Here is a 121,896-nt window from a genome sequence, read left to right on the forward strand (position 1 = left end):
ACGACGACTCCTGTTACGTCTGCAAACGAACTCCAAAGGCAGGGCAGATCGCAGTGCGTATCACAAAAAAGAACACAAATAATCATCTAACATGTGTCAGACTCGTTTTGGTCTGTCTTCCTACCACAGTCGCACTAGGACGCTCTGTGAGTATTTTAGCAATTTTGTGTTGGTTCAAATGGTTCAAATGGCTCTGAGCACTATGGGACTCAACTGCTGTGGTCATCAGTCCCCTAGAACTTAGAACTACTTAAACCTAACTAACATAAGGACATCACACACATCCATGCCCGAGGCAGGATTCGAACCTGCGACCGTAGCAGTCGCACGGTTCCGGACTGTGCGCCTAGAACCGCGAGACCACCGCGGCCGGCCAATTTTGTGTTGAAGCTACGGCATGCAACGTAGGAAGATACCAGCTCACTCATGTTCAGAAGAGTGCAGCAGTATGGGCAGTGATGTAATCAGACAATGATCTCAATGTCGGTTCCACTACACTCCCTGTAAAGGAAACGTAGTCGCTAACAGAAATTAGTGTATGGTTTCAGGCGTAACTATATGTTAGCAAAAACTGAAAATCTTAAATTTTAGTTATCAAGGTTTATTTTTTCTCTAAGTGTAACTTAGAAATGGTTGATGACCATGTCTGACGGTCGATAAAATACAAACAAATTAAATACAATTGCGGCCAGACATATCAGATAAGCTAAAAGCGCAGAATGGAGATAACCAATTAACGGATGGGGGTCGGTGAAGAGCAATCAGAAAGAAGTACGCAATCAAAACAATTCAGCAACGGCCGGGTATAAAGCACTCTATAGAGGCTGATCAGTCTTTTTCATTAGATCTGATATCTCGCGTTTCTGCTTCAATTAAGCCCGGTAATCGTGAATGTGTTTAACTACAGGTATGGTTGAATGTACGAAAAGATAAGAGAGACGGAGACGACCGCAGTTCTGAATGTCCATTGAATATCACTTTCTGGCCGCGTGGGGTAGCTGTGAGGTCCAGGGTGCCTTGCACGGCTCGCGCTGCTCCCCCCGTCGGAGGTTCGAGTCCTCCCTCGGGCATTTGTGTGCGTCTGTTGTCTTTAGCGTAAGTTAGTTTAAGTTAGATTAAGTAGTGCGTAAGCCTAGGAACCGATAAGCTCAGCAGTTTGATCCCATAGGAACTTACCACAAATTTCCAAAATATTCACTTGCCGGCGTAGCGCGAGCGTGCGCGTTTACCTTTCGTCGGTGGCGGCAGTGGCGGCTGTCGGCACGAGCTGTGAACCTGAGAATCTATTCTATGTATCTCTCTACTGTTAAACCCCAGTGTGATACATTTCCTACGTCTTCCGTGAAGCCGAGACTCCAACTTGTTCCCTTGCTCATTAACTGGCGTGGTTCACGCTATTTGGCTGGAATAGCGCGTAGGTCTGTGCCCTCAAATCGCTCGCAAGCGTTAACTGTCAGTGCTCGGTGCGATTCTCCCTACTAGGAGACTTTGCAGTTTAACTCCTTACGAGTTAAATCGAGCCTGTGAACAAGTGTTCCCATAATGACTCGAAATCGTCTCAGCGCGGCGCGAGTCGCCTTGCTCAAACACTCGACGATTTCTGCAAGAGAAGAGCCAATTACTCTGACTGCAATTTGCATATGTCAAAGATGGTGGCCACGCGGTTTCTTTCTGGCCAATCAGAGTGTTTGTACTTGTTATAACTCCACCTACTAAAGTTTTTGTAGCCTATCACAGGTGTCATTTCTTTCGTAGGGCAGAGTTTAACTTGTGCTACGTAATACTGAGATAAACAGCGTTTTCTTTCATGCGAGGTTTAACACAGGTGGCTACAGTGAGTCACCAATGTTGATTTTCTCCAGACGTTTATCTACCATCTCCCTCCATGTTCCTGTAACTGTAATTGCTTCAGGAATTTACTGTAAGGTGTGTTATTTGTTTGACACCTTTCAATCATCCTAGGATAATAAAGATCTTAGTGATCGTTTTGCAGAACTTTGAACTAGTAATAATAAAAATATTTTTAAAAATACCTACATACTAGGCATGCCGATAGAGTTACCACTACAATGACCCCTATCCTCCCAGGCTGTTGCATCCTAGAGAGGTGACATGGTGACATTGCACTTGTTTTGATCAGTTGGGTGTCCTCCCCCCCCCCCCCCCCCCCCCCTCGCCACCCTTACAGGTTGTACACTGTAACTCAGTGATCTTCTTTGGGGGATGACAAGAATTCTTGATCTTCTATCATATCACACATATTCTCCTTCAACTTCTATTCAGGCTATATGTCCATTATGTGAGTGCTTTCGTTACACGCTGGTAGTAGGTGGTGTTCCAAAAATAAACAGCATAGAGACAGAAGTGATGAAGCTTTTTGCAGGACCTGACCATCATTTTGCAGGACAATGCTCAAGAACCTACAGTGCAAGTTGTTACTGATTTGTTTGATTGATGGCGCTGCTAAGTGCTACACCACCTACTGCACTCCCCTGACTTAAGCCCTCGTAAGTTCAACTCGATTTCTAAACTAAAGGAAACACTTCACTGCATTCGCTTGAGAACTGTTACAAATTCGTCGGGCAATAGACTGTGCCGCTCGAACTGTCAACACAACTGGCACTGCTAAGAGTATCCCACGATTCCACATCCCTGGCAACGGGTTATACACAATGCTGGTGACTACATCGAAGGTTAGTAAAACTTTGAAACACGTATCTATTTTGTACGAGCTGTAAACAAATAGTTGTCACTGTTAAAGTTCCAACCCTCGTATGTTAAACACTGACTACCTCTCAGAGCCAACATGGTAATATTCTAGGTACAGGTTGCCATATTATGCGAGGTATCAGGTTTGGGAGCTGTACATGTCGCTCAGATTCATTAAAAAGCTGCGTATTTGTTATGCCAGTACACTCAACCAGACCCCCCCCCCCTTCAACTACCACAGTTCCTATCACACAGCAGACAATTGATGGAGGAAAATTCTGTTTGTGCTCAGTTTAAGAGTTGTGCTTCGACATAATTCTGTGTAAGATAATTTAATAGCTGATCACCCGTATCTGTCAAATGGCCCTGATAATAAAGGTGAAATTGAACAACTAAATAATAGAAAGATCTTGGTTTCACAAAGTGATTTATTGCGAGATTTCCTAAAGCATTACAAGGCACAAATATTGAATGGAATATAAATAAGAACACTGTAACTTGGGAAATGAGATGTTGGCTTAATTCGGGTACAGGAATGAGATCGACTATCACGTTATAGAGCCCTACAAACCTTGTGAGAGAGAGTATGCCGCAACAGATTATGATCAGTATCTATCTGGAATGAGAGCCCTTGATGCAGATCACACATGCACGCCACGGCTGTGGATGGTAACAAGGCTACAGCGTAGGCTGGGGGGGGGGGGGGGGGGAGGAGGAGGAGATAAGCGTTTAACGTCCCTTTTTTACAAATCTTTAACATATTGCAGCGTGTCAGCAACTGTGAAATGTACAGCAAATAAACAGTTTTCTTCAGCCTTCAGTTGCAAGGTAATTTTACTCGTTTACCTAGGTTTCGATTCCAGTAATGGAATCTTCTTCAGAACCTATAAATTAAACCACATACGGACATATATTACTCACTAAAATGCATTATCTGTCTAATGATTGAATATTAAAGAAATTGTGATACTTACAAAAAATTAAATTATTTTGTGAGCCAAACACTGGCCATGTCACAGATTAAAAATTAAAACAATAAAGATGCATAATCATAAGATTACGTCAGTCAAAATTAAAACCATTAAGGCGAACGTAGACGGAGCTACGCCGGCCAGAAATCAGGACCACACGAAAGCGGCTCGAAAACTAGGCGTTGTGAGCAGTTACGCGGCGAGGCTCGGCCGCGGCCAAGCGCATGCGCGAGCGCAAGCGCAGGGGCGAGAGACAAACTGTCTCAAAATTACTTAGAGCAAATATACATATCAACAAAATGTGACAAAGCCGTCCTACAATTGGACAAACCTATCTATTGGTATGGCAACATTAAATAATTTACCTGAGAAACTACAAAGCCGAGGTATAATTTTTTTTTTTAAATATTGTAGTAAGAGGGCGTAGCCCCGCTACAGTAACTAAAAATTAGTGTCAAAACCATGCGTGCTAAGCATAAAATGTCTTTAACATAAAAACGCCTTAGCAAGTATGTGTCATTACCAAGCATAAAACGAAATGCAAAGACACACATGTGCAATCGCATTATAATAAAGGGACAAAGCAGATAGGGAAACAGCATCGGCCATTCGAGGCGGACTGTTGGTCAACTCCACTGGAGTAAAGGTTGAAATCCTTCGAAATAACTTCTATTTTTTAATTGCAGCTGATCATTAAGTAAGTTGTCTCTATCAATACTAAGATGTTTAAAAATTTGCAATTCTTCGAGGGTGTCTAGCCTACATCCCTTTACTTCATTATGCAAAAGCTCTGCGTCTTTTAAAGGCTTGGGAGCATGCGCCTTTTGGACCAGATGTTCAGCAAATGTAGATCCTCGAGTTCCATCACCGCTTTTTGTCGGCAGATGCTCTTTAAACCTAACAGACAGGGCTCTTCCTGTCTGGCCAATGTAATAAGAAGGACATTCAGCACACGTGATTTTATACACACCTGACAGCGATGATTTATCATTACCTTTATCCAGGGAATGAACCAAGTTCTTTTTGAGGTTGTTGGCGGTAGAGTATGAAACTTTACACCCTAGGTTTTTTAATAAACGACCTACCTTATAGGATATGTTACCTATAAAGGGAACTGATATGTATTTTGTTGGCTGGTGTTGATTGTGAGTATCTGAACTGGAAAGGGTGGTAGTCTTCTTTCGTGTTTTTTTATTAAACAACTGTCTCACTATACTGGGATTATGTCCATTATTCTGAGCGATGTTTTCGAGGACTTTTAATTCGTTCTGTAAGTTGACTGGCGAAAGTGGAATGGAAAGAGCTCGATGGATACTCGAGTGAAAAAAGGCCATTTTTTGGGCCTGAGGATGGGTGGAATCAGCTGGGATGATGATGTCGGAATAGGTAGCTTTCCGAAAAATTTTAAAATCTATTTTGTTGCCAATAATGGATAGAGTCAGATCGAGATATGTATATTTGCTCTAAGTAATTTTGAGACAGTTTGTCTCTCGCCCCTGCGCTTGCGCTCGCGCATGCGCTTGGCCGCGGCCGAGCCTCGCCGCGTAACTGCTCACAACGCCTAGTTTTCGAGCCGCTTTCGTGTGGTCCTGATTTCTGGCCGGCGTAGCTCCGTCTACGTTCGCCTTAATGGTTTTAATTTTGACTGACGTAATCTTATGATTATGCATCTTTATTGTTTTAATTTTTAATCTGTGACATGGCCAGTGTTTGGCTCACAAAATAATTTAATTTTTTGTAAGTATCACAATTTCTTTAATATTCAATCATTAGACAGATAATGCATTTTAGTGAGTAATATATGTCCGTATGTGGTTTAATTTATAGGTTCTGAAGAAGATTCCATTACTTGAATCGAAACCTAGGTAAACGAGTAAAATTACCTTGCAACTGAAGGCTGAAAAAAATTGTTTATTTGCTGTTTAACGTCCCGTCCACAACGAGATCATTAGAGACGGAGCACCAGCTCGGATTAGGGAAGGATGGGGAAGGAAATCGGCCGTCCCCTTTCAAAGGAACCATCCCGGCATTTGCCTGAAGCGATTTGGGGAAATCACGGAAAACCAAAATTTGGATGGCCACACAAGCGGGTTTGAACCGTCGTCCTTTCAAATGTGAGTCCAATGTGCTAACCACTTTTTTTTTAATATTTTTTTTATTTATTTTTATTTTTTTTAAATCTGGTCGGGGCGGACGTCGTAAGACACCCTTTTAAGTTCGTTGTTGATCTATTAACTCAGTTTTTTTATTACAGAGGGCAGCTAACCCTCTGGACTACTCTACTGACATTGGGAATACGCTACCACCTGCAAGACTGGGCGTGTGCCGAAAGCTCGGAGCACGAGGGTGATGTTGCAACTGCTCTCAGGAGTGGTCTGTGCCCATAGATAAAAGACCCACTCGAAATAGTGAGAGCGCAAAACGACAAACAATACCGACTGTCGTCACCAAGTGGTAACAGACATGATCTGCGCGGACTACTGTGAAAGTAATACTTGTGACTCCTGCGATCTCATTCACTCTGTCTATCCAGAAGCGAAGAACTCTCGTGGTCGAAAAACGAAACACGACCGATCCCTCTGGCCATCCGGAAGATCACCGTTTTGTCCCCTCTGCGATGGAAAATCTCCAATCGTTTGAGGGCACAGAAACAGCTGTCAATCATTCTCTTAGATTCTGCCTCTCCTTTCCCCTCCAAACTATACAACAAATTCTCTTCCCGTCGTCCCGCCAATTCGTAAAGTGGTCTTTTGTATCAGCAGATGTCATACCCTTCCACCAATCAGACGGCTTTTATTGGTCCACACCTGGAAAAGGACTGAAACTGCCTTTGGCCTTTGGATGGCAGAGGTCTACGTGGGCGCCGTCACCCCCCCCCCCCCCCCCCCCAACACACACACACACACACACCCCGCGGACACAGATATCAAAATTCTCCGAACTGACGCAGTCAATGCAGCCCCAGGCGTCGTGTGGTAGGCGAGCGGCGGGCACTGAAACGAAGTGCCAGACACCCTGCTCGCCTCGCTACAGAAGGCATGAACGCCGGGCACCCCCTGTGGTACGACGCGCGGGCCACACACTGCTCTTTTCGCTCAGGTAGCCGTGCCACCACACGCTGTGCACCAGCTCTGTCCCCCAGTTACTAGCCAAACAAAATCACAACCTCATTCCAGATTTCACTCCTCTGATGACCTTAATTGGCTGTCAAGATTCGCGTACTTAGTGAGAAGAAAAAAAAATGCAAGAGGGCGGGCCACAAGAAGTTGATATCTTCCAACTGTTGTGGATTAATGAAGTTCTGTGGGTGGGGGAGGTTGCCTAGAAGAGAAAGAAGATCCAGGTTCCTCCCATTGAAAGTTAAGGCAAAAACCTTCAAAAACTACTGTTTTAAGCTGATTTCATACTTAAAAACAACAAACAATTGCAAAAATGTGTTTTATTTTAGACACAAAGTTTTAAATTTCTTGAAATGTGTAGCATTCACAGCCTTCTTCCCAGTAGCTTCTTTTATATACACTCCTGGAAATTGAAATAAGAACACCGTGAATTCATTGTCCCAGGAAGGGGAAACTTTATTGACACATTCCTGGGGTCAGATACATCACATGATCACACTGACAGAACCACAGGCACATAGACACAGGCAACAGAGCATCACAATGTCGGCACTAGTACAGTGTATATCCACCTTTCGCAGCAATGCAGGCTGCTATTCTCCCATGGAGACGATCGTAGAGATGCTGGATGTAGTCCTGTGGAACGGCTTGCCATGCCATTTCCACCTGGCGCTTCAGTTGGACCAGCGTTCGTGCTGGACGTGCAGACCGCGTGAGACGACGCTTCATCCAGTCCCAAACATGCTCAATGGGGGACAGATCCGGAGATCTTGCTGGCCAGGGTAGTTGACTTACACCTTCTAGAGCACGTTGGGTGGCACGGGATACATGCGGACGTGCATTGTCCTGTTGGAACAGCAAGTTCCCTTGCCGGTCTAGGAATGGTAGAACGATGGGTTCGATGACTGTTTGGATGTACCGTGCACTATTCAGTGACCCCTCGACGATCACCAGTGGTGTACGGGCAGTGTAGGAGATCGCTCCCCACACCATGATGCCGGGTGTTGGCCCTGTGTGCCTCGGTCGTATGCAGTCCTGATTGTGGCGCTCACCTGCACGGCGCCAAACACGCATACGACCATCATTGGCACCAAGGCAGAAGCGACTCTCATCGCTGAAGACGACACGTCTCCATTCGTCCCTCCATTCACGCCTGTCGCGACACCACTGGAGGCGGGCTGCACGATGTTGGGGCGTGAGCGGAAGACGGCCTAACGGTGTGCGGGACCGTAGCCCAGCTTCATGGAGACGGTTGCGAATGGTCCTCGCCGATACCCCAGGAGCAACAGTGTCCCTAATTTGCTGGGAAGTGGCGGTGCGGTCCCCTACGGCACTGCGTAGGATCCTACGGTCTTGGCGTGCATCCGTGCGTCGCTGCGGTCCGGTCCCAGGTCGACGGGCACGTGCACCTTCCGCCGACCACTGGCGACAACATCGATGTACTGTGGAGACCTCACGCCCCACGTGTTGAGCAATTCGGCGGTACGTCCACCCGGCCTCCCGCATGCCCACTATACGCCCTCGCTCAAAGTCCGTCAACTGCACATACGGTTCACGTCCACGCTGTCGCGGCATGCTACCAGTGTTAAAGACTGCGATGGAGCTCCGTATGCCACGGCAAACTGGCTGACACTGACGGCGGCGGTGCACAAATGCTGCGCAGCTAGCGCCATTCGACGGCCAACACCGCGGTTCCTGGTGTGTCCGCTGTGCCGTGCGTGTGATCATTGCTTGTACAGCCCTCTCGCAGTGTCCGGAGCAAGTATGGTGGGTCTGACACACCGGTGTCAATGTGTTCTTTTTTCCATTTCCAGGAGTGTAATTGCTAATGTTTAATCCTTCCTAGTCGTCAACTATGGGGAGTCTAGAGAACCTGCTTTCTCGGATCGCTGGACAACATTCAAACAAATCTTATTAATGATATTATATTTATATTCTTCCCTGGGCCATTTAAGTCTCTCCTTTATCTTCGATAATGATTGAAGCAGAAGAAATGAATTAAAAACTGTGTTGCGGTCAGGACTCAACCCCGGTCTTTTTGCTTGCTAGGCAGAAATGCTATCCGTTACACCACCACAGTACTACTGTTAACATTGCTGCACGAACTACGTAAGATGATTGCCCTCCCCAACACAAACTTCAGTTCACATCTTCAGCTTATTTTCCCTTGCATTGTCACTACTGACAGGGCTCTCCGGCATTGGAATAGTTTTTATCACAATAAGATAAATGACAATATTTAACTCTGAGAAATACACAGATGTGTCGCAAGCAAAGGGCGACAGACAAAATAAGCAAGTTTCCTCAGTATAACAAGTCCAAGTTTGAGCTACATAGAATTTACGAGCAAGGTAATGAGCTTTGATGCTTCTATTCAGGTCGCTGGTCTTGAAGATCCCCGTTGAATTCACCATGGCCAGTCCGGCGCGGCGCTTATGTTCTCTTCGCATAGTGGCCCCTGCTGTCGCGTTGTCGTCCTGGAGATGGGTCGGCCAGCGTGCAACTGGCTGATGTCCTCTTCACTCTCTGCACTATCGCTCCCGACTGGTGTGCCGGCGGTTCACGTTACGCCGTAACAGCACACAGCAGCAAGCTCTTAAGCCTTTTGTTAACAGTGTCCTTACGCAAATTAAAAGCAAAGAAACTGAAAGTAGAATAAAATACTTTTAAAACTGTAGTTCTTAATTTGTTGATAGATTTATTGTTTTCAAGTTTAGTCGATATATATATATATATATATATATATATATATATATATATATATATATATATATAAATTTTGGAAGTAATAGTTGTAAGGCCTTGAGTCGATAGTCAAATATTTTTTGTGATTTTTGTTTTCAATACAATTCACAATCATACTCGTTTTTAAACAAACGTAGTGGGAATAAAAATGCAATATCCGTATTAATTATGTTATTAAAACAAACTATTTGAGACTAATACCTCCAAAGAAGTACAATGTAAACATTGAGAATGATATCGCATCGTTACACTAGCTCAGAGGTTACATGAAGGTACATTAAGCCATAGTTTTGAACGTAATATTGTGTTTCTTTGAGACAATGAGTGGTTAAAATGTGGCATAGAAGATATTTTTACAAAAAACTGTCGGGTTTATAGTCTTCATTTTAGTTCTCTGCACGTGCAGTGTACATTTGGCATGCTTCACACGCATATTAGCATCAGATTTGCACTTTTTTCAGTTTTTATACAAAATTGTAATCTAAGTGTATGAATGCTGATTACCCAGTATTTTTACATCACATAAGAACGACTGACACTGTATTACGCATTATCTGTACTTGAGAATAACATATATTTTTTCCCACCCTTCTCAATAAAACTATCTAGGATTTTTGTTCTTTGTTTGTAATGATGTCTCTGTGTACATACAACAATGAGCTCGTGGGTATACTAGTGGGTGGCAACAGGCATCAGGAAGTCTTCAAAAGGACCGGTGGCTGTCACTTCAGTGCCATTCTGTGAGATCTTTCTCAGAGGCATCTGCTACGCCTGCGACCGGGTCTTTGATATAGCCAATCGCCGCCATGGTGCAGTAAATTTCAACTGTTCGTTCTCTACGCGCTCCTATGATTGTGTTTATCTTAGTGGAGGCTATCATCAGTTAAGAAATACCTTTTTCTGTCCTGATTTCAAAATACATCTTAGTTGTTATATTTTTTAAATCCTTTATTTATTAGTGTTGGGATTGTTGCCACCTTTACCAAGTATTCAGACAAATCAATGGCACCCTGTGAGTAGGGATGTAGTCAGTGCCTTGCCATCTTGCGACACTGGATCAGAAATTAATCTGAGACCCCAGCGGCATTTTAATGTTCATCTTGCCCTCGAACTGGGGCAGTTCTTTTCACTTATGCAGCCGTGGAATCGAACACAGTGCTAGATAGGTGTACTACCTTTTCTATTCAATGGTCTGACATTTCAAGCTGCTTACATTTAGATGCAGGGCACTCTACAAGCTAATCAAATGAAACATGTTAATTCATATACCAATAATATTAGCACCTAAAATTAAAATCCGAAATAGAAATAAATCAGAATCCAAATACGTTATGAAAGGGTACAGTACCGCCCGACATTGAAACTAGGTACAACATTCTTCGTTATTATTGTCAGTACAACATATTTTTTCTAATAATAACTCAATTTCAATTAATACAGCGAAGCTGGATACCAGTGTGGGAAAGAATGACAATTTATTTATTTAATTGATCATTGATCATTGATCATTTAATTGATCATTGATCATTGATAATTGATAACTGATTATTGTGTGATGTGCACTCCCACAAAATAAATCCCTACATCCAATTTGGTGAGATCTGTGAAATGAATGAATGTATGGTCGTCTGCTAACCGCAGATAGTGAATGTGAATATATGATCATCTTTTAGACGATCCTTTGGTCACCTTTGGTGGAACCAAAAAGATGAAATTTACTGGAGCTTTGAGCGCCTGAAATGTGGCTGACCAATACGGTAGCAAGGTGCTCCCCCACTTCGGCAGAGGTGCGAGGTGACCTGAAGAACGGCCATTTTTTCAGCACTCTGCCGCTGGATCTTGTGTTGGTAAGACCTGTCTTAGGTGTGCTCCGTAAAGACAAAAGAGTGGAGACATGGTATGCATGTGAAATACTTAAGAGTAGTTTGGAATAATAATTTCTCTATTTCAGGAAATTTTGTGGGGAGAATTAAATGTCAGGCAGGTATTAAGGGAATCATCGTAATCTTCGGAAGTGACCAACGGTCACAATGAAACCACGTGTAGCAATAAGTTGAAATAATTCCAAGTGCTTAAGTTAAGCTGAATTACTGGCGTGTGTACTATATGTTGGAAATATTTAAGAAATAGCGTGTGCAGGATTTGAAATTAGAGACGTGTACTTCCACGTGGTGAGTACTGTGTGAGTCTCAATCTGTGTATGAGACAAAGGATAAAGAGAAGTACTCGTCCATGGTATCAGTTGAGGACTCGCATGTGTGACGAATATGTTCTTAATATTACTTTGCGTGTTATGTTTCCGTGTGACGCTTGATTCAAACTATTATACTCTGAGTGTGAAGGAATGTGAGTCAGCCGTCTATCCAGCAACGCCACTTGGCTTGCATTGCACAGGAAGACGTGCATATATCCTCCAGAGTTCATAGTAGGAAAGAAAAGTTACAAAGTGGGGCAGTGTCGTGTGAACCTGGGATAAATACTAATTGTAGTGGGAAAGCTGAAAGTGATGCGATTATAACTTTGTGACTATTCCTTGTGTTGTATTCCATGTTGCCAGTGTGGTGTATTTCATGTAATTTAAGTATGTGTGGTTTGCATGGGAGAGTAGCAAGATAGGTTCAGAGGCAGTGGGTTATGCATGTTCCTTTTTGTACCGCTCGGTCTAGAGGAAAGTTTCGTGATGATGGTTGTGAGAGTCGAAGTGTGAGATATAGCAAAAGATCCACCATCTTATCCAGAAAGTGCACTGTAGTGGTAGATAATTACGAGACCATAAGATAGAGAATCACCAATGTAAAGCCATGCTGACTGGCGCGGAGTTTCTCATGTGCAATTGTTGTAGAAAATGTAATGGCGTGTTTAGGTTATAGAATTTATCGGAATAAAAAAGATAGTGAAAAGAAAAAGATTGGTGGCCTTTTCCTTCGAATAGTATGTTGTCATGATATCCAGAATTTATAATGTGTGCGCCATTCATATTCAGTGCGATGGCCACGTGTTGATCAAAGCCGTTGGGTAAGAAAGAAAATGTGGTATTGCCAGAGCGTTGTGAACAATCAGAGTTGTGTAAACTACTAATAGTCAGATGTGCGTTATCCGTTTCCGTTGCGTAATATTCAAACAGGAGAATAATTTGTAACTTATTTGTGAGTACTAGAGCTCATGTTAATTGATAAATAAAAATGAATCCACTCGCTTGGCAGACCACTCATCTTGCAGGCCTGACTGCTTGATGCCACAGTATGAGCAAGGCATGTGGGTGCCTCTTTGTTATAAATATGGATAAATGTATACATGTATGTATGTATGCTTCAGATCTACTCCTGAACTACTGGACCGATTTCAACCAAACTTGGTACACAAATCACTTAATGTCTGTAAAAAGTCTCTGTGAGCTAAGAACCACCTACCTATCAAAGGAGTGAGGGTTGGGGTGAGAAAGCTTTGTAGCCCACGATGCACGAATAGCCATACTTCATTTGTCCAATATTTGAGAATGACAGCACTTAGAGACTTGCAACAAACTTAACAAATGATTTCAGACCTTTACGAAACGTATTCTTGCTGACGACCCACACAAAATGTTGAAAAAAGAAACCAGGTTAAACGCTTATTCCATTTTTTCTGTTCATGCACCATATTTATTTATTTATTTATTTAGCGTATGGCAAGTACAAATCACGTGTGAAAAATCTGAAAGTACATAACACACAAAACAGTTACAATATCACAAACAAACATCTAGGTTAGAAATATAATCGATTGCACTGTTAGTCGCATTCATGAAGTCCCTTGTTGGCCCAGGGTAGGCCCTCAGAGGGCATTCTACCACGATATGGTGAATTGTCTGCCTGTCAGCGCCGCACTATGCTCCATTTGTACAAGGAGTCCGCACAACGGCCGTGGCTCGTCCTGATCCTGTTAAGGGTAGACCAGATTTTGCGGGGCAAATCAAAGCCCCGAGGTCTGTTAGATGTTCCCAATAAGGTGTTAACCTGAGGCGGTGTCTTTTCCTCCCATTCTTCTCTCCAGCGGTCCTCAAGAATAAAAGCGTTCTTTACCAGATCTTTGGCACTTGCGAGAGGGGGGTGTCTGGATTTCAATCTCTTTTGCTCAATTCCATTACTCAGGGTGTGGATAGGAAGACCTGGGCTATTTTGGATTTTTCGACACTCCCTGACAAGTGCGTGTTCTCTGCGCAAATGTGGCGGCGGGATATGGCTCAATACAGGCAGCCATTGGACAGGAGTTGACCTGATCGTTCCAGAGATAATCCTCATCGTTTGGTTCGAGACTGCATCCACCTTCTTGATGTGAGCACTATTTCACCATATTGGGGAACAGTACTCTGCTGCAGAATAGACAAGTCCTAGTGCAGAGCTACGCAGAACGGAGGCAGTGGACCCCCAACTAGTGCCACAAAGCTTTTGGACAATGTTGTTTCTAGTTCTGACTTTTTCAGCAGTGTTTACAAGGTGTTGTTTATAGCTCAATGTTCTATCGAGTGTCACACCCAGATACTTTGGTGTTCTATTATATGGAAGAATGCCGCCATCAAAGCGGATCTTGAGCTCTTTGTTTGCTAATTTGTTATTCAGGTGGAAACAAGTGGCCTCTGTTTTGGATGGGCTGGGTTGGAGCCTCCAGTCACGGAAGTATTTTCCTAGAGTGGTCAAATCGCTGGATAGTGTGATCTCAGTTTCCTCCATCACTCGGTGTTGTGTGGCCAAGGCCCAGTCGTCCGCATATCCGAACATTTTGGATCTCGTCCTAGGCATATCGGCTATATACATGCTGAAAAGCAGTGGAGCCAGTACTGAACCTTGGGGCAGGCCATTATTAAGTTTCATGAATTTACTTCTGTTGTTACCGATGACAACCTGGAATGGTCTATTGCAGAGCATTTCGTTGATAAGGTTAGCCGTTTTTAGACATGGCACGATGCGGAGGAGCTTATAAATCAGGCCCTGTCTCCAGACAGTGTCGAACGCCGCCGTCAGGTCGACAAATACCACTGATGTTTTTTGCTGTCTTTGGAAGCCCGCCTCGATGTAGGTTGTTAGAGCGAGGACCTGATCCGTGCAGCTTCTTTTCGGCCGGAAGCCCGCCTGTTCTACCGGTACAGCCTCCGGGATGACTTCGCTCATTCTGTTGTACATGAGTCTCTCCAGTAATTTATAGATCATGCTGAGTAAGGCACCATAACTACCGCATGAAGGATGACGTTTTAGTTTATTACTTCCTTACTGCTAACTGTATTCGAGCCACATTTTGCTGACAGTATTGACGTATATCACTGAATGTACCAGAAAAATTACATGACTGTGTGACACATAGTACAGGAGATATGACGCCATAAGCTCTGAGATGCTTGTAAAACTGCCGCATCATGCAAGACGTTTAAACTTATTATTTCGTTGCTACTAACTCTTCTCGCAACCCTTTTCGCAGTATCCATATATGTCGCTGAATGTACCTGCAGAAGTATATCGTTGTACGACACATAATTTAGGATATATGACTTCAAATACTGAGATGCGTGAAAAACTGCCGCATCATAATGACGTTTTAATTTATTACCTCTTTACTGCTATTTTTATTCACAACACATTTCGCAGACTGTAGCGACAAATGTCACTGGATTTATTTGCAACATTATATCACTGTACTGCACGTACTTCAGCAGATACGTCGTAAAAATTGAGCTGCGTGAAAATGAAACTGCAGGGCGAAATTCGCTATAGATACGGGCCAAATATGTTTACAAATAGGTTTGAAATAAAATTAACGCAATAAAAGCCCTCGGTCGCAAAAATTAAGTCTTTTGACCTGATTTCGGCACTACTATGAGTGCCTTCATCAGAAGTAGAACATTCAGACTAGCGGTAACATAAGCACGAAAATTATGGGAAATTTTTTTTACGTAAGTGTAAGTACTGACTAATAGTACAAGAAGGAAACAATAGTTACATGTCACGTATAAAATAAGTATCAAGCGATAAAGCTTTAGTCACAAGATTTTTAAAGAAGGAATACATGGAAGACAAACCACTAAGTGCTGCTCACACATGTAAGGCCACAGGTAGCAGCAGACTGCGGGCGGGTGAACACTACACCAAGACTACCATCTAGTAGCCGTAAACACAAATAGGCTACTTAACATTCAAAATGTAGACGGGCGAATATTATGATAAACATTATTTAGCACATGAAGTAAAAGGCAATGTTTTATTTGACAGCAGCAGACATGGTAACTTTTTGTCTACGGAAGAGCTTAGAAGTACAGTGTTAAGGCTGAAAACTGACTTACAGTACAGGAAGCAAACAGTACTTACATGTCACGTATAAAATAAATATCAAGCGATAAACCTTTAGTCACACACCGAGCGAGGTGACGCAGTGGCTAGCATACTGGACTCGCATTCGGGAGGACGACGGTTCAATCCCGCGTCCGGCCATCCTCATTTAGGTTTTCCGTGATTTCCCTAAATCGCTCCAGGCAAATGCCAGGATGGTTCCTTTGAAAGGGCACGGCCAGCTTCCTTTCCCGTCCTTCCCTAATACGATGAGACCGATGACCTCGCTGTCTGGTCTCCTCCCCCACACAACCCAATCCAATCCTTTAGTCACAACACTTTTAAAGTAGAATACGTAGAAGGCAAGTCGCTAAGGGCTGCTCAAATATGTCGAGCTACAGGTAGCATCAGACTAAGGTGCCGTTGAAGAACTTTTTATTACGTAATTGTAGCTGCTCATTAAGAATGAGGCCATCATTTCGAGGCAGATGTTTGAAAATTTCTGATTCTTCGAGAACATCTAATCTACGCCCTTTCTTCTGGGTGTGTAAAATGTTGATGTCGTGAAAAGCTTTAGGAGTGTGACCTGTAATCAAAAGGTGGTCGGTAAAAGACGAATTTTAGGTGCTAGTGCCATTTTTTCTTAAAAGATGTTCTTTATCTCTGAAAGAAAAGCACGTCCTGTTTGTCCTATGTAGTAAGAAGAGCAAGTGTCGCAGAAAATCTATTAGGGGCCAGAGTTTTCCAAAGGGAAACGAGTCGATTTTAAACTATGAATATTTTTTTAAAACTATTTTTGGTTAAAAAGACGACATTACAGATGAATGGTAGGCTCCATATGGTGACTACGCAGGGACTATATACGTTGAAAGCACCGATGATGGCTGTTAATCAGTTGAAATCGATTTGCAAAAGTAAATAAAGAAAACATGATTTTGCGACTGGTTGCTGTTTATTTTGTAATGACATTACAGTTGTACTTATTACGAAGAAGGCGTTGAATCTGATAGCAGATGGGCCCCAAGAAATGAACAGAAGAAAACTTTTTAGGTTGGATTCAATGATAGAGGTGCCGAGTGTAGTAACTCATTTAACGGTTTTCTTTTTAAGGATGTCATCCACTATGCCAGGTTCATATTCGTTATTAAGTGCTATCGTTTTGATTAGATTAATTTCTTCCTCGAATTTTTCTTTCGAGAATGGAATAGAAGTAGCTCTATGAAAAGCAGAGTAAAAGAAAGCGTTCTGAAGAGATTGTGGGTGCATGGAAGACGCAGGTACGATCTGATCGGTATATGGGTCTTTACGAGAACCATTAAATGAGATTTTATTTTCTTCTACTTTAAGCGTCAAATCAAGAAAATTCCATTGACGGGCCTCGTTTTCGAGTTCGCTGGTAAAGGACATTTTCTCGTGAAGTTCATTGAAGATATTGAAAATACGATCAATGCCATCAACAGGTCCTTTTTAGATGACTAGAATATCATCGACATATCTGAAAGATGAGATAATGCCTAGTACTGTAACTGAGAAACAGTTGAAGTACTTTCCTTCTGGAGAGTTATTGAAAATCTCAGCAAAGATACCAGCTAACGGATTTTTCATAGCGAGATAGTCGGATTGCTGATACAGTTCTTCATTAAATTCGAAATAGTTGTATTTGACTGCGACTGTGGTTAGATTCATAAAGTCTGTGATTGGTTCGTCTGAAAGTTCTTGGTTTCAAATTACGTAATTTTTTTTCTATGATCCTAAATGTTTCTTGTACGGGAACGTTTGTATAAAGATTTTTGATGTATTAGTGAAAACAACTTGGTATCTGGACTGCATTCTAAATCTTTTATTTTACGGATAAAGGTGTTACTATTGGGGATCGAATAATTGGTCTCTAACACGAATGTTTTTTTTTTTTCAGATTTGGCTAAATCACGGACGCGCTATTCATACGGTTGGAAATCGGGGGAATCGGATGGCTACGTTTGTGAACTTTGAATTGAGAGCGACGTTCTGGGGGCTGAGGGTTCATGTTGATAAGCATTTTCTTCTGAAGAGGTTCGATTAAAAATTTTGCGTAATTGATAGCTGACCTGGCTTCTTTCTGTAATTCCGGAGTCGGATCCTCATGCAGTTCCGAAATATTATTTTCGTTAAAAAATCTAAGATTTTAGAAATATATTCAGAATTGTATGCAATAACCAAAGAGCAACCTTTGTCAGACTTAGTTATTGAAGCATCAGCTTATTTCAATTTATTATTAAAGGATTTAACTAACCTACTATCGTTATGCATAACATTTTGAACACAGGCTGTGTTTTTACTGAGAATGTTAGCCACGTCAAAGTCAATTCTAGTTTGACATGAACTATCCATTTTTTTTACAATGAAGACCAATTTTTAGGTCGACAGGCATCTTTTCTGTTACGTTTTTGTCTGCCAAGTTGGGCATAACACTGTACTTTAGGCCTTTATCAAGTAAGACGGTTTCATTCTGTCTAAAAGTGATGTTAAGCTTATTTAATATTCTTTTATAACATACGTGACTGCTTTTCTTGAAAGTACTAGGAGAACATATTTTCAGGAAGCAGATAAAATGGTTTACTGAGCTTCTTTTCGTCCTTACGCAATATGTCTTGTTTACTAATATGTATATGTTCGTTAATCTGTATCCAAAAATTGTCAACGTCAAAATTACACACATCAAAAAACGTTTTGCATCACTCCGGTTCCCATAACTCCTGAAGATAGTCGTTAACTGTGGATATTGTATAACAGACAAAGTCCCTTTGACTGTTCAGAGATGTCACTAAACCCGCTCAAAAATATAAACATGCATGAACAGCACCTATTGGACGGCGGGGGTCCGACAGCCGATCAGTTCCTGTCATTCCACCAGGAAGAAGGTACATGATTCGTGTTGTTTGTAGTTCAAACATGCCTAGACGGTCAATACCGTGGTTCGATAGCGTCCGCATTGTTACTTTGTGCCAGGAAGGGCTCTCAACAAGGGAAGTGTCCAGGCGCCTCGGAGTGAACCATAGCGATATTGTTCGGTCATGGAAGAGATACAGAGACACAGGAGCTGTCAATGACATGCCTCGCTCAGGCCGCCCAAGGGCTACTACTGCAGTGGATGACCGCTACCTATGGATTATGGCTCGGAGGAACCCATGATGAATAATGCTTTTCGTGCAGCCACAGCACGGTGTGTTACGACTCACACTGTGCGCAATAGGCTGCATGATGCGCAACTTCACTTCCGCCGTCAATGGCGAGGTCCATCTTTGCAACTACGACATCATGCAGAGCAGTACAGATGGGCCCAACAACAAGCCGAATGGTATCACGTTCTATTCACCGATGAGTATCGCATTCAACCAGGCAATCGTCGGAGACGTGTTTGGAGGCAACCGGTTCAGGGTGAATGCCTTAGACACACTGTCCAGCGAGTGCAGGAAGGTGGAGGTTCCTTGCTGTTTTGGGGTGGCATTATATGGGGCCGACGTACGCCGCTGGTGGTCATGGAAGGCGCCGTAACGGCTGCACGATACGTGAATTCCATCCTCAGACCGACAGTGCACTCAAATCGGCAGCATACTGGCGAGGCATTCGTCTTCATGAACGACAATTCGCGCCCCCGTCGTGCACATGTGCACATCTTGTGAATGACCTCGTTCAGGATAACGACACCGCTTGACTAGAGTGGCCAGCATGTTCTCGAGATATGAACCGTATCAAACATGCTTGGGATAGATTGAAAAGGGCTGTTTATGTACGACGTGGCTCATCAACCACTGTGAGGGATCTACACCGAATCGCCGTTGAGGAGTGGGACAATCTGCACCAACAGTGCGTTGATGAACTTTTGGATAGTATGCCACGACGAATACAGCCATGCATCAATGCAAGAGGACGCGATATTGGGTGTTAGAGAGACCGGTGTGTACAGCAATCTGGACCACCACCTCTGAAGGTCTCGCTGTGTGGTGGTACAACATGCAATGTGTGGTTTTCATGAGCAGCAAAAAGGGGGGAAATGATGTATATGTTGGTCTCTATCCAATTTTTTGTACAGGTTCCGGAACTCTCGCAACCGACATGATGCAAAACTATTTTTGATGTGTGTATAATTAATATGGTAATTATTTATGAGCTCTAAATATAGATATTATGCCACTTCATTGAGAACATCCTTTTTACCATATAGCTTATTAATATGATCAGAAATGAGATTTTTAACTGCCACTTTGAAAGACTTGGGATCTTTCTTACAATTTGCGAAATAAATACAGGCTTTCATATAATTGGGTACTAGCCCCCTTTTTTCTGATTGCTTATTGAACTGAGTGGCCATACCTGTACTTAGCAGTTTCTTCTTTATATCCTTATATTTAGAGGCAGCCTTAGATGCTTGGCCAGGCAGAAGTCTTAAAGTTTTAAACATGGCTGCGTGGTCAGCCATGTTTAAGACTTTAAGGTTTGACATATGTTTAATACACACATCAAGAAAAGTTTTGTACCAGCTCCGTTCCGGGAGTTCCGGAACCTATACAGGAAATTGGAATTGAGACCAACATAAACATCATATCTGACTCTTTTATTGCTCATGAAAATCACACATTGCATTTGTACCACCACCTTTGGAGGTGGTAGTCCAGATTGCTTTACACACTGGTACCTCTAATACCCAGTAGCACCTCCTGTTACATTGATATGTGCCTGTTTTCGTCGTGGCATGCATGGTTGTTTACATTATTGGGTGGGTTTAGTGACATCTCTGAACAGTGAAAGGGACCGTGCCTGTGATACAATACCCACAGTCAACGTCTGTCTTCAGGAGTTCTGGGAACCGGGGTGAGGCAAAACTTTTTTTGACATGTGTAAATGTGAAATATGTTTGACATATGTTAAACCGGCAAAGCCGCTATAAAAAGTTCATACTAAACCCCTGGAGCGATTTCAACCATATTTGGCCCCATATTAGTTACGGTCTGGAAATAAATACTTTTGGGGTAAGAACCTCCAGTCTCCTATTCTGGTGAGCATGATAACTTGGAGAGAAAAGGGAGCGAGGAAGCGATGGACAGAAAGTGATGGGGAAAGAGGGGATGGTCAGAGGTAGGCGGGGAGGTAGGGAGAGACAGGGGCAAGTTAAATAGGCAGAGAGGGAGGAGGAGATGGACAGAGAAAGGAAAGAGGAGGAGATGCACAGAGAGAGAGGAGGAAACGAGAGGCAGAGAGAGGGAGGAGGGGAATGACGAGAACACACAGAGGGAGGAGGAAATGGACGTATAAAGGCAACAGGAGGGCATGGACAGAGAAAAGGAAGATGAGAAGTTGAACAGGAAGAGATTCAGGGGAAAATGGGCAGAGAGCGGGGGTGGAGCTGGGGGACAGAGAGAGAGGGGTTGGAAATGAACAGAGTGGGAATGAAGGAAGAAATGGACAGAGAGAGGGAGAATGAGGAGATGGACTAATAGAAGAGTACATATGTAGCTGGGCAACGCTGAGTACTCAGCTAGTAATAGTTAAGATGCAGTTGGGTAGCAGCAGAAGTAATCAGCAAAAAAAGGAAAAATAATTTTTCTCAAAGCGGAGAAACAGGAAATAAACAAAGAAACATATATTCATTTGTTATGCCTCCTGAAATGCTTTACTTCCACAGGAAACTTCACATTTGAGTATGTTAATGGATTTGTTGCATTATTTTCGCGCCTTCTATTACTGAATGTTTAGTAGTATAATTAAGCTCAAATAAAATGTGTTTTAAAGGTAGTTTTTTTGGGTTGTTTAAGTGAAATGTGACGCAGGGCCAGTATTAGACTAGGTAAACGTAGGAAAGTTTGCAAAATCACACTGTAATTGGCCGGTATATTCCATTCTAAGCAGCCTGGGACTGAGCCCCGTTTCACACGTTATGACGTTGGCGTGGCGAGTAGATGGCAGGATTCCTAACTCTACGATGTCAGCTTGCTAAGGTTCCCTATGGTACTTTGGTGCTAGACAAGCCTTTTGCTTTGTCTACAAGAAGAAAGAAGAAGCTGAATGCCAACGAGTATCTGTTTATTGGGGCCAAAGCAGGGAACAATAATTGTAAAGTAAAGCGTAACGGCTCACAACGCCTAGTTTTCGAGCCGCTTACGTGTGGTCCTTATTTCTGGCCGGCGTAGCGTCCACGTTCGCCTCAATGGTGTTAATTTTGACTGACATAATGCGTCGTTAATGTTAATTTTTAATCTGTGACATGGCCAGAGTTTGGCTCACAAAATAATTTAATTTTTGTAAGTATCCCAATTTCTTTAATATTCAACATTAGACTGATAATGCATTGTAGTAGTAACATATGTCTGTATGTGGTTTAATTTATAGGTTCTGAAGAAGATTCCATTACTGGAATCGAAACCTAGGTAAACGAATAAAATTACCTTGCAACTGAAGGCTGAAAAAATTGTTTAATTGTTGTAAAGTAAAGATTACTGGTGACTGTATGTTCTATTACAGACAGTAAAAATTCTATATCTCCTTTCCTTATCTCTCCCACATTTTAAACAAAAAAAAAAAATCACTTATGTACGCTTTTAGCGTGTGGTTACGCGCTAGGCGTAGTGTGACCTGGAGTAGGACTTGGTCTCTGTCGCGCTTTCTCAGCGTGACCTTGAGCGGGACAGTCTCATAGAGTTTTAGAAGGTCCCGATTACAGGAGAACACATCAACATTTCACACAGTTATTCCGTTATTCTTAACGGATGGGTGTGAAACCGTAGAGGAAACCACACACAGCACGCAACGGCAGCATCCTGCGGAGACTGCTGCACAGCCCTGTCGCAGAACACAACGTGGACTCGACAAACCGTCACGGAGGAATGGTGAAGTACTGTTGCGATTAAGGGGGCAGATCAGGGTGAGGCTCGATTTAGGAACCGATATTCATGATTTTTTCAATAAAATAACAAACATACTACAAAGCTGACTTTAGATCTCCGTTGCACACCGTGAAGACTGTATTATGTATTCTTAACTGAGAAAACTTGCACCGAAAGGATACTATAAAACAACGACGAAATGCCTTCGCGGTGTGCGAGAGCCGTAGTTGTGAGCTCTGAGCCCCACAATTTACACTTAAAACAAAATTTCAAAAACTGTTTTGAAACTGATGATACTATAGAAATATTTATCAAATTGGTTTTTAACAAAATGGAGGAAATCTTAAATAAATGTGAACGTTCTCGACAAAAAAGTCGTTATAAAAACGTGCATCAAGCATTGAAATCAAAATAAATCGCAAAAATCCTATAAATAACAGTAGAAAAAACGCCGACCCACAAGTTACGAAAAGGTATAATGTAACTGCCTGTATATCGTATGAGCTATAGCTGCCACCAACTTAAAAAAATGTTGAAACGTCCCTCGTCCTTGAATAAATTGTTGAGAGAAACTTTCAGCTTGTGTTTTTAATACTAAAAAAAAAGGCTCTAAGCATTATGGGACTTAACATCTAAGGTCATGTCCCCTAGACTTTGGAACTACTTAAACCTAACTAACCTAAGGACAACACACATGCAGGATTCGAACCTGCGACCGTAGCAGCTGCGCGGTTCCCGACTGAAGCGCCTAGAACCGCTCGGCCACAACTGCCGGCTTTTAATACTGAAACAGAACAAAATTTTAATCGGCAACGCCAGCACCGTACAGCTGGCCTTTTTTCGCCGATGTCGAAATACACTCATTTTGATGAAATCATATCGATTATGCACACCACTCTACTTTTCCAACCTTTTCTGTCGGTATAAATACATTTGTTTGTCGTTTTCAAGCGCTCAAGTTTTACTTCGTACAAAACACAAGCGAAATGACAACTGAAGCAGACGAAAAGCAAACACGTGCTTTCAGACTGTTTACAATAAACCAATCTTGTTAGGAAGAGAAAACTTGTTGACAGAGGTATATTAGCTGATACTAATGTTGTCTGTGATACTAACCGGAACTCACAGAACCCCTATTCCGTCGGCAATTACTATAGTATTACATCGGTTGCATTCGAGCGCTCGGATGCGCCAGACCCCAAGTAATATGACGCGGTTTTAACATATATTATGATTTTTGGCACACTTTATTTGAATGAATCTTAGTACAGATTCTGTAAAAACATTTTTAAACCGTGAAAGGAATTAGACTCAAAAAATTTCTATCGTGGTCCACCCATTTATGGTGTGCAGAAACTACCTTCCGGTATTCTTGAAATACCTCTATTGTTTTGAGCCCAAACTTAATGAGGTATCTCGAACAAAGTGACTTACTCCGAGCCATTCAGCATGGTTTCCAAACACACTGGTCAAGCAAACCCAGCTCTCGTTATTCTCAAGTAGGCTGAAAGCCATGGATCAAGGCAGTCAGATGTATTCAGTGTTTCTTGACTTCCGAAAATCATTCGATTCAGTACCACACCTACCCTCATTAAGGAAAGTACGATGGTGTTGGGTGCAGAGGTAAATCTGTATCCGGACTGAGTATGTATATCATAGTCCGCAAGTTTGTGCCGGAGGGTTCTTCTGTTACCACTAACTGATCCACCCAACCCTGTTCCACTTGCGAATGGTGCGTGGGAAGAATGATTGTCAGTAAGTCTCTGTATTGACTCTAATATCTCGAATTTTCTCGTCGTTGCCATTAAGCGAGATGTATGTGGGAGCAAGTAAGATGTACGATATTGCAGTGGCTGTGTTATTCCGAACTGGAATTTTGTACCGTACTCCGGAATATTAAATGCACTGCAGTACCGTATTTATCCGCCGACACCGAGCAAGCGACATTCAATGTCTCACCTCTACGGTAATACACATGATGGATGTACTAGTGGAGGTTGTAGAGACACTGTTGACCATATATGGAAGTTTGGATCTGGCCGTGGCATGTGTTGGGATAACCAAAAGGTAAGGTCACCGCTCGCGATAAGCGGGGTATCCGGGTTGGAGTCCCGCTGCGGCACAAACTTTCACTGCCGTCATTCCGTTACACAGTTGATGTTTGTCCACATTCGCAACTGCGAATACATTTAGTGGAAGTATATGTTGTCCGATTCTTCCCGGAAAGTTCTCTCTCGTAATTTCAATACTAAAATTCTCCGTGATGCACGATGCCTCTCTTATAACGCCTGCCAATCGAGCTTTTTGATTATCTCGGTTACGCTCTCGCTCCGATTAAACGATCCCGTGACGAAACGGGCCGCTCCCCGTTGGATCTCCTCTCTCTCTTCCACCAGTTCTATCCGGTGAGAATCCCACACCGATGAACAGTATTCAAGAATTGGTCGAACAAGCGCCTTATATGCCACTTCCTTAAGATCCCTCCTATGAATCTATCTGGAATCTGTTTTTCTACAGTTTTTTATGTGATCATTCCACTTTAGATCGCTCTGGATATATACTCCTAGATATTTTACGGTCGATACTGCTTCCGGCAGTCTCTCATCAGTGGTGTAGTTGTACAATACTAGCTTTGTTTTCCTTATGTACGCGCAATATGTTACATTTATTTACGTTCAAGGTCAAATGACGGAATTAGGATTCATCAGTCCTCTGTATGTGATTTTGCAAATCGATACTGTCTTCTGACGTTGCTCTTTGTTATAGACAACCGCATCATCTGTGAACAGTCTTGAAGAGCAGCCGGCGCTTTTTACTAGATATTTTATGTAAATTGTTGTAATGTTGCTACCGGAAATTGCTATGCTGAAATCGGTGCTAATATACAATGAAACCGGGTTACAAGCCGTGAGCTGTCTGGGGAAGTTAATCTTGCATTACTAAGCAACTGTTTCTGCTGGTAACTAGTCTAGGTTTACCACATTACCAATCAGACTAACATTGATTATAATCTTTTACAGTCATACAACAACCGGTAATATATCTATATATAAAAAAGGAGAATTTAAATAAAATGAAAGAAATCAGTTTATATTTGCAAATTTATTTTAAGATTGATCATTGAAATTTCAGCATATTATACGTGAGTTATACTGAGCTGGTGCCTTATTTACGATTGTGAAAATGTGAGATTGGAATCTTACGGAACACATAAAATATGGAGCCAAGATTGGGAGTCTGCATACAACACTGCATTCATAAAACAACACACAAAGAACGTTGAAACGCATGCAAGAGAAAGTTAGCCACTACAAACAGATTCAAATTTTTACCCAAAGAAATTACGTTCGAAGCACAATCCTGTCCGTCATGTAATTACCACACACTGGTATACTAAATTCATATTAACTCTTTGTGAAATCTTCCCAAGAAGAATAGCTGAGGGCTATTTTGATGATTACACCACATGCTTCACGTGGTCAACTTGGTTTACACAAAGCGTATAACTCCACAATAATTTTGATAATTAAAATAAATTAGATCAAAAAGCAAATTACAAAAGAAAAACCTCGAACTGGTTATTAACGTCTTACTGTTAACCTGACGGGTCAAACAGTTATATAAGCACGTGGTACTGGTCTCGCAAAGTACATCCCACGTGGGTTGAACATAAAGAAAAGTTGCTATATTGAAAATATTGTTAAGACGAGACGTTATAATCACACAAGCATTCGCATTTAAGATTGATCTTAGTTAGAGTTACTGACCAACACTTGGTTCCACTTTACTCACAAAGTAGTAACAAAGCAACTCCCGGAAAATAATATGAACTTCACACGAGAATTACACTACGCTGCAATTTAAGGTAACCTTAGATATTTTAGAGCTAACCCGAAATAAAAGTGATTAAATTCTCAGTTAGGCTGAACTTAACAAATCCATTGTCCTACGGACTTAGCAGACACGCGCTTAGCCGGAGATCTTACCATTTCAGACGCTCCCCACCGCCATACTGCAACTGCCTACTACTGGACTGCAACTCTGCTACTACCAGACTGCCACTGCCTACTACCCAGCGTGCTTCCTGAGAGTGGATCACAAAGACAAACGGAAGGGGCCAGAGGGGCAGCTTCCTATACCAACATGACAAGGGACGGACCGGACCATACTAAGAATAGAAACCTCTTTGCTTTTAGGAACCGTAGCTACCTGTTCCGACGTTGGTCCTACTGTTCTCTAGTAGACAGCCTTGTCTGCTACCCTCAAGCATGCAACTACAAACACATTTGATCATTCATGCTCTCACACAGAAGGGAAGGGGGATGACAGTATCTTATCATATACAGTATATAACAGAAAGCGGATGTAGGTTCCGTATGAGACTGTGTGACATGAATTACATATATACTGTGTTTTAAAGTGTAGTAGTGTGACAGATCGTTCTTGTTTACGTGTAAAAGTAACACGTTCCACTACTCAGTCTCCTCCCAGATAGTCAGAAACGCCATAGTAAATTTAGAAGAGGAATTTATTCCATAAAAGACAACAAATTTGAGAAATTAAACATGAAAGGAATCCAACAGAGACCTTTCATTGTAAACAATAACGGCCCTATCACACTTCCTTGGGTAACACCGAAAATTACCTTTACATCTCTCACTTCCGTTAAGAGCGACGTGTGGAGTTCTACGTATAAAGAAGTCTCGAATCCAGTCGCAAATCTGGTCCAGTGCTTTATAAGCTTTTGTTTTCTCACCAAGCGGCAGTGCGGCACGGTGTCAAATGCTTTCCTGAAGTCAAGGAACACGGCATCAGCTGTCTACAGCGCTATGGATCTCATGTACGAACAGAGAGAGCTGAATTTTGCAAGATCATATTGATTTTTATGGAGGAGACGTCCATTCTCCAAAAACATCATAATTCTTGAGCATAAAACCAATCAGCCATGAAGGTCTATAATTGTGTGTATCTGTCCTGCAGCCTTTCTTGAAAGTGGAAATGACCTGTGCTTTTTTTTCCAGTGGTTGGTACCGTTCGTAGCTACAGAGATCTACGATATACTGATGCTGTAAGGGGAGCAAGCTATCTCGTCCGGTCCTAATGTCTTTCCGCTACTAAGCGATTGTAGTTGCGTTTCTATTCCACTACCAGTTAACTCAATAATTGCCATTTTGACGTTCGTACATTGATTGACAAGAGGGAGAGTGTTACGATATTCCGCGGTGAAACAATTTCCGAAGGCCTAATTCAGGATATGAGCCTTCTCCCTTCCGTCTCGGTGCCTTTATGGTCTTTGAGACAATTAATAGATGTTTCGAATCGCTTATTGATTTTAAATAAGACCAAAACCTCTTAAGCAGACGTGCTTCTGAGAAATGTTCTGCGTCTTTTGTTCCTGATAGACAATATTAACAGTACTCTGAGGTTTTTTGACTATAATGTCCTGCTATTTTATGGATCTGAATCTTGGACATACAACAGAAAAAGCTGGAACAATATCGAAAACGACGCCTTAGGAGAATTCTACATGTAACATTACAAGCTAGACACACACAGGTGCTTACTAACAGTACAGAAGCGTTGTTTTTAAGAAACAAGCTTTCGACGAGCAGGGTAATCCGAATGCCCAGTAATCGCATTCGCAAACAACCGTTTTATTCCTAGTTAACACTGGGCAAAAGCTGTGTGGGTGAACAGAGGAAACTATTTGAGCGTGTAATTAAGACTACCATGAAAGTATTTCACGTTAGTGTCAACAACTGGGGAACCTCAGCCCCTCGACCTTCGCTCTGGAGGCCACTAGTCCACGGCGGGACGCTTCTTTCTTGAAGAAAAATACGGACTACGAATCGCGATTGATAAGAATCTACATAAAAAAGGAACTGATGAGGCAAAAACGAAAAACAGAAACTGCTGCATCTGGGACCACCTTTCACCTCCAGCCAACTTTTGTACATCTCGAACAGACATCTACCAACTCCCACATGACAGGAAGACAGATATATTCTGAAAAACCTGCACAAACATTGTCGGATCTTCACAAGATTTCAAAGTGGGCCAAAGTTTGGCAACTTCATTTAACTATTCAGAAATGCATTACTGTACACTTCACAAACACAGAGAAACAACTTCCTATGACCAGAACATCCGCGAGTCACAGCTGGAAGCATTACGCTTAGAAAAATAGCTGGTTGTAACAATTTGTAGGGATAAGAAATGGAATGATCACATAGGCAGTGTAGAAGACATTGGTTGGCAGGATACTGGAGAAATGCAGTGAGTTTACAAAGAGTACAGCCCGTTTAAAACGCTTGTACGAATTGTTTTAGAATATTGATCATTTGTGTGGTGTCAATACCAAATTGGACTAACAGGGGATGTTGAACAAACACGAACCACATGTGGTCACAGGTCCCGTCGAGCCGTGGGAAAGCGTCACATTGACTCTAAGAAATCTGAAGTGGTAGACGCTACCTCTCGCAATCCCACTCACTAATTTAAAAAAAAAAAAAAAAAATCATTAAATGAGTAATCTAGGAATATACGACAACCTTTTACGTATCACTTCAGCAGGGATCGCAGAGACAAGTTGATCGAATTACAACGTGCACAGAGGCATTTTAATCAGTCTTCTGTTCTGCGCTCGGTACGTGAGCGGAACTGAAAGAAGCTCTGATAAGTGGTACAGTGGGAAGTACCATCTGTTGCGCATTTCATAGTGGTTCCTAAAATATGGATGAAGATGGAGAAGGTCGCCAGTTGTCGTTGCGCGTAGTCTCTGATTCGGATTTTTTTGTCCCAGATTGCCTAGCCTTCGTAGTGGAGATTACAGAAGATTCTTTCATGTCGTTATCCAAAGACACGCTCTTTAAATGACTCGTATCTCCTGGGATTTCAAACGTTGCGTTCCAATAAATGAATTAAACATCACACCACTGTCCGTAACTCTGGGTCATTAATTATTCTTCCAGAATATAAGGCATTTATGTAACAGCTCATAGCCTCTGATTGTGTTCGACACTCAATATTTAATTCCGTTGACATTCTACGGCCATAAGTTTTCTATGTAACAGAGCTGACCCGTTTCAAAAACAGTTTAATTAACTTCCAGATGTTTTTATTGTCTCATAAATATTTAAATATTTAGTGCACAACTAGAGAGGCGGCGGTAGGGAAGGGGCAGCGTCATTACTGGTGAGACTGGCAGAGAAAAGCAGAGTTTCCGCAGCACGGAAGCGCAGTAACCCTGGACCTGGGAGATGGCTTTGGCCATGGCTGCAACACGGGAGCGAACGGTGAGTCTGGTTTAACAGGGAGGGACGATCTTACTGGCACGTAATGGATGGAGGTAACTGTCCTGAAGTCTGTAGAGGTGCGATGACAAGAAAGGAATACAGTCAAGGGACGCCCAGAAAAGCTCTGCTCCGTTGTGTGCTTCTGACCATTAAGAGTGCAGCATCGGAAGGATAGGAAATAACGTAATGTAGTTACTGTACGTACGCAGTGTAGCGAGAAGGATACACTAATGAATTTGTTGGCGATTTGGTGGTGTATAGGGTATGAAACATAGGACACATACCTATCACCACTAGCAGTACCAATGGCTCTAAGCCTTCGGCAAAGAATCGAACTGAGGTTCGATGAAAGATACAGGTGAGTCAATCCCTGTTGTTTCAACTCTGTGTCAACCGTAGTTTCTAGACAGTGGTGACAGTCTCTAGGCAGTAAGTGACCAGGTGCACATCTGCGCTTACGTCACTACGCTGCAATTTGCAATCAAGTGTCTGGCAAACTAGGAGGTGTGCGAGGGAAGTAGTGGGAGTTATTTTCTCAGACAACAGTGTTGTCCCTTTCAAAGCAGTTCCCTTCGGCAGCCATCCACTGGCACAGTCGCTGTTCCCAATCTTGGTAGCAGCGCTGAAAGGCCTCAGTTGGTAGGACCTTTAACCTGTCGGTGATAGTTTTTTGAATCTTCCCCAGAGTCCCAAACTGACGTCCATTTAAGACATTTTTCAATTTTGGAAAAAAATAGTCACAAGGACACAGACCAGAAGAATAGGAGGGCTGTGGCACAACAGGAATGCCTTTTGAGATCAAAAATACCGTGATAGAAGTGGCAGTGTGTGATGGGACGTTGTCATATTCCGGCATCCACTTGTCTGCAGTCTATGGTCTCACTCCATTCACCATTTTCCAGAACCTTCCAAAGACATCTTTGCGAAACACTTGGTTGACAGTTTCTCCTGGAAACATAAATTCCTTATGCACAATACCCCTACCGTCCAAATAGCAAATCAAAATTGTTTTGGTCTTTGAATTGATCATTCGAGTTTTCTTCGATCGAACAGATGCCTCAGTTTTGCGCTTTGTCTCAGGATCGTACTAAAAAAAATCCAAGATTCATCAACTGTGATCACACAACTGAAATATTCACGGTCACTTGCAATCCATTCAAGAAGATCAATGCACACGTTTCTTCGATAATCCTTCTGAAGAGCTGTGAGGATTTTCGGTAGCATTTTGGCAGAAACATTTCGCATATGCAAATATTCTGTCAAAATTTGATTTATGGTGGAAGTGTTAAAGTTTAGCAGGTTAGCCATAATCATTATTGTTAAACGTCGGTCTCACTTCACGAGAGCATGCACACGTTCGATGTTTTCGTCGGTTTTCTAAGTTGTACGTCTCCTTGAGCGAGGTTCATCTTCAGCGCGTTCTCGGCCTTCGAAAAATGATTTGCGCTAGCGAAAAACGTGTGATCTTCATAAAGAATGCTCCCCATAGGCCTGTTTCAACTTCCGGATTCCCGACGTTTAGTACTAAACTTGATGGCATACTTTTGCTTAAAATTCCGCTGTCCCATTTTCGTTACACACAACAAACAACTTCACTTATGTCGCACTCAACAATTACCTAATGGCTATACTGAGCTGACACTCGGGCTGACACAAGTAGAGCTGAGACACGGGCTAACCATTTGGAAGGAATGGACATACTGTTCAACACAAGTAGAGCAGATTGCTCGCAATCTTGTCGTTCTACTTTTCTCACATACCTTCCGTATCTCTACTGTTTGTCCCATGAAGAGTGCTCCGGAAAAACAAACTTCTATGCAAGCTCTGATTTCTCTTATTTTCTTACAATGATCATTTCTCACTGTGTAGGTGGACATCAACAAAATGTTTTCGCATTCGGGGGAGAAAGTTGGTGATTTGAAGTTTCGTGAAACCATCTCGGCACAACGATAAACGCCATTGTTGTAATGACTGCCACACCGATTCGCGTATCATATCCCTCAGACTCTGCCCGCTGTTTCGCATTTACACAAAAGAAACTGTCCTTCTTTGATCTTTTTCGATGTCCTCCGTCAATCCTATCTGATACGGATTGCGTGAAGCGCAGCAATATTACAGAAGAGGACGGCAAGCGTAGTGTAGAGAGTTCCTTTGCTATATCTATTCAATATTCCATGTGTTCTGCCAATAAGATGCAGTCTTAGTTTCATCTTCTCCACGACATTATCTATGTGATGGCCCCAATTTAAGTTAATCGGAATTGTAATCCCCAAGTTCAAATGGTTCAAATGGCTCTGAGCACTATGGGACTCAACTGCTGTGGTCATAAGTCCCCTAGAACTCAGAACTACTTAAACCTAACTAACCTAAGGACAGCACACAACACCCAGCCATCACGAGGCAGAGAAAATCCCTGACCCCGCCGGGAATCGAACAATCCCCAAGTGTTTAGTTAAAATGTTAGCCTTTAACTTTGCGTAATTTATCATGTAAGCGAAATTTAACGGATTACTTTCGTACTCACGTGCATAACCTTACACTTTTAGTTGCTTCGATTTAATTGGCACCATACAGATATCTGGTCTAAATCATTTTGCAACTGGTTGTGATCATCTGATGACTTTTTAGGACGTCAAATAACAGCACCATTTGCAAACAACCTAAGAAGGCTGCTCAAATTGTGTTCTGTGTCGTTACATAGATTAGGAACAGCAGATGTCCTGTAACACTTTCTTCGGGAACGCCAGATACCACTTCGGCTTTGCTTGATGACTTTCCGTCAAGTACAGTAATTCGTACGGGACAGCACGTGTGTGTACCACCACCGTCGTGGAACGGCACACCACGCTCAGCGAGGGTCGAGATTAGCGGTGGCTGCCTCATCCATTACGGACGTGGTGTTTCCATCACCGGGGAACGATACAGAGCAAAGCACGAGAAATTACGGTGTGTAATTAAGGCGAAACGCCCAGGAAAACTGACAAGAGGTGCCGCTGCTTCATGATAACTCATGTCCCCAAACAGCAAATGTCGTAGCGCAGAACTCGAGCGGAGGGCACCTGGGCACCACCCTGTAGTCGTGATTTCTCTCCATGTGACTATAACGCCATCGGTGGCTTAAAAAAGGCCTTCAAGGGCCAATGATATCTCTCAAACGAGGATGTGCAACAGGCATTTACGCAGCAGGACGCGGTATTTCAAGCTGGTGCGTCGGTTGGATGAGTGCCGCAATGCTCACGGCGATTTTTGCCTGTCTGGTATACAGATTCTGCACACTACGGTCTTCGAATGGAAACTTTTTGATCGCCGCTTATATAAACAAGTATTATGTGAAAGACGCTGCAGATTTTGATAAGGTTTCAAAGTGAAGTAAAAGTTGCCAGACTGTCTGAAATGTCCAGAAATCCAAAACTGTGCCTTTGACGTTGTAGCCTACGGCTGCAATATCGGCGAGCCTCAGGTGTGATCAGTGAATGGATATAAATACCTGGATGCAGCAATTTATTTCGATACTCCATTGAATTATCATATAGGCTCAGTCATATGTAAAGAAGATGGCAGGCTTCGGTTAGTTGGTAGGATACTCGAAAAATGCAGTCTCTCTACAAGGTAGGCTGCTGACAAAACAACAGTGCGACGCATACTACATAACTACCCAGGTACGTTGGACTCGTGGGGAAGAGGAATAGCGGAATACATTGAACGTCTATAAAGAAGGGTTGCGCGAATGGTGACAGGTGTATTTGGCTCAGGTCGTAGCGCCACGGAAATGTTGAAAAACAACAACTGACAGATGCTTGAATACAGGCGTTAACCATCCCTCGAAAGTTTCGAGAGCTTGAGGAATCTAGGGACACACAAAAGCCCCAAACGTTTCATTCCCGCAGGCAATTGTGAAAACCGTCAGCACAATATAACTTGCGCTTCTTAAAGAAGTACTAAGGAAGTTTATAGGTTTCTGTTATTTGACTGCGTAAAAATACAAGGAGAAAGTGCAGGGGTGAAAAGGTGATCTACGTTACTTACAAAAATTAGATTGCAGTTGAAATCGGGAAGAGGAAGTTCAGAAAAAACGATGTTTGAAGTTTGCCGACGATAATGTAACTCTGACAGTGAGCACAAAGGAATTTGGAAATCAGTCGAACGGAATGCACAGTGTGTTGAATTCTTTGAGTCATCAGTCTTCTGATTGGTTTCATGCGGTCCGCCACGAATTCGTCTCTTCTGCCAACATATTAATCCCAGTGTAGCACTTGCAGCCTACGTCCTCAGTTATTTGTCGGATGTATTCCAACCTCTGTCTTCCTCTAAAAGTTTTGCCCTCTACAACTCCCTCTAGTACTGTGAAAGTCATTCCCTCATGTCCTAACACATGTCCTATCATCCTGTCTCTTCTGCTTCCGATTCTCTTCTGTTCCGGTTTTCCCACAGTCCATGTTTCCCTACCATACAATGCCGTGCTCCAGACGTACATTCTCAGGAATTTCTTCCTCTATGTTTGACACTAGTAGATTTCTCTTGGCCAGGAAAGACCTTTTTGCAATGCTAGTCTGCTTTTGATGTCCTCCTTGCTCATCGGTTATTTTGCTGCCTAGGTAGCAGAATTCCTTAACTCCATCTACTTTGTTACCATCAATTATGATGTTAAGTTTCTTTTTTGTCTTGAATATGGGTTATAATAAGATCTTAATTGAGGCTGGGTGCGCATCTGCGATGACTTGTTTGAATGATTTAGTGCCGCCTGCAGCTCTCTTTTTTCCTGTCTTCGTTGTATGATTGTACAATTTTGGCCTAAGACATTATCAATTATTTTGCAAAGAAATCATCGATGACACATTATGCCATAGAAGTCTCTGCACTTCTGTATTATTACTTATCGTCCACCGTTATGTTACCTGTGAGTGCAAGAAATTAAGTCAAGTAATTAATTTTTTAGTTCTTTATATACAAAGGATTTTGTTAGGACACTGCGAATCTGATTACAACGAACTATTGAGGTCCGGAGGGCTTTAACAGAAAAAAATCCCCCAAACAGTTTAGTCATGCCTGGGGACGTAAAATTTGCTTACAGTCGTTAAATTAGCCGAATACAGTAAACCAGTTCCTTTTAAAATAGCGAAAGTTATGTTCCCGATCTTCTTCGAGGAGCGTAAGGTGCGTCAAGTACAATGCTCCTTGCGAAACAAGTCGTTGTTAACAGAACGTGACAGAGTGCAATGCTCTTTCTTTCCCTGAATTCTTAATAGAACCGATCGCTGAGCTTGGCCACTGTTACAGCAATAATGCCATCACAGTGAGAAGAACAAGCTTAGGTGAAGACCCGGTTGCCGAAGCGTGGAAGAGTTGTAGGACAATGTAATGAACCTAGGCATCTAAGTCAAGACTAATATTAACAAATATTTATTTTCTCTAATGACTGACAAAAAGGTAATAATAGTTAACGCCGAGTAAAGTTCCCTAAAACCGTAATCAAATTTCAAAGTGATGCTTACACTGTGGGAAGGTACTCTATATAATTTTACACTCCAAGAGAAATAAATAAATAAACAAATGACGCACACGAAGGAGTCAAGCGACTCGCTCACAAATTTATATTCATACAGATAACGGCGGAAAATCCAAAATTGTAAACTTCGGCTGACGGTGGGTGGATATATGACGCTGGACGGTGATTTCACCGCGCAGCTAGCAAGGGTAGTGTACAGGGGACCTGTCGATACCAGGGCGTAAGGTCTTCACGAATTTCATTCCGTGTAATGGTTGGACAGTAACTAAGCCTCGCAGATAGGCGTGTGAACAATATACGCAGATGTCAGCATTTGAGAAAGGACGCGTAATCGGTCTCAAAGAATCCGATTGTAGTAAATGGCAAATCGCTCGACATTTGAATAACAGCTGTGTCATCATCTGACGATGCTGTCAGGAATGGGTGAACCGTGGTCGAACACAGCGACGAGGTGCAAGTGGTCGAACTAGAGGGACGACAGAACGGGACGATCGAGCAGTCGTCAGAGAGGGACTCAGAACACCGGATTCGTCATTATCATCGGTACGACTTGCGGCTGGTGTTTGCGCGACCACAAGAACCACGAACAGGCGGCTCACAGAAAGGGGACCACTGTACACCAACGAGCCCGTCTGCACTGGCGTCCAGCACATTCGCCCCGCAATCACACTGAATGTGGTAGAATTGTCTCCAGTGATGAGTTCCAATTCCAACTGAGCCCCAGTGACCAGGGAAACGTGTCTGGAGACACCCCTGACAGTGGTCGGATACGAACCTGACTGTCGCCCGCCATTCGGCACGACAACCGGGATGCCATTTCATTACACAGCAGGGGCCCTTTGGTTGTCATCCACCGTTACACCACAGCGGTACGTCGACGATATCCTACTCCCCGTTTTGTTGCATTTCCTTGCCAGTCATCCTGGGCTTACATTTGAACAAGATAATGTCTTCCCGCACTCGACGAGAGTTTCTACTAATGGTCTTCATGGTTGCTACCCTCTACCTTGACTAGCAAGGTCTCCAGATCTCTTCCCGATTGAGAACGTTTGGAGCATTATTGGCAGGACCCTCCAACCTGTTAGGTATTTTGACGATCTAACGGGTCAGTTGGACAGAGCTGTACACGAAATCATTCAGGACACCCAACAGCTCTGTCAATCAACTGCTTCCAAAAGGGCCAGCGGTGGATCTCCGCATCATTGACTTGCTCAGTTTCTGAAGCTCCTTCTCTTCAGTAAAACACCCAATTTTTCTGAAATTATAATCATTTGTTTGTGTGTACATGTACATCACATCTATCTTTTTCCATCCCACTCGGAAGATTCCTGCTCAGAATGTACTTCACACTGTCGCAATTGCGACACGTACATTTCCCCAAAATAAACAAAATGTGCACCCAAAAACACTAAACGGCATACAGGAGACGAGCGACCCTCACCGTAATTGAATGGCCACGAAACATAAATCTCTCTCCACAACTTTCTAGTTTCAAACAAACACTATCTGGGGATGATGATTCAATGCCGTACCCGATGTAATATACAAGAATATCGCTATTTCCATGAAACAACGGGGGTACATTGCAGAAACTTTCCACTCTAGGCGTATAAAACGTAGCTTAACAAATAAGAGGTTGGTTCTGGGCTGGAGCAATAGCTACATGGCGCCTCTCCCGCAGGCCTACGAGAGGCACCAGTTCTGTCGACAGAGGAATGATGTGGACCACAGGCCAACTGCTCAGCTCCCAGGGAACCTTGGACCCTGCCGACACAAGGGAACCCCAGAGACCACGCTGGGAGAAAAATTTCCCAGTTAGAAAAACGCGCCGCGTGGGATTAGCAAAGCGGTCTATGCGCTGCAGTCATGGACTGTGCAGCTGGTCCCGGGGGAGGTTCGAGTCCTCCCTCGGGCATGGGTGTGTGTGTGGTTCTCCTTAGGATAATTTAGGTTAAGTAGCGCGTAAGCTTAGGGACTGATGACCTTAGCAGTTAAGTCCCACAAGATTTCACACAATTCTTATAGAGAGAGAGAGAAAAACGCAACGTTTTCCTCCTAGTCAATGTGTCCAGCAGACTATCAATAAAATTAATCAAGCAATGGTGCGAAGAACGAATTAATATCGTATAGTGATATAATATCACAGAATATTGTGAGTTATATGCAAGGCTCTGATTTTCAGCATTTGAGCAAGACGTAATACTATCTAAGTAAAGCGGACCGTTTAAGTAAGGACCTATTGTAGGCTCAGAAAGTTTTCAGGCAAATTGCAGCAATGCTCTTATGGGACAGAAGGTGTCCCAAGTGGGAATATCTGGAAGAGAAATTCCATTTCCAGAATTTGCTCCTGAAAACTGAGGTCGGAATTAGCAATTGAATCTTACTTATTTAGATCCAGTTCCTCCTGCGGAAAGTAGCATATCAGACACCAAAATTCCTCCTGTGAACTCAAACATCTGCCAGAGGTTCAGCTTCCTCTTCAGCTCAAGTCAGGGCACTCAAAATACTTTGCAAAAGTTCATTTCCATGGATTACGAGGCCTTTCTATCTTTCTTTGTCCATCTATTGGTTTCCACAACAGTGCTCATTTTGAGATTTTTCAATTATTATGCGTAGAAGATGCCAATCAAGCTTCAATCTTTTATAAACTACGATTTTACACAGGCCATTTCCTCTCAGCACTTCATAATTTCAAACATGTTTGTATATTTCATCCTCAAAAATCCCCTCAGATGAGAAACATTGAGCTCGTGTGCGGTAGGATAATGAAGGAGTACAGCTTTGTGGACGCACTTATCCAGTCTATTGGCCATATCGACGGCATTTCTTGTAAGACTGCAGGTGCTTTCCCATTCCTACTCTGCATCTATGTTCCCATTATTACAAAAATAAGTTTGTCGAGATATGGAGACGGGTTCACATCTTGTAATATCTTCTGTTGCACTATAATTTGTGCAGATATATTTACACTTTTTATGAACACTGAGTTTTCTTATCACCACTTATTTTCAGCCCGACATTCGATCCAGCATGGTAGTTACTAGTCTGAATTTTGTGGCGTTTCTTCCAGAAAAACGAAGTCATCAACAAAATCCAAATCTCTAAGCCTAGATTGCTCATTCCAACGAATACTCACGTTACAGAGGTCCATAGTTATCCTCATTATAACATCTATGAGTAATATGAAAAGGAATGATGACAAAATGCATATTTGTCTGACGCCTGTGGGAATGCTAAAGAAAGGGATATAACAGTATTCCATTCCTACACAGCAACTCGAGTCTTATCCAAATAATATGGCGGCCAATCGAGGCCCATGGCAGTGACCTCTGGGTAACCCAGAGCCAGAATGCGCACCCCAGGGTGCTACCCCAGGATTTCAAGCACTTTCCTGCTTCGACGAGGTCGAGCTCCAGCTTACATGAACCACATTTTGTCAAAATCAGGACCACTTTGGATAATGCGGATAAAATCATCTTTCAAAACCTTCACGTATATTCGGTAGTCACCATGCCGTCAAGGAATATTGCACCGATTATTCCGTGATTGGCCATTTCGTACCAAACTGTCACCCGTTGAGGGTGAAGAGACTTCTCGATCGCGAACTGCGGGTACTCAGTCTCCTAAATGCGCCAACTTTGCTTACTGACGAACTCACGCGAATGACAGTGGGTTTCGTCGCTAACCCAAACCAAACAGCGCATACTAATGTTCACCATGCCTCGCGGCCAACCGTGCAGTTTGAACGCTCTAACGCAATCCGTTCTGAAGTTATGACGATTCTATTTGATATAGTTTGATAATTGTCACCCTGTATGTATGTGTGTGAACAAAGTTTGAAGAAAAAGTGGAAATGCAAAATTATTTTAAGTATTCATCATTGAATTTTATTAGCTGTAAGAGAACACGTTTATTACAACTGTAAGCTATTTAAAATACTGATTTTTATGTTTCAACACTGGATCCGTATTTATTACTTACAATCACATTAGGCACCAAGCTTTTTCACTGATTCTGATCATTTTTCTCAGTCGTTGGAACTTACTAAGCTATCACGTTCTTTGTCTATCTGCGGCAAAGGTTTAAAACGAAAATAAAGTCTCGTCGGATATTTTGCTACTTATCTAAGTAATTCCTATTTTAAGAACGGTAATAAGCAACACTTCCGGCATCGGCACTAACGCTCGCATTAATGCACAATTATTAATAACCTTCCAGCTCAGCAAAAACCTAATAATTCTCTGGTAGTAGAAAAGCGCTAGCTGTTGTCTTTGGTCAAAAAATATTTTAGGGAAACGATGCTCTTACGATATCTGGCAATTCAGTTTAGGAAAAGTTTATTTCTTAGCGATTATAACGGGAAGTTGAGCAAAACAGCATCGCTTTCGCTACCATCGTAGCTGCGACAACAGAACAAGTTGTGCGCTGAAAGTTTCGTCCAGTCACGCCAGAGTATTGCAAGCAATCTTCATTGTTCATCGCAGCAATGCACAGCATTTAGTAGTAGTCTCATTTCGGCTTTAGCGTGCGTCCGTTGCCGACACAGCGAATTCGATTTCAAAGCCGAAGACCTTGGCTAACACGCAACAGTACAACAATAAGTAGTGATAAACATAGTTACAAGTACGGCATATTTGTTTTAAATAGCGCTGTCAGAAAGTACCGCTACACAATGCCTAAGAGGGTTAGAGAAATGAGGCACTTGTAGATGTGTTTAGCTCTCTGGGCAGAAAAATAAAAGACGCCGATCGAAATAAAAAAGGACATGAAAAGCACAATGGCGATGGCAAGAAAGTGTTTCTGAAAAAGAGATTTTGTTAGATCTACAGATATAAAGAAGAGTCTCCGTTTGTTGTTGTTCATACAAATCTGATGAAGCTGATCTTTATCAAATTTTGCATACTTTACCTTCAAAACAAGAGGGAGATCAGTGTCTACGTAAGATGTCGTATTGTGACTTTAAACATAGGGGAAATATTGTTAGCAAAAATCTCTAAAAGTTATTGGACGCTGTACTTTAAATTTCTACGTTCAGATGAAACAACAAAGAAAATTAGTGAAAAATTGTATGCCTAACAAATGAAATACATCGTGGTTTACTGATTGTAATTCCTGTCACGAGAATAAATTACAGCGGCAATATCCGTCTTGACAGTTCAAAAAAAAAACTTGAGTCTCATTTCAAATAGGTACCCCAGTCACACAATTGTAGTCTGTGGTGACTTTAATCTACCCTCGATATGCTGGAAAAATTATACGTTTAAAGCCGGCGGCATGCATAAAACGTCATCCGAAATTGTACTGAATGCTTTCTCAGAAAACTATTTTGAACAGTTAGTTCATCAGCCGACTCGAAGCATACTTGACCTCTTAGCAACAAATAATCCTGGACAAATAGTGAGTAGCTGCTAGGCTGAATACCGTAACTCCAAAGACTATCAAAAAGAAATGCAAAGTATATCTATTTAAAAAAGCTGATAAATATGCTCTTAACGCCTTTTTCAGGGACAGTCTGCACTCCTTCCGATCTGATCACGTAAGGGTAGAAAAGTTGTGGAATGATTTCAAAGAGATGATATCGACAGCAATTGAGAGATCTATACCACGTAAATTAATAAGTGATGGTACTGATCCCCCATGATACAGAAAACGTGTCAGATCCCTGTTACTGAAGCAGCGAGAAAAGCATGCCAAACTTAAAAGAACGCAAAATCCGCAAGACTGGCAAAGTTTTGCAGAAGTTCGAAATATAGTGACTACTTCAATGCCAGTTGGTTTAAATAATTTCCACAACGAAACTCTGTCTCGAAATCTGGCAGAAAACCCAAAGATATTCTGGTCATATATAAAGCACATCACTGGCAAGACGCAATCAATACCTTCACTGCGCGATAACAACGGTGAAGTCACTGATGACAGTGCCACTAAAGCAGAGTTATTAAACACGATTTTCCGAAAGTCCTTCACCAAAGAAGACGAAGTAAATATTCCTGAATTCCATTGAAGAACAGCTGCCAAGATGAGAAACATACAAGTAGATATCCTCTGTGTCGCAAAACGGCTTAAATCACTTAATAAAGGCAAGGCTTCCTGTCCAGCTTGTATACCAGTCAGGTTCCGCCCAAGGTATGCTGATAATATAGTTCCATATTTAGCAATTATATACAACCGCTCGCTCACAGAACGATCCGTACCTAAAGTCTGGAAAATTGCTCAAATCACCCCAATACCCAGAAAGGGAAGTAGGAGTAATCCATTGAATTACAGGTCCATATCACTAACGTCGATTTGCAGTAGGGCCTTGGAACATATACCGTATTCGAACATTATGAAGTACCTCAAAGAAAACGATTTATTGACACGTAGGACGGATTCAGAAATTATGGTTCTTGCGAAACAAAACTAGCTCTTTATACTCATGAAATAATGAGTACTATCGACAGGTGATGTCAAATTGATTTCATATTTTTAGATTTCCAGAAGGCTTTCGACACCGTTTCTCATAAGCGTCTTCTAACCAAACTGCGTGCCTATGGAATATCGCCTCTGCTGTGCGACAGGATTCGTGATTTCCTGTCAGAAAGGTCACAGTTCGTAGTAACTGACGGAAAGTCATCGAGTAAAACAGAAGTAATATCCGGCGTTCCCCAAGGAAGTGTTATAGACCCTCTATTGTTCCTGATCTACGAGGGCTATCCACAAAGTACATTACGTTTTGGAATTAAAAATAAATAAAGAATTGGAAATTTTTTTAATTATATACAGATGAAAGCCACACTTAAATACTACTTTCCTACATAGTTGCCATTTAAATTAAGGCACTTATCGTAGTGATGGACGGGCTTGGATCTTCCTTCGTCGTAAAATTCGGTCGCCTGCGCCTTCAACTTATTTATTTTTAATTCCAAAACGTAATGTACTTTGTGGATAGCCCTCGTATATTATCGACATAGGAGACAATCTCAGCAGCCGTCTTAGATTGTTTGCAGATGCTGTCATTTACCATCTTGTAAAGTCATCAGATGACAAAAACGAACTGCACAATGATTTAGATAAGATATCTGTATGGCGCGAAAACTGGCAATTGACCCTGAATAAAGAAAACTGTGAAGTTAATCACATGAGTACTAAAAGAAATCCGTTAAATTTCGATTATGCGATAAGTCACACAAATTCAACTAAATACTTAGGGATCACAATTACAAATACCCTAAATTGGAACGATCACATAGATAATGTTGTGGGTAGAAAGACTGCGATTCATTGCCAGAACACTTAGAAGGTGCAACAGGTCTACTAAAGAGACTGATTACACCACGTTTGCCCGCCCTGTTCTGGAGTATTACTGTGCGGTGCGGGATCCGCATCAGATGGGACTGACGAATGACATCGAAAAAGTACAAAGATGGGCAGCTCGTTTTGTATTATCGCGAAGTAGGGGAGATAGTGCCACAGACATGACACGTGAATTGTAATAATAAAACAAAGGCGTTTTTCGTTGCGAGGGAACCTTCTCATGAAATTTCAATCACCAGTTTTCTCCTTCGATTGCGAAAAGATTCTGTTGGTACCCACCTACATAGGGAGAAATGATCATCACGATAAAATAAGAGAAATCAGGGCTCGCACAGAAAAATTTAAGTGCTCGTTTTTCCCGCACGCCGTTCGAGAGTGGAACGGTAGAGAGACAGCTTGAAGGTGGTTCACTGAACCCTTTGCCAGGCACTTTATTGTGAATAGCAGAGTAATCACGTAGATGTAGCTGTAGGAGATAGTAGGCCTACCATCGGATGCACTAGATCGTGTGACTTGCTAAAGCTCATTAATTTGCCAGAAATATGACTGCAAGCTCTTATTTATCGATTAGCTCCCGTTGTTACATGTACAGCAGAAGAAGGCTGCCCACGAAGAACGTATTGCCCAACGTATTAGAGGTCACCATAATCGTGGGGTATGGCGCAGGTGTTCATTCCTCGCATTCCGTTGATACCCAGTAATTTATGTATGCGCTTCGATTAAAAGCGATTCCAGTTTCCCATGCGGCTTGTATTCGCTGTATCGACAAGGCGCAAGGCCCGTCACTTTGGCTGGTAGATATAAAATGTCCCGGCAACGCCGGGCATTGCAGCTAGTCGATTATATTTGTCTCGGGTGTAGCGTTGTACGGAAGTGAAACTTCGACGGTAGACTGTTCAAACAGGAAGAGAATAGGTTTTGAAATCTGGTACTGCAGAAGAATGATGGAGGTTAGAGAGGTTGATCACGAAGTTGAGGAAGTTGTGAGTCGTGGTGAAGAGGAAAGAAAGTCGTGAAATAACTTGATTGAAACAAGAGATCGGCTAATGAACACACCCTGAGGCATCAAGGAATCGTCAGTTCGCTAATGGACGGCAATGTGGTTCGTAAAAATTACAGAGGGTGACCAAGGCTTGACTACAGAGGTAGGTTGCGGTAGTTATGCAGAGATGGACAGGCTTGAATAGGACAGACTTGTGGGAAGTTGCATCTAACCAGTCTTCCGACTTAAGGTCACATAAAAGGCCGTAATTAAGAACAATGAAACTGATATGTTAAAAAACTGATTCAGCCCTAACTGCTAAGGATAGAAACTTGAAATTTGGACAATGTTGATTTTGTACCGTAGATATAGTTTAAGAACGGATTTTTCGAAATTTCGCCCCTAAGTGGGTGAAATAGGAGATAAAAGCGTTTCTTTTGAAAATATGCCGCTATTAAGGCAATTCTGAAGCTAATACAACGAAAATTGGCATTTCGTTTCTCGGTCAGATATAAAGGAATACATGTATTAGTATTTTTGATAATTTAAAGCCTATGGAAGTGGAATAGTGGGTGAAAGCTTTTTGGGAGAAAGTCATTGTTAAAGAACTACTAACCTATGTTTAAGGCTACATGTATGAAAATTGGTATCTGGCTTCTGAGTGACAAATAAAAAAAAATATGTTTAAGTGTTTTTGGAAATTCAGCCTGTCACAGGGTGAAACAATGGATGAAACGTTTTATGAAAATATTTCATTATGGCGGAATTTTTATAGCTAAATTTATGAAAATCTGAATTTGGCTCCTTGGTTGGATATAAAAAATTTGGTGTTTCAGTGTTTTTGGAACTGTAGCCCCTGAGGGGTTGAAATAGGACCGGACTAATTCACTGATTCATCACCCAACCGAAACAGCTAAGGATAGAAACTTGGAATTTGGAAAGGCTGTTGCTCATAATGTAGACGTCTTCTAGTAAGGGACTGTTTGTCGTTCCATCCATAACGGGCTGAAGCAGTAGAAGAAAGCTATGTGTGAAACATTTCGCTATTAACGGAATTTTAATGTTACAATTATGAAAACTGATATTTGATTTCTCAGTCAGAAATTCAGTCACTATTGTGGTAAAATAGTGCCTGAAAGTTAATTTTGAAAATTAACAAATTGAAAATCATTATTAAAGGACTACAGAAGCATTTTTAAAGCTACATCTATGAAAATTAGTATCTGACTTCTCGGTTAGGGAGAAAAAACGTGGCTGAGTGTTTTGGAAACTGTGGGTACAATTCATTATGAATGCAGTTTTAAAATTATATCTAAGAAAATTTGTATTTGGCTTCTCGGCTAGAATAAAAAAGATCGTGTTCAGTGTTTTTGGAAATTCAATAACTAAGTGCGTGAAATAGGAGATGAAAATTTTTATGAAGTTATTTACTTACATTTAAACATGTTTAAAGGTATCTCAATGGAAATTTCAGGATAGAATAATGACAATATTACGAAACGTTTGATTGCTACTCACTATATAGCGGATATATTGAGTAGCACATGGGTACAACAAAAAGACTGTCAAACGCTTTCAGCCAAAAAGGAATAAGACAGCATTCGCACACAGACTCATGCAAACCAGCTCACACACACATGACCATGGTCTCTGGCTGCTGGGGACAGTCTACGTCCCACTGGTCCAGGGAGGCCCCATTTCTGAAACATAAGGTAAGCAAGAATTTTGTGTATTTCTGTGAATATGTAACGTTCTTTTCTCTTTTTCCTTTACGTAGTCACAGTGAGGGGTTTGCGAATTGCAGTAGTAGCAAATCTGTACACACTTTAATTGGAACCTTCGGCGCATCAACGCCCAGTGCATGACTATGTAATAAGTGGTTCTGTTGATTGGTGCTGTCTGACGTTTACGGCTGCGCCAGTGGGCGATACTTGAGTGACGATGCTTCTCTAGACCACAAGGCAGTCGTCCGTTATACAACGAACTCTGATATGATCTATTTTGCCTACACGGCCTAGGTGCCCTATAGTCAGCCAGTTGTAATGCTGAAATGGCGACCAGGCTTTCATTAAGACAACTGGTTACCAAAGGGATGGACGTACTGACGACTGGTGCCAGACCGGGTGGTTCAGATGGTTCAAATGGCTCTGAGCACTATGGGACTTAAGATCTGAGGTCATCAGTCTCCTAGAACTTAGAACTACTTAAACCCAACTAACCTAAGGACATCACACATATCCATGCCCGAGGCAGGATTCGAACCTGCGACCGTAGCGGTCGCGCGGTTCCGGACTGAAGCGCCTAGAAGCGCTCGGCGACTCCGGCCGGCAGACCGGGTGGTGCAATGCTGCAAAAGCTGCTTTGTGCAATCTGTGGCCGCTGTGCAGTCATCAAGTATAGACCTGAAAGATCTGGCTAGTGCGCATTGCAACCGAGGAAGGACGTCAGTCGTGGACTGCTTTTTCTACGCTTTATAATCATGGGAAAAAAGACTCTTCGTCTTAGCATATTAGGTTAGTCTCAAGAAGTATTATTCTGACAATAACTCATTTTCTTCAACACTGTGTCCCTTTCGATATCGATCGACTGAAATGTAAAAACAGTTTTCTAGCACCACGTTATTGCACGGAACAGATGACGTAGCCCTGTTGCGTCGTTCTGTCGGTTTCAGAAGCCACTGCCTGAGGAGGACGGGCAACGCGGCAGCGGCCGCACTCTGGCGGACCAGGTGCTGTACCTGCGGGTGGCCGGGCTGTGGCCCCACGCGCGGCCGGCGCTCCACCTGCTGCACGCGGCGCTGGTGCAGCTGGGCGCCGCCGCCTACGTGGCCGTCGGTCTGGTCAGCGTCCACACCGCCAAAGGGGACGTGGACGACATTTCGCACACGCTGATGCACACGCTCGAGATCGTCGCTGGGACAGTCAAGGCGGGGCTCTTCTTCGGCAACAGGCAGTCCTTTTACCAGCTGGTGCGAGATCTGGATCTGATGGTGTCCGAGGACTGGGACCGCCCCGAGCTGGCGTCTGCACGCCGCTGGGCCCGCCGGATGACTGTGTCGCTGACTGCCTACATCTACGCCCTCATCCTGCTGTGGCTGCCGGCGCCGCTCCTGGCCGGCGGCGACCAGAAGCTGCTGCCGGTGGTGCAGATCCACGGAGTGGACTGGTCGCTGTGGCCCGGCGCGTATGCCGCTCTCTACACTCTACAGTGTGCTGTACTCCTCACGCAGGTCCCCATCGTCGTCGGCCTGGACTGCTTCTTCGTGGCGGCCATGCTGCACGTGGGAGCCCTGCTGCAGCTGCTGGGGCAGCGCATCTCTGGACTGCGGCTCTCTGGCGACAGTGCTGTGGACCTGGCTGGCGATGTGGGTCTCAAGAGGCATGAGATGATGTATATGGAGCTCCGTGCCTGCATCAGGCGCCACCAGAAAATCACAAAGTAAGTGTTGTAACGTTGTAGCTTGAATTTGCTATGCTGAAATCGTTACTAATAGCCAAAGAAAGCGGGTTGAAGCCGTGAGCTGTCTGGGGAAGTTAATCTTGCATTACTAAGCAACTGTTTCTGCTGGTAACTAGTCTAGGTTTACCACATTACCAATCAGACTAACATTGATTATAATCTTTTACAGTCATACAACAACCGGTAATATATCTATATATAAAAAAGGAGAATTTAAATAAAAAGAAAGAAATCAGTTTATATTTGCAAATTTATTTTAAGATTGATCATTGAAATTTCAGCATATTATACGTGAGTTATACTGAGCTGGTGCCTTATTTACGATTGTGAAAATGTGAGATTGGAATCTTACGGAACACATAAAATATGGAGCCAAGATTGGGAGACTGGATACAACACTGCATTCATAAAACAACACACAAAGAACATTGAAACACATGCAAGAGAAAGTTAACCACAACCAACAGATTCAAATTTTCAGTCAAAGAAATTACGTTCGTAGCACGATCCTGTCCGTCACGTAACTACCACACACTGGTATACTAAATTCATATTAACTCTTTGTGAAATCTTCCCAAGAAGAATAGCTGAGGGCTACTTTGATGATTCCACCACATGCTTCACGTGGTCAACTTGGTTTACAGAAAGCGTATAACTCCACAGTAATTTTGATAATAAAATAAATTCGATCGAAAAGCAATTGACAAAAGAAAAACCTTGAACTGGTTACTAACGTCTTACTATTAACCTGATGGGTCAAACAGTTATATAAGCACGTGGTACTGGTCTCGCAAAGTACACCCCACGTGGGTTGAACATAAAGAAAAGTTGCTATATTGAAAATATTGTTAAGATGAGACGTTATAATCACACAAGCATTCGCATTTAAGATTGATCTTAGTTAGAGTTACTGACCAACACGTGGTTCCACTTTACTCACAAAGTAATGACAAAGCAACAACCGCAAAATAATCTGAACTTGACACGAGAATTACACTACGCTGCAATTTAAGGTAACCTTAGATATTTTAGAGCTAACCCGAAATAAAGGTGATTAAATTTTCAGTTAGGCTGAAGTTAAGAAATCCATTGTCCTATGGACTTAGCAGACACGCGCTTAGCCGGAGATCTTACCACTACAGACGCTCGCCACCGCCAGACTGCAACTGCCTACCGCCAGACTGCAACTCTGCTACTACCAGACTGCAACTCTGCTACTACCAGACTTTCCTGAGAGTGGCTCACCAAGACAAACGGAAGGGGCCAGAGGGGCAGCTTCCTATACCAACATGACAAGGGACGGCCAGGACCATACTAAGAATAGAAACCTCTCTGCTTTAAGAAAGCGTAGCTACCTGTTCCGACGTTGGTCCCACTGTTCTCTAGCAGACAGCCTTGTCTGCTACCCTCAAGCATGCAACTACAAACACATTTGATCATTCATCCTCTCACACAGAAGGGAAGGGGGATGACAGTATCTTATCATATACTGTATATCACAGAAAGCGGATGTAGGTTCCGTATGAGACTGTGTGACATGAATTACATATTAACTGTGTTTTCAAGTGTAGTAGTGTGACAGATCGTTCTTGTTTACGTGTAAAAGTAACACGTTCCACTACTCAGTCTCCTCCCAGATAGTCAGAAATGCCACAGTAAATTTAGAAGAGGAATTTATTCCATAAAAGACAACAAATTTGAGAAATTAAACATGAAAGGAATCCAACAGAGACCTTTCATAACCCCAACGCTCCGGGAAAAGACTGTGCAGGGAATTTTCTGGCCATGCTAGGACATTCCCAAGCAGGCTTCTCACACCCTACTTAAACCAAAAGTGTAAAGAAAAGGCAAAAGGTCACCAGCTACTTGCTAAAACACAATAATTTCAAACATCTTTACAATCTACCAATTTCAAAGAGAGAAAAAAAAAACACACACAATCTGTGACACCTATTTAAAAGATCGTGTAGACCTAAATCGGTCAGCAAGTAAAAACAATGGTTCCTGTGTCATTAATATGAAAACAATTTCTGGTTGTTACCCTTATGGAGTTCACCAGTATTTGCTCATTGCAAGAGCCAACTCATCACAGGAAAATTTATGACTGTTTATTAACAAGCAAAATTTATGAAAATAGCAAAGGTGCCACAGCAATTAAAAAAAGAACATGAAATAACATCAGTATTATAAAGCAGAACATTACAATGCACAATTCGCAAAAGCAATAAAAATTGATAAGAAAAAAAAACATGTTTTACAAAGTGGTTATCGCAAAAAAAATTCTATATCTTACAAAACTAATAATTTGTAGAATTAAAATAACTATGTGGCACTAATTTAATCACTCTACTATATTTCAATTAGCTAGCAAACAATGAGCACTGTGTCATTATACTGAAACTACAATAATTATGTGATTGTTACCCTTAAGGGGTTCCTCACAATAAATATGCCCCATGCAAAGGCTAATCGATCACAGTCCAATGAGAATGAATAGCAATCTGACTGATAAACGAAGCAATGCCACTGCAATGAATTTACGAAACAAAATATCACAAATCTAATACATAACACAAGAACAAACATTGATCAATAAAACAGTACAATAGTCAACATCTAAAACAAAACTCCAATAAATAAAACACCTGCAAAATACAAGAGTCAAAGTTTAAAAAAAATATAGAACACCTGCAAAATACAAGAGTCAAAGTTTAAAAAAAATATAGAACACCTGCAAAATACAAAAGTCAGAGTTTAATAAACACCAATAAATCGAGTCCCTGCAAAACACACGAGTCAAAGTTTCTGTGACAGAATCACACGTATATGCATTGACTAAGAACCGTATAATCACTGTTCACTGATACACTCACTAGTTCCACTGTTCCGTGGCACAATATAAGGGGTGGGGGAGGGGGTTCGTCGCCGCAGCTGTCAGTAGGGATTTTTGTCCATCTGTTGCGTGCAATCCCGCCGTCTCTGCCCTCTCATGAAGTTTCTCTTGGTGGTCTGTGTCACGTACATCTCGATTTAGTTCCATGTTTGTGTTGTCAAATTCGTGGGGTATCCTCGAAGGACACGCCAGGTTGATATTCCTGGGCAAGGATGACACTTCAATGGCTCTTCTTTTGTGCCACCCTTAGCGACCAGAGAACATCGAACCATGATTTACTGTCGCTTGACAGTAGGCATCCTTCAGGAAATGTCGATAGGCGTCGTTGACGTCTGCAAGTTTCTCTGGACAGTACCTGTCAAAAGGCTCCACGCCCCTTGTTTTGTTTCACCGCGGCCTTCTCGTCACGGTCGCGTGCGTGTGGTGCGTTGCCAGCAGATGGATTTCCACGCGGTGGACCGCTCGCCCATCTCAGGTCAACGCCTTCACAAAGGGTCGCACGGGGCGGCCGCCCATTAGCTCCAGGTACAAGGGAAAGTGTTTGCGGCGGTCCTTCTTTTGTTGTCGGCCGCGCTCCCGAAGTGGCCTGGCTGACAGCGTGTCCTGCTGGGAAACCCGCCAGTTTACAACTACTCCGGCTGCTCCCGCTGTCTCTTAAGAGTTTTGCCGGTTCGCTTTCACGTTCTCAACTGCATTCACAGAAATTTTTCATCATTCTTATGTGATTACACAATGTCATACATAATACCACTTAGTATTGTCTTTCACAATTTTTAAGAACAAAGTGAAACTTAATTAATTTTTTTATAGAAATAATTAGATGAATCGACAATATAAAATAAAATTTAAATGACTTGACCATGTAAAAAAAATAAAAGTGAAATGACTTGACAATGTAAAAAAATTAAAATTAAATGAACTGACAATATAATATTTAAATCCACATCACTAATGTGGTTCACTTACGTTTTAATAAATCAAGTGCTACTTATTAATTCACTAAAATGAATAGGATTATCCCTTGTGCAAATATAGGTCAGGACAGCATAGGGTTCACATGTTATTTACCCACACACATGCACACCTGTTGTCTATTCTACAAACTAACTACCCATAAACATGCATTACTCATAATTCTACTTCTATCCACTCCTAGTTAAGCCCACAAGCTACTCCAATTCTATTTCAACACCGTGTATATACCACTACAGCAATGTTCTAATTCGCCCTCTTCTTGACGCTCGCGGCATACGTCTTGTCATATAATGAATATGGAGACTTTCCTTAAACATACACATTAAAAAGAACAATGGTTATTTGCACACCAAAATATTTATACCAGTACACACACCTGAAAAGAGACTCGCAATTATACATTTATCATACTCATATATTCACACATAAAACAGTAAGAAAATTTCATCTAAAATTACGTTATCACAAGAATTAATCACACAGATGACTCTGAGAACGGTAAAAAAAATGTCTGCACTATACAGGTTATACTACATTTTCTTACCCATTTTGCTGCGATTTCGTTCCTTCTTTAAGTTACCTTTCGCTTCCAAATCAGTTATTTCGCCTGTGGTGGTTATTCTGGATTCATTTCTCATGAATGGCAAAAATTGTGGTCACCTCTATTCTGTAAAACAGTTTCATCTTAACATGTTGAACTCACAACAGACACAAAAGATCCGAATCCTCCTGTAGTTTAAATGACAAATGTTTTGCTTCATCCTTATTACCTTAAACCAAGCTTTCCTTCGTTCCCATAATCAAAATTATTTAATCATCCTCTACCTTCAAGAGGGAAATTTCCTCAGTACAAATCATATAGGCTGCAGTGCATCCCACACCAGCGAAAACAGTAGGCTGTAATGCTCACAGCATCAGCAAAACACATAAACGTCGCTTTTCTAGGACAAGTATTAACGCAGAATAATTTTTTTTAGGCTTTGGCTCAACATCAATCAAGACTACAAAAAGGATCCATATTTCCGTTCCATTCTCCATTTGCTGAAAAACTGCTCGTATTTGACTACCACAATAATATTTCAGGGCCACGTAAATTACACAAACCACAATTCTTCTTTCACCTTGAAGGGAATCAATATACTTACGAAATCCACAGACAGCACTTTACGTACTCAGCTATAAAGAACAAAAAAGACATATATCATCAATATTAACATAGCATCGCATATTGGGAAGCCAATGGTTAAACAATCGTATTATCGCATCCTGTTTTCAAGATTCCAAACTTACTCATTCCTTTCTCAGAGTTATCCTATCTTAAAATATTCATACAGCACGCATACTATAGTAAGAGATCCTCATTTACACTGACAGATATAGAATAGTAATAGATAGATAGTAGCACTGAAAACAGAAAATCGGAAACACGGCTACTAACAGCTGGGGACCTGGGTTTGCCAGAGCCATAATACCTACAGATCGGATATTCCCCTGAGTTTTGCACTAATTCAGCAACGATCTTGCTTCTCTCAGGAGCGACTCCATTCAATTTACACACCAAAAAAACATAAACAGCATTTTACTCGTTCACAAAGAAACCTTTTATGTTCACATTTGAACCAACCTAAATCCTAATTGCACAAGGAAAGAAAAAAAATTAAAAACATCACTTCAATCAATCACATAGAAACATCTTTATCATTATTTTTACCAACATATTATTCAAAATGCATATGTCACAAATTTAAACTAATCAATTCTTTCTCCTCACCGTCCTCTCTACTTCTCACTGTCCTTTCTACTCATTTGCCATGTCGCTCATTTGTTCCGATTTGGCGCCTTCTGGGCTGATCATTTGTCATTGCCGGTTTCGTTCATTTCCATTTACTGGATTATGTCTAGGGTTGGCCGGCCGAATTTCAACATCATGTGGGGCTCCGCCTACAATCCTACTCCCACCGTGTTCATCGTAGTAACGATTCTGGTTGCCGTACCTGTAGCGTTCACGATCTTGTCCACGTCCTCGATCATTTCCGCTGTTCCACCTGTGTTCGCAACTGTTACCCCAGTTTCTATACGGCCTGTCCCGATTATTGTTCCGTTCGCGTCGCGACGACCAGTCACGCCGTTGATTAGTACGACGGCCACGACTGCGATCGCGCTGCTGTGCCCCGTAATAACTTTGTGCCTGATTAGGCGGGCATTCTCCTGTATTGTATTCCAACTCTTGGAGAAGTGTTTTAAACGTTTCCACGTCCTCTTTGCATCGTCCCGCAAGAATGACGTGCCGCAAGTGCATCGGCAGTTTGGTGATGCATATCCTAATTAGTTCCGCAGGCCCGTATGGGTCGTATAAAAATTGATTTGCCTGCAGCATGTGGTCGAATAGGCGTGCAGGGCTGCCGAAACCAGACTGGTTCAAATTTGGCAGCATAATTATGCCATGTTTGACCCTATCTTGTGCCGCTTCCGACCAATAGGCGGAGAGAAAGGCTTGTCGAAACTCCCGAGTGGAGTTGCAGTGAGGCGCTGCCGACCTCATGCGAATCGCCGGTTCGCCTTCCAAATAGCCACACATATATTCTATCTTATGTGAACTTGCCCAGTCGGGAGGAAGACAAAACTCAAATTGCTCGAGCCATGCTCGTGGATGTATGCCTTTTTGAGAATTTCGGAATATCTCAAACTTTCTTACCGTAAGGAAATGTTTGAAATCAAATCCCCGCATTTCCTCCTGGCGAGGCCCTTGAATGTTTCTATTTTTCTCATGTCTGCCCCTCAAATTACATCCTTCCCTGTCGTCAAAATCTCCCTCGTGGCCGGAGTCCCTCTCTGCACTGTTCGTACGGCTATTTTTAGTGCTATTGGCGAGTTCGGAATCACACGCCATGCGGTTTTCCAGATGCGCCACGCGTTCTTGTAATTCGCCTGTTACAGCTTTGTGTCGCCTGTTCACTTCGAATTGTCCCTTCTCAAATTTAAGAAGCGAACGCACTTCTTCGGTCTCTGCGGCCGCTACCGGTGTACTATTGTTCTCGCTTTCCGTCAGCTTCATCGTGCCTACAATGTCCGCTAATGCCGCAATCTTATCCTCTATTTGTCTCTTCTCCTCCGCCCCAGTCTGCTTCAATTGTTCAACCTGCTGTTCCAATGCGTGGATCGCTAAACTGTTGTCTGCTATTGTGTTGCTAACGGACGTGGGACAATGCGTTTCTGCCTCTTGGACCTTCGAGAGTACCTGGTGGTGTTCCCTTTGGCATTCTTCCCTCAGCTCTTGGAAATTCCTAAGTAGCCATTCTTCACTTTCTTTAGATTCGGTCTCGCCACTCCCCTTGCTCTGTTCTAGGGCTTGCAGACGGTCATCGATTTGTTCAAATGTACAGCCTAATTCTTTCATAATATCACTTTTTATTTCACTTGCCAGATTGTTTATTCTTTGTGAGATATCATCGGACACTCTCTGCATCGACTTGTCGACTTTATTTGTCTGCTGGATTAGTTTTTTGTCTATTTGTTCGCCTAGCTCGTGGATAGATTTTTCAGATTTCTGCGTCATTTGTTCGCCTAGCTCGCGGATCGATTTTTCGGATAATTCTTTTTGTTCTCGGAACGATTTTTCTGATGATTCTTTTTGTTCTCGGAACGATTTTTCTGATGATTCTTTTTGTTCTCGGAACGATTTTTCAAATGATTCTTTATTTTGTTGCAATAAGGCTTTCATGAGTTCTGCCAAATCAATTTGGTTAGTAGGAGGCAAATTTAATTTCTGGCTCTGCTGTGAGCCCGTTCGTGCTGTTTTGCATTTCGTCTGAAGTATTCCCCATTGCATTTTCGGAACCGCCCGACGCGTTATCATTCGAAATCAAATTATCCCCTTGGTCCATGTTGCTTAAGTTGTCGGACCGCTTACTTTTAGTTTGGTTACGTGTCTGCATTAGTTCAATTTACACCCAGTACGTAACACACTAATCACAGTAAATGTATCCCCCAAAAATTTCGACAGTTACACGAAAGGTACCCAACCTAGTACGCACTTTTTCACACGCAAAACAAATTTTTATCTTTGATCGATACAGTGAAATTTACAAGCGAGAGAAAAAAAACACACACCCACATATAAAACACACAAATATAGAAAACACACAAATATAGAAAAGAAAACAAGACAAACAACGCAACGCCGATCAACAACGCCGTGAATCTTTTGAAAGTCTGCTCAGAACAACGCAGAAGTTGTTTGAGCGCTGTAGGGAAAAAAATTAAGATTATACAACGCTTGCAATCTAACGTTTCAGAGATTCCAGAGTCTATCGGAATCACAGAACAGGGTCGCCATGTGTAAGTTAGCTACTTTAATTTTGGTATGAAATCGTTACCAATAGCCAATGAAACCGGGTTAAAGCCGTGAGCTGTCTGGGGAAGTTAATATTGCATTACTAAGCAACTGTTTCTGCTGGTAACTAGTCTAGGTTTACCACATTACCAATCAGACTAACATTGATTATAATCTTTTACAGTCATACAACAACCGGTAATATATCTATATATAAAAAAGGAGAATTTAAATAAAAAGAAAGAAATCAGTTTATATTTGCAAATTTATTTTAAGATTGATCATTGAAATTTCAGCATATTATACGTGAGTTATACTGAGCTGGTGCCTTATTTACGATTGTGAAAATGTGAGATTGGAATCTTACGGAACACATAAAATATGGAGCCAAGATTGGGAGACTGGATACAACACTGCATTCATAAAACAACACACAAAGAACATTGAAACACATGCAAGAGAAAGTTAACCACAACCAACAGATTCAAATTTTCAGTCAAAGAAATTACGTTCGTAGCACAATCCTGTCCGTCACGTAATTACCACACACTGGTATACTAAATTCATATTAACTCTTTGTGAAATCTTCCCAAGAAGAATAGCTGAGGGCTACTTTGATGATTCCACCACATGCTTCACGTGGTCAACTTGGTTTACAGAAAGCGTATAACTCCACAGTAATTTTGATAATAAAATAAATTCGATCGAAAAGCAATTGACAAAAGAAAAACCTTGAACTGGTTACTAACGTCTTACTATTAACCTGATGGGTCAAACAGTTATATAAGCACGTGGTACTGGTCTCGCAAAGTACACCCCACGTGGGTTGAACATAAAGAAAAGTTGCTATATTGAAAATATTGTTAAGATGAGACGTTATAATCACACAAGCATTCGCATTTAAGATTGATCTTAGTTAGAGTTACTGACCAACACGTGGTTCCACTTTACTCACAAAGTAATGACAAAGCAACAACCGCAAAATAATCTGAACTTGACACGAGAATTACACTACGCTGCAATTTAAGGTAACCTTAGATATTTTAGAGCTAACCCGAAATAAAGGTGATTAAATTTTCAGTTAGGCTGAAGTTAAGAAATCCATTGTCCTATGGACTTAGCAGACACGCGCTTAGCCGGAGATCTTACCACTACAGACGCTCGCCACCGCCAGACTGCAACTGCCTACCGCCAGACTGCAACTCTGCTACTACCAGACTGCAACTCTGCTACTACCAGACTTTCCTGAGAGTGGCTCACCAAGACAAACGGAAGGGGCCAGAGGGGCAGCTTCCTATACCAACATGACAAGGGACGGCCAGGACCATACTAAGAATAGAAACCTCTCTGCTTTAAGAAAGCGTAGCTACCTGTTCCGACGTTGGTCCCACTGTTCTCTAGCAGACAGCCTTGTCTGCTACCCTCAAGCATGCAACTACAAACACATTTGATCATTCATCCTCTCACACAGAAGGGAAGGGGGATGACAGTATCTTATCATATACTGTATATCACAGAAAGCAGATGTAGGTTCCGTATGAGACTGTGTGACATGAATTACATATTAACTGTGTTTTCAAGTGTAGTAGTGTGACAGATCGTTCTTGTTTACGTGTAAAAGTAACACGTTCCACTACTCAGTCTCCTCCCAGATAGTCAGAAATGCCACAGTAAATTTAGAAGAGGAATTTATTCCATAAAAGACAATAAATTTGAGAAATTAAACATGAAAGGAATCCAACAGAGACCTTTCAGTGTCTATAAACGGCGCTTCACACATTATGGGACAGAAGAGGATGGAATGTGATGGAAAAGAGCAGCAAAATATTGTGCATGAATTTTGGCATCCATACAGGCCATGAACAGAACAGGTCGAGACTGAGCAGAATCAGAGTGTCAAAATTTCTCGGAAAGAAAGTTGACATTTACTCGTTTGGGGTGGATGGGCGGGGGGGGGGGGGGAGGCGGGGAGGGGGGGAAGAGGGTGGGGGGTTGGAACAGAACAACATAATTGGAAACATACCACGTTTATTTTGAATCGATAATGTGCTTTTCCATAAACCACTGACCTCACCTTTCCTTGGTTCCTCACTTAATAAACTTGATAAACCACTTCTTCAGAATTCTTTTGCAACTGCCTCTGCACTGTTGTTACTGAGGTGAGGCTGTGAAACTTCGCTGTGTTTTGGGAAAAGAAGGAAAGTTTGACATCACAACAGGAGAAACGTAGGGGTGGAGGTTCCCCCACTTAATATTTACAGGAAAATGTGAGTGGTGGCTAGAGTTTAGGATGTCACTTCCCCTCCAGCGCTCGGCATTTCCCCTACAGTGCCTGCCAACCACCACCACTACCGCTCTCCCCATACGTGCCTTGTCATCTGCACACCTACAGCAGCCATGGTATTCTGTGCACACTACAGCATCAGAACTTAACCCCAACTTCTTATAGTGGTTGATTTCGTGATTTTGTTTCTCTTTAATCTTTACTTCATTATTTGCTTTGTTCTAGTGGCACTTTCCAAATGTCCCGAGATAACTTGGATATTTTTCCATTATCCATTCACAGAAGAGACATCTGAAAGCGGATAATCATTTTAGGATTTACAATACCTGGACAAAGAAGAGTCCATACTGTGCTTGAATAAGAATATAAAGTGTCGAAACAGTCTTCATGAAATTACCTTTTCTTAGTGTGAAATAAATCAGCTCTGTTAAAGAAGAAAAATGCAAATGTTTTTGATGTTGAAACTTCCTGGGAGATTAAAACTGTGTGTTGCACCAAGAATCGAACTTGTGACCTATGGCTTTTGCAGGCAAGTGCTCTACAGATTGAGGTAACGAAGCACGACTCACGACTTACACCTAATGCTCTACTTCAGCCAGTATCTTCCAATCCTCACAGAAGCTCTCCTCCTTATCTTGTGAGAGTAGCACTCCTGTAAGAAAGGATATTGCGAAGACATGGCTTAGTCACAGCCTGGCTGATTGTTCCACAATGAATTTTCGGTCTGCAGCAGAGTGTGCGCTGGTTGAAACTTCCTGGCAGATTCAAGCAGTTTTAATCTTCCAGGAAATTTCAGATCAGCGCCCACTTGTTTTTGACGTTATTTTGTAGTCAGCAAACTAAACACAATAAACTTTGTCAAGGATATGCGTTTTGACTTTTTTCTTTGGCCATTAATAAACTTCGTCATTCCTAGCTTTCTGATTCTGATTTTATATTCCGGCATTTTGTATCATCGATTGTATCTCACAATGTGACTTTAATCGTTCCATATGAGGCTAATCGTAGCAATGACGTTCGACGTCCCATCTAGACTGAGGATACATTACCGTCCACTTCCGAACAGCTACATTTTGTAGTTACTCATCACTGAAACGTACATTGAAGTCTCTCGTAAATGGAAGATTACATGCATGATCAATCGCACTCTTGATAAATATCTTTCAAAGAAAGAAATAAAAGATGCCAAACACCCAACTTCGTTACATGGTATTATTCAGACTGTCTAGTGAAAATAAGTAAAATACCACCATAGTAATAAAGGACTCTGCCGAAAATTCGACAGTGAAATCGTAACCGAAGCTTGTGATTCCGTAGGAGCTATGTGTGAAGCCTGTAACAAATTCAGTAGGCAGATCTTTGCGAAAGCCCTGAAAAAAGAAGCAGCTATAAAATTCGGATCCTATGTAAAAGTATAACAGAAACCTGCCAGTATCTTGTGGATTAGTACGGTGTTGAAATAGGAAATAGTACACATATTTCAGATATTAAATTCTGCGTTTAAAACTACGTGAGCGCCTAACCAGGCTGTGGCCAAGCCATGTCTCCGCAATATCCTTTCTTACAGGAGTGCTAGTCTCACAAGGCAAGGAGGATAACTTCTGAGAAGATTGGAAGGTACTGGCTGAAGTAGAGCAATAAGTGGAAGTCGTGAGTCGTGCTTGGTTACCTTAAGCAGACTCGTAAAACTTGTCAAACTCGTAAACCAGTCATGTTGGAAAAAGCACCAGTCGTACTGGAAATGCTCAAAGGAAAAAAAGAAGGCATTCATCGATCAATTGTCTGCTAGATTCCCACGAACACGATACGCACGCAGCCTACACCGTCTACAAACAGAGCACATCTGTTTCCCAAGAGGGATAAAATAATGGCCACAAAGTAAACAGATTAGTTTTTCAAGCGCCCGTATGTTATTGGATCTTATAGCATGTCTATTTCTGGGACTTGTATATACAGTGTTAATTTTCACCTTATTCTAAATCAAAACGAAATGGGCTGGTGATACAGTACCGACTCTGTCTCTAATTTCAAGATAACAAACCATTTCACAAGTTTTATTGTCATTCAATGAACTTCTTTACACTTCATTAAATGATTAATAAATTAATTGATGTAACTTTGTTGTTGTTGTGGCCTTCAGGTCGAAGGCTGATTTGATGCCGCTTTCCATCCTAGTCTATTCTGTACAAGTCTCTTCATATCTGAATAACTGCTGAACCCTATATTCATTTGATTGTGCTTTCTGTATTGGACACTTGGTCATATTCTATTATTTTTATCCCCACATTTCTCTACATAACCAAATTAGCTATTCCTTGCCGTCCCAGTATGTGTCCTGTCAAACGGTCACTTTTTTTTTGTCAGATTGTGCACGCATTTTTTTTCTAGAAATTGATTCAGTACCTCCTTACTAGTCATTCGATCTACCCATATAATCTTCAGCATTTTTTCTGTAGCACTACATAACAAAATCTTATACTCTCTTATTTTCTGAATTGCTTATCGCCCACGTTTTACTTTCGTGCAAGCTTACACTCCAGAAAAATAACAAATCTTTTTTCTCAGAAATACTTTTCTTCCTGTTGATAGTCTGAACTTCATAACCGCTCAGCTTCACACATCAGTTAATTTGCTACTGGAATATCCAAACTCATCTTCTCGTGTAGCATTTTCTAATCTAATTCCATAAGCATCACCTGTCGTAATTAAACTACATATTGTTACCTTGTTATTGTTTTGTTGATTTTCATCTTTTAACCTCTTTTAAAGACGCAATCTATTCCGTTAAACTTATCTGCCAAGTTCTTTGCTTTCTCTACCAGAAATGCCCCCCCCCCTTTTTTTTTGAGTCGTCAGTCTTCTCACTGGTTTTCTGCGGCCCACCACGAATTCCTCTCCTGTGCCGAACTCTTCATCTCAGAGTAGCACATACAACCTACGTCCCCAACTGTTTCCTGGATTTATTCCAGTCTCTCTCTTCCTCTACAGTTTTTTTCCCTCTACAATTCCCTCTAGTACCATCGAAGTCATTCTCTGATGTCTTAACAAATGTGCTATCTTCTAATCCCTTCTCCTTGTCAGCGTTTTCCACATATTCCTTTCGTCTCCGATTCTGCGCAGAACCTCCTCATTTCTTACCTTATCAGTCCACCTAATTTTCAGCATTCGTCTGTAGCGCCACATCCCAACTGCTTAGATTCTCTTATGTTCCGGTTTTTCCACAGCCTATGTTTCACTACCATGCAATGTCGTGCTTCTGACGTACATTCTCAGAAATTTCTTCCTCAAATTAAGGGCGATATTTAATACTAGTAGACTTCTCTTGGACAGGAATGCCCTCTTTGCCAGTGCTAGTCTGCATTTGATGTCCTCGTTGCTCCGTCTGTTATTGGTTAATTTGCTGCCTAGGTAGTAGAATTCCTTAACTTCATCTGCTTCGTGAGCATCAATTCTGATGTTAAGTTTCTCGCTGTTCTCATTTCTGCTAATTCTCATTACTTTCGTCTTTCTTCGATTTACTCTCAATCCATATTCCGTTCTTATAAGACTGTTCATTCCACTCAGCAGATCATATTATTATTCTTCGCTTTCACTCGGGGTAGCAATGTTATCAGCGGATCGTATCCCTGATATACTTTCAGCCTGAATTTTAATTCCACTCTCAAACCTTCATTTTATTTCCATCATTGCTTCTTCGATTTATAGACTGAACAGAAGGGGCGAAAGACTCCATCCGTGTCTTACATCGTTTTTAATCCGAGCACTTCGTTTCTGATCTTCCAGTCTTGTTATTCACTCTTGGTTCTTGTTCATATTGTACGTTACCCGTCCCTCCCTGTAGCCTACCCCTATTTTCCTCCGAATTTCGTGCATTTTGCATCCTTTGACATTGTCGAACGCTTTTTCCAGGTCGACAAATCCAGTGAACGTGTCTTGATTTTTCTTTAGTTTTGCTTCCATTATCTACCACAATGTCACCATTGCCTCTCTGATGCCTTTGCCTTTCCTAATGCCAAAGCGATCGGCGTCTGACACATCCTCAGTTTTCTTTTCCATTCTTCTGTGTATTACTCTTGTCAGAAACGTGGATGCACCAGCTATTAAGCTGATTGTGTGATAATTCTCGATCTTCTTAGCTCTTGCTGTCTTCGCAGTTGTGTGGATGAGAATTTCCCGAAAGCCTGATGGTATATCACCAGTTTAACACATTCTACACACCAATGTGAATATTAATTTGTTGCCACTTCCCCAAATGACGTTAGAAAGTCTGACGTATGCATCCTTTCTGCCTTATTTCATCTTAAGTCTTCCAAAGCTCTTTTAAATTCTGCTTGTAATACTGGATATACTACCTCTTCTATATCGACTCCTGTTTCTTCTTCTATCACATCAGACAAATCATCTACCTCATACAGGTCTTCAGTCAACTCTTTCCACCTATCCGCTCTCTCCTCTGCGTCTAACAGTGGCATGTCATTGAACTCTTTATGTTACTTCCCTAGATTTTAGTATCATCGAAGGTTGTCTTAACTTTCCCATAAGATGAATTAGTCCTTCCGAAAATCGTTTCTTTTTCGATTTTTCACATTTTTCCTGCAGCCATTTAATCTTAGCTTCGCTGCGCTTCCGATTTATTTGATTTCTAAGCTACTTGTATTTCTGTATTCCTGAGTTTCCCGGAACATTTTTGTACTTCCTTGTTTCACCGATCGACTAAAGCATTTCTTCTGTTACCTATGGTTTCTTTGTATTTACCTTCTTTGTACCTAAATTTTTCTTTCCAGCCTCTGTGATTGCCCTTTTTAGAAATGTCTATTCCCCTTCATCTGTACTGCCTACTGAGAAGTTCCTTATTGCAGTACCTATAGTCTTAAAGAGCTTCAAACGTATCTCTTCATTCCTTAGTACCTCTGTATTCCACTTTTTTGAGTATTGATTCTCCCTGACTAATCTCTTAATCTTCTTAAACTTCAGCATACTAGATTGTGATCTCTGTATCTGCTCCTGGCTACGCCTAAACAATCCAATATCTGATTTCGGAATCTTCGTCTGACCATGATATAAACTAACTGAAATCTTCCCGTATCACCCGATCTTTTCCAGGTTTACCTCCTGCTCTTGTGATTCTTGAACAAAGTATTCGCTGGTACTTGCTGAAATTTATTGCAGAACTCAGTTAGTCTTTCTCAGCTCTCATTCCTTGTATCAAGCCCATATTCACCCATAACCCTTTCTTCTTCTGCATTCCAGTCTCCCATGACTACTAGATTTTCATCTCCCTTTACGTACTGCATTACCCATTCAATATCCTTATATACTTTCTCCGTCTTTCGTTTGCGACTTTGGCACGTATACCTGAAGTGTAGTTGTCGGTGGTGGTTTGCTGTCGATCCTGATGAGAACAACCCTATCATTGAACTGTTCACAGTAGCACACTATCTGCCCTATCTTGCTACTCATAACGCATTCTACTCCCGTTATACCATACTCTGCTCCTGTTGATATTCCCTGTACTCATCTGAGCATCTGACCGTCCATCCATTTCACTTCACTACCCTCTACTGTATCTAGATTAAGCCTTTACATTTCCTTTCTCCCTACCACGTTCAAGTTTCTTACAGTCCACGCCCCGACTCTTAGAACGTTCCAGCCTCCAAAGCAAATAATATTAATACACCTATCTGCAGATCGAGTAGCAAATTTATATGTTACTATATTTCTCATGATGCCAAATGTAATAAAATAACATACTATTTTACCTATACAGTTCTAAATATATATAAAAACTTTGTAATTAATTTGGCAATATCAACTCAGAACTTCAATGTCTCTGTACTAATGTAAAAGGCATTACAGTTGTGTAAATGAATATATGATCCTTTCCAAACATAGGACATCATCGTCAAATGTTACGATATATCATAGCATCTGTGATACTCATATGTTTGTAAGCCCTTTGTATGTATCAAAACATGTGGTGCGTGGTTGAAATGATCTCAGCGACAAATCTAAAGAGTACAGTGAAAACTATTTACATGTGCAACAACGAGGATGCAGTGGGAATGCATTTACATCTGTTGGACAAATATTATGAAAAAAAAAAAAAAAAGAAACCGACATTTCACGTAAGTCACATGCAACGAAAATCTGTAACGCAACCATCTGTGTGTGGCCTGTTTATAATTATGTTTTATTTATATTTTAGGACAATTAATCTGTAAAAACGCACCAAATGTCATAAAGAAAGCATGTCAACCGTCTAAGGATGAATCACAACGATTCGAAACCGGTAACGCTTTCCTTTGAATAAAGGAACTGAAAGTAAATTTGTGGCTGGTTGCTGTCCTAACACCATCACCATTTGTCTTTCGTTGTTTATTCATTCTTCTTATCATGATCACCTCCCCTTTGCAGTCCCCTCCCGGATATCCGAATGGAGATATCATAAAGACAATTTTTCAATTACAGGCCACATGTCCGTGGACACACGTTACGTGTCTTTAATGCAGTGGTTTCCATTGCCTTCCACATCCTTATGCCGTTGATCATTGCTGATTGTTTCACTTTCATCGGCAGCTTCCCACCCCAAGGGCAAGAGAGTGCCCTGAACCTCTGTCCGCTCTTAACCCTCTTTGGCAAGGCCATTGCCAGAATGAGGGTGACTTCTTATGCCGCAAGTCTTTGGTAGCCAATGCTGATTATTAATCAAAATTTAAGCAGTGACGGGTCCCAATCCGAGACCGAGAACGGTTTCATTACTAATCAAAGATCCACAGGCCCATCTCGAAATATGTTATCATTTGCGAACTTCAGTTTTTATTTTGGCTCCGTGGACCTTAATTCCCTTACCCACTCGTTCCTTGATTTCCGTTACTGCTGGGTTAATGTAGATGTTGATTTACATGGAGGATAGGCTGTACCCCTGTATCACTTCATGCTGAAGTATTGCTACATTTTTTATTATTCACTATACAGGGTGAGTCACTAACTATTGCCTACTTCAATAACTCCGAAAGTATGACAGGCGCTGAAAAGTTTGTGGGACAAATGTTGCATGGGGCAACGGGGGCCATAATATGTCATTGGTTTTTTGCTGCTAGGTGGGGTCGCATCAGAGATACGAAGGTCAGCTTTATTTTTTAAAAATGGGATGCTATAGTTTGGTGCTTATTTTCTGATAGCGGCTATCGAGAAGAATCCAATGGCGTGTAACCGTAAGGTCTTTGAAGGTCAACGATGGTCAAAAAGGCGGCATGAACGTCCATTCACAGAAGGTGTTCGAAGTGATGAGTGCAGTGCTGCAATCTTTTTATCATGGGCTGAGTGGTATTCCTTATCACTTCGGCGCTTATCGAAGCACATGCTCTGACAATTCTCTCTCTTATATCGTGCAGATAGTAAATATTCGCCGAATACGGCTTATCCATCTAAAGTGCCATTGACAGGTAAACACCATTGACGGTTTCGAAATACAATAATAATAGGAATGGTAAGACTAGTATAGTCGAATCAAGTGAATGTGAATGATGTATTTCTTTAAAGAACAAGTCGATTTGCTTCTCATTTACGGAGAATGCCAACGAAATTCAGTGAGAACTAGAGACTTACACACTGAAAGATATGCTCAACGTTCTCACCCTACACGTCGTACATTTAAATATGTGTATGATAAATTGAGGACAACAAAGCATCGGAAGGAAAATTACTATCGAGGAAACGGGAATTGGTACTCTTGCCACTGTGGTTCGAGATCGTTGTGTTAGTTCGCGTCAAATCGCAAAGGAATCTGGCATGAGCCAGAGCAGTGTGTTCGTGTTCTGCATCGTCATAAATATCATCCTTAGCGTATCAGTCTCCACCAAGAATTAACTGGTAAGGATTGTATGCGTCGCATTGAATTCTGCCGATGGGCTCACCTTCAGATTCAGAGGGATGACACATTTATTAATTTGATTTTATTTACTAACGAGGCTACGTTCACGAAGCATGGAAATGTTAATCTGCAATACATGCATTATTTTGAAACTGAAAATCCGTATTGGCTGCGGAAAGCCGCACATCAAAAACCGTGGTCGGTGAATGTATGGTGTGGGTTACTGGAGGCCAGAATTATAGGCCCCTATTTCATCGAAGGAAATCTTAATGGTAGGAAGTACACCACGTTCCTGCAAGAAACATTAGGTCTGTTATTGGAAGAAATACCTTTAGGAAAAAGGAACAGAAATTGGTATTAATACGATCGGTGTCCGGCACAATTTTCGCTGATGGCTAGAAATGAGTTGCAGAGACAATTCCCGAATCGTTGGATTGGACGCGAAGGAGAAGTGTCGTGGCCGGCTCGTTCGCCAGACTTGATGTCTCTGGAATTTTTCTTATGGGGATTCGTAAAAGACATTGTTTATAAAGACGATATGCGAGGGACAATTGTCAGAGATTGTACTTCTATAAGTGCCGATCTGATAAGGAATACCACTGAATCCATGATAAGAAGATTGAAGCACTGCGTTGATACCAGTGGTCATGACTTCGAACGCCTTCTGTAAATGGACGTTCATCCCACCTTTGTGATCTTCGTTCACCTTCAAAGACCTTACTGTTACACATCATTGGATTCGTCTCGATAGCCGCCACCGAAAATAAGTATCAAACTATAGCACCCCATTAAAAAAAAAAAACAAAAAAAACAAATTTGACCTTCAAATCTCTGAAGCGACTCCACCTAGGAACAAAAAACCAACGTCCTACTATGGTCCCCGTTGTCCCTTGCAACTTTTGTCCTACAAGCTTTTCAGCTCTTATCATACTTTTCGACTTATTCTAGGTGGCAATAGTTAGTGACCCACCCTCAATATTATTTTCCTTTTTTGTTGTCATTGGGTAATGGGCCTTTAGTTCCCAGAAATATAATCTTTTATGAATAGTAAGCTAACTGATGTAATTTATCACTCTTTATCACTCTTATAAATGATTTCCTTATGATTTATGTTAATATTAATAAATTAGTGACTACCTTGGTTTGACAGTGTTTTAAATTTTGTGCTTAATTTGAGATTGTTTCTGCAGTCAGTGTGTAGAGCCAGAGTTCATTAAATTCAAACTCTGAATGAATATCGACGTGCCTGTGAAGTGAAGATGTAATCGGCCGGGGTGCAGAATGTGGTGCATGTGCTGCAGGTTCCTGCACGACTTGGAGGCCGCCATGAGCACCATGGTGCTGGTGCAGTTCTCCATCAGTATGTTCTGCCTCTGCATGGATCTCTACCAGCAGATCCAGGTGAGGACAAAATACCTGTGAAGCGTGCTTCTAACTATGTATTGTTTATTTTTAAACAAACACAAGCAGGCCTGGATCATTGACGACAGGAGGGGGGGGGTGGGGGGGGGGGCAACTGGGATGTCTCCCCCTAGCGACAATTTCAGGGTCCGCCAAATTCATATTCTTGAACAAAAAGCTTTTTTCACGAAGCGCCTCGCATCCAGCGCACGTCAGTCTATCGATTATTCACGTGATTTCGAAACGCATCCCTGTTGATTTTTTAATATTTTTAACATATTCTAAGCTGATTTCTCAACGAATCATAAGTTGATTTTTGAATGCATGCATAGTGTACGTCACGTCTCTGCCAGGGGAATCTCCGTGGCAGACAAATGGGGACGGGCCTATAAGAGCCGAGCCGAATAAATCCGAATGGGTGAATGGCAGCATCTACAAACAGAGAAACAAAAAATAAAAGAGAAACCATTTAATGTGCATTGTAACTGGTTGATATTTGAAGTTGCTGTTGTTGTGGTCTTCAGTCCTGAGACTGGTTTGATGCAGCTCTCCATGCTACTCTATCCCGTGCAAGCTTCTTCATCTCCCAGTACTTACTGCAACCTACGTCCTTCTGAATCTGCTTAGTGTATTCATCTCTTCCTCTATGATTTTTACATTCAACACTGCCCTCCAAGGCTAAATTTGTGATCCCTTGATGCCTCAGAACATGTCCTACCAACCGGTCCCTTCTTCTTGTCAAGTTGTGCCACAAACTCCTCTTCTCCCCAATTCTATTCAATACCTCCTCATTAGTTATGTGATCTACCCATCTAATCTTCAGCATTCTTCTGAGGCACCACATCTCGAAAGCTTCAATTCTCTTCTTGTCCAAACTATTTATCGACCATGTTTCACTTCCATACAAGGCTACACTCCATACAAATATTTTCAGAAACGACTTCCTGATATTTATATCTATACTCGATGTTAACAAATTTCTCTTCTTCAGAAACGCTTTCCTTCCCACTGCCAGTCTACATTTTATATCCTCTCTGCTCCGACCATCATAAGTTATTTTGCTCCCCAAATGGTAAAACACCTTTACTGCTTTAAGTGTCTCATTTCCTAATCTAATTCCCTCAGCATCACCCGATTTAATTCGACTACATTCCATTATCCTCGTTTTGCTTTTGTTGATGTTCATCTTATATCCTCCTTTCAAGACACTGTCCATTCCATTCAACTGCTCTTCCAAGTCCTTTGCTGTCTCTGACAGAATTACAAAGTCATCGGCGAACCTCAAAGTTTTTATTTCTTCTCCATGGATTTTAATAACTACTCCAAATTTTTCTTTTGTTTCCTTTACTGCTTGCTCAATATACAGATTGAATAACATCGGGGAGAGGCTACAACCCTGTCTCACTCCCTTCCCAACCACTGCTTCCCTGCCATCTGGTTTGTGTACAAATTGTAAATAGCCTAACGCTCCCTGTATTTTACCCCTGCCATCTTCAGAATTTGAAAGAGAGTATTCCAGTCAACATTGTCAAAAGCTTTTTTTAAGTCCACAAATACTAGAAACGTAGGTTTGCCTTTCCTTAATCTTTCTACGAATCCAAACTGATCTTCCCCAAGATTGGCTTCTACTAGTTTTTCCATTCGTCTGTAAAGAATTCGCATTAGTATTTTACAGCTGTGGCTTATTAAACTGATAGTTCGGTAATTTTCACATCTGTCAACATCTGTTTTCTTTGGGATTGGAATTATTATATTCTTCTTGAAGTCTGAGGGTATTTTGCCTCTCTCATACATCTTGCTCACCAGATGGTAGAGTTTTGTCAGGACTGGCTCTCCCAAGGCCATCAGTAGTTCTAATAGAATGTTGTCTGCTCCGGGGGCCTTGTTTCGACTCACGTCTTTCAGTGCTCTGTCAAATTCTTCACGCAGTATTGTATCTCCCATTTCATCTTCATCTACATTCTCCTCCATTTCCAGAATATTGTCCTCAAGTACGTCGCCCTTGTATAGACCCTCTATATACTCCTTCCACCTTTCCCTTCTTTGCTTAGAACTGGGTTTCCATCTGAGCTCTTGATATTCATACAAGTGGTTCTCTTTTCTCCAAAGGTCTCTTTAATTTTCCTGTAGGCAGTATCTATCTTACCCCTAGTGAGATAAGCCTCTACATCCTTACATTTGTTCTCTAGCCATCCCTGCTTAGCCATTTTGCGCTTCCTGTCGATCTCATTTTTGAGACGTTTGTATTCCTTTATGCCTGCTTCATTTACTGCATTTTTATATTTTCTCCCTTCATCAATTAAATTCAATATTTCTTCTGCTACCAAAGGATTTCTACTAGCCCTCGTCTTTTTACCTACTTGATCGTCTGCTGCCTTCACTACTTCATCCCTCAGAGCTACCCATTCCTCTTCTACTGTATTTCTTTCCCCCATTTGTGGCAATTTTTCCCTTATGCTCGCCCTGAAACTCTGTACAACCTCGGGTTTAATCAGTTTGTCCAGATCCCATGTCCTTGAATTGCGACCTTTTTGCAGTTTCTTCAGTTTTAATCTACAGCTCATAACCAATAGATTGTGGTCAGAGTTCACATCTGCCCCTGGAAATGTCTTACAATTAAAACCTGGTTCCTTAATCTCTGTCTTGCCATTATATAATCTATCTGATACCTTCTAGTATCTCCAGGATTCTTCCATGTGTACAACCTTCTTTTATGATTCTTGAACCAAGTGTTAGCTATGATTAAGTTATGCTCTGTGCTAAATTCTACCAGACGGCTTCCTCTTTCATTTCTTTCCCCAAATCCATATTCACCTACTATGTTTCCTTCTCTCCCTTTTCCTACTCTAGAATTCCAGTCACCAATGAATATTAAATTTTCGTCTCCCTTCACTACCTGAATAATTTCTTTTATCTCATCATACATTTCATCAATTTCTTCATCATCTGCAGAGATAGTTGGCATATAAATTTGTACTGTTGTAGTAGGTGTGGGCTTAGTGTCTATCTTGGCCACAATAATGCGTTCACTATGCTGTTTGTAGTAGCTTACCCGCACTCCTATTTTTTTTTATTCATTATTAAACCTACTCCTGCATTATCCCTATTTGATTTTTTTATTTATAACCCTGTATTCACCTGACCAAAAGTCTTGTTCCTCCTGCCACCGAACTTCACTAATTCCCACTATATCTAACTTTAACCTATCCATTTCCCTTTTTAAGTTTTCTAACCTACCTGCCCGATTAAGGGATCTGACATTCCACGCTCCGATCCGCAGAACGCCAGTTTTCTTTCTCCTGATAACGACGTCCTCTTGTGTAGTCCCCGGCCGGAGATCCGAATGGGGGACTATTTTACCTCCGGAATATTTTACCCAAGAGGACGCGATCATCATTTAACCATACAGTAAAGCTGCATGCCCTCTGGAAAAATTACGGCCGTAGTTTCCCCTTGCTTTCAGCCGTTCGCAGTACCAGCACAGCATGACCGTTTCGGTTAGGGTTACAAGGCCAGATCAGTCAATCATTCAGCCTGTTGCCCCTGCAACTACTGAAAAGGTTGCTGCCCCTCTTCAGGAACCACACGTTTGTCTGTCCTCTCAACAGATACCTCTCCGTTGTGGTTGCACCTACGGTACGGCCATCTGTATCGCTGAGGCACGCAAGCCTCCCCACCAACGGCAAGGTCCATGGTTCATGGGGGGGGGGGGGAGGAGGGGGATATTTGTAGTAACAACCTGTAATTCTTCTTCACTTTCACTGTGGATTGCAGTGTTATCAGTGAATCTTAACACTGATATCCTTTCACCTTAAATTTTAATCCCACTCTTGAACCTTTGTTTCATTTCCGGCACTGCTTCTTCGACGTATAGATTGAACAGTAGGGGTGAAAAACTACACCCCTGCCTTACATCATTCGTCCTTGGTCTTCCACTCTTATTGTCGCTTCCTGGTTGTTGTTCGTATTATATATTACCCGTCTTCTCCATAGATTACCCATATCTTTATCAAAATTTGTAACATCTTGCACCTTTATACATTATCGGACGGTTTTTCCAGTTCGACACATCCTATGAACGCTTCTTGATTTTTCTTTAATCGTGCTTCCGTTGTCATGCGCAATGTCAAAGCTGCTTCTCTGGCGCCTTTACCTATCCTAAAGCCAAAGTGATCGTCATTTAACACATCCTCAGTTTTCTTTTTCATTCTGCTGTACATTATTCTTGTCAACAACGTGGATGCTTCAGCTGTTAAGGTGATTTTGCGATAATTCTCGCACTTGTCGGCGCTTGCAATATTCGGAATTGTATGGATCGCGTCTCACACGTTCTACACACGAACGTGAGTCGTCGTTTTGTTTGCACTTCCAGCAATGAGTTTAGAACTTCTGATGGAAAGCTATCTATCCCTTCTGCCTCATATGATTTTAAATCTTCCGAGCTCTTCTAAATTCTAATACTGGGTCCTCTTTCCTATCATCTCCTGTTTCTTCTTCTATTACTTCATTAGATAAGCCCTCCCCCTCATACATGGCCTCAATGTACTCTTTCAACCTATTCGCTCTCTCCTCTGCATTTAATAGTGGAATTCCCATTGTAATCTTAATGTTACCGCCCTAGCTCTTAATTTCACCGAAGGTTGTTTTGACTGTTTTATATGCTGAGTCAATCTTTCCGTCAATCATTTATTTTTCGATTGCTTCACGTTTTTATACAGCCATTTCGTCTTAGCTTCCCTGCCCTTCCTATTTATTTCATTCCTAAGGGACTTTTATCTCTGCATTCCTGAATTTCTGTGAACATTTTTGTACTTCCTTCTTTCATCAATCATCTGTGTTATTTCTTCTGTTACCCATAGTTTCTTCGCAGTCACCTTCTTTGCACCTACATTTTTCTCTCCAACTACTATGATTTCCTTTTTTTAGAGATGTCCGTTCCTCTTCAACTGAACTGCCTACTGAGCTATTCGTTATCGCAGTATCTACAGCCTCACAGAACTTCAAATGTATCTCTTCATTCATTAGTACTTCCGTATCCCACTTCTTTGCCCATTTATTCTTCATGACTAGTGTCTTGACTTCAGCCTACTCTTCATCATGACCAACTAGTTATCTGAATCTATGTCTGACCCTGTGTAAGCCTTACAATCCAATAATTGATTTCGGTATCTCTGCTTGACCATGATGTAAACTAACTGAAATCTTCCCTTTTCCAAATTCTTGAACAGAGTGTTCGCTATTACTAGCTGAAATTTACTGCAGATCTCAAATGGTCTTTCTCCTCTCTCATTCCTACTACCATGCCCATATTATCCCATAATCCATTCTTCTGCTCCTTTCCCTACAACCGCTTTCCAATCCCCCCATGACAGATTTTCAGCACCCTTCGCGTACTGAAATACCCGTTCAATATCCTCATATACTGTCTCTACTCGTCTTATTCTGCTTGCAACGTCGCCATGTATACCTGAACCATCCTATTCATAACGAGTCCTACTCCTGTTATACTATTTTCTGCTGCTGTTGATCTTACCCTCTACTCATCTGACGAGAAATCCTTGTCTTCTTTCCATTTCACTTTACTGACCCCTACTACATGTAGACTGAGCATTTGCATTTCCCTTTTCAAATTTTCTAGCTTCCCTACCACATTCAAGCTTCTGACATTCCACGCCCCGACTCGTAGAACATTATCCTTTGGTTGATTATTCAGTCTTTTTCCCATGGTCACCTTCCTTTTGGCAGGTCCCTCCCGGAGACCCGACTGGGGGACTATTCCGGAATCTTTCGCCAATGAAGATATCATCATGACACTTTTTCAAGTACAGGCCACATTTTCTGTGTATAAATGTTATGTGTCTATAATGCAATGATTTCCATTGTCTTCTGCACCCTCATGCCTTCGATCATCGCTGATTCATCCGACTTTGGAAATACATGGCTTTGGGTATACATATATGCTACTACAGATGAATATGTCATATGAACAAAGCCAGTATTTATTAAGCATTACCTGATATTAAGAAATCTCAATCTAAAACGAAATACATTTTTAAATACTTGGTATCAGAAATTATGGACTGCCTATCGACGTTTATGTTGCGACTCGTTGTCTTAGAGACAAGTACTGCAAAAGCGACAATGGACATATTTTCTTCAACAGGGCATTAAATATCAAGTTTTCATGAAAATTAGTCGCACACGTGGGTGCTTCATGTGGTCTACTTTTGACAACACAGATACTTGTACAACGTAACAGAAAACCGACTTTAGGAATAGTGTTAGAAATGTTTGTCAATTTCTTGCAAAGTATGCAAACTCCACCAAAAATTTCTGGAGCACTAAATAACATGTTACTATTTTTAGGGACAAATTTACGAGCGAAATTGTAAATGCCGTAGCTGATGTGGAATAAGCAGTTACCTTTGTTATGTGAGTGTTTTGAATGAAGTATTACAATCTCATGTTGACCTGACAGTTCCATTCTTCAGTTATCATTGTAGGCCATGACACGAGATTCATTATCTGCAATGGGTAAATAGCCCTTAATCACTCACAGACCGATCGAAATTTTTTACCTAACTATAACATGGTGGGTGAAGTAGGCGCGGTGCCGTTATGACGCCTGACGCCAGAGTTCTGCACCCAGGTAGTCCAGAGGTCAAGGGGCGCAACTCACACTTCAGAGACGCTACTACACCCGAGTCGCCAACGATATGCTTGCCACATAGCTCAGCTAGGAGAAACTCATCAAGCATCAATGCATGCATACTGTAAAGACGCGCTAAACGGTGAAAGCAGCAAGAAATAGAATAGACTAATTTCAAGTACAGACAAACAGGCATCACATAAGTAACAGCAGCCAGTTATACTGGAACTTCATTTTGGTGCTATGCACGGGGAAATATCTGTGCGGACTTCAGTGCGAGGCATGAGTAATATAGAAGCAAATATCCTCGGTGTAGCAAAGTAGCTCAATGCACTTAATAAAGGCAAGTCTTCCGTTCCAGATAGCATAGCAATGAGGTTCCTTTCAGAGTATGCTGATGCAATAACTCCATATTTAGTAATCACAAACAACCGGTCGCTCAACGTATATCCACACCAAAAAAATGGAAAGTTGCGGAAGTCACACCAGTGCTCAAGAAAGGAAACGGGAGTAATCTGATAAATTACAGACTCATATCACTAATGTTGATTTGCAGTAGATTTTGGAAGATATATTGTGATCACACATTAGTAATTACTTTGAAGGTAAAGGCCTATTGACAAACAGTCAGCAGGAATCCAGAAAGTATCGTTCTTATGAAACACAGTGAAAGATTGCCGTCAAACCTCCTTGCCTAGGGACGCCAGATGAAAGTTGATGTCATTAGCCCTGAATGAAAATTGCGTAACGGATAACTGGGGAGGGGAGCTTGAGAGCGCTACCTAGAGAGCGTGCCCTATTCTGTACGATACTAGGCAACGGGCTGGAGGGCTCACACGCTGATGTGTGGGTCCCTGCATTCTATAGCTTTTATTTTAAATGAATTCCATTTAGCTTGACTCCTTTGTGATTTTTAGGGTATGTTAAAGGTTGATGACAATTGGTTATTTTAAACATTATCACTCGACTTTACAGCGATTGCAGAAATTGATCCAGTTTACAGATTTTACAATTTTACAACTCATAGCTCGGGTATATTATAGCCTATACTAATGTGCACGCACATTTATACGGGCAAGACGGACTTGCGTTGGCCAAATGTATACCACCACAGTCTCCCAATATTTTACATGGGAAATCCACTATGTGAGGAGGATAACGGGCAAACTGGGGACTAGATACATTAACACACGGAGTCAAATTTCCGAAATTATACGAGAACAATCATTTCCTTACACAATCCGAAGCTTGAAATAAAAGAATTAGAGCAAATATTCAAATACCTCTCTTCCACGCGTGAACATCGAGACAGACGCATTGAGGGCACGTCTGCTCACTTACCCGTCTTCTGTAACAGTCCCAGAATATCGCCGGCACCCAGAGGTCTTCCTGGGTCCCGGTGGAGGGGATGGTCGAACCACTTGGCCGTGACCAACCTCTCCACCCCAAATCTTTGAAACGTCTTTGACTTTTACCTGCCTGTGCTGTCTCTCTGATTCCCTACCCAGGAGTAATGTTGGCACTGCTATACTACAAAACTACTTCCCAACTAAGATTTGGCCACGCTTTATGGAAAGGTGTGAGGTGGATTGTGAAAGTTCATGGGCAGATTAACATTCAAGTACAAGAAATGCTGAATACACGACACATATAAATACGTATTATGAAGCCTGACACATTTCTTTCCACCCGTCCACATGGGTCCTGTTGCACCCGCGGCCGGCCGCGAAACCTGCTGCTTATGCAGCGGAAACTACTGCACCGTTTCAACAGTTAGCTCTTTATTTGTGCGAAGTGGTGAGTGGTATCGACAGGGGCACTCAAATTGATTCCATACTTCTGGGTTTCCAGAAGGTTTTTGACGCTGTTCCTCACAAGAGACTCGTAATCAAATTGTGTGCCTATGGTGTATCGCTTCAGTTGTACGACTGGATCCGTGATTTCCTCTCAGAAAGGTTGCAGGACGTAGTAATCGATGGAAAATCTTCGAGTAAAACGCAAGTGATATCTGGCGAGGAACAGTTGTAGGACCTCTGCTGCTCCTTATCTACATGAACGATTTAGGAGATAATCTGAGCAGCCCTGTTATTTTGTTTGCTGATGATGCGGTCATCTACCGTGTACTAAAGTCATCAGAAAATCAAAACGAAATGCAAAATGACTCAGACGCCATGTCTGAATGGTGCGAAAAGTGGAAATTGTCTATCAATAACGAAACACATGAGTACAAAAAGAAATCCGTTACATTTCGATTACTTGGCTAATCTCACAAATCTAAAGGCTGCCAACTCGACTAAATTCTTAGGAATTACAATAAAGAGCAACTTAAATTGGAACGATTCAGTAGATAGCGTTGTGCTGAAGGCAAACCAAAGAGTAAGTTTTAGTGGTAGAACACTTAGAACACGCAACAGGTCTACTAAACAGACTGCCTACACTACGCTTGTCCGTCCTTTGCAAGAGTTCTGCTGTGGGATCCTTACCAAATAGGATTGACGGAGGAAATCTAAAAAGTTCAAAGAAGGGCAGCTCGTTTTTTGTTATCGCGAAATAGGAGTCAGACCATCACGATATGATAAACGATTTGGGACGGTAATCATTAATATAAAAATTTGAAGAAATGCATCTCTGAGCCATCACCTGTAGAGATACACCTTTGTTCTCTACCAGTTTCAGTTAAATAGGAATCTTCACAGAAAGACTATAAAATATAGAAACAGAAAAAACGTATGTAGTATTCACAGACAAAAGAAGCACATGTCTGAAGAGCAGTCAATTAGAAAGTACTTATAAAGCTGTACAATGATGAGTCACGAAGATATTATCTTCAAATGAACTCCAGACATATTTTCGTAAAATGGCTTCATAAAGTCAGATGAACTAAAATTATTTTGCCTTATACAAATACAATATCATATGGAATGTAATCCTTTGCTGTTACAACTCCTTATTTCAAACTCAAAGATGTATACATTACAAGGTGAGTGCCAAAGCTGTATTGTCAAAGATTACAGAAAACAACAATATTCTGCAGTTGAAAGAATATAGGTCGTATGTTACAGTCAAGGTTGGCAGAATCAATATCTTTGTCAACGGAGATGGCGCCCAAAACATCGACGTATTTTTGGAAGCAAGTAGTGACATTACATTTAATCAAAAATATCACATGAAAACAAGATTACTGGGTGCGTTTCGATGTACATTATGTGAACAATGTCTATGAAGTCAATAGTAACCGATAGAGCTACCACATGGCAGAAAAGAACGTAATTACATGGTAGAGTACAAAGTAAATCACGCATACCAACAGACATCTTAGGATCATTTAAAAACCTAAGATTATCATATCATTAAAATATGAAGACAATCTCATATCATTTTATCATAGGCACATTACAAAATTACTTTATGTCGATGTACAAAATATTTTATAATCATTAGGCTTTGTCAGTATAAGTGAAGTGTAAAACTGGTATAAAAATTAATAAAAGATAAAAGTAGTACAGGATCGTGAACCAATTAGGTTCAGTATATCTGAACATCAGTAACTAACTCAACTTAGTTACAGGGACACGTTAAACCATCTTGGGCACCTCAGTAAAGCAGCATCAGTTAACTGCTACAGTAGAAATACAGTGAAAGCAGATAATTACACATCATAACAGTAAAAACCAGTAATGTTATACATTTATTTTACATAGAAAGCCTATAAGAAGCACATGAAAAGATGACAACATTAGTTTTGCCTGAAAATTCTAAGTACAATACTTGTACTACCGGTACGAAATGCTCTGTTTGTCAGGTTGAGGCACTAATGTGTATTACGCACAATAAATACATGTAACTGTGTTAATAAAGCAACTAAACAAAGGCGTTTTCATTTCTAGCGAGAACTTTTCACGAAATTTCGATCACCAACTTTCTCCTCTAAAAATAAAAATATGCTGTTGTAGCCAGCCTACGTAGGGAGAAACGATCATCATAATGAAATAAGAGATATCACAGCTGGTACAAAAAGATATAAGCATACACTTTTCCCACGCTCTGTTAGAGAGTGGGACGGTAGACGTATAGCCTGAAGGTGGTTCGATTAGTTCTCGGCTTGGCACTTTAGAGTTAATTGCCGTGCAGTCACGTAGATGCAGACGTAGATGCAGACGTACGTGGTGCCTCAGCTGCGGTAACGATATGTCCTTCCTTCTGACAGGAGGTATGTGTTTCTGTGTGTGCAGATTGAGGACGCGCTCACGGCCCTGCAGTACGCCATGACTATGCCCTTCCACAGCATCCAGATCTACTTCTACTGCTGGACAGCTGACGTCATCACGCAGCAGGTAAGTCAACACTACGTTACGAGCAAACGTTGACTCTTGTTTCCGTTGATCAATGCCCATACTGGCTCTGCAGTGTCATCGTCGTGAAAGCGTTGGCAGCAGGTGTATGCCAGTTTTCTACACAAAGTGTATGTTTCATTCTGTGTGATTGTATTCAGTTTCTGAGATCTGGATTGGGAAGCCGCCTAGATGAGCTTGTGTGTCAGGCCAGACCTGAGGTCAATAGCCCAGCACACGGGAAAGACCCAGATTGAGCTCATGACCCCACCTCACTAGCCAGAGCTCTTGGTGTTATAGTGTACGAATAGACCAGGTAATCCTAACGCATCTGCACAGTTTAATGAGTAAACATGCTTCATTGTGGATTATGAGCTGATACGTTCTTTCTTTTGCATATTGCGACAGCTAATTACCTTCCTCAACATCGATATTCGGGTCATATGACAAATAGTACCTTTGTCGCTGAAAGCGTCACTGGATGAAAAACAATAGTGCCACGCAAAGACTGGGATCTATGTTACAGGTTATTAACAACACTAGGTGTAGCAGTCATCAACATTATCGCTTTTACTTGCTGCATAGGGACTTCCTCTAGATTGTTGCATGCTTCGAGGTTGTGGGACACCTCTTCTCTTGTGACCCTGCGACGGTTTAGTGAGGGGGCTACACTCACACATCAACAACTTGGTCATTATGAACAAATGGTCACATATCAGATTCTCCGCATCAAGGAACTGTATGATTGTGTCATGGACGCACGTATAAACGAAACATTTCTTATTCTTAAAACTGTCATAATGTACATAAGTGATTATATTACACAGTTACGTGAAACGGAAGCAAACATTGCAACAAAAATTCATTTTCTTTATTTCTAAGACGAGCTGGCAGCAGTGCAGTACCAGTGCTCCAGACTTTTTTAAGTAATAGACTGGAATGATCCAGTTTCTGACTATAGTCAACATCGTTACGTAATTGATCCAACCGATTCTGGTGCTGTAATGATCTGATAGTTGGAATGAAGCCAGTTCGAAACTACAACTTTTAATATAGTAACCTGGGGCACCGTTAAATCAAATACATTAACATCACCTGCTCTCTGCGAATAAAACACGGTCCAACAAACTATAGTCCGATTGTGAGGAGGTGTCTGAGTAGGTAGAATTGTTGCACAAACAGCTCCACAAAATTCTCATTTCATCTTGTTTGTAATCGTAAAATTTAATTATGATCAGTAAATGATTTAATATTTTCTGTTCCCTACCCTATGAGGCAGAACGAGCTGTTGGAGTAATAAGCCAGGCAGTCCTCAGCCAATTGCAGGCTATCTGGTAGTGTAATGGAGCAGAGGGAGCAGAAGTTGGGTTCATTTTAGGAGACATTCCCAGTTCAAGCATTTGCCTTACAACCAAGGAATCCCTGATATACACGACATAAAATCCCGTCTGAGGCCTGCGATCATTGTTGTGTTAATAATTGGCAACCAATGCTCTACAATCGCAATAAAGCCATCAGATGTTCAATTTCCTATTTTATTAGAACATGTAACGCGTTTCGGCATCACACCCATCTTCAGACATCTGTTAAAAAAAGTACAAAATATGAGTGAACAGCACACTCAACACGTCACAACGTTACAGAAAATTAGATCTGGTCATATGAGTTACATACCACAAACTTCAACTCCTTCCTAACCAACCAGGCGTACAGCCTTGACAAGTGTCGAATAACATACGACTGCGACGCAAGCAGTCTTGAAACAGGGCGTATACTGACGCTAAGCAAGTCAACTAGCAGCGAAGCGCCCTCGGTAGGGGGAGCTGCATGGTCATGTGCTCCATGCGTTCACATGTAATTTGATAATAATATGCTTAGCATACAACATCTAACAGGGTGTAATTACTATTAGCAATCGGAATATTACTTCCGTACACATTAACACTAAAATTTTTTTAATTCTTTTTAAAAACTCCAAAACTATTTTTTTTACATTGCCATCCTGTGCCTATAGCCAGTAGTGGCACTAAGCACAACTCAAACCATATGTCAATATAAAATAAATAATAGGGGGGGGGGGGGGGGAATTCCTTCGTGAATAAACATTTCAACCTCTCAAATCTCTAAAAGAATACCACCATATTAAATATAACCAACATTATCCGTCAAAAAGTAAAACCCTGTGATTAGCTCCCGTACACAAACGTCTTAAGCGCTATCTGTTGCCAACGGCAACCACATCGGCGGCAGCCATCCACCCATCGAATTACAGCCAAGAGATACTCATGGGCCATGATTGTCCAATTAGAAGCCTTCAAACAACAACTTACACCCCTCTACCACATGGAAAAAGTTTAATGGTGAGAGGAAGAGCATTTTCATGAAATTCCAAAACATACATTCCTTATATAAACTAGTGGCATGACAATTGCCCGAGTCGTACCTATGCTATCCGGATACGGGAGAGCTCTAGATTTTTTAAAAAACAAAAAACAAGACATTAAAAGTGTTAAAACTTTAAAATCTAAAATCCATAAAATTAACCATTGTGTCACCAAGGACCATCCAAAGGGTACAGTGGTGAACAAATCCGTATATGCCAGCGTATCTGCCCATCTGACTTTCCCCGTATGACGTTAAACTAGCCAACCATTCAGCAAAACACCTAGCCTATCATAGGGGTACGTGCACAGAACACCACCAGTTCCTATAAAATACAATATCATACTTCTCATGAGGGGATAATAGACACCAAGTTCAAAATAGTATCCGTTCAAACAAGCCAAAAAACCAATTGTTCCCACCGGAAGCCTGTTCATTAAATACTGGGTGGGCAGCGTGCTGTATACGCGCGTAGAACTCCAGATCTTCAAGGTTATCTAAAATCTTCCCTTTTGGTTCTAAATGCAGAATCCTTAGGCTATCTTCTGTCGGGACCAGCTTATGGCCAGTCTCCATCATATGGCACCCCAGTCCATTATTATTACCGTAGTTATGTTCTCTAAACCTCGTGGCGAAATCCCTACCCGTTTGGCCAGTGTATGTCCCAGCACATCCTCCACACTTAATTTCGTATACACCGGATTGCTTGAACTTATCTCTTTTCCTTTCTTCCTTATGTCGCAATATTCCCACCAACATCTACCTTGTATGGAACCCTACGCGAACGCCAGACTTCCTGAAGGCACTAGTTATCTTTTGCCAACATGGTCCAACGTATTACCTTGACACAAACTTACTATTTAATTTTTGCGGCCCGACTGCCGCGTCTTGCCAAGAATTTTAGCTCCAAACTCTCGTATAAAATTTTCCGAGTATCCTTAGAGTCCGAGTATCCTTACAGTCATTTCAATATCCCTATCACTGGCTTCTTTCCTCAAATTAAATCTGTATAACCTGTTAAACATTGACGAAAAGAACGCCTTTTTACGTGTTGGGTGTGGCATGAATCCACCGCAATTATTGTGTCTGTTGTCGTTGGCTTCCGAAATATTCCTATTTCCAAACCATTCCTATTCTTAGTGATTTGTAAGTCGAGATAGCTCAGGTAATTTTTGACTTCTACCTCTACTGTGAACTTAATTTTTCCATGCATACTATTAAACTGGGGAGCTAGCTGATCTATCCAATCCAACGCCCCTTTAAATAAAATAAATATGTCATCAACATATCTGCTGTAAATTACAATGTCATTTAGCAAATCGCTCTGAGAGCTGAAAAGCTTTACCTCTAGATTATTGATAAAAATCTCTGATAAAAGGCCTGATAGGCTTGACTCCATATCAAGGCCATCTTGTTGCACAAAAGTTTTACCATTAAATGTGCAATAATTAAATGACAAGGTCAGTCGTAACAACTCCATAAAATCAACTACTTCATTATGAGCCATTTCCTCATTCATTAGCAAATTCGTGTGGATAATTTCCAGTGTCTTATTGACCGGGATGTTCGTATACAAATTAACTATATCAGATGAGGCTAACACAACTCCATCGGGCACCCTAATACTTCGTAGAAGGCCAGCCATCTCAGAACTATTACATACAATAAAGGTCTCCGTAAAATTATAATATATTTTCAGTTCATCATGACAAAATCTATTCAGATAGTAATTTGGGCTTCAACAAGCGCTAATAATCAGACGGATTGGTTTCTCAATTTTATGGAGCTTAATTTGAGCCCTCAACTGTGGCATTTTGAGATTCATCATGAAAAACCTATTTTCTCTTTACATCTGAGTTAAGCAGGAAATGCGAGTCATTAATGTATGACGTATAACCCACGTATGTTTTGGAATTTCATGAAAATGCTCTTCCTCTCACAATTAAAGTTTTTCCATGTGGTAGAGGGGTGTAAGTTGTTGGTTGAAGTCTTCTATTTGGGCAATCATGACCCATGAGTATCACTTGGCTGTAATTCGATGGGTTGATGGCTGCCGCCGATGTGGTTGCCGTTGGGTTTAACAGGTAGCGCCTAAGACGTTTGTGTACCCGAGCTGATCACAGGGTTTTACTTTATGACGGATAATGTTGGTTATATTTAATATGGTGGTATTCTTTTAGAGATTTGAGAGGTTGAAATGTTTATTCAGGAAGGAATTCCCCCCCCCCCCCCCCCCCGCCGTATTATTTATTTTATATTGACATATGGTTTGAGTTGTGCTTAGTGCCTATAGGCATAGGATGGCAATGTAAAAAAAAATAGTTTTGGAGTTTTTAAGAAAAATTAAAAAATCCTTTAGTGTTAATGTGTAAGGAAGTAATATTCCGATTGATAATAGTAATTACACCCTGTTAGATGTTGTATGCTGAGCATATTATTATCAAATTACAAGTGAACGCATGGAGCACATGACCAAGCAGCTCCCCCTACCGAGGGCGCTTCGCTGCTAGTTGACTTGCTTAGCGTCAGTATACGCCCTGTTTCAAGACTGCTTGCGTCGCAGTCGTATGTTATTGGACACTTTCTTTGAGTTGTCAAGGCTGTACGCCTGGTTGGTTAGGAAGGAGTTGAAGTTTGTGGTATGTAACTCATATGACCAGATCTCATTTTCTGTAACGTTGAGACGTGTTGAGTGTGCTGTTCACTCATATTTTGTACTTTTTTGTAACAGATGTCTGAAGATGGGTGTGATGCCGAAGCGCGTTACATGTTCTAATAAAAGAGTCAATTAAACGTCTGATAACTTTAATGCGATTGTACAGCACCGGTTGCTAATTATTAAGTAGGAATCCCTGTCGAAATCCTTGGTCAGAATGGGATTTATTTGTATTTGAGTTCTGGGGAAATATGTGTAAGAAAAAAATAAAAGGCTAGTGTTATTGTTTGACAAAGAAAATTTATAGCAAGAAATGCATATCTAGTAAAACAAAACTAAAACACTATACCACTGTGGTACGACCAGAATGTTTATGTGGATGTAATGCCTAACAATGAACTATAAGCTGAACAGAATGGAGGTACACGAAAGACTCATAGTTAGAAAAACAATGGGTGAAATACAAACTACAGAATGCTGGAAAATGAGAAGTAATGAGGAGATCTACTAAAATGAACAGAAAATATTAGAAGTAATGGCTGAAATGAGATTAATCTTTTTTCACACCTATACGTAATGAATGAGGACGCGCTTATGAAACGAATATTCCTGTATTTCTGGAAGAAGATATCAAAAATAGCACTGATTACAGAAATAAGGAAAGATATAGAAAGAAACAATATCAAAGAATCGGAAATAACAGACAGAAATCTTTTCAAGAATGAAATATTAAATCTAGAAGGCTCTCAATGCGGAAGAAGTGAGAAATCGGAAATAACATGGACAGAAGAGCGGAAAAGATGACATGGGAAAAAGATGGAGTACTGAAAAAATAGAAGACAACAAGAAAAGAAGAGGAACTGACGTTGTTACGTGGCCCTAGTCGGTTAAGACGAAAATAAAAGAAAAGCCTGGTGTTTTTTTGTACACTGAAGTGATTTGAACACATACAGATGGCGAGAGTGCGTTGGCGGAGTTGTCATTTGTGCGACAAGAGTGTGCCGAGAATACGAAAGTTCAGGCGTTATCTCTCACCAAGGGCTAGGCAGTGGCCGACGGCCTTATTGAACGACCGAGAGCAACGGCATTTTCTAAAGTGCGTGAAATGACAGCCGAAATCAATGTGGGACGGACGACAGACGTATCCAGTAGGACAGTGCGACGAAATTTGGCGTTAATGGTCTGTGGCAGCAGACGGCTATGGAAGCAGACGACCGATATGAGCCTTTGCTAATACCACGACTGGAAAACCGTGGCCTCGTCAGATGAGTCCCCATTTCACTTGGTGAGGGCAGAGAAGCTAAAGAAAAATGGCTACAGGAAAAATGTAAAGAAAAATTGTCGGAAGCCCTGACTCATCATATAGGAGGGTTAACTCAACTTTCGGTGAAATTAAAAGCAACGGTGGTACACTAAAATTCATACAGTGAATTCCACTGCTAAATGCAGAGGAGAGCCTCAATGATGGGGAAGACGTGTGACGACGTGACAAAAAGAGAAACAGGAGTCGATAAAAGAATCGGAATTTAAAAGAGAGTTGGAAGACTTAAGACCGAATAAGGCAAAAGGGGTCACTGGGGAAACTGGCAACTAAACGGCTATTCACGTTGATATGTAGAATGTATGAGTCTGGTGATATATCATCTGACTTTCGGAAAAATAGGCTATCATCCTCACGAGATCCTGCTTTCAAGAGCTGAGAAGGGCGAGAATCACTGCACAATCAGCTTATGCATCCAAATTTCTTACAAGAATAATATACAGAAGAATGGAAAAGATGATTGAAGATGTGGTAGATGAAAATCAGTTTGGCTTTAGGAAAGGTAAAGGCATGAGAGAGGCAATTCTGACGTTGCGTGTAATAATGGAAGCAAGACTAAAGAAAAATCAAGACAGGTTCATAGGCTTTGTCGACCTGGAAAAAGCGTTCGACAATGTCACATGGTGCAAGATGTTCGAAATTTTGAGAAAAATATGGTAAACTAGTGGGAGGGACGGTTAATATACAACATGTAGAAGAGCCAAGAGGGAAAAATAAGAGTGGACGAGCAAGAACGAAGTGCTCAGATTAAACAGGGTGTAAGACAGGGAAGTAGTCTTTCGCCCCTGCTGTTGAATCTCTACATCCAAGAAACAACGATGGAAATAAAAGAAAGGGTCAGGAGTGGAATTACAATTCAAGGTGAAAGGAAGTGAATGATAAGATTGGCTGATCACGTTGCCAACCTCAGTGAAATTACACGATCTGCTGAATGGAATTAACATTCTAATGAGTACAACATATGGAAGAAAATTGAAGAAAGACGAATGTAATGAAAATAGCAGAAATGAGAATCGTGAGAACTTAACAACAGGTTTCGTGATCACGAAATAGATCTGAGATTGGAATACATCCTGCAAATAACTGAGGACATAAGTCACAGAAGAGGATGTGGTGGCGGGCTACATAAAAAACAAGGACGAGGGAGAGAGAGAGAGCTGATGGTAGGATTCGGGTTTGGCGTTGTCTCCACGAAGCTATGGACCCAAGTTGTCAACTAAATGCTGTGCCAGTTGGTGGCAGCTGACAATGGTGTGGGCTGTGTCTGCGTGGAGTGGACGAGGTCCTCTGGTCCAATTGAACCGATCATTGACTGGAAATCGTTACGTTCGGCTACTTGGAGAACATTTGCAGCCACTCGTGGGCTTCATGTTCGCATACAAAGATAGAACTTTTATGGATGAGAATGCGTCATGTCACCGGGTCACAATTGTTCGCAATTGGTCTGAGGAACATTCTGGACGATTCGAGCGAATGATTTGGCCATCCAGGTCGCCTGACGTGTATCTCATGGAACATTTGTGGGACGTAATTTCGTGCAGAAATGCCCGCACCGACAGCCCCTTCCGCAGTTATGGAGGGATGCGGAGGCGGCACGACTCGATACTTCTGCAGAGAAAGTCCGAGACTTGTAGAGCACACGCCACGGCGAGTTGCTACACTACTCGGGGTAAAAGTGGTCCGACACTATATTAGCAGCTATCCCACGACTTTTGTCACCTCATTATACAGCCATATTAGTTTACGCGTGCAAATGGCTTCAAATGGCTCTGAGCACTATGTGACTCAACTGCTGTGGTCATAAGTCCCCTAGAACTTAGAACTACTTAAACCTAACTAACCTAAGGACAGCACACAACACCCAGCCATCACGAGGCAGAGAAAATCCCTGACACCGCCGGGAATCGAACCCGGGAACCCGGGCGTGGGAAGCGAGATTACGCGTGCATTGAAAACAGTAAATCACTGGTTCGACACGTACACTGCAGCTGTGCCTCTGCAGTCAAAAAACAATCACAAATTGATATTCATGCAGGAATCGACAGAAAATGCAAAACTGTAAACTTTGGCAGGCGACGGATGAATGTGTGCCGCAGTAGCAAAATTTCATCACGCAGCTAGGAAGGATAGCAAACAGAGGACACGTCGATACCACGGCATAAGATCTTACCCAATTTCATTCTGTGCACTCAGTTGGACAGTAACTGTGGCTAGCAGACAGGCGTGTGAACAATATACGCACATGTCAGTATTTGAGAGAAGACACGTAGCTGGGCTCGAAGAAAGCGGTTGGACTAGTCGTCGATTTGCTCGACATTCCACAACGTTGGCAAGGATGGCTAACACACAGCCGAACAGAGCGTCAAGAAGGAAGAGTGGACCTAGAGAGACGACAGAACCGGGGGAGCTGTCAGAGAGGCGCTCAGAGCCCCCGATCCATCATCACCGTCGATATGGCGTGCAACTGGTGTTACAGCGGCCACAGGGACCACAGGAGAGGGGCTGAGCTCACGGCGCCCCTTGCGCCGACCAGTATTAACCTTAGTACTCCAACAAGCCCGTTTGCAGTGGTGTCCAATAAATTCGGCCTGGAATCTCGTTGGCTGGAGCAGAACTGTGTTCAGTGATGGGTCACTTGAAATTGAACCCCCATGCCACGCCTAAACTCGCCTCTCACAGCGGCGTGATACCAACCTGCCTGTCCCCTGCCACACTGTCCCACAACCTGGAGTGACGGTCTGGAACGTTTGGAGCATTATGGGCAGGGCCAAGCCCAATAACTGCTTTGTACATTTGTTTTTCTGTTCATGTACATCACATCTACCGATTTCCGTCCTATTCAGATAATTCCTTCGAGGTACATTTTTCTTTTGTCTCTTAGTGTATATCAAAAGACGTTCATCAATGTCGATGTTCTTTAACTTTAGAGACACATTTTGTGGTATTGCCTACGTACTTTGCATAAATAAGTAATAATTACTTGATTACTTTAAGATTTTCTAATGAGCTTCTTCGTTCAAAATTTCTAAATGTCGGAATCTTACGAATTCCGCAGCAATTCGAAAAAAAAGCTTGTTTGCTGCTGCTCTCAGTTATAAATAGCGACCAAAAAGTTTCAGTTGGCAGAAAGTGCATTCCAGAATCGGCATGCCAGTCAGACACCGCCCTGATCATTGAGGCAGTCATCCCACCGACGCCGCCACGTCGATGACACCTCTTTGCTAAAACACCGAGTCCTGCTGCGTGAACAAGTCCGAAACAGCCTGCCGACAGGAATCATCGATCCATGAAGGACTTCTTTAAGACACCGAAGGCATGATGATCGCAATGATAAAGTCCAGAACTATAGCGACGGTGCTCGGGTGTCTCCCAGGTGAATCGGTGTAACTTCGGCGTTACGATATTTGCGATATGTAAATTGAAGGTGGAGAGGGGAAGAAAGGAAAGGAAAGGGGAGGGATCACTGCTGTCATCTGCAATGGGACATTACGCGCAATCGGCGGTGACGACCGGGATTCGAAACCGGGATATCCCGCCTAATATCCCGCTTACTAGGAAGGTACGGTAACCACTGCGCCATGCGGGACACTGTGTTATCGCAACTGCACGCACTATCTCCTCTCGCCTCGAGGCCGATCCACACCGAGCGCCACCTAACTGCAGCCCCTGTCCATTTCCTTCATATTTGCTCTTCCGAGGTTCCCACGGGAGATCGGACGTATTTGCGCATTCGCACCGAAGAAGTTGCCAGAGATTGTTATCATGGGCGATGTGCTCCTTTAAAGAAAGGGCCGGCCGAAGTGGCCGTGCGGTTAAAGGCGCTGCAGTCTGGAACCGCATGACCGCTACGGTCGCAGGTTCGAATCCTGCCTCGGGCATGGATGTTTGTGATGTCCTTAGGTTAGTTAGGTTTAACTAGTTCTAAGTTCTAGGGGACTAATGACCTCAGCAGTTGAGTCCCATAGTGCTCAGAGCCATTTGCTTTTTTTTAAAGAAAGGAAAGAAAATAACGAACACAATAACAAGGGGCTGTCCACAGGGATCAGTGTGTGGCTCGGAGTCTCGGGATGTAGCACTGAAGCCCAAACTACGGAAGTTATATGACAGCGGTGACATAAGTGGACCGGTGAGACTTGCGAATCACGTGCTTTTGTAAATGTCGACTCCAGAAGAATTATGGAAGAGAAACGTAATGCGGCCGTCCACGAACTTGAGAGCTGGTGTCGAAGTGTTAAATTATCACTAGCACCTCACAAAACAGCGTACCTTCTGCTGAAAGGGAACTTAATAAGAAACTCTCAAATGAAATTGAATGATGTAACGATTAGGAGAGGCGCAGTAACGAAATATGTAGGGGAGAGTCGTAACTTAGCACATCATGTATAGGAAGCAGGCAGAAAAAGTAGAATTGTGATGGCAGATAGGCCATTTGTGCTTCCTTTGAAGACAATCAGAGTTCACCACCAATCTATATTAGCATCAGTCGAGATTGTGGCTCATACATTGCAGATAGTGAAGCTAGCCTCAGTAGTGAAAAGAGTTCAGTGAGGTGTGCCACTAAGATTAAAGGGAGCCTCATCCACTACCCTGGATGACGATTTGTTATTAATTCTAGGAGTATACCCATTGGACTTGGAAATTAGAAAAAGGGGAGCCTTTCACTGGGTAAAGAAAGGCAATCAAGTGGAAGTTCTTGGAACTGATGCCAATTCGAAAAAAGCAGGAAAAGATCGCATATTACAGCTGTGGAAAAGTGAGTGGGACACTTGAGGCACAGGCAGGAGAACACTACAATTTTTCCCCTAACGTCAGGGAGGGATTAAAAATGAGATTTCTTAACCCATCGAGTGGATTGACAAAGAACCTGAATGTCCATGGCCCTTATAGTACAAAATCAGGTGAGTGATAGCTGCGCCTGCTGCTGTGTGGGCACACCAGAACACACGCTCTATAAAGGTGCTGCGGATGATGGACGTCAAGTGTTAAGTATACGGGATCGCAAAGCGGCACTAAGGAGCGAGTCGACCTGGCTCTTCTTGGACGATACTGCAGCCGCAGTATCGAGAAAAGCCAAGGAAGCCTTCACGAGGCATTCAACCATAAGTCAACATGCTGTCCTCCAGGCTAGACAACATAATATGCAGATTGAGAGAAGGTAATTGAGGTAGGCGACTAGCGAAAGAAATACTGTAATACTGTCCCAAGAATCTAGATTGCGTTGGTGAAAGAGATTATGGAGGTGTGGACTTTCAGGAGTAATAGTGACTGCTGTAGTTTCTTGCTAAGTGGAAACGCTGCTGACCTGCTTCCCTACGACCAGAGACTCCAGCAGATTATGACTCTTGACAGGATAGTATGAGGGCGGATCCAGTACCGGAGACAACCATCCGTAAGTTATGTGCACCAAAATACATGAACAAACACAGAACGAATTCTGTAGCGTTTGTAGCAGATTAGCAGCTGGGTAATTCGTTAAGGATTTTAACGTAGTTTTGTAGTAGTAGAACTAGTTTTTAATCTCTTTCTTTTAATTAAGTATCAGAAGTAAATTTATTACCATCTCAGGAAATGTGATTTATATGGCCTATTTTAGCTTTTCAGATAATAGGCTGTAATTATAAAGAATACATAAATAAATAAATAAAGTATCGTTATTCTAATATACACTCCTGGAAATTGAAATAAGAACACCGTGAATTCATTGTCCCAGGAAGGGGAAACTTTATTGACACATTCCTGGGGTCAGATACATCACATGATCACACTGACAGAGCCACAGGCACATAGACACAGGCAACAGAGCATGCACAATGTTGGCACTAGTACAGTGTATATCCACCTTTCGCAGCAATGCAGGCTGCTATTCTCCCATGGAGACGATCGTAGAGATGCTGGATGTAGTCCTGTGGAACGGCTTGCCATGCCATTTCCACCTGGCGCCTCAGTTGGACCAGCGTTCGTGCTGGACGTGCAGACCGCGTGAGACGACGCTTCATCCAGTCCCAAACATGCTCAATGGGGGACACATCCGGAGATCTTGCTGGCCACGGTAGTTGACTTACACCTTCTAGAGCACGTTGGGTGGCACGGGATACATGCGGACGTGCATTGTCCTGTTGGAACAGCAAGTTCCCTTGCCGGTCTAGGAATGGTAGAACGATGGGTTCGATGACGGTTTGGATGTACCGTGCACTATTCAGTGTCCCCTCGACGATCACCAGTGGTGTACGGCCAGTGTAGGAGATCGCTCCCCACACCATGATGCCGGGTGTTGGCCCTGTGTGCCTCGGTCGTATGCAGTCCTGACTGTGGCGCTCACCTGCACGGCGCCAAACACGCATACGACCATCATTGGCACCAAGGCAGAAGCGACTCTCATCGCTGAAGACGACACGTCTCCATTCGTCCCTCCATTCACGCCTGTCGCGACACCACTGGAGGCGGGCTGCACGATGTTGGGGCGTGAGCGGGAGACGGCCTAACGGTGTGCGGGACCGTAGCCCAGCTTCATGGAGACGGTTGCGAATGGTCCTCGCCGATACCCCAGGAGCAACAGTGTCCCTAATTTGCTGGGAAGTGGCGGTGCGGTCCCGTACGGCACTGCGTAGGATCCTACGGTCTTGGCGTGCATCCGTGCGTCGCTGCGGTCCGGTCCCAGGTCGACGGGCACGTGCACCTTCCGCCGACCACTGGCGACAACATCGATGTACTGTGGAGACCTCACGCCCCACGTGTTGAGCAATTCGGCGGTACGTCCACCCGGCCTCCCGCATGCCCACTATACGCCCTCGCTCAAAGTCCGTCAACTGCACATACGGTTCACGTCCACGCTGTCGCGGCATGCTACCAGTGTTAAAGACTGCGATGGAGCTCCGTATGCCACGGCAAATTGGCTGACACTGACGGCGGCGGTGCACAAATGCTGCGCAGCTAGCGCCATTCGACGGCCAACACCGCGGTTCCTGGTGTGTCCGCTGTGCCGTGCGTGTGATCATTGCTTGTACAGCCCTCTCGCAGTGTTCGGAGCAAGTATGGTGGGTCTGACACACCGGTGTCAATGTGTTCTTTTTTCCATTTCCAGGAGTGTATTAACAGCAGTACGTCGACAATACTCAATGCTACGTTTTGTTGCCCTTCATGGCAAGCCATCCTCTGCTTGTGTTTGAGCAAGATAATGCCTGCCCGCACATAATGAGAGTTTGTATTGCTTATATTCATGCTTGGCAAACCCTACCTTGGCCTGGAACGTCGCTGGGTCAATCCCCAATTCAGAACGTTCGGAACATCATGGGCAGAGCCAAGTTCAATAACCAATTGAATGTACATGTACGTTCGTCATTCTGTGCATGTACATTAGGTAGACCGATTTTCGTCCATTTAGATAATCTCTTCGTGAAACGTCGTTCTGTTTCTTTTGCTTTTTTTTTATTTTTTTGTTTATTATTTCTTAGAGTGCATGTAAAAACAAGTTCATTAATTTCAAACTACTTTAACTTTAGAAGCACATAGTATGGTACTCTCTACTAAAGACATTTTTGCTACCATTACAACTAAAAGAATAGAAATAAGAGCAACGTAAGAGTATTCCGGCCACGCTTCATTAAGGGGGGGGGGGCTGTATGTAAAACTGGTCAAAAATGTAGAAATTTTTTGCACATGATAATTCTTTAGCATGTTAAAAATATTTTTTTCAATTTTCAGAGTTTAATACTTGCTTAGAATGATGTAAAATCCAGCTTCTTTGAATCAGTTCACAGTGCCATGCCTCCTTTTTTACACCACTCTCTCCTTTTTTCCGATATTTTATTGTGGCCTGCCACCTGAAAAGACATCTGTAGAGTTCAGAAGACTTTGGGCCCATTTACGATGCGGTTGAAGAAATGCACATATGGTGAAACACAAAACCTGAACGACAGCTTTAATAATATCATTTACAAGAGAAGCCAAAAGACAACGTTAGATCATCTACTATTCACCGACTTTCCTCATATTATCCAATCTTGTGTTCAATGACGGATACAGTGAAGCATCAGGGCCCTTGTGAGACCAGGGATTGATGCAGGTTACTTCACTGAAAGCCTACTGAAGAAGACTGTGATGTGCGTATTGCTAGTTCCGAATTGTCAATGAAGGATGCTGGCAAAAGGGCATGCCAGAAGGATCAGACTAGAGGAAAAAAGTTTGAAGACCAAGAAGGCCAAATCTACGGTAATGGCCAGTATTAAAATACTTGTTACCGGCAAATAAAATCTTTTTTTCTGCGTTTCGCGCAATTTTCACTTTTCGCTGGCAAGGAACATTTTCTGCTGAACCACTGCAGAAAAAAACGGCGAAATTTTCTATAGGCTTTGTACGTACTATAACACAACTTCTTGCGTTAAGAGATCTTTGGAAGTGCATTACTGTCAAATTCACTTAAATTTTTGTGAAACAAAAGGTGCTATGTATGGTACATATAAATTTAAGAAAATGGGTTGTGAGATTTTTAAGACTGATATTAAAAAACTCGTACAGATTCCTTTATCTGATTACTAAGAATAACCTACCCCATTTTGTCAGTGATAAGTAAAGTAACTTTCAGTTTCTCATCTGATAACATGTATTCTAAAAGTGTCCAGTAATTTCCTGACAAATTATTTGACAAAAGATTGCAAAAATCCTCCTGATTATAGTCAGCAACATAATGACAACATATGCAAAATTTGGTTCCGTTATCTCTCAAATACCAAAAGTTACATTAGCTTACATGTACCCATGTGTTTTCTCCTCCCTTAATCTGTGCAACAACGTTTCTATGGAAACTTGTAGCAGTTTCTTTTGAAAAAAAAATCACCTCACTACATTGATAAAGCTCTAGACCCGTCGTCTAGCGATAGCGCCTTTGACCAGTAGTCAAAACGTCCATGATTCCGCGTTCGAACCTCACCACTGCTTAAATTTTGAATAAAAATCATCAGCAATGGTGACCAATACCTTTCAGCATAAGCAGTCATTCTCATTCTGCCAATGGCCTTGTCAGAGAGGGTGGAGGAGCGGACAGAGACTCAGGACACTCTCTTGCTCTTGCGATGGGAAATTGTCCCTAAAAGGCGGATGAATCAACAAAGATCAAGGGCATGAGAATGCAGAAGGCAATGGAAACCACTACATTAAAGACGAATAATGTGTATCCACAGGACGTGTACTCCGTAATTGAAAACAGTGTCCTGATGATCTCTCCATTGACAAAAGATGAAACGGACTAGTGCCCTCCTGGGATCTCCGGGAGGAGACTGCCAAGTGGGAGGTGACCATGAGGAAAAGATCTAATAACCAACGAAAGGATAACGTTCTAAGAATCGGGGCGTGAAATGACAGAAGCTGGAACGTGCTAGAGAAGCTAGAAGGTCTGAATAGGTAAATATTAAGGGTCAATCTAGAGATAGTGTGGATCAGTGAAGTGAAATGCATGGAAGACAAGGAATATGAGGTAATATCAACAGCCGGAAAAAGTGCTACTACTGGAGTAGGATTCGTCTTGAATAGGTCGCTAAAGCATAGAGTGAGTTACGGTGTACAGTTCAGTGATACTTTGGTTCTCTTCAGAACTGACAACAAACGAACACGGAGAACAGTAGTTGAGATGTAGTCATGCCAATGCCACAATCAGAAGATGAAGAGAAAGTGTAATTCAGTATGTAAAGGCAGATGAAAATCTAAATGTCATGATGGATTAGAATGCGGTTTTAGGGGAAGAAGTAAAGGATTACGGGAGAGTATGGGTTTGGTAGAAGAAATGAGAAAGGGGAAAGACTAATTGAGTGCTGCAATAAATATCTGTTAGTAATAGAGAATACACTGTTCAGGAATCACAAGGGGAGGAAATATATTTCGAAAATGTATGGAGATACAGGGAGTTTTCACTTACACCATTACACCACGACCAGGCAGAGATTCGGAAATCAGACAGCGGACTGTAAGACCTACACTGCAGCAGGAACAGATTCAGATCACACTTCAACAATGACGAAGAGTGAGCTGAAGCTTAGGAGACTGGACAGGAAGAATGAGTGCGGAAGCAAGTGGGTTACGGAAGTACTAAGGAATGTAGAAATACGCGTGCTCTAAAGCTATAGATATAGCGATAACGACTAACTCAATAGGCAGTTATACAAGGAAGGTAAACTGCGAAGAAACTAAGGATGACAGCAAAAGTGCTTCAGTTGATCGATGAAAGAAAGAAGTACATGTTCAGGATATCCAGGAAGACAAGTCACTTAGGGATGTAATAAACAGGAAGGTTCAAAAAATGGCTCTGAGCACTATGGGACCTAACATCTGTGGTCATCAGTCCCCTAGAACTTAGAACTACTTAAACCTAACATCACACACATCCATGACCCAGGCAGGATTCAAACCTGCGACCGTAGCGGTCACGCGGTTCCAGACTGAAACGCCTAGAACCGCACGGCCACGCCGGCCGGCATACAGGAAGGGCAGGAAAGGTAAGGCAAAGTAGCTGCATGAAAAGCATGCAGAAATCAGAACGAAGTTACTGACTCAAGGACTAACCGCACATACAGGAAATTCAAAACAGTTATCAGTGAAATTAAAAGCAAAGGCAGTAAAATTAAGAGTGGAATGGAAATTCCGCTAATAAACTCTGGGGAGGGAGCGAATAGAAGGAAAGAGTACACTGAAGGCCTCTACGAGGGGAAAGACTTGTCTGATCACGTCGACAGGGAAGAGATAGGGGATCAGAATTACAAAGAGCTTTGGACGACTTAAGATCACATAAGACAGAAAGGATAGATAATATTCCATTGGAATTTATAAAATAATTTGGAGATGTGGCAACAAAACGACTATACGCGTTGGTGTGCAGAATGTGTGGGACTGGCGACATACCATCACACTTTCGGGAAAACATCGTCAACACAATTCCGAAGACAGCAAGAACCAACAAGTGCGAGAATTATCGCACAATCAGCTTAACAGCACATGCATCAAAGTTGCTGACAAGAATAATATAAGAATTGGAAAGGAAATGGAGGATCTATCGGGTGACGATCAGTTTGTCTTTAGGAAAGGTAAAGGCACCAGACAAGCAGTTTTAAAGTCGTGGTTGATAACTGAAGCAAAACTGCACTAAAATCAAAACACGTTCACAGAATGTTTCGACCTGGAAAAAGCGTTCGGCAGTGTCAAATGGAGCAAGATTTAAATTCTGAGACTGATCTAGGGATATTGTGGGGAAGTTATACGGAAATCCTCGTAATGTACAATATGTGCAAGAATTCAGAAGAAACAATAAGACTGGACGACCAAAAACGAAGTACGCGGATTAAAGAGATGTAAGTAAGGGGTATAGCCTTTCACCCTTACACTTATACATCGAAGAAGCAACAAGGGAAGTAAGGTTCAAGAGTGACGTTAAAATTTAGCGTGCAAAGATATCAATGATAAGACACGTTAATGACATTGCTATCCTCAGTGAAAGTGAAGAAGAATTACACGATGTGTTGAACGGAATGAATCGTCTAACGAGTAAAGAATATAGACAGTAAATCGACGAAAGACGAAAGTAATGAGAAGTAGCAGAAATGAAAACAACAACGAACTTAACAACGTAATTGGAGATCACGAAGTAGAAGAAGTTAAAGAATTCTTCTACTTAGGCTCCAAAATAACTAACAGCGGATGCAGCAAGGGGATATAAAAAGGAGATTAGCACAGGAAAAAAGGGGTTTCCTGGTCAAGAGAAGTCTGCCAGTATCAGATACAGTTCAAAAATGGTTCAAATGGCTCTGAGCACTATGGGACTTAACATCTATGGTCATCAGTCCCCTAGAACTTAGAACTACGTAAACCTAACTAACCTAAGGACATCACACAACACCCAGCCATCACGAGGCAGAGAAAATCCCTGACCCCGCCGGAATCGAACCCGGGAACCCGGGCGTGGGAAGCGAGAACGCTACCGCACGACCACGAGCTGCGGGCATCAGATACAGTCTTTAATCTCAGGAAGAAATTAGTGTGAATGTACATTTGGAACACATTACGGTATGGTAGTGGATCACGGTCTGTGGAAACATCAGAACACAAGGGAATCGAAGCATTTGAGATGTGCTACAGAAAAATGTTAAAAATTAGGTGGACCGATAAGGAATGAGGGAGTTGTCGACAGTATAAGCGAGGAAGGGAATGTATGGAAAATACTGACAAGAATGATGGACAGGACGATAACACATGTGTTACGACATAAGGAACTATCTTCCGTGGTGCGTTGAGGGAGTTGTAGAGGGTACAAACTATAGAAGAAGACAGAGATTGGAATACATCCCGAAAATAATTGAGGATGTTGACAGGAAGTGCTACTCTGAGATGAAAAGTTTGCAAAGGACAGGAATTCGTGGTGGATTGCATCAAACTAGTCAGAAGACGGAAGACTTAAAAAATGTAAAGGATTTCTGGGAGGCAGGAGGTGCCCAGCACAGTGAATGTTGTATGGGGAATAGTTGTCTTCATATGATCCCGCGAGGCCTTGTCCAGACTGTGGCGGCCCATTTTCCCACAGTTACCGCCACTGCATGTCATAATTCAGTTTTTCGACGCTACAGAATGGCTGCTGAGACGGGGCAGTTGGGACTTCAGTTACATCACTGATGAAGAATACAACTGCCTCTTCTCCATGTGGGAGCTGGATTCTGAGTTATCTGCAGCTTGTGGCCAACTCTTATTATAATGTAAATGAAGGTCGACCACGACGTGCAAAGTTTCGCGCTTGCCCAGTGAGCTGCATGCATGTGGTCCGACGCTCAGCCTTTCTCGGCATTACACTGTACGATATGGCAGCTTCCTCTGTTACTGCCAGCCCTGCCACCTGTCTCAGCACATCCACTGGCGCCACCGATCCGGACCTCTCTTCTTCCCACTTTGAGGGAAATCGTGCCATAAGTCCCGCAGATGCCCTGCTGGCTCTGCCATCGTATGCGGAGGCCACTTGCCGTTCCCTTATAAGAACATGACATGAACGTTCTTTTGGGATCATTTTATTGCGTTAAATAATTGTTTAGTTCAGTATATTTTTGTGCCTTGCGCTGAGCTTTTGGAAGTTATTGCGTTCTGTTTATATGCTTTGTCAGTTGTTGTGTATCAGCTGTCATGGGTCCTACGCCACATATTCGGCAGCCTTGTGCAGTGTTATCTTGCATTATTATTCAGGTATTTGTGTAAATTCAGGTGTTCTTGTTATGTACGTCACTTTGGTTCCGTTCAGTGCTTGTGAGCTTCGATGCCGGTTGTTTGTTTGATGTTGCGTTGCGTTTCCGGAGGTCCGTGCTGGCTGCAAAACAATGTCAGGAGAGACGGATTGTCGTTGGTATCCATGTCCATGGTGAAACAATGTCAAGATATATGGTTCGCCACTGACGTCTGGGGTCACTTGCCTAAGTCCGGGCTGGTCCAGCGCCTCCTCATCTAGCTCCAGCACCACCTCCTATGGCTCCAGTGCCTTCGATGTCTCTTGCACCATCTGCTGTACGAGTCCACACGGTGCAGCTTATGGGGTCATCTGCCATGCCGTCCTGCCCAGCCAGCACGCCCCCTCCAGTCAGCTGCGCCCGACACTGCCCTCAACTCACGCCTTCGCCACGGAGCTGTAGCCTTGGCCGGTGTCCATCACAGCCCCAGTACATGTCAGGTTACAGTCTTGCTGTAACCGGCTTAGCTCACCGGCCACTCGCCGCCCCATCTGGCCGTTAGCCCAACGTTGCTTTTGTCCTTTTGTACCTACACCACAAGAATGCAGCCGTGGCTGGCCACCCTCAAAATGGTTTTTACAGCTGCTTCGGAAGGGTAGTCACAGGCGGGCCTTAGGCAGATTGTACACGGTACCAGTGTGACGTCTTCGCCCTGCATGTTTGCCTGTTCTATGTTATAGGTCAGTGTGAACGATGTTGAATAGCATACCACAGATTCCGATCAAAGTTGTTTTGGTGTCCACCAAGACGAAAGAGACTGCAGGAAACAAAGTAGATACCCAAAATCAGATACCTAGAAAGTTTTCCACGTACAACGAGTGTCCTTGGGTCGGTTGCATGTGAAGTGCGTACACTTGGTTACAACTCACTATGATGCCATGGGACTGCCAACTGAGCAGGCTTATCGGCATATCGATTAATCCGATAATCGCCCCTGTCGTAACTTCTGAACTGCCGACTCACGTTCGAGAAACACGCCGGTCCGCTCACCCACTCAGCTGTACTCACATTTATGTACTCACTTCTCATCTTCATACACGATTGCGTTACAGCATCTTGCAAATCATGACTAAGACGTCCAACCGAAAGACGTTCTCATCGATTTTAAAACTACCATTCATGAAACAGTGAACAGAGTTTGGCAATGTGAGACCTGAGTTTCTCCTGGCGTATACAACTTTCAAATAACTTCCGGTAATTCAGCCAGGTAACACTTTCACCGACCGCCGATATTTCGGCGGGAGAACACCCCGCCATTTTCAAGGCAAACTGCAACGGACAGGCGGCGTACACGCAAATTTAAAACCTCGGTTCTCGGACTGAAGCAGGAAAGATAACACACACACTGAACACTAGTGCCACCAAAGATGACCAAAGTCAGAGCTATCGATGGTGAGACTATGAATTCGCAGGTGAGGTAGCATTGACTCTGTCCCTCTGTTTTTTGACAAGGGAGAGAGCCGGATTCCAAACAGAGTTTAAACAGAAACCTCCATCCCTGTTAATGAGGTTGCTCGCTAATTTAATCTCAACTGCCTCCCTAATAACACTGTCCCAATGCCACCGTTGTTTTAAATAAACATGATTATGTACAAAAGATGCAACGTTTACTATCTGATTCAGCGTATCGCAGAATCGATGCTGACCCCACAAAAAGTGTTGAGAGAAAGACCAACAGCCTCCTGAAGAAATGTGGTTTGTCGCAGGACACTATCAAGAGTCTTAACACCTATATTGCTGTTCCCCCTAGGTTATATGGCCTTCCGAAGGTTCACAAGGAAGGGGTTCCTTTCCGTCCTATAGTAACACCGGCGCTCCGACATATCGTGTAGCCAAGCATCTTGCTTCTCTGTTGAGTCCTCAAGTAGGTCGGTGTGAACATCATATCAGGAACCCAGCTGATTTTTTCACGTCGTTTGGGGAGACTGCGGTTGAATGACTCTGATATTTTAGTGAGTTTCGATGTGGTCTCTCTCTTCACTCGTGTTCCTCTGATTCGTTGTGGTTAATTGAGGCCAGGTTTGGTGCTGAATTAACTAATCTCTTTCGGCATGTGTTGACATCCACTTACTTTTTATTTAATGACCAGTATTACGAGCAGACAGATGGAGTTGCGATGAGTAGTCCGTTGTCTCCTGTGATCGCAAATTTGTTTATGGAAGACTTCGAGGAGCGTGCATTGGAGTCGGCGCCTTTGAAACCCGCCTGTTTCTTTAGATACGTTGACGATACCTTCGTTGTTTGGCCTCATGGTAGGGAGAATTTGAATGTCTTTCTAGAACATCTGAACTCGATCCACCCGAACATTCGTTTTACGATGGAGGTGGAAGAGGATGGTTGCCTTCCCTTTCTTGACATGTTGGTTAGGAGGAAGGATGATGCATCATTGGGACATGCAGTCTACAGTCTACAGGAAACGCACTCACACCGACTTGTACTTACAGGCTAATAGTTGTCACAATCCGGCTCCCCGTGAAGGGGTATTTCGTACCTTGGTACACAGGGCACATATCGTTTCTGACGCCGAGACTTTGCCAGCTGACCTGTCCCATCTTGAAGTTACATTTCGTCAAAATGGTTATAGTGATAGACAGATTGAAAGTGCGTTGCGCTATCGACCAACTGTACATCGGGTGATTGATGATAATTCTGAGTCAACACCTAAGTCTACTGCCTTTTTGCCTTACGTAGGAAACACGTCCAACAAGATCGGTCGTATTTTACGGAAATACGATGTGAAATGTGTTTTCCGACCTCCATCTAAAATTAGAGCACTTTTGAGTTCCGTTAAGGACGATCTTGGACTGCGTAAGGCGGGTGTATATCGTATTCCTTGAAGATGCGGCATGGCATATATTGGTCAGACTATCAGGACCGTGGAGGACCGAAGTACTGAGCATAAACGGCACACACGATTACAGCAGCCAAGTAGATCTGCTATTGCCGAACATTGCTTGGATACTGGTCACCCCATGTTATATAATAACACCGAGATATTGGCATGCACGTCCAGGTATTGGGACAGTGTCATTAGCGAGGCAGTTGAGATTAAATTAGCGAGCAACATCGTTAACAGGGATGGAGGTTTCTGTTTAAACTCTGTTTGGAATCCGGCTCTCTCCCTTGTCAAAAAACAGAGGGACAGAGTCAATGCTACCTCACCTGCGAATTCATAGTCTCACCATCGATAGCTCTGACTTTGGTCATCTTTGGTGGCACTAGTGTTCAGTGTGTGTGTTATCTTTCCTGCTTCAATCCGAGAACCGAGGTTTTAAATTTGCATGTACGCCGCCTGTCCGTTGCAGTTTGCCTTGAAAATGGCGGGGTGTTCTCCCGCCGAAATATCGGCAGTCGCTGAAAGTGTTACCTGGCTGAATTCGCGGAAGTCATTCGAAAGAGTTTGGGAAAATTAATATATCATGGGCTTTCGGATTCACCTTGCTCAGTCTTGGTGGTGGATGATGGAGGTGCTAGACCAGTCGAATACTTATAAGGCAACTCCAACAAGCCAGAGAGTTATTACTTGAAAATTTCTTCGTGCTACCTTTTCTGAGTCTTGATGAGGCGATGGAGTGCTTCACTGATGATTTCATGACTGTTATCCCTGTTGATTGGGTGTGGGAAGACGGGGGAGCACGCTTTGAAACAGAACCCTGCAATAGTAAAATTTACCAGGTACGTTTTCGACACATGTACTGTATATCCCCCGACGCCTTGTTTCCGCCAACTGTATGGGCCGAATACGGGTCCACCTACAACTGTACCACCAACAGTTGCGAAGCTTTCCATAAAAATAAAAAAAAATAAGAAACCTGTTGAGAAGGAAGCGTTTTTACAGGCGTAGAAGGAAGAACTGAGGAAACGAATCATCTATCGATGCGGTTTTAACTAAACTGAATCTTTCAACAAAAGAGTTGGCTTCATGTTTTTGACCCAACAACTGGAAAAGTAAAACTGGATGATATTTTTTTGACGGTTTGTTGTTTGTCAGTGATGTATTTATTGACTGATGTTTTAGTTGTAATTTAAGTGGCGAATATGGGAGGCCGTCTGCCATCTTCCTCGTGGTGGCCCTCGGGTAAGGCTAACTGGCTGACTAAATCCCGTGTTCGCTGCTAACACGTCACCAGTTTGCCTCTGTCTGCAGTTTACATAATTAAGAGAGGGCTGTCCACAGTTCACAAGTTGTTTTTGGATCTATAACGTCGACCAATTCTTCAGGTATCGATAAACAGATATTCGAAATAAAGTTTTAATGGATGCCTTTTCCAAGGATGTTTCGAAAAGTTAATATGACTGTCCTGCTAAAAGCAAAACTTCGTTGGGTTGTTCTCATTGTTGTCTGCAGGGGAACGCAGCGTCAGAGGCAGCGTACAAAGGCTACTGGTTAGGCGACAGGAACAGCTTTCAGATGCTGCTGTGTGTCGTGGTGGCGCTGTCGATGGTATTGTGGCTGAACACGCGTTGAGTTGTTTGCAGGGTGAGGCGATGTGCCTAACAGGCTTACAGCAGCCGCTGGGTGAGCGCTGGTATCACCTTCCAGAGAGTGCTCATAATCGCATTGTTGTTGTTTGTAGAGTCGGAGCTGTCAGCGGCGGCGTGCGGCAACCACTGGGTGACCGCTGAGAGTGACCTGCACCGTGTGGTTGCCGTTGTTGTCAGGGCGAGGCGCTGTCTTTGGCGGCGTACAGCAGCCACTGGGTGGGCGCCGGCGCCGGCTTCCAGAGGGCGCTGTCCATTGTGATGGCGCGAGCCCAAAAACCACTGCTCATCACAGCGGGACACCTCTACCCAGTCAACACGGCAGCCTTCGTTGCGGTCAGTCCAGTTTCTCTCCATCTGCTACTGTCGTTGCGTTTAACGCCTTAACAGAAGTAGTCAAAACTCTTGGGAGTTGCGTTGGATGCGAGTTCATTACAATACATTGACGAGCTATTTAATTTGAGATGTTTACCTAGTTGTGTTGTGATGGTGATGATGGTGATAGGAACACATCGCCACAAACCAAGATGATGGCGCTGCGGTTAGCGCATTAGATTTACGTTTGAAAACTCTGGGGCTCAAATCTCTACCAAGCATTCCTACTTTACATCTGAATTGTTGAAAACGGGTGCTCAGAGCGTTCCTTTCGAAAGGGCGCTAACGAGCTTGTGTTCTTATCGCTCTTCTTTATTACTTTTATCATACGAGTTCGTATGTACGTGTATGAGAGAGCAAAACTCACATTAGCCTCTTTTTACATCTTTTTCTCTGATCGCTAGACTCCAGAGATAATACGTTGGTTATTTAGACACACGAAGAAAGACAAAGTAAATTCAGTGGACAGTGCCTTCGTGAAGTGCCAAGCACTTATACTTGCGTAAAAAATTTCTTGCTCAAGAGTGGCAATACGAAAAGAATGAATCTGTCTGTTTGTTTCTCAGATTGCCAAAAGGTCAACTCATTTTATGCTCAGTACTCAAGTAAAAGCAAACGAACTGCGTCCTCTTGAATTCTATTACCGTAGAATGATATTGCCAGAACTTTGAAATGAAGATCTGCAGGCTGCCAGTGTCATCACTGGCTGGAGTGCCTCAGACGCCTGGTGCAGGTGTTTCCATCGTGCGCCATTCCACCGCCTTACGTGTAGAAGGCTGCCAATATGCATCAACGATCAGGTCAGCAATACTCTCAAATGGTTCAAATGGCTCTGAGCACTATGGGACTCAACTGCTGAGGTTATCAGTCCCCTAGAACTTAGAACTACTTAAACCTAACTAACCTAAGGACATCACACACATCCATGCCCGAGGCAGGATTCGAACCTGCGACCGTGCAGTCGCACGGCAATACTCTCAAATTGAACCTCATTTATTTCGAAAAATTCACTTAAGATTGCGTGCTGTGCATTACATTTTCTTTTCTTTTTGCGGCACGTACATTAAAACTTCAAAACAGAAATTAAATTTTTTTAATTTGTAGGTGATTAAATGATGATGGCGTCCTCTTGGGTAAAATATTCCGGAGGTAAAATAGTCCCCCGTTCGGATCTCCGGGCGGGGACCACTCAAGAGGATGTCGTTATCAGGAGAAAGAAAACTCGCGTTCTATGGGTCGGAGCGTGGAATGTCAGATCCCTTAATCGGGCAGGTAGGTTAGAAAATTTAAAAAGGGAAATGGATAGGTTAAAGTTAGATATAGTGGGAATTAGTGAAGTTCGGTTTCAGTAGGAACAAGACTTCTGGTCAGGTGAATACAGGGTTATAAATAAAAAATCAAATAGGGGTAATGCAGGAGTAGGTTTAATAATGAATAAAAAAAATAGGAGTGCGGGTAAGCTACTACAAACAGCATAGTGAACGCATTATTGTGGCCAAGATAGACACTAAGCCCACACCTACGACAACAGTACAAATTTATATGCCAACTAGCTCTGCAGATGATGAAGAAATTGATGAAATGTATGATGAGATAAAAGAAATTATTCAGATAGTGAAGGGAGACGAAAATTTAATAGTCATGGGTGACTGGAATTCGAGTGTAGGAAAAGGGAGAGAAGGAAACATAGTAGGTTAATATGGATTGGGGCTAAGAAATGAAAGAGGAAGCCGCCTGGTAGAATTTTGCACAGAACATAACTTAATCATAGCTAACACTTGGTTCAAGAATCATAAAAGAAGGTTGTATACATGGAAGAATCCTGGAGATACTAAAAGGTATCAGATAGATTATATAATGGTAAGACAGAGATTTAGGAACCAGGTTTTAAATTGTAAGACATTTCCAGGGGCAGTTGTGGACTCTGACCACAATCTATTGGCTGTGACCTGTAGATTAAAACTGAAGAAACTGCAAAAAAGGTGGTAATTTAATGACACGGGACCTGGATAAACTGAAAGAACCAGAGGTTGTACAGAGTTTCAGGGAGAGCATAAGGGAACAATTGACAGGAATGGGGGAAAGAAATACAGTAGAAGAAGAATGGGTAGCTTTGAGGGATGAAGTAGTGAAGGCAGCACAGGATCAAGTAGGTAAAAAGACGAGGTCTAGTAGAAAACCTTGGGTAACAGAAGAAATATTGAATTTAATTGATGAAAGGAGAAAATATAAAAATGCAGTAAATGAAGCAGGCAAAAAGGAATACAAACGTCTCAAAAATGAGATCGACAGGAAGTGCAAAATGGCTAAGCAGGGATGGCTAGAGGACAAATGTAAGGATGTAGAGGCTTATCTCACTAGGGTTAAGATAGATACTGCCTACAGGAAAATTAAAGAGACCTTTGGAGATAAGAGAACCACTTGTATGAATATCAAGAGCTCAGATGGAAACCCAGTTCTAAGAAAGGAAGGGAAAGCAGAAAGGTGGAAGGAGTATATAGAGTGTCTATACAAGGGCGATATACTTGAGGACAATATTATGGAAATGGAAGAAGATGTAGATGAAGATGGAACGGGAGATACCATACTGCGTGAAGAGTTTGACAGAGCACTGAAAGACCTGAGTCGAAACAAGGCCCCCGGAGTAGACAACATTCCATTGGAACTACTGACGGCCTTGGGAGAGCCAGTCCTGACAAAACTCTACCATCTGGTGAGCAAGATGTATGAAACAGGCGAAATACCCTCAGACTTCAAGAAGAATATAATAATTCCAATCCCAAAGAAAGCAGGTGTTGACAGATGTGAAAATTACCGAACTATCAGTTTAATAAGTCAGAGCTGCAAAATACTAACACGAATTCTTTACAGACAAATGGAAAAACTAATAGAAGCCAACCTCGGGGATTCCGTAGAAACACTGGAACACGTGAGGCAATACTGACCTTACGACTTATCTTAGAAGAAAGATTAAGGAAAGGCAAACGTACGTTTCTAGCATTTGTAGACTTAGAGAAAGCTTTTGACAATGTTGACTGGAATACTCTCTTTCAAATTCTAAAGGTGGCAGGGGTAAAATACAGGGAGCGAAAGGCTATTTACAATTTGTACAGAAACCAGATGTCAGTTATAAGAGTCGAGGGACATGAAAGGGAAGCAGTTGTTGGGAAGGGAGTAAGACAGGGTTGTAGCCTCTCCCCGATGTTATTCAATCTGTATATTGAGCAAGCAGTAAAGGATACAAAAGAAAAATTCGGAGTAGGTATTAAAATCCATGGAGAAGAAATAAAAACTTTGAGGTTCGCCGATGACATTGTAATTCTGTCAGAGACAGCAAAGGACTTGGAAGAGCAGTTGATTGGAATGGACAGTGTATTGAAAGGAGGATATAAGATGAACATCAACAAAAGCAAAACGAGGATAATGGAATGTAGTCGAATTATGTCGGGTGATGCTGAGGGAATTAGATTAGGAAATGCTATTTGGGGAGCAAAATAACTGATTATGGTCGAAGTGGAGAGGATATAAAATGTAGACTGGCAATGGCAAGGAAAGCTTTTCTGAAGAAGAGAAATTTGTTAACATCGAGTATAGATTTAAGTGTCAGGAAGTCATTTCTGAAAGTATTTGTATGGAGTGTAGCCATGTATGGAAGTGAAACATGGACGATAAATAGTTTGGACAAAAAGAGAATAGAAGCTTTCGAAATGTGGTGCTACAGAAGAATGCTGAAGATTAGATGGGTAGATCACATAACTAATGAGGAAGTACTGAATAGGATTGGGGAGAAGAGAAGTTTGTGGCACAACTTGACCAGAAGACGGGATCGGTTGGTAGGACATGTTCTGAGGCATCAAGGGATCACCAATTTAGTATTGGAAGGCAGCGTGGAGGGTAAAAATCGTAGAGGGAGACCAAGAGATGAATACACTAAGCAGGTTCAGAAGGATGTAGGTTGCAGTAGGTACTGGGAGATGAAGAAGCTTGCACAGGATAGAGTAGCATGGAGAGCTGCATCAAACCAGTCTCAGGACTGAAGACCACAACAACAAACAACAGGTGGCTTAACAAAATTTCAAGGTCGGGAAATGAACATTAGCTTTTTATCTTAAAATATTAATTATTATAAATTTTTAGTGAATTAACTGATTTTGCTGATGATGTTACTCCAAATGCAAAAAAAAAAAAAAAAAAATACAACTACAGCTTTTAATGTAATTATCTAGGTCACTATAAAATTATGCAAGTAAGTTTCTCCTGCTCTCTGTGGTGAGATTTTGACTAGGAAACTGTAAATCTGAGTCCGTTGAGCTACTAAAGTCGAGAGGGCAGAAATTGCTCTCCAAATTATTGTGTCTGTGTGTCTTAGATCATACAATTCATGTAAAAAAGTTGTTTATATCTTTTATTCCCCTTTTTCGCAAAATACCCCAACAGGCTTTTCTATGGGTTGATTGATTTGTAAGCGTATGCTTTAACCTAATGCTGATGAAATACTACTCCTCTACACACATAAAGGTGACGAAATTAAGTTTTTATGGGATAACCAATTCTCTGTTAAGAGTACTGCTTCTGTAGTAAACACAGAGACTTAATACTCAAACTCATTCAAACACACTACAAGTATTCTAATATGATATGGGGATGCGGGCGGGTGATGTCTTTGACAACTGCCGATATTTCTCCAAAGCACACCCCGTCATTATCAAGGCACGAATGCCGCAAGGAAGCGCCGTGCAAGGGAACTGAAAACCTCAGTTTCATATCCGTAAAGATAACACACACATACACACACACACACACACACACACACACACACACACACACACACACTCTCTCTCTCTCTCTCTCTCTCTCTCTCTCTCTCTCACACACACACATACGAACGTAGGTACACATTGTAAACATCAACATCACCACTTAGAAAAGGGTGGGCGACGTCAGAATATATCGATAATGAAAATTAATACCAGCGGGTAAGAGAGCATTAACTCTGTCCCTGTACTTTTTTACATGGGAGAGAGCCGGATTCCATGCAGAATTTAAGCAAAATCTTCATCTCTCTCTATAACGCCACTTCCTGATATAACAGCTTCATTAATAACACAATCCCAATGGCTGGAAGTGCATGCCAGAATCTCCGTGTTGTTACATTTCATAGGATGTCTGGTGACAAGGCAATGTTCTGCAGTAGCAGATTTATTTGGCTATTGTAGGTCTGTGCTTAGCACACCGATTATTCACGTTCCTAATTCAATTATTCATAAATAAATTATTGATCAATCTTCGTAAAAATGATTAGAGCCCCGGACTGCATTATCTCAGACGTAACAACTGATCACCGACTCCTCAAGAATCACCAATGAAAATCCATTCCCTGTACCAAAGTGCGTGAAATATTTTATGTCGTTGGCCGAATAACACATTAGCCAAACTGCTTCTTATTTCAGTAATCTCCGTCTTTCAAACAGCCCCAGTCACGAAATCAGTTGACACGAAAACACGAAATAATACATTCTAGAAAGCAAATATTTCCCATGTTATATTATTAAAGTACTGAAAAATGTCTAGTTTCCCCATGTATGCGACTCACATTCTGTAAAGACGTGACGCATTCGTTCCCTCGTTCACTCAGACCACACAGGAAATGAAGTCAGCAGCTCATGGTCTAGTGTCAAACGTTGCTACCTCTGGATCACGTGGCCCCGGGTTCGATTCCCGGCCCGGCTGGAGATCTTCTCTGCCCGGGGACTGGGTGTTTGTGTTGTCCACATCATTTCATCATCACCGTCATCATTCGTGACAGTGGCTATATTGGACTGTGAAAAATACTGGACTGTGAAAAAATTGGGACTTCGTAAGGGCAATGACGACCGTGCAGTTGAGCGCCCCACAAATCAAACATCATAGTCAAGTAATGAAAATGTCGTCATCCAACACGTAAAATAGTAGTATCTGTCTCAAACTCCAACTATTACGCAAATTTTAGCATTTTAATGAAAATGCTGTTTACTCAGTTACTTAATCATCAAAAATTCAGTTAAAGTTCTTCAATGACTTTAGCACAAAACATATTAGAAGAGATCGAAAAATTAGGCAAACAGTTACAAACAAAGGTTTACTAGCCCTTGACGTAGGTTTGAATATTTGTAAAAATATCTTCTTCAGAAGTAGTGGGCCTTGTTACACCACATGATGGTACGTTAAATTAAATGAAGTCGAGCGGCTCTTGTCATACTGTGTAAAAAATTGGCAAAACAAGATTCACTACTCCTGAAGATGTTTTCACAAACATGGAAACCTATGTCAAGGGCCACTCGTTGGCTGATTTTTCAACCTCTTGACGTTTAGACAGTTGCTGTTTCGCAGTCATGTTTAAGATTTTTAAAACATATTAGCATTTATAACCACAATTCTTGCATTTTAAGTAATCTTGAATAATTCGAAAGTTACTTTAGAGATTAAACTAAAATTCATAGCGTCGTTACCTATAGACATTACAAAAGTTTATACAAAGTTTTATAACAAGTGAGTTACAAGAAATGTCTTTAATAATGCGTAGGGATGTATGTACTAATTTATCTGTGTTAAATGCGTGCGGCAAGAAATTTTCTGTTAAGATTTTCTGCCAGCAATGTGTATTGCTATGCCTCTCATTTCCTGTGATAGTCAATTTTTTAATAAATCCTATGAAATACGTAAAATAGAGTAGACAATTATAATTTCCAGTTTAAAAAAAAATCAGAAATACACGGTCACTATCCTCCAGACTTGGCAGCTATGGAAGCTAAACAAGTCACAAAGTTAAAAAATTTCATACATAATTCCTCAAAAATGCTCACATCGTTGCAAAAAATTTCTAATTACAATTTCCACTCTTTTAGATTAAACATACCGACTATTTTCAGAATATTATGTAGCCGTAGTGATTGCTGTCCGAAATCTGTTAAGATTTTTTCTATCTTTTCACTCGCTATGGTGAGGCTTGTACTACACTACCAATTCTCGTACTTGATGCTTTCCACTAGTTTCTCGCCTTGGGGCGAGTCTTTACTTACGAAACTGGATCCAGTCGTACCTTAGCAACAGCACTTCTCAGAAGGGTACGAAGAATAATTCAAAGAGAGTCCTGACCCACTTTCACACTGCTTTCATATCAGGCCACCTGTCGTAAGCATTGGAGTCAGAAGGTTCTGCTTCTGCCCCTGCATATTTAATTTTCTTGACGTGTATCTGTCTTTCGGGAATTTTGTTTAAACAAAATGGCGAAAAAAAGATGTTCCTGGTTTACCGGCACTACTTTCGACTTGGAAACCCAAATATGAATGTATTTTGAATATAGAGCAGGGGCGGCCAGAAACTTGGCGCGTGGGTGAGCCCTAGGCACGTGGGCCGTTCTCTCGTGTCTTAGTGCCCGTTGCTCCCCTGATCTTGCTATGCTGTTTGAGTAGGGACGGCGGAGCAACACAGACCAGCTTGCATGCGGCTTGGTTTCATATTATGCCATATTAGGAAATTCGAAAATGTGAGCAATGTGTCATGAAGAGCGATATTATACTGTTACTGACTGTTAGTACAAGCGTATATACCTACAGAAACAAAAAAAAAAAAAAAAAAAAAAAAATTGAATGAAGTTGAATTTGCAATTGCTTTACGTCAGTAATATTGTGTTAGTTACACAGTTCCATGCAAAATTCTTACAACATTTAATTGAGATACACAAAAAGATACAAAAACAATGAGTCTGTAGCATACCGTTAGGGGCGCAATAAATTATCATAACTACATATAAAAAGAGAAACAAAGTTATTACCTAGCACTCCTCTACCGAAATAGACGTGGCTACAATTTTCAACAAAAATATCAGAAACAAAACGAAATTTTCATCGTTATTTAATTACTTTTGCTTCGCTGAAGTCATAATAAAACTGATGTCTGGTACAAACTGTAGGCACACTAAAAAACGCAGGTAGTTTATCCGACTGTCGTCACTCATGCTGCCACATAATCGTGACTTACTTATTTCATTATCGAAAAAACTCTTTGACACACGTAAGTCGATCCAAACATGGGTATCACCTTTGCAGTCCCATTATGGAGACGAGGAAAGCCTTCCCGAGGAAAACTTTTGTAGAACCCCTGAACAGTTTTAATGTAATAGAATTTGGCTTTTAATAAAATGGTTCAAATGGCTATGAGCACTATGGGACTCAACTGCTGAGGTCATAAGTCCCCTAGAACTTAGAACTACTTAAACCTAACTAACCTAAGGTCATCACACACATCCATGCCCGCGGCAGGATTCGAACCTGCGACCGTAGCGGTCGCGCGGTTCCAGACTGTAGCGCCTAGAACCGCTCGGCCACTCCGGCCGGCTGGCTTTTAATCGGAAATTACACTGCAGATCGATCAATTCAATCTGCAGATGGACAACTGAAATGGCAAGTGATCTTGTGAGGTTGGTAGTGTCCTGAAAATATTTCATAATTGTTCCGGTACTTCTTCCAGCACCGAAATGAATTAATCGAAATGGCATTTTTTTTTAACATGAAAGATCTTAAGGAAATGGGCTGTGTCCTTTCTCAGAAGTTGTCCCTTCTACAGTGTTATTTTCATCTTAAATCCATCCTCCTTTGCCATTAAATTATATATTAGTTGTTCCTCACTTGTACTGTCTTATCGAGGGTGTTGAAGTGAGCAGCCAAGTCAACCTAGAGCGCGAGATTTGCAGTCCATTCCGGATCATCTAACGTTGGTTCTTGCTTTCCTTTTCCTTTATAATCTGATCAACAGCGGGTCATAACTCGAAAAATAGTTCCCGGCATGCCCCTCGACTTAAACAACTGGTGATAACCTCTTTTAAACCCATCGTCGAAAAGCATTTAGACCAGAGGTTCCGAAACTTTTGTTTGTCACGCCCCCCTTCTGCCGAAAAGAAAACTTCCGTGCCCCCCCGTAAAAAAAAGAGATTTTTATTAATTATGAAGAAACTACTGAAAAATTTGTGATGGTGACGTCATGTAACATGATGGGTTGTTAATGCATCGAGTCACAGTAATTACGTCATCAGTCTAGTCTAGTGATTATAAGCCACTCCTAATGTCAAGAAAGTCCTTGGTAAACAAGGAAAAATATTTGTGACCTTTGCAGATTAGTGGATGCGGACCATTATTTTAAGTTGAGTGTAGCTTATTACTTTAACTCATTATCAAAAATAGTCACTCAGTCACGGTGTTAACGAACATCACTGATTTGTACGCCTACAGCACTCCCCATTGTCATTGCGCATAGGTTGGCATTTATGTCAACGACGACAGTTACCGAACGGCGACCAAGGCCCAGTTCCCAGAACCAGACAAAAAATAAAGAATAAGTTTTACAAAATAATTTTGCAGACTACACAGAACTTTAAAAAAAATGAATAAAACAATTTCCTTACCTTGATTACATTCCCTTGCTGCACACCATTTCTTCACCAGTATACGATTTTAGGGCTACTCTTCGCTTGCCATATCTAGGATAAACTTTCGTTGTGTCATCATCCAGAAGAAATACTATTTTTAGTTGAAATAACATACCACACGTAACATCATAATCCATAAGGATCACACGCAGTATTTATATTTAAATCAGATTAACTATGTTTATTTTATACTGTTTCTTCGAAATAGTTTTTTGTAATTTTACAGTATTACCTACATGTAAGGATAGTTAGGAGGAAAATAACAAGTTCTCTTATAATGTGACGTATTTATTATAAAAATATTATTTCCACACACATATGGCAAGAAACAAACAAATAAATCAATGTGAAGGATGAGCTAGCATTTTTTTAACAAGTTTTTGAATTCTTGGCTGAATAGTAGAAACTGCGCAACGTTAATCATTGGCAATACTGAGTTTGCTTGTAAGATTATTTTTTATCGCCACTACCGCTGAAAATGCTCTTTCGCACAAATAAGTGCTTGAAAAAGGTAAATACAGTTTGAGTGCTTGTTCCGCTGTGCTGGAATACACTGTGAGATATTTCACCCAAAATAAAGGCTTATCCATCTTCTCAAAGTCGTATTTCGCTGCAGAATCATTTTTAATTTCTAAGACTTCCTCTTGTAGTCTGTCTGGCAACACATCCACGTCAACGTGAAATGGATCCGTCGCTAACCAATAATAAATTTTATCATCACAACTGTTAGGGAAGTATCGTTCGAATTCATCAATGAGGTGCTGCAAATGGTTCGATGTTTTACTCTTAGTATCAGTATCCTTAAAATCGTTTTGAAATCGGGCTTCTTCCAGGATTCCAAACAATCTGGGAAAGCAGGAATAATTGCAGGCTAAAATTTTACGTTTCCATAGTTGCAACTTATCAGTAAACGCTTTGATGGCGTCCCGATGAAAAACTATGTTTGACTATCCACCTTGTAATTTCAAATTCAATGTGTTTAAAGATTCGAAAATGTCTGACAGATAAGCCAATGCAACATGAACACCGGGCTTTCTAAATTCCACATACAATTCAGTTTGTTTGTTATTTTCCAAAAACTGTATGACTTCGTCTCGAAGTTCAAATAATCTTCCTAGCATATTTCCTTTTGAGAACCAGCGTACTTCTGTATGAAATAAAATTGTTTTATACTCTGCTCCCAAGTCTTCACAAAGAGCCATCAATAACCTGGAATTTAACGCACTCTTTTTAATATGATTCATGATTTTGATGCACAATTTCAAGACATCATTGAGTTCCTTTGGAAGTGTCCTAGCTGCCAGTGCTTGACGGTGTACTACACAGTGGATAGCAGTAACACTAGGGTTTTTTTCTCTGGCCATCTGCACGAATCCTGGGCGACATCCAAGCATTGATGGGGCGCCGTCTGTGCACACGCCTATCAGTTTCTGCCATGATAACTCATTTTTACAAAATAATTCAGAGACGGCTGCCATTATATGAATTGCTTTTGAAGTTGTCTTTAACTCTGTAGAAAACAGCAACTCTTCTTTAATTGCTTCATTTTCTATATAGCGAACGAAAACTAGCAGTTGGCAACAATTCGCAACGTCGGTACTCTCGTCTAACTGTATTGCGAAAAGCTGCGATTGTTCGACGGCCATAACTAATTGATTTTCTATGTCTTCGGCCATATCATCAATCCGACGCTTCACAGTATTGTCAGAGAGCGGTATTTGTGAAAGTTTTTGTTTACTTTCTGACCCAAGAACAATATCAGCAGCTTTCGACAAACAGGGTTTGACTAGTGTCTCTCCGATAATATGACTTTTCTTGGTCCTTGAAATAAGTAGTAATAACTCATACGAGGCTTCCAGTACCTTTTCTGATGCCTGAGCGAAGGATCCAGCAGTGTCCAACTTCACTCGTTTCAAATTATCACATTTTGCAGCAAAAAATTCCTTTGGCTTCTCTTTCAATGCACCATGCTTTGCCCACAAATGGCGTTCCAGACGAGAAGGTCTCATGGAATCATTGCTCAACACCTCATAGCAAATAACACATTGCGGCTGGTCAACACCATTATTTTGTATAGAAGCAAAACCGTATTTGATATAATCATCACTATATTTACGTTTCTTCACGACGCTCATGGTGAAGTAAAAAGAAAACAAGAAGTTAACAGTATAATTTCGCACTAACACTGATTTTACTGAGGCACAACTGTGAAAGATTCAACGCGATTTTAGCAAAATCCAATACATCAGATGTGTCAACAACTGCAAGCAACCAACTGAAGTAAAGGAAAGCTACTGTCGTCTGTCGGCACCTCAGATGACTGCCTGTGAGGTGTGGGGCGAAGAACGGGGAGGCCCAGCCGCAGCGCAGGTAGTCAGTGCACTGTCTGTCTGCGACCTGGTGGCCGAGCAGGGCTCTTGCTGGGAGAAACGAGCTTTTCCCGGATTAGGGCGGAAACAGCCCACAGGCACCCTAAGAATTTGCTACCTGCTCTGCTGTGCTGTTCTGAGCAGTGTAGCCTGGGGTTTTATGCGAAAATCGTTTTCGTGCCCCTATCTTTTGTTACTTATAAACGAAACGTTATAAGTTTTGAGATAACATGTCAAATTTCACAGTAATTAAGTAAGGTCATGGATACACCTCACACATCGCTGGAAACTGTGCACAGTGCCAAGCAGTTATCTCTGTACTCGTACCAAAAGAAGCCATTGTCGCACCAAGGAATGTACACTAATTTCAAACGAAATTATGCCGTATTTCAAAAAGGCAGAAGAAAAATAACTGTTTTGGTTCAAATGGCTCTGAGCAATATGGCACTCAACTGCTGTGGTCATAAGTCCCCTAGAACTTAGAACTACTTAAACCTAACTAACCTAAGGACAGCACACACATCCATGCCCGAGGCAGGATTCGAACCTGCGACCGTAGCGGTCGTGCGGTTCCAGACTGTAGCGCCTTTAACCGCTCGGCCACTTCGGCCGGCAATAACTGTTTTGTCAGATAAGTAATCTGAATGAAAGAGCTGTAGTACTGACAGTTCGAAAAAAAAAAAAAAGTTAGCCTCACTAATGGACTTCATTGTCTACCTAGTTGGTTTATGGTTCATTGTTAGCACTCACGACAATGTTTCCAGATCGGCGTGAAGTACTCTGCTCAGAACGAACACTTGTACTAGTTTCGCATTCACGTCGTGCACATTCTTCTGGTGACAAAGGGCATAACCCTGGCGTCCAAATTACGAACCCGCCAGTTCATTTGAAGCGTATACAGTCTGTTAAAGTCACTGTAATAGCATCACATGGGGATCCGCGGGTTGACAGGGTAATAAAAGGGCATTTTTGCAGTTATGCAGTATAAGTGATTGTTACTCTGATGAACATAGCCTACTACGGCTAAAAGTTATAACATGATTACGTTCAGTTCATGTGCACAAATGTGCGGAATAGTTAATACCTGACTTTTCTCTTTTACAGTTGTCAGAAGTAAGTGTTTACAAATCTGATATATTAGAATTAACGCATATCGCCTTCGTAATTTTGAGAGTTTCTGTGTGTGACATTCTAAACATGATCTTCAAAATCTGTATGTTCTAGGATAGGTTATTGAGATAGGACTGCGGGAAGTGGGACGCCAAACAATCGCATTTAGCACCATAATCTATCATTAATACCTGCAAATTCATTTTTATTGAAATATCGATGATAAAAAGAAATATTAGGTTTATACTGCTAACTCCACCTGCGCCCCCCTTGCAACATCATCACGCCCCTCCCCCCCCCCCCCCCCCCAGGGGGCGCGCCCCCCAGTTTGGGAACCTCTGATTTAGACTGCCCCAAGTTGTCCAGAGTCTCTGTTACATTCGATTTAGGATATGCTGTCAGTGATAGTTACTGCGTTCAGATGTCTCTAGTGACAGCGAAACCTATTCTGTGTTTCTGTGTTGTACCGTCTAATGAATTTTTGGAGAATAATTAAAACGTCGCCGTAGTAAATAACTTCTCCATACTGTTCCTACAGTTCCGTAAGAAACTGTTTACCTTCACCATGTAATAACCCATGTGACTTAGATAATTAATTATTCGGATCATCAATTTAATGACGTCCACCATTGCTGAAAATTTAGCACAATGTGCTTTTTGATGTGCAAAACAACGAATTCCGTGCAAACTGTCTGTCGAACGTTTTAGGTTTCTGTACAAGAATGCTTCGAGCCGAGTTTGTGCCACTCTCGTCGCTGGCAATGAGAGTAGCATGTTTCAGTACAGGCCAACGGCTTCAGTTGTCTCTTCAACTGTTTTCAGCAATTCGATCCGTCTCCTTGTGTCCTACACTGGAACCAGATCTAACGTTCTTCTGCCACGTGCTAACTGCTGTCGACGTCACCAACATAAATCGTAAGTTGTGCCGTGTCCAAAATGTCGAACGAAACGTCCAAAGGATTGGAAAATGCAACGAAGCTACTGGCGTTGTCAGTTAACTGCCTGTAGACACCCGCTGCCATGGCACGTACGCGGCGAATTATTGTCTGTCGCGAAAAACTAAGTTCGGAAAAATTCTATACCTTTAGTGGCGTCACGAGTTCTGCTCTTCCAAAAATGTACTCTTTGATGAACTCGCCATCGCTGGAAGGTTTATAAAATCTGGAGACTTTTAGCTCTAATTTGTAGCTTCCTTTTAATGACGGACCGCTTAAGTTTTTTGTCTGCTAAAAATAAGAAGCAGTAGAACAGCTTGTAAACACCCTGGATTTCTACAGGCAATTACGTACAAATGCAAACAGCTCAAACACATTGATTTTCGCCGTGAGATCGACTCACTGTGTAGAGCTGCACCTCTTTAGTTCCGTCAACTTGTTTTCTCTTTTATCACCAACTAAATCTTTAAATTCTTGTGCACTGTGGTGTAATGCTCTCACTCACTCTGTGAATATTTTTTAAAAAACCTCGCAAGCATTTAAAGGTCATTAGAGAGGCGCACAGAAGAACATTCAAGGAAGACACATGCTTTGTTATCATTGCACAAGCAAAAATTGAACTTCAGTAGAATTAGAGTCGACTGGTATGTTACAGGAGCTTGAATGACTTGTATTATTTACTTCATATGGATCTATCTTCATATTTCTCGATTATCTGTTAGTCAAGCGACTATCAGGTAGTACAGTAAAAAGTTCTTTTGCAGTTGGTGAATAGTCTGAACAACATAGAAGTTATAACTAGAAGAAAAGGTCAGCTTCATTTTGAATGCTAATCAAAATATTAGTGTATGTCCATGATGTCAGATGTACACTGCTACCTGTGTACAGACTTATACATATCAACTAAACACCTTCTATGCCTGCATGTGCAACACATACTGTACTGTGCATAATCATTACTTTTGAAAGCAGGGTTATGATTGGAATGAACAGACAGGGGAAAGAGGCAGTCGTTGAGGCTTAATCTGTTAGCAACGCTTATCTGCAAAGTCGTCCCACAGATTTCTGCCGGTGTCCGTGTGGGTGATGGTTCTGTAGGGCATTCAGTTTACCGGAAACCCACTCATACTGATTTGTACCTGGAAGCATCGAGTTGCCATGACCCATTACAAACCATGAGTTTGCTTAAAATACTTCTTCATAGAGCTCATACTGTCTCAGATCTACACAGCTTACCTCAAGAACTCGCCCATCTAAAGACAGTATTCAGCGAAAATGGGTATTGCATCCGGTAGATTAACAGGGCACTAACAGTTAAAACTAAGAAGCTGGAAGTGAATAAAGAGGAGAACATGCCGGAACAATCCTTAGCTTTTCTTCCTTTCTTTGGCAACACTTCGTTTAAAATAGCAAGAATCCTCCGAAAATTTCAGGTAAAAGTGGTTTTCCGCCCACCATCGAAGATTACAGACCTTATGGGATCAGTAAGGACAATCAGTTACTACGAAAGGCCGGAATTTACAAGATACCGTGCCAATGTGGTATGGCTTACATAGGTCAAACCACACGCACCGTGATAGAACGCTGCACTGACCATCAACGTTACACCCGCCTTTTGTAGCCAAGCAAGACCGCTATTGCTGAACATTGTATTTCTACTGGACATTCAATGGATTATGAGAAAACAATGGTTTTGTCCACAGCAACGTCTTTCTGGGACTCCATTATTAAAGAATCCGTAGAAATACGATTGGCCGCAAATCTGTTAAACCGTGACAGCGGCTACCAGCTGGACAGTGCAGGGAATCCCATCATCTCCACGATTTGCTCAAATCGAAGACGACAGAGTGCGTCGACGGCCGTGGCAAACAGCAACGCAGAGGGCGACTGAGTTCCGCTATTCCACCAGCGAGGGCGCTGCTGGCGGGCAGTGTGGTTCATCTATCAAATTTTCGACGCATGCCCAGAGTAGTTACAGTACTCTATATATTGCGGAATGGAGGACGTTTTCGCCCTCCCCCTCCTGTTCATCTTCACCAGTTCGCTGATGACACCGCCTTCCTAGCCCTCTATCCTACCCTTCAACGGTCCCAACGTACCCTCCAAACCCACCTTGACCAATTCGCCACTTGGTGCAACCAGTGGTTCTTCCGTGTTAATCCCTCAAAGACCCAGGCGATCATCATAGGCCACACCACCCGCTCCTTCCGCCTCCGTGATTTCTACCTCACCATTTATGGCCGTCCTATCCACCTCACTCCTACCCTCAAATACCTTGGCCTCACACTCGATCGCCACCTCACCTGGAGTCCCCATCTCCTTACCATCCAAAACAAAGCTCACAACCGCCTCCGCCTCCTGAAACTCCTGTCGGACCGGACATGGGGTCTGCATCCTTCCACCATCCTTCACACCTACAAATCCATGATCCGCCCCATCCTCTGTTGTGCCAGCGTCACTTGGATTTCCGCCCCTCCCCGGTTCTATAAAGCCCTCCAAATCCTCGAACGCCATGTGCTCCGCCTCACCTTCCGCATCCGCCTTCCGTCCCCCATGCGCATCCTCTACGACCTCATCCCCATCCCCCACCTTCTCCTTTTCCTTGAACACATCCACACACTATATATTGTCCGCCACCTTGATCCCCCTCACCCCCTTCCTCTCCACCCCCAACCAGTTGCCGCGCCTTAACCGTTGTGTCCCTCCCTCTCTCCATCTCCACACCCTCCATCTCCTTTCCCAACACAACTTCCATCTACCCCTCCTGGATGATGAGCTTCGCCTTGACATCTACCCTTCCTACCAACTCTAACCCCATCTTCCTGTCTCCTCCTCAGGGCTCCCTCTCCTCCCCCTCCCTCCTCCTGGGCGGCTTTCCCCTCCTACTCCCCCACCATCTCTTGTGCCTCCTTTCAGTGTCTCTGTGCTCCCTCCTGCCCTGTCTTCCCTTTTCCTCTCCCGCCCCACGTGTCTCCTGCCTCTTTGTGAACCCACGGTTGCCCCTCCTCTCTTCATCCCGCCGCTTCCCCAGCTGCTCCATGCTCTCCCCTCCTTTTCCATCCTCTCTGACCTTTCCCTCGGCAGGTCCCACCTGGTAGTTTTATTTTTCGTCGTGTGTGCTCCAAGTGTGTTTTAAGTATGTTGTTTCGGAGTGTTTTTAATAGTGTGGCCAACTTTTAACCTGTGCATGCGCATTCAGTGTCTTCTCTGTGTTTTAAGAATCGCCAACTGTGTTTTTTAACTTTCTGGTGACTTTTTTAACTGTCCCCCATGAACGTCTCCATGTCAGTGTATTTTTACCTCCATTTTCTCCCCTTACTCTGTTTTATGTTCTGCCACGGCTCACCTGAAGATGACTAGCAGGTGCCCAGCTGAAATATCATGTGAAGTATTGAACGACGACCGGCTGCAAGCCCGAAATTTGTTTGAACAGTCAATTCGCCGGGAAAATTTTAAAATTCACAAGAATGATGGTACTTACATATCTGCCTGGATGCAGTCTCTGCTGGTGTCTCGAATACGAGATATCAAATTGTTATTAACAAGTAGATCCTGAGTGCCATTACTTAACATAATTCGTTATTAACAAATAGACATAGACTGATTCTGTCTGCATGCTGCACAGATCCAGAGTCAATCACACCCACTCAAGAGCCAGGTGTAAAACTACAGAAAAATTTCACAATGTTTAGAAAAACTTTGTGATTGGGGAAAATACGGAAAAAGTAGAAAATATGGATAAATACGTAAAACTTGGGACGAGTGAGACTAATTACTTCTCTGTAAGGGTGCAATCTCTGCTGATGCCTTGAAATACGTAGTATTAATTTGTTATTCAAGTGCGTAAGCTAACACTGGAAGCCCTCATCAGTGACCTTGAGGGAAGAAACCAGTTAAGACCGGAAATTGGGTTGAACGGGCACTGGTAATCTGCCTCTCAGGCTCCCCCCCCCCCCCCTGCCCCGAATCCTAACAAATGGGGAGTGCTCTGACACTAACGGCTGGGACGATAATCGTTGCGTGACTGCTGGCGGGATTTTCTCTAGCATTTCCTGTAGTACTTCACAGAGAAAAATTTTCTCCACCGAGAGTGTTAAGCAGAAGATACGGCACAATCAGATGACCGTGAACAATACCGGGCTGTGTTGGACAGTCATTGGCATGCAGTTGCCAGTAATGCTGTAATGTAGACGACTGACATTTTCAGCAATACCTCAAAAAAAATTTTCATCAGGCGGTAATTTCGACACCGTCTCATCACAAGCGTCAATATCGTGATGGACCCTTAGTGGGGAAACGAGGAACTTGAGACATTTTTGTCACACGAAAAACAGCGTTTTCTTTTGTTTTCTCTAAACAACCTACAATTTTGTAAACGTTGTTTCTTACACACCGCATACAGTGATAGTTCTGTCCACCAGCATGAGACTGTACTGTAGTGGTGCGACCGACAAGTATAAACTTGCTGCCTTGCGTGACCTGTGCCGTTGTGCTGTGTTGCAGCTGATGAAGGCGTCCTACTCGTACTACACTCTGCTGAGACAACTGGACAGCAGCTGAGCGACGGGGTCACGGATCTCCGGCTGAAAGAAAGGAGAGGAGCAGCAGCGACAGCACCACCAAAATGCAGGCGGAGCACCCTTCTCACGGCACACCGGCAACACGCGTAGCGCAGCGTCCATCTTGCAGCCGACCTCTCTGATAATCACAGCTCATCGTCAGACAGTGTCCACTGAAAGACAGGAAGGATGACGGAACATGGTAGCACCGGCCCTTCCGTCAGCTGCTCTGACTCTAAAAAATGGATTTCCAAAATAAACGTTACAATGTAGCACTGCGAAGCTTGAAATGCGCCTTTCATTTATATCTGTTGAATTCCAAATCATTAAGACGATGGCCTCACCATCTCTTTAGTAAGTAATTCACTCACGAATATATTGTAATGCAAATTAAAACAGGCTAAATTTCTGTTTTCAGATGGGTTAACCCAGTTTAGCACTTCGCGACTAGCCACTTTCCAATTTGCTTTACCCAGAACTATCAATATCAGATTTCATAATACAATAGTTCATAGTTATTCAACAATGTTTTACATCAACCTTCGTAGTTTAAATAAAATTATGTAAGAAAGATGTTTTTGCTATGTCATACTTGTAGCTACGTTAACTGCTCCTATCCTGAGGAAAACAGTAGTATTACTGGTGTAATTCGTAAGCTACTTAATCACCTAAGTCATCAGTGCCAATCATTTTCTGCCATGGGTAGGTTTATTTAGTTTTCTTGCAGTTTTCATATTATCAGTTTTGATCTTGGTCAATAACCTTTCTAAAGGCATTCAGATATTACGATTTACGCATAATGACCAGTAGAATGATGAGTATGGAATAAAATTAAAAAATATAATGTGACGAATCAACTACAGTTCTTTGTAAGATACCTTTCAGACTGGCGACAGTGAAATCTAAGTGGTGTTCTTTCTTAAAGGGGACTTTTACTAGACCGACAATTTCAACTTGTAACATTTTAAAGAATGTTGTATAGGGGACGCATGCATATTATTTCTTCAGTTTGTGAGAATTGTG

The 121,896-nt window shown here is 42.1% G+C and overlaps 1 protein-coding gene across 1 annotated transcript; it reads left to right on the forward strand.

Annotated features, from left to right (window-relative positions):
- Positions 1-29,971: 29,971 nt before the first annotated feature.
- Positions 29,972-120,950, forward strand: LOC126235644 (odorant receptor Or2-like). The gene is made up of 6 exons (XM_049944358.1): positions 29,972-29,995; positions 46,451-47,217; positions 66,898-66,997; positions 77,879-77,980; positions 102,243-102,398; positions 120,818-120,950. The coding sequence occupies exons 1-6, from the start codon at positions 29,972-29,974 to the stop codon at positions 120,872-120,874; spliced, it is 1,206 nt and encodes a 401-aa protein (XP_049800315.1). The 3' UTR covers positions 120,875-120,950.
- The last annotated feature ends 946 nt before the right edge of the window (positions 120,951-121,896 follow it).

Source organism: Schistocerca nitens, chromosome 2, assembly GCF_023898315.1.
Source record: "Schistocerca nitens isolate TAMUIC-IGC-003100 chromosome 2, iqSchNite1.1, whole genome shotgun sequence".
NCBI lineage: Eukaryota > Metazoa > Arthropoda > Insecta > Orthoptera > Acrididae > Schistocerca > Schistocerca nitens.

Bases quoted from the DNA above. Each gene is read 5' to 3' on its own strand.
- LOC126235644 (XM_049944358.1), top strand. From the start codon at position 29,972: ATGGCTGCAACACGGGAGCGAACG. The intron at 47,218-66,897 runs GTAAGTGTTGTA...CATGTGCTGCAG, and splicing joins CGCCACCAGAAAATCACAAA to GTTCCTGCACGACTTGGAGG. The intron at 77,981-102,242 runs GTAAGTCAACAC...CGTTGTTGTCAG, and splicing joins CTGACGTCATCACGCAGCAG to GGCGAGGCGCTGTCTTTGGC.